This window comes from Meriones unguiculatus, chromosome 12 (assembly GCF_030254825.1).
Source record: "Meriones unguiculatus strain TT.TT164.6M chromosome 12, Bangor_MerUng_6.1, whole genome shotgun sequence".
NCBI lineage: Eukaryota > Metazoa > Chordata > Mammalia > Rodentia > Muridae > Meriones > Meriones unguiculatus.
This window is the reverse complement of record NC_083360.1, coordinates 73,859,788-74,003,966: the sequence shown is the minus strand read 5'-3', so window position 1 is coordinate 74,003,966 and position 144,179 is coordinate 73,859,788. Positions and strand designations below refer to the sequence as shown.

At 40.6% G+C, this 144,179-nt stretch overlaps 2 protein-coding genes across 3 annotated transcripts; both read left to right on the top strand.

Annotated features, from left to right (window-relative positions):
• The first annotated feature begins 53,454 nt into the window (after positions 1-53,454).
• On the top strand, positions 53,455-93,794 carry Mysm1 (Myb like, SWIRM and MPN domains 1). Of its 2 annotated transcripts, none has more exons than XM_021663161.2 (20): positions 53,455-53,563; positions 58,360-58,435; positions 59,928-59,998; positions 61,804-61,881; positions 63,498-63,576; positions 65,668-65,766; positions 67,747-68,498; positions 72,024-72,154; positions 73,459-73,571; positions 74,901-74,978; positions 76,711-76,802; positions 80,134-80,188; positions 80,491-80,541; positions 81,216-81,290; positions 81,807-81,995; positions 83,078-83,210; positions 86,307-86,412; positions 86,610-86,664; positions 87,645-87,812; positions 90,772-93,794. In XM_021663161.2, exons 1-19 carry the CDS (start codon positions 53,499-53,501, stop codon positions 87,801-87,803), a joined length of 2,457 nt encoding a protein of 818 aa, XP_021518836.1. In that variant the 5' UTR covers positions 53,455-53,498; the 3' UTR covers positions 87,804-87,812; positions 90,772-93,794. The 2 variants fall into 2 exon arrangements, with proteins under 2 accessions (XP_021518836.1, XP_021518835.1); XM_021663160.2 differs by having other exon boundaries at positions 86,607-86,664.
• Positions 93,795-114,229: 20,435 nt separating this feature from the next.
• Positions 114,230-124,846, top strand: Eqtn (equatorin). Its single transcript, XM_021663164.2, has 8 exons — positions 114,230-114,305; positions 114,523-114,702; positions 115,907-115,977; positions 118,178-118,190; positions 118,381-118,425; positions 120,109-120,168; positions 123,063-123,216; positions 124,141-124,846. The coding sequence occupies exons 1-8, from the start codon at positions 114,230-114,232 to the stop codon at positions 124,451-124,453; spliced, it is 912 nt and encodes a 303-aa protein (XP_021518839.1). The 3' UTR covers positions 124,454-124,846.
• The last annotated feature ends 19,333 nt before the right edge of the window (positions 124,847-144,179 follow it).

The following is a 144,179-nucleotide window of genomic DNA, read 5'->3' as shown; positions in this document are numbered from 1 at the left end:
CTGAGCAACTGCACATTCCTGAGCGACACGTGAGACATATGGACTTACAATGAATATCATGTCCTTTTCCTTAGCACAGATGGAGACTCGGAAAGCCCAGAAGTCACACTTTTTTTCTCTTCTATCTTTCTCCGGGCTTTGTGCCCTGCAGTTTGAAATGTCATTTTCAATGAAAACAACAACAATAAACCACTGCATGCTAAGCAGCTGAATTTCAAACAGATCGGATAGAAACCTAGATGAAATCAGGATTCTCTCTCTAATATATAAAACATTGGACTTAGCATCCCTCAGAGCTGCTTGGTTGCATTCTGTAAGGAGAAGACTGTATATACACACATATATGGATGTATACATATATCTTATATAACACACACACACATATATTATATATATAAAACAGCGTAGGGGAAGCTTGCTATTTCAACTTGTTCCAGGGTCTTAAGATGTGGAGTCAAGACCTGCTTTTGACTTGGCAATTCTGAGTGTCCAAAGATATTTCGAAGCAGCTCACTCCTCAAAACACCGGGACGAACTGGAAGCTCCCCTTTGAAGTCTGTCCCGAGTCTTAACAGAAATCTGATGCTCACTGTGAAGTCACAGTAACGGACTGAAAACTTAATATGTTTCTTTATACCACAAGTCAGCCAGACCCTGTGTTTGCTCAGGTGTGCTATGGTAAGCCCCATTCCCTGGTGTCTATATAAAAACAAAATACATGTTTTTAGATGAGAGAACTGAAAAAGGAAAGTCACAGTTGTTGGAATGGGGAAAGCAACACAGAGGAGACCCTTATACCTTTAGAGGGAGATAAATAGATTTACTATATGCTCTCTTTACCATTTGGCTAGTCCGTGGATTAGAAGTACAAATCAAATGAAGTAAGACTCATTATCCAATGTTAAGTAAACACATCTCAACTCTCCTCCACAGGATCCTTGGATTTGAATAAATGCCGGTAGATGGTGCCAGAGTGCACCCTTCATGCTCCCTGTCCCTCCTCCCCACTAAGCCCCAATTAAAGATTAGAAGGCCTCGCCAACAAATTCCACTGGGTCATAAGTATAGGCATTGTCAGCCTTAGAGGACCAAGTATAAATTCATTTAAAAAAAAAAAGGCTGGTGAAGAGTATGCATCAGAAATGCCCTTGTTCCACAGGCCAGAGGCTAGAAAGCCAGGACAGTTTTTAGGATAATTCCCAGTTCGGGAATTTTAGGATAGTTCCTAGTTCAGGAATGAAGACTCAGAACTTAATGTGTTTTGGGAATGAAGACTCAGCAGGTAGACAGGCCTTGAGGCATCTCATTCTTTCTATCATGTGACAATCTCTTCTCATCCTTTGACTTCCACTGTTGTTGTGGCAGAGAAGACAGGGCAGAAGAAAGCCACACTGGCCTCAACTCAAAAGTGTGATTTCTGTCTGGAGCCCATTGTTCAGGCCCAATCCACCTGCAAGGAAGACTAGGAGGTGTGAAAGTTCACACAGATATTCAGTGAACACCAATTGTCACTATGTGGGATATGAATTAAGTCAATTAGGATCGTGTTACTTTGCATAAAAATACGTCAGCCAAACATCAATGGCCTTAATGAGTTAGAGATTTGTTTCTTCTTTGTAGAAGGAGTCTGAATAAATAGAACACTGGCTAGGGGGCCAGGGTTTAACTGCCATTTGCATTTTAAGAAATGGAACCCCAAAGTAAAATTGGGGGGAAAATGAAATTATTTCTCAAGATTAGGGTTATTTGATGTGGTGAATTTGTGATATGTCTCATGAAGACCTTCCAAACTAAATTTTCTGTTGATCCCTTCAAGCTCTCAGGAACAGAAAAAAGAATGAGGAGACCCAGAAAGTAACATAAGTGGAAAATGGGGTCTGAACGCCAAGTACTTAGCAGTGTCTTCATAGGAATCTTTGCAAACTTACTTGATTTCCAGCTTACAGGAACAAGGGCAGAGAAGTTCAAAGATATTAATTACTTTCCCAAGATCTCTCATCGAATAAGGGCAGAAAAAGGTCCCAATCCAGGTAACCAGGTTTATTCTTGAACCTTTTGGGTATAATCTGCTGCCTATGAAAGTGCAGACAATTTCTTGTTAGAGAAAAGATCGTGGTGGCGAAGGGTCCAGGAACCCAAGCACCTAGTCTCAGGAAGGAGACCCAGAGACAAACATTCCATTGCCTTGAGCATTGGTGTTCTTAGCCAGGTATAAAAGTATAGATTTAAATTATTCTAAGGGCAGTTCTGCTCTCTGACAGTTTGGCTTTCCACATCTGCTTTTTTCAAAGGCATGCAACAAAAGAATCAAATAACAGGAAGGGTGAGCCACTTGGCAGGATCCTTCCTGGGGTCAGGCATCCAGGAAAAACCAGAGGCAGTACTACAGGATAAACAAGCTGAGGTTGGTGTTCATGGCATCCTTGCAGTTTTCTAGCACTTCCTGCAGACCCTGGCTTTGCCATCTAGGTACTCTGACCCTGGCCTTAACAGTGTTAGTCTTCTCCCAGCCCCAGCCTGTAAGGTACCTGATGCCTGCAATGCTGGTTGCTTGTCTAGCCTCACAGATAGTTCCATTTTTCACAGTAGTAGAAGATGTTCCTCCAACATGGATAAAAATGGACTCATACAGGGATACATGGCTTGGCAGGAAGAGCACGGACCAATTCTTCAGCTCTGCTTTTGCCTTTAGCCAAACGTTCCTAGGTAATTCACGACTCACACACGTCTTTGCATCCACTGGAACGAGGCTGACTGGTAATTCATTTTAATGAATGGTACACCATCAATCAGTCCATCCATCCATATATTCATCCATCCATTTATCTATCTATGAATTCATTCATCCATCCAATTAGCTGTACCCAAAGAGATCTATAAGATATAGCTGATCCTTTTCTTTCTACTTCAGGTTCAGCACCTCATACTATTGACTTAGCTCCTTTTCCTCTCCCAGATGACCCATCGCCTTACATCACCCCCCTCCCCAGGCCAAGGAATATCATCTTCCTCTGAACTACAACACCAGCTTTCTAAATGGCCTCCGCCATCTATTTCGTCCTGCAGTGTTCATTCCCTTTACCGTGTACAGAACTAAGCCACAGGAAGCTAGAAAATAGAGATTCTTTCCAGGGTATGTGATCAGAGCTCTTTCCGTCTTTAAGTCTTGGTGACTTCTCATGACTCCTAGAATAAAGGTGACATTCTTTGCCTGGGTTTTCTATCAGGTTGGTTGCTCCCCAAGCTTTGTCTTGTATCCCCTTTTTTTCCTGCTTGCCTTTCTCTGGTCCCTCTTAGGAGCACTATAGAGCACTCGTCCTCTGAAGACCTTTGTTCCAAATCAGACAACGTTAAGTACCAGACAATGTGATTCAGTAGGGCCCTCCCTGATTCCCCCCAGAAGTGGTCATTACCCTTATAGTCTTTAGTACTGTGAGAGTAACCATGGCAAGGTGTCCCTGTAAGATAATTGACAATGTTTTCTCTAAATTCAGACTGTAAGTTGCAAGACATGGTACCCGAGCTCATCCCTGTATTTCTGACTCCTGCCATAGTGTCTAGCACATCATCTATACTTGAGAAACTTGTACTGAATGAATGCAGGGCTGTCTGTCTTGAAAAAGTTAAGGTCTAGTTAAAGTTCCTACTTGAGAATCCCCTAAATGACCTGTGTGTCTTGTGGTACAAGGGGAAGGAAAAGAAGAGAAAAGGCACAGAAATTTTCCAGTTGATGAAACGCTCCCTCATAGGTAGTCAACTCATAATCCGTCTTCTACGAGGCAGAAAATATGGGGGAAAAGCCATGTGTTCCAGGTCCAGGTTTCTTTAAGAAGCCATTTGCCAGGGCTGGAGAGGATGGCTCAGAGTTTAAGAGCACTGGCCGCTCTTCCAGAGGTCATGAGTTCAATTCCCAGCAACCACATGGTGGCTCACAACCATCTAAAAATGAAATCTGGTGCCCTCTTCTGGTGTGCAGGTGTACATGCAAAGACACATTGTATAGAAAGAAAGAAAGAAAGAAAGAAAGAAAGAAAGAAAGAAAGAAAGAAAGAAAGAAAGAAAGAAAGAAATGCCATTTGCCAAGATGATCATTTTAACTATGTTAATCCTACGTATCCATAAGCATGGGAGATCTTTCTATCTTCTGATACCTTCTTCAATTTCTTTCTTCAGAGACTTGAAGTTTTTTTCAAACAGGTCATTCACTTGCTTGGTTAGAGTCACACCAAGGTACTTTATGTTATTTGTGGCTATTGTGAAGGGTGCTGTTTCCCTAATTTCTTTCTTAGCCCTTTGTCCTTCATATACAGGAGGGATACCGATTTTTTTTTGGGGGGGGAGGAGTGTTAATTTTGTATCCAGCCACTTTGCTGAAGGTGTTTATCAGCTGAAGGAGTTCTCTGGTTGAATTTTTGGGGTCACTCATGTATACTGCAAATAATGATACTTTGACTTCTTCCTTTCCAATTTGTATCCCCTTGATCTCCTTTAGTTGTCTTATTGCTCTAGCTAAGACTTCAAGTACTACATTGAAGAGATATGGAGAGAGTGAGCAGCCTCGCCTTGTCCCTGATTTCGGTGGGACTGATTTAAGTTTCTCTTCATTGAGTTTGATATTGGCTATAGGCTTGCTGCATATTGTCTTTACTAAGTAGCCCATGGCAGCTCAGTCTCCAAGTGGGTTCCCTAGTAATAGGAACAGGGACTGTCTCTGACATGAACTCAGGGGCTGGCTCTTTGATCACCTCCCTCTGAGGAGGAAGGAGCCTTACCAGGCCACAGAGAAAGACAATACAGCTAGTTCTGAAGAGACCTGACAGGCTAAGGTCAGAGGGAAGAGGAGGAGGACCTCCCCTATCAGTGGACTTGGGGAGCGAGATGGGAGGAGATGAGGGAGGAACGATGGGGAGGAGGATGGGGTGCTTCAGCTGAGATACAAAGTGAATAAACTGTAATTAATAAAAAAATAAATAAATTTTAAAAAAGAAGCCATTTGTATTGGGAGACAGAGACAAGTGGAACTCTATAAGTTCAAGCTCAGACTATTTAGTGAGTTCCAGGACAGCAGGGCTACATAAACAAACCCTGCCTCAAAATAACAATGGTAATGATGATGATAATAAGCCATATCTAATATACAGACGGCATAAATAATCACCCAGTCCCCTGAATGTGCAAGATATTTCATCCTTCCCTTCCAGACCCTTTGACCTGGTTTAAATGTGTTTAGGAATACGTCTCACCTTGGAAGAATAAAGAAGCAGTGGTGCTACAGCTGCGAGGAGGGGGCCATGTACCACTGCTGCCGGAACACGTCCTATCTCTCCATCAAGCGCCAGCAGGAGCACTGGCGCGCAGAGCACAAGCGTACCTGCCGAAGGAAGAGATGAGTCTGCCTGCCGCCCTCACACGCAGGAGTTTTTGTTTCCAAGAAGCCAAAATTGTTTAGAATTTGCTTCCCATTTTGCACCAGCCTTTAAACACTTTTCGTGGTGAAATTTCGCACAGTAGTTGAAATCTTTTGTTAATGATCCTCCGGCATTTTCCGGGAGCTGAAGTAACATCGGTGGAGGGTATTACTCTAAATAAATTCTAATTGAGGAAAAAAAGAAAGAATGTACTAGAATTGTCTGGTTTATCTTTATTCATGCTTTGACCCTCCATCCCCCTTTATTAGCATAGTGCATCTCATTGTAGGTACTCCGTTAAGAGTTGGTGAGTAGATAAATAAATGCACACGTGGATGAGAAATTGTATTTGTATTAATATCTTTTATCTTTTTGGATCCTGATTGTTAGTTTGAGTATATATCCTGTATCTAGGTTCTTTAAAAAAAAAAAGATTAGAGGGAGAAAATTTTGATATTTGCAATTATCTATCATTAATTGTGAGAAGCATGGCTTTTTTTTTCTCTTTGCCCAGTTGAGGTCCTTATGTTCTCTATGATTTTCTTGGTGCAAATCAGAAACCTTCTAACCTAAGAAGTGTACTCCAAATCCTCCAGAAGTTCGTGGTGAAGGACATGACTAGCACGCTCAAGACCCTGAGTTTGATCCTCAGCACTGTGTCAAAACAAGCAAGGTCCTGGCCTTAGAGATATAAGTAGGTACTTACCACATGCTAACTACCTACTTATACCACCTAATTCTATGTCCTTATGTGTAAACTTAATTTAATAACAAACAATATCTCTCTTGAATCACTTGTTTTTAGAAAGTTGAAAATATTTCTGGTACATAGAAAAATCCATCAGCTGCTGAATGAAGCCTCTCAGAAGACAGTTTTGTTAGGATCCTGTCTGCAAGCATAGCAGAGTAATGTTAATAGTGATATCATTAATAGTAGAAGGAAGGAACATGAGGGAGAGACTGGAAAGAGAAGAGGGAGGGAGCTGGGATCAGCCTGTAAAGTGAGGAAAGAAAGAAAGAAAGAAAGAAAGAAAGAAAGAAAGAAAGAAAGAAAGAAAGAAAGAAAGAAAGAAAGAAAAAATCCTAAAAGTAACAGGGAAATAAAAAACACTGCATCATGCCTTAATACAGACAATTTCATGTAGAACCTCTCCAACAATGGCACAATCTGATTTCCATTAGAAATATGTACCTGTATATATGCACATGTGTGAGCCCACACACAGGAAAAACACTGAAATAAGGTGCTCAAAATACAGTATCAATAATATTTCAATAGGATTACTATTGCTCATTTTCTTTAACTTTCGTTTATACTTACGTTATTCCTCTTTATTCTACATCAAGGAGCATCTTTCGCACAATGCTCTTTTTGTTTTTCTTTTTCTTTCTGTCTTTCATTTCTGAGATTATAATATAATTACACCGTTTCCCCCTCCCCTTGCCTCCCTCAAAACCCTCTGATAGTGCTGGAGAGGTGGCACAGTGGTTAAGAGCACTGTCTGTTCTTCCAAAGGACCTGGGTTCAATTCCCAGCACCCACATGGCAGCTCACAACTGAATGTAACTCCAGTTCCAAGGGATCTAACACCTTCACTCCAATCTACATTAAAAAAATTAAAAATAATAAAATTATTTTTTAAAAAACCCTCTGATAATACCTCTCCTTGCTCTCCTGGTCCAAGTATAGTGTGGGGATAGATCTGGGTGGGTGGAAATATTGGCTGTATCATGGGAAGAGCATGTGGATTGGGGGTTAGGAAGGGAGGGTCCTATAAAAACCTAGAGATTTGTTCTGTCACAGGCAAGGGTAGCCAGACTAGGCCAGCACTGGACTTGAGACCTGGGATAGATCTGGTGGCTTGAGAAAAATGAGTGGATGGAGAAGGCCAAGGAGACTCATCTGGCTAGACTTTGAAGAAGAACGTGTGAAATCTGAGTGGGTGGCGAGTTTGGACTTGCAATGCAGAAGGGACCTGTGGATGGTGGCAGGTAGGGTGGGTCCTGGCAGAACACTAGGTATTGGAAGAGGCCAGGGTAGCCAGACTAGGCAGGTACTGAAGGTAGGGCCAAGGTTAGACCCCGGAAAAGAACATGAGACAGCTGCCTGGGTGGAGAGGCTGGGTGTCGTGCAGAAGGGAACTGTATGTATAATGCTTTTTAAGAAATAAAAATTAAATATGCAAAAAAGACAGAAAAAAACCTGGTTAAACAACAGATGTTCAAATTATTATATAAAGCTATAAAGATTGCAAAAGTTTAGAACAGGAAAATATCAGCTGACAATTAAGCAGAAGAGAATAAATAGTAAATTAGAATATCCATAAAATTTGGACACATTGGGAGGATTGTGAACTGGTGCAGCTTCTATTGAATCAATGTGGAGAAATAAATATTTCTCAACGAGTCAGAAATAAATATGCCATATGACCAGTTGTACCACTCGTTGGTATAAGCCCCAAGAACTTGACACCCTGCTCCATGGATACTTGCTCGGCCATGTTCATTGATTCTCTATTCACAATAGCTAAGAAACTGAGACAACCTAAATGTCTTTAAACTAACAAATGGATAATGAAAATGAGATATAACTTTCAGTTATAGAGAAAAAACAAATCATAAAATTTCCAGGCGAATGGGTGGAAGTAGAAAAAATCATATTGATGAGATAACCCAGAGCCAGAAAGCCAAATGCCACACGTTCTCTCTCATTGGGGCTCTTCGTTCCAGGTCTTCAGATCTTCATGCATATCCTGAAATAGCTGTGGAAACCCATCGAGTGAAAAGGCCCTATTTTCAAGGTAGGGGTGGAGGAGTAATAGAGATGACAACAGCAGAGTACAAATATCAAGGGAAATGGACAAACAGGTGGGGGTTAAATAGGGAGAAGAGGATAAATAAAGAAGGAGGAGGAGAGAGGAGAAAGGAATAGTAAGGATGCTTGAACAAGTCATAAGGAATCACATTATTAACTCCCTTTAAAAAGCTACAGTCCATGTAATATGTGTAAATATACATATATAGGTTAACTAAAATCTTCTCATCCGGGCTGACAGTACTCCTTCCGAGAGCCAAAGGCCACGTGGGAGAATATCAACAGCAAGCATGAGAAGCCTTCTTGTGAACTCAACCTTGTTGGCCAAGGTTGTTCAATGGACTCCCAAAACATTACAGGCTATTGTTATTGCCCTTGGTTGTCCTCCAGGGGGTGGAGAATAAGTCCCTTTTGCTCAAAACACCATGTACTTCAGACACATGGCCTGGAAGAGGTCCTGAGCTGGAATTGACTTTATGTCTCCTCTCTGAGGACTAGCTCTCATGATAACATAAGGTACCATATAAGCTTGGTAAAGGTGCCTTCTGGTACCATGAAAAGCACTCAAAGGAGGGAAGCAATCAACAGTACTATCTAGATATGAAACCTATGAACCACAGCAATGGTCAGCAAGGAAGGATAGCCCTAAGGGTAGAGTAGTAACACACATGACCAACAGCTCTCTAGTTGGATTTAAGGCCTGCTCAACAAAATGGAAATCATGCCTGGTACTGTAAATCTAGCCAGCTGCACGGAACTAGTGAAGTCATGGAGCTTGGAGAAGTTGCAACCACCACATTACTAAGCCAGCATACTCTCTAACTACACTCTAAATATTTGTCCTTATACCCACAGGTAAGTGCTGTCCTCATCCCTCATCTAGGGCCTTTCACTTTGCAACTGACAGAGACCATTATTAAAAACCACAACCAATTAAAGTACAAAGTTGTGAAGCCCAGTCTCAAATGATGCATCTGAAAAAACAACTCCTGCATCTAAGGCTCAGGGAACATGTAGTAGAGGTGGTAGAAATGAGAAAAGAGGGCGTGTGAGTTTGAAAGAGAGCAAGAAGAGGTTTTTGAGGGAGGAAAGGGAAGTCCAATTTCTTATGGTTTTACTGCCAACAAACAAGGCTCACCAGCCTAAGTCATAAAACATGCAATGTTTCTTTTCTTTTTTTTTCTAGGACCAGTAACAATTAACATGCTGTGTTTTAGCTAAGCCCATCTACAAGATAGTCTCATCACAGTACATATGGAAATTCAGAAACTTAAGGTTCATAAATGCTTGATCAGGGTCTGCAATCCAGGATGGCATTAGTGATGATACTGGTCATGTGCCACCTTTCTAGGAATTGTTTTGCAGATGAGATCAAAGGAGTAAAGTTGTCTATCCAAGGTCACTCAGCTGGTCAGTACCGAAACTGGGATTGTAATATATATTTGATCAGGTTCTAAGCCATGGATTTCCCCTGATGGCATGGTGCCTTCCACCAATATATCATACTACTAGTTTTACCTAAGTATTCCTTTGCTGAGCCCAGGGTCTGATAGTCTCCCACACACTTTGGTTGGTGGTCTGGATCCACGTCTAACTCTTTTCATTTCTTTTCTTTGGAGCTGAGGACCCAAAGTCTGTCCTTGTTGGAGGAATACCTGCTGCAGTTGAATAGAGCCTCTCCAAAGGCAACTGACCCCTCCTCGATTCCAAAGACGGAAGACAGTTCTCTCTCTTTGTATTTTAGTATGAAGATCTGGCTAACCCATCCCTTGGGTTGCAATGTTGCTGCCCTGCCCTGCTCCTAGAGTGCTTTGCACGAGGCTAAGAGGTGGGTCACCTTTCTGTCTTCTCCCACTTTCACCCATCTGTTCACTCTGTTGTAATAGAGATGTACAATGCTTTGTCTCCATGCCTAATCCATGACAAATGCATGCCGTCACTTCTCATTATATTTGTGAATTGGAAAAGCAACATGCTCATTGTGTTTTCTCCACTGCTATGACAAGTCCATCTTTTCTGTGGCAGAAAAGGAAAGGGGGAGCATAAAGGGAGTTGAATGGTAGATGAAGTATTATACCTGGTATAAGCACAAATGAAAACCCACTGAGGTGCTCAGCAGATGTGACAACCAGGTTAGTTTTTGATAAAGGTCTCTATTCAAGCCAAGGGATTTGACAGAGGAGACTAAGAAACAGGATATTTGAACACTTCAAATTATTTCCGCAGAAGGGCTTTTTGCGTCTCATCAGAGGAGCGAGTCATCTTCCTGTGCGGAGTGTTCTGAACCTGGTGAGTAATGAGAGGGGTATTCGGGTCTGGCTGTGGCCACTGTGTACGTGGTGAGGTCTGTGGCACTGCAATTTCCCTTTCGGAAAGCAGAGGTGCTGCTACATGGGCTCGAGGCTGTGAAACAAGTGGAGTAGCTTATGGCTCTCTAGCTTTCTAGCCAGTGTATCTGTGGCTTATTTCTAAGCTTGTGCAGGAAAGCAGCAACTCCTCCTCCTCCTCCTCCTCCTCCTATTCCTCCTCCTCCTCCTCCTCCTCCTCCTCCTCCTCCTCCTCCTCCTCCTCCTCCTCCTCCTCCTCCTCCTCCAGGAATGCATCCATCTTTGTAGCATACTCTGTAGGCTGAAATTGTCGCTTGTGCTGAGAAAGGTCAGGGGTGGTGGCAAGTAGCAATTACATGTTTGAGACCTGCAAGGACTAGGCCTTAGCTTAAGCTGTAGCATTAGAGAGAGTGAAGATCATAAGCCAACATAAATCCATTTATGTCGGGAGCAGGACTGGGCCTGGGGAGTATATGCAGAAAGTATGAGGGGGAATGCACATTTGATCTGGAGAAGTCTATTAACTACCTAAACTGAGCAAGAGGCCACTTCAAAGAAGTTAACGAAAGACAGGGGCCACATAGCCTAGTCCTTCCAATGGTCCTTCCCTGTAGAAACAGCCTGGCATGGAGGTATACAGGTTAAATTTTCTTTCACTTTGCACATCAGAAGGTGAAAATGGTGTCTACAGATCACCTCGATGGTTAAAGACCCAAGGAGATTTTAACTCACATATTAGACTCTAAAGACCAAAGACTCCTTAGATTTTCATTTTGTTCAGATAAATTTTGTCAAAAGTAACCTGTGTTCAATACCTTTAGGGAACACTTAAATGAAAGAAATGGAAGGGGAGAAGGAAGTCGGCTTAGATTTGTTATTTTCTGGACACACAACCATTGGCAAGCTATACCCACTTCCCTACCTATAAATGCTCCGTTCTACCATCCTTGATGAGCTTGTTAATGGAGGCTCTTTGTACCCTTTCTGTTACTGTTTAAAAAATGCAGTATTCAGCCATCTTTCACTAATTCCATCACCCTGAAACATTGGTACTAACTGATGTTTCAATGTCAGGCATTGAGGCAGAGGGATAAATAGTTCACCCCTGCCACACACACTAAGAGTAGTTGTATTCTGATGGGGAAGAAAGAAAGTCTCCAAAAATGCCACAGAGAGATGGCACACAGTCCTTGCCGAGATACTTGCAGAGACAGAGATCCCGAATCAGCTCTTCATTAGGCACAACAGGACAGCACCTACTTAAGAACCTGGGAAGAACTGATGCAAGGGAGCTTCCACCTTTACGTTTTATTGGGAAGCCACAGGAACTTTCTGGAGTTATCCCTTATGGCCTTTGGGTAATTTATCACAGAACTGAGCTCTTCAGAACTCCAAAATCATCCTAATTCCAACCCTTCACTCTCTGAGGGGAAACTGAGGGCCTAGAGAGGTGAGGTGGGGCAGAATGTTTCTTGACCCAAAACACCTCTGTGTCTAGCTGGCTTCTAATAGTTATGTGTCACCCTATTCTTTCTTCTAGTTTTATTCCATCACATCCATTCGCACTCTAGAGTCTCATTCAAGTAGATATCCCAATGCAAGAACACTGGGACACTAAAAATGAAATAAATCTCATTGTTGGACTGGTATATAGAATTCCTCAGAGTGAGGACTGGATTTTTCTGGTTGGCATAAGGATATCTCAGCCATGCTTAAAATATGCTGTTCAGGTCTCCTTCATAAAACATACTTGCTATGATTTCCTTCAGAATTCCTATGTTAAGCATTTGGTTCCTAATGTGGCACAGTGAGGAGATGGTACCTAATTGGAAGGGCTTGGGCCATAGGATCATTGTCTTTAGATACAGAGTAATGCCATGATCTTGGGAGTGGGTTCATTATTTAGGGTAAATTCATTATATAATGAAAAGTTTGGCAGCATCTTCTTCTCTATTAACCCCTCTTTGGCTTTCCACCATGAGAGAATTCGAAAGAGGAGTCCATGCCAGACAGCACCTCTGCCATCTTAGACTTTCCAGCCTTTGGGTTGGTGAGCTAACAGATTTTTGCATGTTATAAACTGTCAGTGGTACCCTGTTATAACAGTGCATAAAGAGCCAAGACAGAAGTCTATGAAAAGCTCTCGATCTAGTGTTTAGAAGACTCAGGTTCTGATCAAGCTTTGCCAATAAGTCATTTTGAGCCACTTTGGTGAATAATTAACTTTTCTCTCATGTCCTCAGTGAGTTCCTTCAACTCCTAAATGAGACCGTTGAATACAATATAAGTCCCATGAAGGCAAAGGTTTGGTTCACTGCCATCTGCCAGGGCCTAGAACCAGGCACACACACAGGAAGAACTCAACATACGTGTTTCACACAAGAAATGGATTCAATGTGACTAACAGTAAACACAGGAGTTGATTAAATCTTTTCCAAAAAATCTCGAGTTTTCTCTCCACTTTCATTAGCAGGATGAGTAAATCCCCGGCTCATCTGGCTCTTAGCAACCGGTGCTGAAAAGCTGTTCTGGTTGGGTGACCTGCCAGCTGTGCGTTCTTCTGTGTACTCTAATATTATCATGTCACTATCACTCCCTCTCTGCTGTCACTCGTCAGGCCTCTTGCTCAGATCCACCCGCTCAGCTCTGCTCACTTGTTGATGCAAACACACTTCAATCACTCCTACGCTCACCCAGCTTGCTTATGCAAGAGAAATGGGAGACTGCACATCCTCCAGCAAAGTTGGGAACTTTAACATGAGCATAAGTCTGCAGTCAGCAGGGCTAGATAATAATCCCCACAAACGCCAAAGCTGAGACTTGTAACCATTTTCTAGCATCTTCTATGGGTTGTTTCATTGTGCAGTGGATAAGGAAAAACATTAAAAAAAAACAGAGACAATTGCTACCATTGATTAATCAGCTGCTGTCAAGAAGGTTTTCATTGTCCTCCCCTGTTTCACCTTCCCTACAGCCCTCTAGGCATCCACCCAATGAGAAAAGTGAGGCTCAGAGTGTTGGTCAACTTCCCAAGGTGACACGACTAGCAAGTGCTGCAAGCAAGACTGCATCTGAGCTTCCAATTTGGTTGCAACATTGCAATTTTCAAAACCTAAAAAGTCTCAAGGACCCACTAAGACCAACACAGCGAGTAGAAAACAGTATGGCAATTCCAATCCATCCTCTTCTTTCTCCACTCTATCGCTACTCCAAAAATTGAAGTGACCTCTTTTTATCTTCCTGCAATACAGAATGCTGTATTGGAGCAAGGGCTGGGTTATGACAAGATGTTTGACAATTACTAGGTGAGACAGAGGTCGATTGCAATGGACTTTTCAGCTTGTTCAGTCTAGCCATCATATTATAGATGGCAAGCTGAAGCCTTGATATCCTCAAAAGGTCACCCCGACGCTCATTAAGAGCAGGTTTCTGCCTTGTCTAGTATGAAATCCTGTGCTTTTGTAAAAGAGAGAGAGACAGAGACAGAGAGACAGAGACAGAGAAAAAGGGAGGCAATAACATTGCTTCTATGTCCGTGGCCATGAAGATTAAATAGTGTCTTTTTTTTTTGAGATAGTGTCTTTATGGTGCTCACTCTATCTAACATGTCAGATGCTGCTGATGCTGACCCTCAATTCTACCCCATGAACCCCAGTCTTTATCAGTAGACAGAGAAACAGCCCTGGCTTTATGTAAGTATTGAGAAAATCAAGTTCATTTGCCTGAAAATTTCTTTATTTCTTTGTTTTTAATAGTTCAGTAGGATTCCATTGTGTAAATATACCACAGCTTCTATATCTATTCACTGGTTGAGGAACATCTAGGTTGTTCCCAGTTTCTGGCTATTATAAATAAAACTGATATGAACATAGTTGAGCAAGTGTCCTTGTTGTATGGTGGAGCATCTTTTAGGTATATACTCAGGAGTTGTAAATCTAGGTCTTGAGGTGGAGCTATTCCCAAATTTCTGTGAAAGTCCAATATTGATTTCCAAAGTGGTTGTTTGCACTCCCACCAGCAATAGAGGAGGGTTCCCCTTTCTCCACAACCTCACCAGCATGTGTCACTTGAGTTTTTTATCTTATCCATTCTGATGGGTGTAAGATGGAATCTCAGAGTTGTTTTGATTTGCATTTCCCTGATGGCTAAGGAGATTGAGTATTTCTTTAAGTACTTCTCAGCCATTAGATTCCTCTGTTGGGAGTTCTCTGTTTAGCTCTGTGCTCCATTTTTAAGTTGGGCTATTTTGCTTGTTGGTGTTTAATTTCTTGAGTTCTTTATATATTTTGGATATTAGCCCTTTGTCAGATGTAGGTTTGGTGAAGAGCTTTTCCAAATCTGTAGACTGTTGTTTCATTCTATTGGCAGTGTGCTTGGCCTTCAGTTTCAAGTCCCATTTATTAATTTTTTATCTTAGAGCCTGAGCTGTTGGTGTTCTGTTCAGAAAGTTGTCTCCTGTGTCAATGAGTTCAAGGTTCTTCCCTATTTTGTCTTTTAACAGATTTAGCATATCTGGTGTTATGTTGAGGTCTTTGATCCACTTGGACTTTAGTTTTGTGCTGGGTGATGAGTATGGATCTATTTGCATTTTTCTACATGTGGACATCCAACTAAACCAGCACCATTTGTTGACGATCCTGTCTTTTTTTCTATTGTATGGTTTTGAGTGAGGTAACTCAGACCCAGAAAGACCCACAAGATATGTATTCACTTGTACAAGCTTGAGAACTGAATCACAGCAGGCTCCTAGGGAGATGGGAGAGGGACTCTAGCAAAGACTTCTAGTGACAGGGGCCATAGAGATGGAAGAAGACACCCTCTAACTAGACAAGTCTCCTAGTAAAAGGAGGGGAATACCAACCCAGCTACAAAAACTTCCACCCAATATTCACCCTGCCTACAAGATGTGCAGGGATAAATGTAGAACAAATATAATAGAGAAGGAGGGAAGGTCCAAGCAATGCCTGGCTCAATCCAAGACCCACCCTCTGTGAGAAAACCAGCCCCTGGCATTATTAAAGATACTCTTCTATGCTTGCAGACAGGAGCCAAGCAGACCTGTTCTCTGAGAGGCTCCACCCTGTAATGTACTGTAATGCCTAGAAACAGATGCTGAGACTCACAACCAAACATTGGGTGAGGTGCAGGGTGCCTTGTGGAAAAGTGGGGGAAAGGAGAAAAAGACACAGAGGTTGCAGGAGTGCACAAGAAGACCAACAGAGCCAGCTAGGCAGGGCCAAGAGGGGCCTGCTGAGACTGAAGCACCAGCCAAGGTCCTTGCATAGACTGGATCTAGGCCCCCTACAAAGATGTAGCTGATAGGCAGCTCAGATCTCATGTGGGTCCCTAATGTGAGAGTTCTTCCTGACCTGGACTCTCTTGCCAGCATTTCCTTTTCTTCCCTCTGGAGGAACTACCTTGCCAGGCCACAGGGGAAGAGGATATGCTCCGCTTTGATATGACTTGATGAACTGAGGTGAATGGAAAGGGGGACTCCCTTTTGCTGAGGAATAGGGGAGGGGAAGGAAGAGAAGGAGGGAGAGAGGGTAGGACTGAGAAGTGAGGAGGGATGGTACTAAGACCAGGATGTAAAGTGAATAAATAAATAAATTGATTAACAAAAAAAGAAAGGAAAAGAAAATCAAACAAGTTCTTGGATGTGGCAGGGCTTTGGGGTGTTCGGGTGAGGTGATTTTTCCAGGTGAGCGATGTCTGCCTGAGGTCGAGAGCTTCTTCTGCCCCTGACCTCTCATCATTGCAGAGATTCAGAACAGGATAAGCATAATGGGCAGAAAAGGCATAGGGGAAACTTCACATCCATGTTTTTTTTTAACCTTTTTAATCCATTTTATTCCAGGCACTTTAGGGACCTTGCTAAAGCCACAGACCCCTCTGTATTCTAAGGAAGGATATTGACTGAAAGCCACAGAGGGACTGGCCCTAGCTAGACTCGGCTCCATCAGAAGGCCGATGCTTGCAGGTAAAAGGTTCAATATTTGGGAGAGGACTGTGTGCCCCAGTGTCAGGAGCCTGAAGAACTGCTGAATTTACACAACATAGCATATACTCAGATCACATATTAAATTATATCCACTTAAAGGAACCAGGGAGGCTCCGTGTCTGAGTCATCAGAGTCTCACCAGTGGGAGGACCAAGACTTCCCAGCTACACACTTCCAGGATGGAAACCAACCTTGCCCTTTATGCAAGTTTCAACAGACTTTTAAAAGGTTTTACCATCACTTCAGGAGGATTGAGGGGGAGGTGAGAAAGAAGTAGAGGTTGCATAGACACATCTGTAGGAAGCTTGCTTGTGAAGAGAGGAGAGAGAGAAAGAGAGAGAAAAAAGAAAAGGAAAGCAAGAGAGAGAGAAAGAAAGGAAGGAAGGAAGAAGAAGAAGAAGAAGAAGAAGAAGGAAGGAAGGAAGGAAGGAAGGAAGGAAGGAAGGAAGGAAGGAAGGAAGGAAGGAAGGAGAGATGTAATTCAAGATTTTTCTCTTTCTTTTTAAGAAAGTGACATGACATGATGTTTGTTCCAAGGTAGAAGAGACCAGAGTCGATTTAAATGATTTTGGGGAGGTCTGTGGAGGGGAAAACATCAAAACAGTGAGAACTGAATCAATAGCCTCAAGTCAGGGAGAGACGGGTCCAAAGCTCACAGAAGTAAATGCCTCTCCAGAAGAGACCTCTATTCTGTCATGACAGGAGGAGATAGACTAAACAAGGAAAGGTGAGAGCCATCTGTCCAGAAATGTGCATATTCAGTGGGCCTTCACATGTGCTCTGAATATTTGTGACTGGCCCCAGTACCCTACTTCCTTGAGTTTCAATTCTCAGTCCCATTCTGCAATGTGAGCATTCTAGCCTCCATTTTATGGATGTGTCAACAAAATCCAAAGTTCATTTGAAACTGCTCTGGTCAAAACTACCCTCATTAATAAGACAGTGATGACACTCCTATGGTGCTCACTGGGAACCTGGCTGTATTCTAAGAACTTCTTAGCTCCCACGAGACAGGGACTAGCACTACCTGGGTTTTCCATTCAAGAAACAAAAATGTTGTAAGGCTGGATTATTTGTTCAAGATCCAACAGCTTCAAAACAGAACCAGCAATTGATCCCAGAAAGGAGACTCAAAAAAAGAAAGAAAAAAAAAAAAGATGAGCTACCTCTTATAGAAAACAAAACGACAAAGGTTAAATGCAAACTCTTATCATATCAAGGGATGAGTTTAGAAAAAGGTAAATCAGCCTTTTCAGTTGACTTCTCTGCACTAAAACCCAGGTAGGCTGTCTGAGGCAAGTAAAAGAAGCCCAGGTATGCTCTTAATAGACTTCATGTCTCACTAGCCCCAGTTGGATAACAAAACTCTCCCAACTAACACCCTACAGCTCAGATGCCTTCAAGAACTTGCAAGAAGAATTCCAGTTAAGAATGATTCAACTTAACTAATTGTTAATTATCCATTTGGGGCAATAGGTGTTTCACCTATGTTTCCATCCCATTAACTAAATCAGTTACTGATCGCCAATTCTGCCCGGCACTGGGCCAGCACAAGACATAAAGAAGTAAAAACCTGATGCTTGCATGGAAATACACATAATCAGACAAGTGTTATGACGTGAAACCACTCCACATGCGTGGGTGTCTTCAAAGAGTGATGGAAACAGAGAAGAGTGCCAGAAGCTGTCCAGCGGAGGGCAGAGGGACAGGCTCTACAGGGGACTCGTCATGTTTAAGGGAGGAAAAAAAAAGTTTTCCTGATGAACAAAGGAAGTAAAGGTGGCGTAAAATTCAGCAAGAGTAGCTAATATGTACAAAGCAAGGGAGCAAAGGAACAGATCCATCCTGGGAGCTGCTCATAGCTCAGTCTGCCATCAGAAGACTGAGGTGGAAGGGTGGAAGACAGCCCAAGAGTGCTTAGGTCGTGTCACAACAGGACATATGAACACATAGGGATCTACTCTTCAATCCTGCTGCCATCCTGAGAGGCTGTTCTGTTACAAGTTTCACCTTACACAGCGGGGGCTCACTGGGTACCCACCGCAGGATGAACAGCATAAAGACTAGGCAGTCGGCACACAGGGAAGCCTATTCAGCTTCAGAAAGTATGAACTCCTGCCATTTTCCACAACAGGGCTGAACCAGGGAGCAGGCCTCATATCAAATAGAACTAACCAGTCACAGAGAGACAAATGTGACTCAACACATGGAATCTGAAAAAAAAAGAAGAGAAGAGAATAAAACATTAGTTACCAGGGGTAGGGAGAACAAGCGTCAGGGACGGATAAGGGAAGGTAGCGGGGCATAGTGAGCTACAGTGAAATAGGAGGGATAGGAGAATAACCATAGTGAATTAAAATATGTGTTTAAAACACGGGCCTACATGGGTCTGCATCATCCTTTGCATATATATTGTGGCTTCCAGTTTAGTGCTTTCATGGGATTCCTGAGTTTGTAAACAAGAGGGTGTTTGTTTTCCATGTCTTCTCTTGGTCTCTTTTCTGTCAAATTCCAATGTGTTAGTTTTTGTCGTATCATATCGTATCATATCATATCATAATGTATTAGTTTTTCTCATATCATATCACATCGTATTGTACCGTATCATATCATAGCATAGCATATCATAGCATAGCATAGCATCATATCATATCATATCATCTCATTATCCCTTTGAAGCCTCTTTGGTTTCTAATGAGAGACAAAAAGGATGTAGGAGGGGAGGTGGACAGAAACTGTGAGGAGTAGAGGGAGGGAAAACTGTAATCAGGATAAATTATGTGAGAAAAAAAATCTATTTTCAATAAAATGAAAAAAATTACAAAACAACAACAATAAAACAAGTTAAAAAAAAAGGAGATTTCACATGTTCTCACACAAAGAACTAACAAATGCTTGGGATGATGGAAATTCTCATGACCTTGGTTTGATGATTACACAATGGGCATACTCATTTGAAATATCACATTGCACCCCATAAGTAGGTACAATTACTAGTTAAAAATAAAGCCAAGGTTTCCAGGCATGGAAATGTGTGCCTGTGGTTCCAGTTATTCAAGAGCCAAGGTGGGAGCATTTTCTGAACCTAGGCATTTGGAGTCAACCAGGGAAACTTTATGAGACCTCACTGTAAGTCAATCAACCAATCAATCAATAAACAAACAAATAATCAAAAGCTCAGAAGAAATAAAGTACTTCTCTCCATAGCAATTAGAAGCAGAGCTAGAATTTGAACCCAAGGTGGCCTGACCATAATGATTGCTTTGTTGGTACTGCTTCTAAAGCAATTGTGCATTTTTCTCCCCCTGTGGTGATAAGGGGAATGCCATTCCAGAAACTTTATTCCCTTCACAAATGAGGTTTGGATGCACTTCCCCCGGTTATTCTAAAGATTCACTTGCTACCTAAATAAATAATGAAGTTGTAGCAGTCTGCATTCAGCCATAGGAAGACACATAATTGTATTTCTTCCATGATGGAAGAACCAGCTGTGACACTAATAAAAATGACTGCTTTTCAATTATTTCAACAGAGTAAATAAACCTCCCTTGTGGTTAACAGAAAATTGGTTTCCTACAGAGTTGACAGATCTGAGGGACGTCAGGAGAAAGCAGGAGACACGGGGGATTGAGAGCTGAGCTCTCCTCTGGCAATGCCCCCCCCCCCCCGAGGATGTGGTCTGAAGGTGCTTTGGATATGAAAGATATTTTCAATTCTTTCCAGGAAATTACCAAGTCTGCATCAGCTTTTTTTCTTCTCCAGTTTTCACCCTTCTGGTGACAGCAAAGGCAACTTCATTGTTATCTACAGCAGTCTTTAAGACTTCAGAACATCAATGCTGCTTTCCCATTCATTTATTCATTTATCTTAAAAATATTTTAAAAGACTTACTAGTGATTCTTTTTTTCACAAACTAAACACTTACTGTATGTCAGCTGCACTCTAAACTCAAGGATGGGCTTTAGGGATAAATTTTAAATCATCATCTCTGGCCTCAAGGTGTGGATAGTTTAATGTGGACATAGACACATAACATTATTTTTTTAGGGACCTTTCAATAAGATTTAAGTTCTAGTGGAAAAAGCAGTTAGTAGAGTTTTTCAAACTCTCAGTAAATAGAATAATAATGGAAAAAAAAAGTTTTGCCTCCAGCCTTCAGCTAGAGTTACAATCCAAAGCCAGCAAAAGATTATTCAGAACTGAAGATGATGTAGCTTTCTAACGATAACAGTGAGAAATATGATTCTACTTACAGAATCTTAGTGGACACGAGCCCTAATAGGAAGCAGATGGTACACCTAAATTGAATAATTCAAAGACTCTTTCAATATAAAAATGTTGGAGGGCACTACAAGGATGTTGGTGGAAAGGACTCACCAGGAATATGGGAGAACCCAGGGATAACAGTATCAAGGGCTGTTACCACTTCTAGGTTCAAAAGAAAAAGGGAGTGGATTGGTTAAGAGACCTAGAGTTGGGGAGGAGGCAGTTGTATGACAAAACATTATCCCAGGAAGAGTAGTGATGCATCACAGCCTGACCAGGGTGACCATAGAAGGAAGGTATGAAGGCAGCAACTTGTCTTAGTCTGTGTTTCATTGCCATGCAGACACACCATGACCATGGAAAGCATTTAAGTGGAACTGGCTTACAGTTCAGAGGTTTAGTCCATTGCCATCAAGTCCTACACTTGGATCGGCAGGCAGCAGACAGAGAGACACTGGGCCTGGCTTAAGCATTTGAAACCTCAAAGTCCACCCCCAGTGACACACTTCCTCCAACAAAGCCAGGTCCACTCCAACAAGGTCACACCTTCTGATCCCTGTCAAGAAGCACCACTCCATAATGACCAAGGGTTCAAATCTATGAGCCTATAGGGGCATTCTTATTCAACCCTTCCTTCTTTCACTTGTCTACCAACATTTTTCTTCCCTTTATGTAGAAGTGGCTTCTGACCTGAATAGCAATCTGTTAGGAGATTAAGAGAATAAGAAAAAATTCAAGAAGAATAGAGAGAACAAATAAAATGTGAAGTAAAAACAGATCCTCAGATCCTAAAAGATTTATATATCATGAATAAAAGCTTGAGTATTGTAACCAAGCCCTTGGAGAGCCAGTGTATAATTCTATAATTCATGTGTGTATATACATGCACACACGTGTATATATGTGCATATATATATTTCAGCTCTAACACACATATATACATATACATAAGGGTATACTCGAGTACATATGTGTCCATATGCATGTGTATGTGTAGGTCAGAGTTTGAAGCTAGATGTCTTTCTCTATAGCTCACCACCACATTCTTTTATTAAAAAATTGCACTTATTTATTTATTCATTCGTGCATGTATGCATAATCTCTCTCTCCTCCCACTTTCTCCCTCTCTCTCTGTCTTTGTGTGTGTGTGTGTGTGTGTGTGTGTGTGTGTGTGTGTGTGTGTGTGTGCATTCACATAGCTGTCATAGGGTATGTGGAAGGCTGAGAACAACTTTTGAGAGTCAGTTCTCTCCTTCCACCATGTGGGTTCCAGAGATTGAAATGAGATCATCAGCTTGGTCTCAACTGCCTTTACCCACTGAGCCATCTCAGCAGTCCTCCATCTTATTTTTTTGAGACAGAATCTCTCACTGAACTTGGAGCTCACTGATTAGATGGCCAGCAATCCCCCAGGAATCCTGCCAGCTGGGGGATATTTTTTAAATCAAATTAAATCCAATTGTATGGGTATTTTACCTGCATGTATATCTGTGAGCCACATGTGTGTCTGGTAGCCTCAGTGGCCAGAAGAAAACATTCAGTTCATTGGAACTGGAATTAAAATGTCTTGAGCCACCACATGGGTACTAAGAATTGAACCCTAGTCCTCTGGAAGAGCAGGAAGTACTCTTTACTGATGAATAATCCCTGGTGCCTATTTTCTAATATGGGGTCTGGGGATTCCAGCTCAGGGCTCCCTCGCCCCCAGTGAATGACTTTAAGTCAAGTAAATAGCATAATCATATAAATAGAAGATCCCTTGGTCATAAAGTACGGATTGGAGGCCAATGAATGTAGAAGAGAAAGACTAAAGCAATAAATACTGGATTAAAGAGGAACCCAGGACACAGACCACAGTCATGGAGATGGGGTGAAAGGGTGGTGTAGGATTAATTGGTTCGTCAAATGGAAGAGATCTGAGAAATGGACAGCATTCAGGCTTGTTCTCGGAGTTCTGATAGGGATGACAGTGCATAGCCCTACTTGCCAGAACTAAAAGAGAGAAAATGAGAATAAGGTGAGGGGAGGAGACAAGACAGGGTGGCCTAAGGCACACTGAGCTCCGTTTTCCTGCAAAAGAGCCTTGTAGAGTTATCTTGATTTGAATCTCAAGTTCAGGAGTGAAAGACAGAGCTGAGCTATTGTAGAGTCAAAAGACATGGGAGAACAGTGGTGACCAGGCCAGGGTGGCTCACTAGAGGAGCAGGAAGAGGTGTGGAGAGGTGGAGAGAGGGCTTATGCTAGGCGTGACCCTCACACCTTCTCCCATGAGTTGAAGACAAATGTTCTTCATCCTTGGAGAAGTGTGGCAAAGTGCCTTGCGACTAGCAGATAGATACCAACAGATGCTTTCAGACATAGAGAAAAGGTACAAGCACTAAGAAAGTGGATTTCTTACTATTTTCAGGGTGGACAGCACCTGCTTTGGGATGAATGAGCACTACAGTGCCATCTCTGGATTTCCTCTCCTTATAGATCTGTCTCCTCTGGAGCTACAGACTGTCAGCAGAGAGGAGCAGATCCCACAGCGGAACATAGCTTACCCTCTCCCCAAGTCCTCAGCATGCAACAGACATCCACTAGCTGTAATAATGTGGTTCCCTGGAGGCTTCAAACTGGACGTACAGCCCAGTGCTTCTCTGCAACAGACAAACACTGTCCTGTCCAGTCTCACCAGAGAAAGGTGACTAATGTCCTTTTCCCGTTTGAGCAGTGGTTCAAGGACTGATGAAATCTATCCCTTGGAGACATTTGAGTAAGAGCTGGGCTGTATTGTTGCTTTGTTTTAATTAACTTGAAAATCATCAATACTGTTCAAATGGCAACTGACTCATCAAAAGTGGGTGTTTAGAAGTGATAAATGGAAAGTCGGGGGATTTTCTCATTAATTAATTTGGTTATGAAAGTAAGCACTGGCCCACATTCCCAGTGTAATAAAAACAGACCAAAGAGTAGGTAAGAGGTTGGGCCTGAGGTGGAATTGTTTAAATTCTACCCTGGACGTGGAATCTCACTTCTGACAGCCATGCAACAATAGAGTTCTAAGATTTCTATGCTCTTTTATGACAAGTTAATATTAAAATCATGTATCATATAAAATAAAGATACCATTTATTATAATTATTATAATAATAGATATTAAAGTAGATTCTATGTTTTCACTATCTATGTTAAAACTATTTCATTAATATTTCATAATGTTATTTATTCCTTTATCATATACCTAATAAGTCAGAAATCTTTAGATGCAAGCAACAGAAATTACAACTGGCTGGTATAGAACAGAATTCTCTCAGGAAACACAGGGAGTTCACAAATTTCAAAGAAGAGCAGGGAACAAGGCTAAAGTGAGAAGAAGCAGCCAGAAATTAGAGAGGTGGCTCAGTGGTTAAGAGGATAAGCTTCTCTTGCAGAAGACCTGGGTTCTGTCCCAGCAGCCACATTTGGAATTCTAATTCTAGGAGATCCAATGCCTAGGAGCAGGCCACAGGCACATACATGTCACACACACACATCTATGCAAGCAAATACTCATACACATAAAGTAAAATAAATGAATCTAAAGCATACACACTCTAGAATGCCATGGAAACTGTGGGTGCACTTCTTCAGGCACCCAGTGAGCACCACCTGCCTGTCACAGAAAGGTTTGGCCAGCCCAGTGAAAGCCAAGTTTCTGACCAGGGCAACTTATTGACTACCTGTCCAGGGTGTATTTAAAGGATCTCAGTCATTCACTGAAGCAGATGTTAACCTTAGTCCCAGAAGAAATGTAATGGAGGCCAAATATCATGGACAACAGTTGCTACCATGCCAGAGTATCTTAGTCATTTTTATATTGCTGTGACAAAATGCTGTGACTGAGGCAACTTATAGAAGAAGTGTTTATTAGGATTATGGTTTCAGAGGTTTAGAGTCCATAATGGCAGAACAGAGGCACAGCAGCAGGAAAAGCTGAGAGAGCGCACTGGGGATGACATGAGTCTATTGATACCTCAAAACCTGCCCCCAGCAACACCCTTCTTCCAACAGTACACACCTCCTAATCCTTCCCAAATAGTTCCATCAAATGGAGACCAAGTATTCAAACATGTAAGCCTTATGGAACCATTCTCTTTCAAACCACCACATTCTACTCCCTACTCCCTATCAGCTCATATACATAACACAATGAAAATGCATTTGGTTCAACTTTGAGTGTCCCCCATAGTCTTTCACATCTCAACATCATTTTTAAGTCCAAAGTCAAAGTCTCTTCTGAGTATCAAGGCAATCTCTTTACTGTAACCCTCCGTAGAATTATAAAGAAAATTACAAATTCCCAATATACAATGACATGAAATGTACATTGCCATTGTAAAATGGGGGAATAAATGAGGACCAAAGCAAAATCAAAACCCACAGGGCCAACTCTAAATCCTAACTTCATGTCTGATGTCAGAGGGCTTAATGGATTTTCCATTTCAGTTGACTGAAACACACTTCTCTTTATTGGGCTGGTACCATGCCCCGGGTGCAGCTCTGCTTGGCAAATGTCTCACGGCTCTGGCATGGCCCACAACTTAGGGTCTCCAACATAATCCAGACTTCACTTTCACAGTTTTACAAATGGCCTCTCAGGGACTCCATGCAGGGACTTCCCTGCCACATGCCTGGTCTCAGGAGCTCTCCTTAACTGTGGAGGGAGGTTCCACAACCCCTTTACTCTTGTAAACCTTTGTGATTCTAAAGCTAGTACCATATGAATAACACAGAAAATTTGACTACCCACTGAGGTGAACGCTGGCACTCTAGAATCACATCTGCAGCAGCCCTGATCTCTAGGAGATTTTTAGGACCAGAAAATATTTTAGGCCATTCCTTTCACGAGTTGGATGCTTTAGTTGGTTGGGGTCTTGCCTTGAAGCACCCCTCCATATATTCCATTTTAAATGAGACATCTCCTTAATTTCCTTATCTTTTTCAGCATAAGCCCTGGCTCCAGAATTAAGTTTTCTAGTGCTCTTCTTTGCTTTAAAATGTTTACTTTGAGAGGCCCTCTGTGGTAGGCTCCTGTCCTAGTCCCTGTTTATTCCCCCTTCCGATGTCCAACCTGGTTTGCCTTTCTGAATGAAGATCAATCATCTTACCCAGGGTCCTCCTTTTTGCTCAGCTTCTTTAGGCGTACAGATTTTAGTATGCTTATCCTAATATGGCTAATATCCACTAATGAGTGAGTATATACCATGCGTGTCTTTCTGCTTCTGGGATACCTCACACAGGATAATCTTTTCTAGTTCCTAACATTTGCCTGCAAACTTCATGATTTCCTTGTTTTTAATTGCTGAGTAGTATTCCATTGGGTAAATGTACCACAATTTCTGTATCCATTCCTCAGTTGAAGGACATCTGGGTTCTGGCTATTACGAATAAAGCTGCTAAGAACATGGTTGAGCAAATGTCCTTGTTGTATGCTTGAGCATATTTTAGATATGTGCCTAGGAGTGGTATAGCTGGATCTTGAGGAAGCGCTATTCCTAATTTTCTGAGAAAGTGCCAGGTTGACTTCCAAAGTGGTTGTACCAGTTTACATTCCCACCAGCAATGGAGGAGTGTTCCCATTTCTCCACATCCTCTCCAGCATGTGTAGTCACTTGAGTTTTTGATCTTAGCCATTCTGATGGGTGTAAGGTGAGATCTCAGGGTCCTTTTAATTTGTATTTCCCTAATGACTACCCAGAAGGGTATCAAAGCAGATGCTGAGATTCATAGCCAAACTCTGGGCAGAGTACAGGGAATCTTATGAAAGAAGGGGGAGAGGAAAGACCTGGAGGGGACAGGAGCTCCACAAGAAGAGCAACAGAACCAAAAAATCTGGACACAGGGATCTTTTCTGAGACTGATACTCCAACCAAGGACCATGCATGGAGATAACCTAGAACCCCTGCACAGATGTGTCCATGGCAGCTCAGTGTCCAAGTGGGTACCCTAGTAATGGGAACAAGGACTATCTCTGACATGAACTCAATGTCTGGCTCTTTGATCACCTCACCATGAGGGGGGAACAGCCTTACCAGACCACAGAGGAAGGCAGTGCAGCCAGTCCTGATGAGACCTGATAGGCCAGGGTCAGATGGAAGGGGAGGAAGACCGCCCCTAGCAGTGGACTTGGGGAAGGGCAAGGGAGAAGAAGCGGGGGAGGGGATGGGATTGAGGGGATTAGGAAGGGGCTACAGCTAGGATACTGAGTGAATAAATTGTAATTAATAAAAAAATAACAAAATATTAAAAAAATAAAATAAAATGTTCATTTTGTTTCCTTGTAAACCCACATAAGAGAAATTACAGATGACTACATGACAGAATCAATATTAAGATGCCTCCAAATCTCCAGCAAAGAAATCAGACTCTTACTTTTCAATTTAGCCTCAGGCAAATTCTCAAGACAAGGAAAGCCATATTCTTTGTCAAAAAAATGTCACAGGAATGGTCTCTAGGCCAGTTGTTAATAATGTTTCCCTCAGAAACCTCCACAATTTTACTGTCTTCCAAGACCCTAGTTGGATGCTCCATTAAGTTCTCCCTTACAGCATTCAGATGCTTTCCTAGCCCAAAGTTCCAAAGTCTTATACATTCTTGCAAAGAACTGCATGTGGGTTCCCTAGTAAGAGGAGAAGAGACAATCTCTGATAGGAACTAGGTTGCCTGCTTCTTGATCACTTCTCTCTGGTGGAGCGACTTAGACCTGATAGGCTAGGGTGAGACAGTAGGGGAGGAAAACTTCCTCTGTAAGTGGACTAGGGGAGGGGGATAGAGAAGGAAGAGGGAAAAAGGGTGGGACAGGGAGGAGATGAGGGAGGGGGCTACAACTGGGCTACAAAGTGAATAAATTATAAATAATAATAATAATAATGAAAAAAAGAGTGAATCTAAGATTAAAATCAAAAGAATCTAACTCCTCACGCTGATTGCTTCATAATGCCAGAGCACTTTTCACTTCCATAGACTAACATATACTCTACTGGACTTAGTATAAGCACTGCTACATGACAGGGGCTCAGTAGTTCCTAGCCCCCTTCTTCTCCTCAACCTTGCGGCTTTAACCTAAACATACCAGTGAGCCAATGCTCACCTTTTTGTGTTGGCCTCTGAGACACTGGCATCCTCAGCTGGTTACAGTGGAGTCACAACTGTTCTCATGATCGAATCAAGTTCTTAGGAACAAAACATTTTCCTCAAAGCCTCCTCTCACATCTTATTTAACAGAGTTGGGCCACAGTCTCATTCCTAAACTAGCCAATGGTAAAGGAGATCAAGCAACTGAATAAAGGAAGGAAAAGGGAGATAATGAACTGTGTAATGAACGCTCATAGGTAAAGAACTGTGTACCCTAAATCCATATTTTTCCAATAAACAAACCAAGGCTTGGAAGAATTTAATTAATATTCCATAGTCCAAGGATAGGTATGGACATCATAGTAAAAATAGTTCACCAGTAAGGAAGAGTCAGGCCAACCAGGTCAGAGCAGGGAGAGGGATGAAGACAGTGGTTTTCACATGTATGGCCTTTGAAGTTAGTTTCAACAGAATTGACTATGCTAACTCCCTAAAGTTCTAGTTTACAAGGACTAGGGAACCCTGAACATCGAGATTTTTTAAGTTCTCCAGGATAGTTTAATGTGCCACCAAGATCAGGATCACGGGTTTAAGAAGACAACTGTTGACCTGTGGAGAGTTGATGCAGAAAGCACAGCACTGGCCTGCCTCTTCTGTTCCCTCCCACGAACTGCTGCTTTTAGGGAGGGCGGCCATGTTCCAGTCGCACAGGGGACCCAGCACTTGACATCTGGTCAGGCAGTTAACAAAAGAATGAGTCACAGATGATATACTCACAGAACATTATTTTTACTCCTACGAAGTAATCATGCTCCCATTTTGCAGGCGAGCATATCAAGACCCTGACTCCATACCCTTCATGGCCTATCAGCCAAGGAAATTAGGGGGCTGAGAAGTCAACTAGAATTTAGAGAACAGTAACAAGCAAGAATAGGGAAGGTCATGTGGCAGCTTGCTTCTCCCCCACCCCCCAGCCGCTCTTTTTTTTTTTTCTCCATCCCCCTCTTTTCCTCTCTTTCTGCTCCCAAAGCCTCACCTTACATCTTACTCATTCTGTTTGGGACTTCTCCTGGGCTCTCTTCTCCTCCTTGGAATCTCAGCCTGCTGGGAAAGAGGAAGAGAGGACTGGAGATGCCAACTAAGGCATAGCTGGGTCTCAGGACCAGCTTCTGTGTCAAAGGAAGCGTGGCAGTGGGGAATGAACAAAGCTCTACATACCGGGAGGCCTGAGAGCTGGGCTGAGCTCAGCACCTCATTTCTGGTATGACACTGAGTAAATTCCTTATGTCTCAACTCCCCTGTCATCATGAAGGGTTCACACCACAACATTTGGGCCACAAACTCTAGTTCTGAGGTCTAGGTAGATGCAGGGGGCTAGAGAGGCACTGGTGAGCAGGACAGCACATGCCTTGTCGAAAACGATGTGAGTTAAATTAGTTCCAGAAGCTGTTGCTCTAGGGCTAGTGGACTTCGCATTGTGAGGACTTAGAGGTTGTTTTTAAAGGACTGCTATTAAATCAATATTTTTATGTGTAATATTGTGGTTAGTCTATTTGTCCAATGATAACAGTAGTAATAAATAATGTGTATGACAAAAAAAAATAACAACAAAAGAACATGAAACCAGATTACCTGAACTCATTTTTGTACTAAACAATCTAAAAGGCCCTTTTTCTAACTCAAGGGGTAAACAGACAGGACACAGAAGTCGGCATTGCTTCATTAACTGGAACTTTTCTTTAGAAAGTAAAATTGAAATGGCATCAGCTTTATCACTAACTCCGAGTACTTTGGTATGCATTTATTTCCGGGATCCCAGAAGAAACATCACCTCTCCAGGAAAAAAAAAAAAAAAAAATCTGTCTGGTTTTAAAAAGCTAGGCTGACCACTTCATGGAGAAACAGTGACCTCTGCTGGAAGAGGGGAAGAGCAATGCGAGGGTGCTGAGATAATTTAACACCCAGAAAAAGTGACTGTTTTTGCTTAAAATCCACTTAATGAAGAACAATAAATAAAACCTAGATGCATATGTACTGATGGTTTGATGTATGTTAGGCAAAAATTAGTCTTTCATGTGTCCATTTGGTAGTAATTATTCCTAATCTATAAAAAGAAGTTGAGGATTAGCAAAAGGACAAAAACATTTGTTAGATTGACTGACAACAATCTGGAATGGGCAGGCATGGGGGAAAAGCTGGGTCTCCAGGTGGCCAGTGTTCTGAAAATCAGAAGCTTAAGATGTAACTTACTGGGTGGTTGTTTCCACGGCATTCTTTTGGTAAGTCACCCCAAAATTCTACAAGGCAAGAACTATTAATTATTTCCATTTGACAAATAAGAAAAGTGAAGGCCAGAGACTCTGAATGACAAAGTCTTTGTCCATTAAAAGACTTCTGGCTCTCTGGGCTGTGTCTTTTTCACAGTGTTATGTAAGGTCTTCAACGGTCCAAAGAGAAATAGTGCCACTGGGATTGCTCGTATGTACTCCAAGCCACGTTATAGTTTATATGCTACTCTACATTATATATGCTACAGTTTATATGTACTCCACATTACAGTTTATACGCTTTTTGAACACTGGTGACTTTGGCAATGACTATTAAAATATCAAGTTACGTGATATTTTTATTTTTGAGAGAATAAGATAATTACATTTCTCCCTTACACACACACACACACACACACACACACACACACACACATACATTCTTAAATATAACTTGTTCACTCTATAAATTGTTACTTGTATGTATGTTTTCAGGGCTGACGGTCTGACATAGGACAACCAATTGGTGTACTATTCCCTGAGAAAGACACCTCTCCCCCTCAAATGGCTAGTTCTAGGGAAGCCGTGGCTCCCGTGGATTGAGTGAGGACTCTTGTGTAGTTTCCTGAGCTCAGCATTTTAAAATGAGGTGTGGGGTGAGCAATGAAAATTCAGAAATTGCTTTAGGAAGGAATTACTATTGCAGACCCGGGATCCATGACCAAGAGGTTAAAAAAAAAACAACAAAACAAAACAACAACAACAAAAAACCTCAAGGAACATACATTCATTCAGTCCTTGCCTTGTCTGTTAGTTTTGTTTACAGTTGTTTTACTTGTGTGTGGCCCTATATCACATGTGGAAGAGACAGTGAAGCAGACATTACATGTGGTCTCATTAAGTCTAATAGAGAAAGGGCCAGAGAATAGTAGAAGTGTCTCATAGAGAATTAACCCTGTTCTGAGAAGACTTGTGCAGCAGGACAGAACTCAACTTGGTTGGAAGGAACTCAAGTTGGTTGGCTGATGTGTGTATGTGTGTATGACACTTATTACTAGGACCATCCATCTCGAGACTAAAAAGGTCACTGGAAAGCTTTCAAGGAGACTGAAGGTGGTGTTGATTATAGTGGGATTTGATCCTTTTTCTACCCTTGGAGCCTAAACATAGTGGGTGGGTCAGCTTGCCTCAAGTTCACTAAGAAGGCCAACAAGTTATGCCACCTGTCATTGTTAAGTGAGGAAGAACGAAATTAAAGACATGGGTCTTTGGTTTCCTTTCTTGATCCTTTATTTGTGTATCAATGATACTGTGGTCTTTTCTCTTCTGGTCATACAAGGTTCCTATAAGCATTGTTCTTTAACCACATATTGGAAAAGGCTGACATCAAAAATCTTTGACAGGACATGGGCATTTTCTTCTCCTATCATTTGTGGTTCTAGGGATTGAACCGGAGGCCTCATATGTGGTGGGCAAGTGTTCTACACTGACACACATCCCCACCAATATTGTTGTTATTTACTTTAAAACAAATTTTTTTGAGATACGGTCTTGCCAAACTCTCCAGATTTACTTAAACTCACTCTGCAAACCAGGCAGATGAAGCAATAGTAAAACCCAGATAGGCCTTGAACTTCAGATAGCTCAGTGGCTGGAACTAGTTCTTTACCACAATGCCTTGCTGGATTTCTCAAAAGTCCATTATGAAAGCCTTTCATCTTCATTGTAGATGACAGACAAGCACAAAATGAGCACCACTGAAGAAGGGCATCACCCAAAGATAACCATTATTAACACTATTTCTTTCTTCTATTTTCTCCCACTTCTAATAGATCTGGAGCAAAAACTGTACGTTAGGCACAAAGTTGAACTCTGGAAGTATAAAACCAAATAAATAAATAAGTGGACAAACAGACAAATAAAAGAGTGTGAAAGAGATTTGTGTGCAGAAGGCAAGCACACTAACAGAAAAGTGATGACAACCTGTATATGTGTGACTATTCAGGGTACTGGTTTGGGGAATAAGGAACAAAACAAAACAAATCGTGCATGTTGTGGAGACAGAAGAGACTGAGTGGAACAGGAGAGGCAGATCAAGTATATGGAGGAATATTTGAAGGTAACAGTCCCTGGATGGACCAGAGAGGAAAGTACCAACCAGATGGCACACTAAAGGACTTCCCTCAGGCATCAGAGCCAGATCCTGGTGCCAGTGGGTGATACAGAAGTTAAAGTAACCAATCAACATGTAAAAGAGTTTGGGGTCCTGACAAACTCACCTGTTCCGCCAACAGCAACTGTGCTAGAGCATCACGTGGCAACCCCCGGAACCATTTGTGTTTGTCTAAGTCTCCCTGTGGCATGGGGGGTTTTATTTTAGCTTTACAATGCAACTCAGATTCTTATGACCAGACCTTATAAAAAAATTATTTTGGGAGCTAGGCTCATGCTTGTAATCTTAGCGCTCAGAACGCTGAGGCAAAAGATTACTATGAGTTTAAGGTCAACCTGGTCTTCATAGTAAGTTCTAAGCCAGCCAGAGTGACAGAGAAAGAACCCCTTTCTCCTCCAAATCCACAAATGATGAACCTGGGAGGAACTGGAAGAGAGGGGAAATATGACCAAAATATATGGTAAAATTCTCAAAGAACTAGTAAAGAATTGTAACGACAATGATACCTTTGAAACACTAGATTTCAGTCTTTAGATAAGTTTCCTAAAGTCCTTTCAAGTTTCCTCAGTGTGACCCACTGTAAGACCCCCACAGAGTGTACTGGCATATAACAAGATTAAAATAAACCTAGGATACAGTAAATGATTAGTAAACAGTAGCTGTCATTCTGCCTTGAAAGAAAACCACCTACTTTTCAGAGTATGTCCTTCCTCAATACCATGCACAGAATGCCTTTACTTATTCAGCTTGTGAAATAAAACTAAATTCGGGAAAGTGTTAGGGTGAAATTGCATAAGACATAATGGTATCTGGCATTTTAAAAGAGTTCTAGATTTTTTTAGCAATCTTATTTGTGCCATCCTAAAGCCTAAGCTATTTACATAAGAGTTGGAATTCTTATTGGATTTGTGTTCGTTCTGTGTCCATTGCTTATGTGTGGTTTGGGAAAGGCAGGTGAAGAGTATGTGTTGGGTATCTACCATGGATGAGGCAAGATGAGTTTCATGCTTTATTTCTCTGGACCCTTTTCAAATCTGAGAGGATGTATCGGATATGCACCAGAAGAGGGTGGAAGATCAAGAACTGGGGCGTGGTGATTTCTCACCTTTTGCATCACATTCTGTGCACATATCATAGAACTGGGGCAAAAGCACATGTTTGGTAAACAGACAAGAATTTTCTCATGGAAGAACGAGGCAGCTACCTGGCCACCAGATGTTCATTGAGTCTTGGAGCCTGAAGGCAAGTATGCTGGAGCCAGTTCTCTGCTTACTGGCCCCCTGACTTTGACAAATTCTTAAGCAAGATGCATCTAAATTAAGTAATTATGCAGTGGAAATCAGGATAGTGTATATCTCTAGCATATTTGGCGACGTTGGACCATAGCCCAAAAATACTAAGTGGAAAAGTCTACAGATACAGAAGTTTTAAGAGTAGTTACAGTATTCTTATAATTGTTCTATTTCAATAGTGGAATGGCTAATATTTCTCTGTGCCTAATTTATAGTTACATATATTATACAGAGGAACATATGCTTAGAATGAAACATAGCATACACAGAGTACATTACTGCCTGTAGTAATGAGCATCCAGAAGGCTTCTGGGAACACGTATCATGCTTGGTTTGAGAATGTGATCAAATAGCATGTGTGAATTATTTTGTATATGATAGGTGAGTTAGAGATGCCAGTCCTGGATCCAGGCCCCGGAGAGCACTGTTGAGGAAACCCAGGGAGCTGCCCCTGCAGCAGAGGCTGACCTGAGCCTCGGATTCCCTACAACCCGGAATCTGTCACTGGTGAGCAGTGAGGCCCTCTTCCAGCTTTAACAGCCTCGTAGGTGATGGAGGGATCGCTTCCTTCCAAAGTTGGTTTGTTTTCTTTCCAAGACTTCAGAGCAACTGCTGGCTCAATAGGAAGCTCTCCAAAGCTGAGTCAACCCTCGCTCATCCTCGGAGGTGACTCACACGCCAGTGTGTGGTCCACAAATGGTATGGGGGTGGTACCTCTCCAGAGACTACTGATGGCCCTGAGTGAGTTGTTTGTGATCACAAACTTCTCAGCAGCAGACAGGAGAACAGATGCACTAATTAAGTTCTCGTATCATCATGTCCCATCTGCACTCCTACAGAAGCGAGGAGGCATCCGCAGGCTTTTTGGAAAGATGAACTTGAGGGTGAGGGGTATCATTTCTCCCGTTCTCCGACCTGTTTTGTTTGGTTGGTTTTTGTTTTTGTTTTTGTTTTCCCCGACCTTCTTTTACAGTCTGGTCAAGAGTCAGAATAGGATGTGCAAGACTTGAAACCTTGTGTTTCAAGGTTTCAAACCATGTGGTAACAAAGAGAGAAAATTTATGACCAGATGACAGGAAATTTTGGAACCTAGGGGCAATTTTCAGTGTGGTGATCTCATATTTTCTCAAGTTTTACTTAAGTAAGTTTTACTTTACATATTTTATAAAGATTTAAAAAATATTAACCTATTATTTTTCTGGGTTTTTTTTCCCAATACATTGAATACTTTATGGGTACTAGATCTTATTCCTCACCTTTACCAGGTTTGACTGTGAAGCCTGGCACAGGCCCTGTGCTAAAATACTTGATTCTGGATCTGAGCCTTGATTTTTTTTCTCAGAAAACAACAGGGATGCTCTAACACTGGTAATGCAATTGTGCTACTCAAATCAGGGTCTGAGGCCAGAGCTGGTCTGTAAGTGTCAGCACCCTTTTATTAGTTACCTGCAGAAAGGGATTGTGACCTTTTGGGAACTTTCATAACAGCTGCTCTTTGCCAGAACACTTTTCCTGTATTTTTATGAACGTATTAGTTAGTAGTAGAATTTTTAAGATTTAATTGAAGTGTCATAACAGTTTGAGAACTGTTAATGCTGCCATCCCATAGATGTGTTCTAGCATATACTTATTAAGCACATGCTATTTTCTTTTAAATGCCTTCCTCTGATTTCTGTTTTATGATCATATTTCAGCCTCGTTGGGTCACATGATCTCCATTTCAGGATTCTTTTAAAAAAGGTGTGAAACTTTTTTTTTTTAAATGCACCTAGAACCTCCACTCAGATGTAGCCTGTGGTAGCTCAGTAACCAATTGGTTTCCCAAAGTGAGGGGAACAAGGACTATTTCTAACAGGAACTCAATGACTGGCTCTTTGACCTCCCCACCCAAGGGAGGAGCAGTCCTGTTAGGCCACAGAGGAGGACTTTGCAGCCAGTCCTGAAGATACCTGATAAAACAGGATCAGATGAATGGGGAGGAGGTCCCCCCATCAATGGACTTGGAAAGGGGCACGGTGGAGATGAGGGAGGGAGGGAGGGAGGGAGGGTGGGATTGGGAGGGAATGAGGGAGCGGGATACAGCTGGGATACAAAGTTAATAAAATGTAACTGATAAGAAAAAAATAAAATTAAAAAAATGGGTGCTATAGAGTTGAGGCATACAAATATATAGTGTTTTTGTTCATTTACATTTTATTTGTTGTTCTTACTCATTTTTCAGTGCCGGGGACAGGACCTTAGAGCCTTGTGCATGCTAGGCCTGCAACTCTACAAACTGCTGTGAACAGAAAAACTCTGAATTCAGCTCTAGGATTTAGTGGACATGCCTCGAGGTTTAAGTGAGAACACAGTGTCGTCAAATCCCATCCTCTGGCTGTGTGGCATATACCTGATCTACAGTAGTGAAAGCCCCTTTGATGGGCCTTTGGTTGAAAGCAGCGTCTCCCATCTAGTGGGGTGTTATGGTTTGAATGTGGTTTGAGTGCCCCCAACACAGCTGGTAGCACTGTTGGAGAAGATCACAAGACCTTTGAGAGGTAGGGACTCTGGGAAGAGGGAGTCGCTGGGGGCAGCCCTTGAGGCTTTACAACACGCCTCTACTTTCTGTTCGCTCTTTGCTTCGTGTCTGCAATGTGATCATCAGCCTCCTATTTCTGCCACTGTGTCTGTCCTGTCTCCTGCTGTGTCCTCTCTACCATCATGGACTATAAAATGGAAGCCAAAGGAAGCCCCTTTTCTGTTAAGTTGTTTTAGTTGGGGCATTTCAGATCAATAAGGAAGGGAACAGGACAAAGGGCATTCCAGGCAGATTGCTAAATATTGGTTAGGAACATATATTGGATCAGTGAAGCTGTTGTAAATACTATTTTCAAAGTTTACTAGCCCATAGGCATTTAAAGATCCTAATTTTATATTTTGTCAGTGAAAATTTCATAGTAGTGAGTAGTTGCGTAGTTCACTGAAAGAACACAAAACTTTAGAATCAGAAACAAATGGGTTTGATTTTTATTGACTAGCCCGTCAAGATTTGGGGGGCTCAAATTCTTCACCTAAGATGGAAATAGTAATACTTCTCTTGAGTCCATGAGAACCGTATGATATTCAATATGTGCATTTAACATCATACTTCAAAAAAAAAAACTAGTTTCTCTTCTCTGATTTTATATTTCCCTGATGAAACTTCTGTAAAGGAAATTAAAAATGTTGCTTTTTCCACTTCCTCTCATAGAGAGATGGAGTCTAGTTCTCCTCCCTAATTCTAAACTAATTAGCGACTCTCTTGACCAACCAAATGGAACAGATGTTGTGTTTTGGGAGTGGCAGAGGTAAGTCCTAAGAAAGACTGTGGCTTTCCTCTGTAGGGAAAGCCAGCTGCTAGGTAATAGACTTAGTACTCTCAGGACTGCATGTGTGAAAGTAGAGAAACCCGTGGGAAACCGGATGACATCAGTGCAGAGCAGTCATCTCAAACCCCACCACCCTGGCTGCTGAGCATGAGCGAGACATCTTCCGAAGATGCCAGAGCCAAACGCCACCTCCACAACTACCACGTGAAAGGCCCCGAGAGGCACCCAGCTGAACAGCACTCTGAGAGAAAGGCTATATATTTAAACTAAATATTTTATATTTGGATGAGCCAAAGTTTTAAGTTCACATCGAATTTTGTTATTTTGTTCATTTAAAAATTTTGAAATTAAAACACACAATTTGTACTATTTGTATTATTTTGGTTCTTGTACTGCCTCTAATCATTTTTGCTGCTTTGGCCCTAGAAGGATGATAGAAATTCTGTTACTTGAATAATATGGCATTTTCTTCCCATTATGACGATTTTAATTAATTCAAATTACCCAAAACATGGTGGCTAAAATATGTAACATGTCAAAAGGCACATACATACATATATATTTATAATATACACACGTAAATATAATTCATTATATATTTTATACATACATATGTGTTTGTTTGGTTTGGTTAACAGTAGAATGTAACCAGAACACTCTATAATAGTAAAAATGTTAGCCCCTTAACAATTTTTTTTTTTCCTAGAGGCAAGGGTTGCTGCAGTACCTCTGAGAATCCTGAACTGGCCAGGGCAAGGACCACCATTACCACACAGCTACCTGAGAATATTTGCCTAATTCTCCTTTGGGAGACAAGTGGTTATCCTCAGGAGGGGCAGCTTGCCACAACGATCAAGCCTGTGAATAGATTCTTATGCCTAAGGAAGCCAAGTTTGCCTTTTGTCAAGGGTACATTCTCAATTTAGAGCTGATATTTTCTTTTTAATTTTTTCCTTTTTATTTATTTTATAGATCTGATATTTCCATCTCTTCTTTGGTTCATTCGTTTCAGAACAAACCAACTGTTCGGCCCCTGGCACAGATACCACAGGGAGCCCCTGGGCTCTCCTTGACTGCTCACATACAGCAGCAGAGTCAATCACAGGTTCTAACTTTCCTTATGTTCTTGCTTGTATGCAATCCTTGCCTATACTGAAAATAACATGTTTAAAAATCCTCAAAGTTACACACAAGTCATTCATTCATTGAGTCTCTGTTGGGAGCTCTTTGGTAAGTCATGGCCTGTGATAGGCTCCTGGCCTGTTGTTTATACATAAAATACTTTTAGGCCCTTCCACCTTAAGAACTGAAGCAGACGATGAGCAGGCAATTTCCAGAATGTTGATGGTTTGATAAATCACCATGTCAGGGTCTGGGAGTTAAGTTGTTCTCACAGCAGCCCTATGAGAGCAACTGTAAAGTCCTGCATTTTTACACTTGGGAAAAGTGAGATCCTGGAGAGCTGTGGTAACCTGTTAGTGATCACATCGCTGGAACAAGGCAGAGCCAACACTGAAATTTTACTATTGTAAACCAAGAATAGCAGCACAAACCACTCAGATACCATTCTTGGTTAGATATAGATGGTTTATTGAATGCAACACCCCAAGACTGACCATGGTCAGGGACACAGTGGACTCGGGAGTCAAACTGTGACATCAACCTGTCCTTCAGACAGTCTCTTTATAGGAAAACCAAGTGCAGAAAAGTGAGGGGGAGGGCACTAATACATGTAATACGTTTTGGCCAACTAGGTAAAGTATTATCAGCTGAACTCTAAGATGATTGGTCCCAAGTGAGGTAAGTGAGATCATGGTTAGGGTCTTCTAGAGTACCAGAGTGTATACAGCCAAGTGCAGAAAAAACATAGAGTGCAACCAGAGTGTCGCCAAGTGTGGAGATAACAGAGCATGAATTATGACACCATTGAGTCATAGTAAAATATAAGTTTAACTTGATCCTCTGGCAGGGTCTGTTAGTGTAGGTTAACTTGACCCTCTGGCAGGGTTTGTTAGGGTCAGCTATGAATAACTACTTCTGGGAAGCAGAGTTAAAAAAAATGAACTTAATTTCACCTTACAAACAAAGATGGATACAAAAATGGCTTCAGCTATGTTACAAAGAGTAGGCTTCAATATTTAGCAATCTAATTCTACAACCCAGTTTTCAAGAGCCCAAGACAGTAACCTTTAGATCCTTTTTTGCCTTTCCCCAAACTTAGGCCCTCAAAATAGTATGCCACTTCAAAGAGCTTAGCCTCCATTTGGGCATTCATGTTTTGATATTAGTGGGGAGATAATAAGCTTATTGAGGTGACTCTAAAGTCCAGGCTGCCTTGGGAAAGGGAATTATCATGTTAAACATAGGAATGGATTCAAAGAGGCCACTTCCGGACTTATTTCATTCAAGGACCCTCCTCCATCTGTTCTAGCTTCTGCACTCTTTCGATAGCACCAAGCTGCTAGCTGAACTGTTAAATCACAGAGGGCCGAGCTTGCAAGGACTGTGTAGTCTGAAATGGCTTTTTGTCAACTTGACACAAGCCAGGGCCATTTGGGAAGAACGAACTTCAACTGAGAAAATGCTGCCATCAGTTTGGCCTGTAGGCAAGCCTGTGGGGACTTATTCTTGATTAATGATTGATAGAGGAAAGCCCAGTCCATTGTAGGTGGTGCCACCTCTGGAAACACATTCCTGGGTGGTATAAGAAAGCAGTCCAAGGGAGCTGGAGAAATGGCTCAGAGGTTAAGTGTGTTGGCTGCTCTTCTAGAGGTCATGAGTTCAATTCCCAGCAACCACAGGGTGGCTCACAACCATTGAAAAAAAATGAAATCTTGTGCCCCCTTCTGGTCTGCAGGTGTATGTGCAAACACACATTTTATATATAATAAATAAATTAATCTTTGAAAAAAAAAAAAAAAAAGAAAGCAGGTTGAGCAAACCAGGAGGAAACAATGTCCCTCTATGGCCTCTGCTTCAGTTCCTACACCCAGGCTCCTGCCTTGAGATTCTGTCTTGGCTTCCCTCCATGGGCTATGACCTTGGATATGTAAGCCAAATAAAGACTGTCCTCCCTAAGTTGCTTTTGGTTTTACTGCTTTATTTACAGCAATAAAAACGAAACTAAGTTGTGGTTCAAGTCTTCCTGTGATAGCACCTTCTAGAAGCTCTCCAACAGATGACTCCTTGAATACTCTTTTAGAATTAGGCATGCTCTCTCCACCATGAGAGCATGGTGTAAGGCACGGCTCTGAGGTTGACTGAGAATTACAACCAAATTATCTGCAAGGAAAAATACAGTGAACAAGGTAGTAATGTCCATACTGTTCCCTCTTGGGAAGGGGATTTTAGTGCACTGCAATAATCTGCCTTCCAACATGGGATAGGTGTCCGTATGTCTGTGGTGGGGAAATGTCTCCAATGCTCAGCCAAAATCCCACAGCTCCGGGATAGGCTGCTCTAACCATGGGCTCCTTCAGTCTGCTCCTGCTCTGCTCTTCCATATCCTAGCAAACAGCACCCACCTCCCCCATGCTACCTGAGCCAAAATCTAGGGTTTACTTAGTTGCCTTCCTCTTCCTCACCCCCCATAGCCAATCAGTCACCAAATCTTGTTGATTATACGTCCAAGATACCTCTCTATTTCATGTGTTTTGCTCCATTACAGCTACTCATCCGAACACTGTAGCTTCCTGTCTTGACCCGGCTCTTTTTCACAAGAGTTACTGGCAGGCACCTGTGCATGCACGAGAGCACTGCACACACCAAACACACCGCTCCACTAAACATACGATACCCACAGTGGTCTTCTAGAAAAAGCCATACTACTTTTTAGTTCACCTTTAGGATCTGCCACTGCTGGCAGGAACCCTTTAGAAATTCCAGCTGCCACTGTACTCAGGCCTTGATCTAGCTCTTGGCTTCCAATCACACCCATCTTCCATTTCAGCTTTAGTGGCCACCTTTTAATTCCAGCCTGCCTTGGGGCTCCGAGCTTTCATCCTGCAGTGGCCCCTGTCTTGCCTCTCTTCAGCACTAAGTTGCCTCTGCACTGCCTCTCCCCATCTTCCCTTGTCCAAGTTAAATTCTTCCTGGAAGAGCCAGCTTTAGCATCACTTGCCCGAGAGGTCCTTGGTGTCTTCCTGATGGTATTAGTTCTCTGTGGAAGCTAGGGCTCCTTTGTTTCAGATATTAAAAACTTATGGAATTTGAAAGTATAAAATTAATCTTGCCTAGAGCATAATGGCTCCAACACTCAGATGTCATCAGAGATGGGTTTGGATTCATCTCTTCACTTAGTTTTCTTTTATTTTGTTTAGTTTGTTTGCTTGTTTTGTTGTTGATGATGCTGTTCTTTGAGACAGAATTTTGCCATGTAGATGAGCCTGACCTCAAATTTTCAATAATCCTGCCTTTGCCTCCCAAGTAATGGGATTACAAGCACAAAAGAGCACAGCTAGCTCAAACTGTAAGTCAACAAATACTTGACTTACTACTATGGTTCTTACTATGAAGCAAACACTATCTTAGCTGCTGGGCAATGTTTCAGTGAAGAAAAAGATGAACGTCTTGCCTTTGGGAACTGTCATTCTACCAAGAGGAAACACATGCTTGCACAGACACAAGAGCAAATAATAAGTACAGTAAATACTTGTACTCTCCATACCTGTGGGCTCTACACCAAAAGTCAATCAACTGCAAATTAATTTTTACAAAAGGCTGTATCTAAGCTGAGTACCTACAGAATTTTTTGGCTGTATCTAAGCTGAGTACCTACAGAATTTTTTTTCCTGATCACTGTTTTCTAACATTTATTGTTATAACAATTACTGTATAACAAGTTGTCTCTGATCTCCAAACACGCCCTATCTATCTATCTATCTATCTATCTCCACACCCACATACCTCTTTTTCTCCCACATGTACACAATTAGTTAACAATTCAAAACTTTTAAAGGTTCAAAGAGTTAAGTGACTTGATCAAGTCCACACACACGCACACACACACACACACACACACACACACACACACGCCATAGACAAGAAGCTCAGTCTCCCAAGTTGACACTTTCCTTGAGATTTTACCAAGAGTGAGGAAAGGTGGGGAAAGATGGAGAGTGCTAAAGGGTAAATAGAGAAGAAAAACAGTAGGAAGCAGTGGTCCTGCCACTCTTCCAGGATTCTCTTTGTTCCCTTTCCATTCATATAACCTTCATTTTCTTCCATAGCAGTTCATCCTTCCAAAAGCCCCCTGACATTCTGGGTGGTGACACTAAGGCCAAGTAAGCACAAAACCACTACTCCCCTTTTTTTTATGGTTTCAGTCGCCAGCAGCCACGTGAATTTCTGATACACAAAATTCAAAAACAGACAACTCATAAGTTTTAAGTGGCGTGTGGCTGAGTATGACACAGTCCCGTACCATCTTATTTCATTATGCCCCAAAGGTGGATCACCCCTTCATCTAGCATTACCTGTCCATGGGCCACTCAGTAACCCAGCCTTCTAACTGCGTATATACTACCTGCCCCGGGTCATCACACGTCAACTGTGGAAACACAATTAATTTTCCTTAATAATCCCAAAGTGCAAATGTAGCAATCAGGCAGTTCAGATATGTCAAACAAAAGCCATAAAGAAAAGTTTGCTTGGAAGGAAAGGGGAAACTTTATTTTATATGCACACACATACATATATAATATTCCATGGTTTTAGATATCTACTTGGAGACTTGGAACATACCCATCCCTACAAGAGGAACACTATTATGATTCCCAACACATCCTAACACTAAATTCAAAGCCAGAATTCCAGAAACTCACTTCCACTCTTCCACTTCACTCTAGCAAACACCACTTTTCCCATACCGAGAATCTACACTCTGAGGTTTGAACAAGTCAGGAACTGAAAAATCAAAAGATAAAGTGAATCTGGGCCAGTGAAGTGCTTTATAATCCCAGCTGGCAGGAAACTGAGACAGAGGATTGTGAGTTCAAAGTCTACTCTAGCTACAAAGAGGGACCACTCTCCCTCCCAGGGGGGGAAAAAATCCCTGCTGAAAAGTAAGGGTGGGAGTTGTCCACTTCATCCCCTGGGAGGCATTTTAGAAGGCTCTGTCCCACCTTCCCAGGATCCTGGCAGTCTTGGCCCCAGGCCCAGATGGGAAGATGAAGAGGCCAAAGGGAGGAGGGGGCATGGAGGATTGCCCTGGACTAATAAGGTATAAATGCTGCACCACAGGCATCAGAGCCTTCCAAGTCTCTGGTGTCTTTTATGCTGGGTCCAGACTAAGGCTGAAAATTGTAGTAGTCGTGGTATATTTTCAGGAGCTTAGTGGGATCAGTAGGAAGAATGCCATGGAATCTTCCTAATGCAGCTTTTGAGCCATGGAGCTTAGGAGCCAAAAGTCTTATCAAATGTCATCTGGTCTACTTAACAAAGGAAAATCACAAGTTCAAGGTGTCAGTAACTGAGATGGAAACAAGCTTCAGTGAGCATGAAATTAAATCAAACAAAGGCATGGAAAACTTTGAAAAATGCTTTCTCATACTGAATGGAAACCACGGAGATATATGTGGACAATTCCTTGATGTCTAACTTTTTCCCCCTTTTAAATTCCTTCAAAGAGCGGGAAAAGTTAGAGACAGCATCTTTTTAAACACAGCTTCACAAACAATTAACACAATATCTGTGCTTATAAAATTATTTTTACAATTACATTTACCTAAATAGTGACTTACAAAGAGATCTCTCATAGTTTTTTTTATAAATATGATAGAAACCAAACCATGACATGGAGGCACACACATACAAATATATTGGAGAAAACTCTCTACATTCTAGAATCTCAAGATCGTGATGACGTGAGGTTTTTATTGGTGCCAAATATTATTGGTACATTTCACTACCCTGAGGGATTCTGAGCTAGATGATGAAATTTATCATCCTGTAAAGCGTCTTGTATCTGAGGTAGGTTAAAAAGCTGCGTCAAAATGTATCAGATAAATGGAGACATGTTCAATTTAATTCAACAGATATTGTAATATTTCTCTCTCAGGTACTGTTCTATTGTTGCAAAGAGGCACCGTGACCAAGGCAGCTAATAAAAGAAAGGCATTTAGTCATGGGCTAGTTTACAGTTTCAGAGGGCTAGTCTGTTATCATCAGGGCAGGGAGCATGGTGGCACACTGACAGGCATGGTGTTGGGAAAGTAGCTGAGTGCTTCACATCCTGACCCCCAGGCAGCAGACAGAAAAGAGACGCTGGGCCTTGCACAGGCTTTTGAAACCTCACAGCCCCAGTGGCACACTTCCTCAACAAGGCCACACCTCCTAATCCTTCCCAGATAGTTCATCAACTGAAGCCTAAGCATGCAAATATATGAGCATACGGGGGCCAGTCTCATTCAAACCACTCTATCATATGACCTGTTGCGTATTAAAAAAATTGTACAAAGTATTAGAAAGAGTCACAGTTGTAGAAAGTAGACCCCTGCCCTCAATAGACTAAGCAGGTGAAAGAATGAAATTAAAGGCATCAAGGTAAGCTACTTTGTTTTTCAGATCTCTGAAATTCTGCCCATCTTACAATTGACACTGTGCCAAAATGTAGTGGCAGAGCTTATTCTGTTCCGTTTTAGTGGCATGCAAAGTGAGAGTGACTTACTGTTACAATAAAGTTTATATCTGATGAAATACAGTAGTTGTTAATAAGATGTAATTGTGCTAATATAAGCAGGCTTGAAACAGCCTTTTAAAACCAAAAGTAAGAGGCATAGCAGGACATAAGAGGGAGGGTGGGATTGGGAGGGAGGAAGGAGGAGGCTACAGTTGAGATACAAAGTGAATAAACTGTAATTAATATAAAAAATAAAAATTTAATAAAAACAAAACAAAACAAAAAAAACCCCAAGAGTACTGCCCAGCCTTCCCTGAAGAACACTTCTGAATTTAAGTCTTAATTGGTAAATAAGACAGTGAAGAATGGTTACATAAGGAACTTACACACTTTTTGTTCATGATAATAAAAAGGTACCTGCTACTTTGTTTATCGCAAATAATAGATGCTATTTGACTCATTCTCTTTACTTAAAAAATTCAGGCAAAATGATAGATGCAAGTTCATTTCACTCACACGAAGATGACATGCACATTGTGAATGATTTCATTTTCTAAAATTTGATTTTTTTGGCCTAATTATTCAATTTTGACCTGGCTACACAACTCAAATTTCTTGTACTATTCTTGAACCATTAGTTCCCAAAGATGAAGAATAAATGCACAACAGACAAAACTTTGGATGATTATTTTCCAATATTCTCAATCCAGTTTCTCTGCTAGGTAGCTCTCAGTCGAGAAACCCTCTGACAATTTTCTCATGAGCCCTCTCTATCCTGCAAATTCCCGCTGATTACTGCCAGTCCCTAAACACATCTTATACTCGTCATACCTCATTCTTGCTCATTTTTTTGCTCTTTGCCTAGAATGCCATGCCACTATCTCCTTGGAAATTCCATGTGCACCCCAAAACCCAGGTCTAACCATAGTGTTAGCTTGGGCTTCTGCAGGAAAATAGAGCCAAAGCAGAACTTAAAGACGGCCATATATTTAAAAAATGATCTCAAACATTAGGACGGCAGGCTAAAAAAGAATGAAATAATGGGAAAAGTGAATAGTAGAGCAAGTTATTGCATCATTTCCTACTGTGGGCACCTGGGGCTCTATCCTCCAGACACCATCTGGGCTTCAGAATGTTATCTGTTGGGTGACAATTAATCCTTTTTCTTCTGTCTCCTCATTGGTCCCTGGTTGCTTCTTGGGATATTAATGTCCTTTCTTTCTGACTGCACATACATTAGAGAAAATCTGATGAAGAAAGTGAAAGATGCTCAGAGCTGCCAGGTTATGCTGGTATAAACTGATTGAAGTGGCAATAGAGTTAAAGGTTGATACACAGGCGAAAGGGAACAGAGACAAAAAGAGATTTCCTAGCATGCCCAGAGTTAACTTGTCTCATCAACCCTCCATTGGACCATGCACAGGTTTTTGCTCCAGAGCACCTGTCCTGTTACCTTGAATTCAGTTGTTTATTGTTATAATTGAGTATGGCCTTAGCAGTACCAACAATTTTTTGTTCACCTTAGTAGGTACTGTACCCAGGACACTCACCATCACCAGAATGTTGTCTTACGACCTCTCAATGGAGTAAAAATGTACATTTTTAAATTACTGGGTCACACCATGGAAGGCACTCTGTCATTAGCAGTTGACTGTTGAAAGAAGCTTTTACAATGAAAAGAAAAGCAGGGCAAAGGGGGTGGGGACTGAAAACAAAGTTGCCGTAGATAAACATCCACAGGAAAAGGAATTATTTTAACAATATTATTGACTACATGTGGTAGGACTGTTTCCTCCAACTGACAAAGAAGAAATATTATGGCAGGCACTCTTAAGAAGCTGATTGTTCAAGGAAGCTTTCTGATAAAATGAGAAACAACCAAAAGGTGGGAACTGAAAAGAAAGTTGATGTAGACAAAAATCCACACTTATAAGGAAAAGGAATAATTTTGACAATACTATTAGATACATATGACTTTTTTTCAAAAAAACTTGAAAAAGAAGTCAAATACTAGTAATATTACGAGCTACTCAGTATGAAATCAGCAGTAACCAAGAGTGAACTCATGTAGCTATAGTCTATCCTTCTTCTCATTAGATCACTAGCATAAATTGATTTACCCAGAATAAAAGTTAGTGTCTGCACACTGGCATCAAGCTCTATGAGCCATGGCCTCAGACCTACCCCGCTCCCCCTCCTGCTGCCACCCCCTTGCTCATGTCCATACATCTTGCTGGCTTTCCCCAGGCATGTGGCAGCCTGAAGCTTTTGCAGTAACTAGTCCTTCCACCTGGAATTCACTTTTTGACCAGTTAGGACTATCTAGAACTCTTGTTTAGACCCTATAGTTTCTAATTCCTCTAAACTCCTGGTCCCCTTCTCCTACACAATATTCTCCCTATCAATACATAATTAACTTAGTATGTCTATTCTTTATTTCTCATCCACTTCTAGGAAGTGAGTTTTACCAGTATAGTAGATGTTGTCTTTCTTAATGACATATCCCAAACATTCTGGATGGTTTTGCTACATACTGGCTAATCGATAAAATGGAGTTGATTATCTGAAGGCCTGACATTAACAATGCATTTCATAATATAGAGACGGTATGCACTGTTTTCTCACATACTGATGGCCACTTACTGAGGACCAGGGATAGAGAATCCAAATAACACATTTGTCCTGAAACAGCTCCCAGGCTCATGAGCATAGGTGATCACAAGGTTTTAGTGGAAAGTACCGTGTCACAGGCATGTGCAGTGTATAGGGTTATAATAGAGCCGGGAAAGGAGGGAACCAAAGGGACATTAGCTGTTTTTTTCATCAAGCACCAAAAAAGGGAAGGTCTTAAACTAGGATTTGTGCTATAATCTATCAATACAGAAACAGGAGCCAGCACAAGCTTACATTGATACTAAAAGAATCCTTTAACATAATACGGAATGAGTTCTTTAACTAAACCTAGTTGTTTTGCTTTTTGACTCCCTTTATTTTTTTTCTCTTTTATTGAAAATAAATTTCTTTCCTCATGTGATATATCCTGATTATGGTTTCCCCTCTCTCTAATCCTACAAGCTTCTCCCTGCCTCCCCTCATACCCAGATCCACCTCCTTTCTGTCTCTCATTAGAAAATAAACAGGCTTCTAATAAATAACATAAGATATAATAAAACAAAAACTAACACATTGGAATTGGACAAAACAGAAGAAAAAGAGTTCATGCAAAAGGACAAGAAACGTAGGCTGACTAGTTCACTCAGAAATTCCATAAAAGCATTAAAACGGAAGCCATAATATATAGGCAAAGGACCTGTCAGGTAAAATGAGAGAAGAAAAAAAAAATGAGAGCTAGATAGAAAGAAAGATATAAAAAAATTACATAACATGTTTTGTTTTCATGTTTGTATGTTTAAAAAGAGCCCTGACAGGACATTATGAGAGACAAGGACCCTCCAAGGATGCTGTTGAGCTTGTATTCTGTTGGCCATCTACTACAGCAGCCTACCCTTAAGAGTGGTTTGTTTCCCTGCGAGACTCTCTTGGAGGAAACGGAATTTTCACTTGCAAATGGTTACCAATCGGAAATAGCTTCTGGGGTTAGGGTTGGAGGAGCGTGTCCACTTCTCTTTTTGGCTCTGGAATGCCATTTTCATTTTCACTGTTTAAACTTCTGTCAAACTTTACATAACAAAGTTTATTGTCTAAACTTGGTATAAGCACGTGCTGAGGGCATTCAGTACATTCCTGACATGCAGCCATTACAGTCATCCATCTAAAAATTATTTTCATCTTATAAAACTGAAGGTTTGTATCCACAAAACAGCAGCTCCACATTTCTGTCCCCACAGCATCTCAAAATCGCTATGCTACTTTCTTTCTCTAGGATTCTGAGAGTACTAGAAACCCACACAGGTATCGCAGGAACTGGCTTATCTCACTTTGGATAATGAGCTTATCCCGCTTAACATAATGAGATAAGCCAGTTATAGAGTGAGGATATTATGAGATTCTTTCCCTTTAACACTGAGTAATATCCTATTGTATCTGTACCTTACAGTTTTCTTTTCTAGTTACTCATTAATAGACATTTGGATTGGTTTTACCTCTTGAATTTTATGAGTAATACTGCTTTGAAAATTGGTATAAAATATCTGAAATTTCTGCTTTCAAGTTCTTGAATGCATACACTCAGAAATGAAATTGCTGAATCGTATAGACATTTTGCTGCTAACTTTCTCGAAGGTTAGCCATACTATTTTCCATAAGGGTGCCACCACTTCACAGTCCCAGCAGCAATCCACAAGTGTTCCATTGTCTCCACGTCATGTCTAACATGTGTGACTGTCTGTTTTTTCTAGTAATCATACTAGTTGACATCCTAAGGAGTCAATTCCTTATTTTTTGCTGTTTATAAATACATTTTCAGGGGGCCGGAGAGATGGCTTAGTGGGTGAAGGTGATTGCTTCCCAAACTGGTAAGCATAAGTTAATCCATAGGACCCACCTGGTGTCCTCTGGCCACCACACACAAGCATGTGCATGTCACACACGCACACACGCACAAATAACTTAATAAAAACTAATAAATTTTTAGTTTTAATGTTTAAAAATCCTGGCCTTATTATTCCCTGTTTGATTAATCCAACAAAACCTACGGAGGGCCCACTATATACCAGACAATGGGCTAGGTGGTGCACATTCAAAGGAGAGAGGTTGATCCTCAGCTTACAATAATGGGACAGACAGGTATGTCACCCAGTCAAACAGTGACAACTTACACACAGCGTAAGAAGAGACAGACCAACACTGTACATGAGTGTTTATTTGATTCAATCATTTATAAAATTTTGATTTTGGTTTTCACAAATTAATTTTGACTTCTGATTTCCTTTTAAAGAAAAACAAATGAAAACATAATAGCAACTCTGAGCCAGAAATTGTAGAATGGCTGCAGTAGTTCAGAGCTGAATCGTAGCTTGCTGCCCTTTTAAAGGTAGGAAGGAAACCTAAACCCCCAGAGACTATTCACAAACTGAGAATGTGAGGCTGGGAAGAGAGTCCAGGCAGAAGCACAGTCTGATTGTGGTCCCTGCACAACTAACAAGCAATTACACACAAACCTACACAAACCCCAACAGTCCTTGCTAGTTCACTGATAACATTGTTCATTAAGTATCTTGGACATGACACTTTTTTGTGTTATCAAATAATGTTACCTCTGGGAGACACTATCTTTTTTTTTTTTAACCATTTAATCATTTTTATTTTAGAAATGAAGAAACAAACATACAGAGGTTGAGCAGCTTTCCTGATGTGATCCAAACAAGGGTCTCTCGTTTTGACAGAGAAACAGAGAATTACAGTTCACAACAGTACAGTGGGTGTTTCCCAGCATCCTTTCCCCTCATCTCTAAAAAATATAGGTTCATTTTGCCTGGAGAGTCACCATTTCTCCTGATTGCTTGTGATCCCAATGGTTTCAAGACTGGCATGTGGCCCAAGCCTGTCTATGCCTATTCACCAGAGCTATTCCTGCCACTGGAGGTTGTTGGGAAGAAAAAATTTAAGTCAGAATGATGTTTTTGATACTCAGAACTCCATGATGTAATGAAAACTAGTTACCTTTCTTTGGATAAATTGCTCAACTGTTCTGAGCCTCAGTTGAGGCTGCAAAAAGAAACAACTCCTACCTCAGAGAACTGTTGTCTGGCTATAAAGAAATAATGTATGTAAAATGCCTGGCACACAGTAGGTGTTGGAGCCCAAGAAGTGCCACACAAACCACTCTGACGCCGGTCTCTGCTAGACATTGATGGTTTATTTGAATGCCCTTCCCAAGCTGATCGAGCAGGGCCACAGTAAGGACTTGGATGCCTAGCTGTGACATCTACCTGCTCTTAGGGCAGTCTTTTTATTGACCAAGCTAAAGAAAAGGCATGGGAAGGGCAGTAACACATTTTGGCTAGCTATACAAAGCAATACCATGTTTTTGACTAGCCACATACACTTTAAGCTGATTGGTTTTAGGTGAGGTGAGTGAGGGTCTTCCAAAGTGAAAACAAGTGCAACCAGGTGTACAGAAAACAAGAGTGAGTGCAACTAGAGTGTAGCCAAGTGTGTAGACAACAAAGTGTGAGTTATGACACTATTGAGTCATAGTAAAATATAAGGTCAGATCGACCCTCTGGCAGGGTCTATTGGTATAGGTTAACTTGGCTCTTTGGCAGGGTTTGCTGTTGTCAGCTATGAATAACTGCTTCTAGGAAGCAAGGTTAGAAGTTTAAAATTTTTGAACTTAATTTCACCTTATAAACAAAATGGAAGCTGAATCTGCTGAATACAAAAACGGCTGCAGCTATGTCTCAAAGTAGGCTTCAACAGTAGGAGCTCATTAATGCTGGCTCCTTTTATTCTCCTCCATCTAATGTCAGTGGATGCATCACTGCTATAACTAAAATGTAAAAAGGACATTGGCAAACATTCCTCACAACATATTGAAAACAGCATTTTTAGTGGCTACCTTATGTAAATTCAGGGAATTGGAAGGGGAAAAAAAATAAAATGCAGTTTCATTTCCTGGAAAAACTCAACCCGTATCTAATGCTTGCCAAGTATAGTCCATAAGTCTATATCTGCATTCATCCATCTTGTCATATCTGTATAGATAAAGTGAGCTTCCTCTCTGCTCATGAGCTATTATGTTTTTAAGATGGAAATTCTCTTAAATCCCTGGCAATCATTTAACTGACAGTTCCACTCATAAGGAAATAATAATATTAGAGCAGTCGTATGGCACTTTCTGCTTTTTAAGCACTTTAGAATCCTAACTAATTAGCATAAACACTGACATGCCAGAATTTATGGGTTAAAATTGCAATTATACTTTGTTTTTCAACACAAACACAGTGATCTTTTTTCATTCACTGGGAGTAGAGAGAAACAATACATGAATAAGCCGTCTGCTTAATGGTGTCCAAAGTACTGTGGATGAAAAAATGAGATGGGGACTTTACTAGCTAGACACTCCTCTAGCATCCACAAAGGCTGGCGCCTCTGATAATGTTATTTTGAATCAACAAAGGATTCAGGGCATTGGTGCTTACACACAAAGGTGTGCAAACTCATGCCAAGATTCCATTCCTCGAAATATACTTTATTCCTTTGTAGATTTAAATGTCTCAATTTAGAAAATCATTCATTTGTTATTTAATTTTAAACTGAATGAGAAAACATCAATTTACATAGTGCTGCAAAATTCTCCTCTTTCCACTGTAATATGAACATATAACACAGCAAGCGGATTTGGGAAGGCTTTGGCCGGAACTTGTTGGCCTCAGAACAGTATTTTCAGAATATTTCTTTCCCCATCCCCAAATGGAGGCAGAGTGTTAGTCAGGTTTCTCTAAATGAATAAAGCTGATAAAATGACTTTGTGTGTGTGTGTGTGTGTTAGAGTACCTTCAGGCTGTGGTCTGGGTAGTCCAACCATGGCTGTCTCCTGATGGAAAGCCCCCAAATCTGGCAATTTCTCATCCCATGAGACTGGATGTCTCAGCAGTCCCAACCTGGTGGGGGATTTCTAGGGAGCTGTTGGTTTTCAGTCTATGCTAGAATCCTGAAGAACTAGGTCTTAGTACGAGTGAAAGAATGCCTTGGCATTAGCATAGATGAACTTGCCAGTGAGAGTGAGGCCGACAAGCGAAAGCTTTCTTCCTCCATGTCCTTTTACCTGGGTTGCCACCAGCAGATGTGGCCAGATTTACAGAAGGTCTTCCCACCTCAGGTGTTCTAGTCAAGAAAATCCCTCACAGGCATGACCAACTGCTGAGGTTTTAGTTGACCCCAGATGTGGTCAAGTTGATAACTTTCTTCTTAGACTTTATACATTGTTGTGCTTTATGAATCTTATGCTTCATTAGTTGTCAACATCATACCACAACCACCGAAATTACCACCACCACCATCACCATCATCATCATCACCATCACTATTTCTTCTATTATTAGCTCAGGATGGCCTTGATACTCCTGCCTTCACATCTAAAACATGGATTTGACAGGCATGTACCACCACCCTGGCCTAGTTTTTTTAATAGTCAATATCCTTACGTTTAAACACTAAGAAAAAGTTTTGCGTATGGGAATAGAAAGTACACCGTGCTGAATGCTGGCAACGACTACTAGACAGGCTTTGACTTCAGGAAGTGATAGTCCAATAGGGGAGAACACAGTGAGCCGAGGATTCTACAGATTCTATGAGCTACAGATTCTAAGGCAGAAATGCATAGAGGCTGTAACTAATTTCTTGGAAAACCATAACATTCTTAGCTCCACAGATTTCCAGCAATGATTTATATACGGTGACCAGGTTAAAAGACCGGTCTCTCATTATGCTTTATGCTTGAACAATTCACAACAACTTTCTCAGCTTTTTTTTTTTTTTTTTTTTTAATCCATGGCATAAAATCCATGCAACCTGCACCTATTCCACTGGGTCATTCTAAGAATTCACTTAGAATTAACTGGTGTCTGTGTGTGTGCGGGGGTGTGGGGTGGGGTGGGGGGGGAGGTGGAGAGGTTGTACGAGGGGTGAGTAGATTGTTTCTATGTGTAGGTGAAACGGACAAAACCGTAGACAATGGCTGCCACATGCACAGTTCACAAAGCAGGGTCTCCCGTCCGAGTGGAAAGATACCTGCTGTGAGTAAACCTCTGTAACAAGCGGGAGAATCGGGAGAATCCAGATGCACCACCCTGTCCTGGGGGAAGAAGCTTTCACTACAACGACCCTGGGACTCCAGCACCCTTCCCGGAAGCTCCGCCTTCGGGCCCGCCGCCGCCCCGCCCCGTCTCGCGGGATCTCGCGAGGAAGGGTGGGTCAAGAGCAGTCATGGAGGCGGAGGAGGCGGATGTGGATGTGGAAGGAGATGCGGTGGCGGCGGCGGCACAGTCCGGGTGAGGAGCGGAGCCGGGTCCTGCGGGCCGGGCGGTGCTGGGCGAGGGCCGTGGGATGTGGTCGGCCGAGGGTCCGCGTGGACGGCGTCGAGACCCGGCTGCACCTGGCCGGAAGTCGGCCGGGTCCGCGGTCGGGACGCGGACGGAGTGCCCGGGGTAGGACTGTCTGTCTCCGCTTCCCGGGATGCAGGGGACGTGTTCCAACGCGGATTCCTTCCTGCATTCTGTCTCAGGATCCTCACAGAAACTTGCACACTGGCGGCTAGTCCACAGGACCTCACTCCCTAGTCGCTTGGTCCTGCGCGTGCCAGCGACCTTGGTCGAGTTGTTGGGAGTCCCTCTACGCGGGGCAAGTTGTAAAAACTTGCGCGAAGCCGGCTTAACTTAACGGGGCCAGATTTTAGAACTGGGCAGTTCAGGTTTTCCTTCTGCATTTGCTCTTCCTGTTTACTGTCATTGTGTCCGTGGTCATTTGAACCTCTGTTGGCTTGTTTGGAAACCAAGAATCACGTGTCGACCTTACTCTTCTGAGCATCGAATGAAATAATTATAAAAGATGCTTTAGTATATGTAAAATAAAATGCTCGGCACGTGTGTTTTTTACTGTGTTAGGGATAACATAGTGAAGACTCATTAAGGGTTGTGGTTAAACAGTAATCCCTGCAAGACAGGCCATGTGGTTTTAAACGGAACCTGCTTTGACAGCTTGCCTAAAGAGGAAGAAATCGCTTTCTGTTTTTTAAGTAATGGAGCCCAGTATGGGACTTCAGGTAAAAGCCAGAAGACCTGCTTTGAAAATTCAGTTACATTACTTGTAACTTGTCAGCAACTTCGTTAGAACACTGTTGAACTATATGCCGTTACTAATATTGGACCATTTATGGCCTGTTTTTGTCATATAATTCATTTGACAGGAGAGCTGCTCGATTGTAGAGTACCATTCCTTCTCAAGGAGGCACCAGAATAAGGAGCATTTTCAGATGTCCAATAAACTCTTCGTATATGATAAAAGTGTGAGGAGTAGTTTATATACTCCTTTTCTCTAAAGTTCTTAGGCAGAGAAGTTCAAAAGCTGTGCGGATAGCCTGACATAACAATAATTCTTTGCATTGGTGTAATTTTTCAGTCTTCAACAAGTGCTTGTGAGTTTGTGATTTAACTTTGCAAGTCAGTGAGCTAAGTGGGTAAGGGCAGTTTGGAGTCCATAAAGGAATGAATTCACCTTGAGTTCAGCCAGCATTACCTGAACGCACCGGCTCTATGCCCCTTTCATAGGTTTCATAGGTTTATCTTGACTGTTCTGGTTGGATTTAGTGTACTCCCCCTCCCCCCTTTGTGTGTGTGCGTGCCATTTTCTTGACACTTGGGCCTGCTGGTGGCATTTGTAATGTTAACCTCATGTGTTATGTCCCAAAGCAGGCACAAATGACTAACGGAGATGCCATTAATAATCAAAGCTGACCTGGCCTCCAGGTTCTCACAGCATCCCTCAGCCCCTACTAGTTCCAGGGTATGACTGACATATCCTGTATGTATCCTCCCTGAAACTTCTCCAAGGCTGGGCTGTCCAGCCATTTTGGTTACCTGGCCCTTTTGGTCTACCCTTTACTCTCTTGGGCAGTCTCTTGACCCAGACTGCCCATCTTGGTCCGCAGCTTCTCTTCCCTTTCCTCTTCCCACTCTTCTCACGGCCCAGCTCAGGATCGTGTTCACTCTGGACTCTCCCAGATGTTCCTGCCTCTGGCTGTGCGCTCCCTCTTATCTACAGTAAACCTCCTCCTGCACCATTCCTAGGAGCAGTCAGGTCCTTTTATTTCTTTTTGTTGTTGTTGTTGTTTTTCATGCATCACGCAGGCAGGATTATGAAGGTTCCACTGCTTAAGGAGCATCGTTGACATTACCTGTGGAATAGTGCCCTGGAGTTCTGGAGTCAGAGTCAACTTGAATTTAGTGTGGTTGGTACCCTTTGAGGTATGGTGACAGAGGACAATAGCATTTAAGGAGCTCTTGGTGATTAATTTGGAACATACCTAGCTTTCTGAAAGCTAGGTAGCAAAACAAAACACTGTTTTGGTTTTCCTTCAACTATAATTTCTTCTCATCTTTCTTTTCTGAATGCTTTAAACCCCTTTAATGTTGATATTTTGCCATAAGACTGTGCTCACTGGCCATCATTAGTGATAGCGCCAAGCCTGGCATCTCTCATGACTTAATTTTTGCTAAGTTGCTGTTTTGCTGTCCTGCCATTCTGATGTATAAAGGTTTCTCAAATTCAACCTAATACTTGTTCTTATTTCCCTAATCTTTCACTGACCCATGTCTCTCTGAGCTTCAGATCAAGACTCTAAAGACCTGTCTCTCAGCTGTCCCTAGTTCCGTACATGGCAGCAGCATCCATCTAGTCTCAAGGAATAGACCTGAACTCCCTCCCTTTTCCTTTTCCATCTTTCTACTCCCCCAAATGCTAAGTTATTGAAGGTAAGAGCCTATAAGTACCCTCTCATGGGACACTCTTGCTCATACTGCTTTTTCTGTAGATACAGGTTATTGCTATGTTTCTCAGGTATTTTTGTAAGTATTTCCTATACTATTCTTCTCCTTGGTTTCCTTTCCCCACTAAAGTTAAGTCTTGGTTACATCCAAATCTGATTATGTTATTACCTTAAGTTTTCAATTGGTTTTGAGGTAAAATGTTTGTTTTTTTATTGTTTATTTTTGTTTTTGTTGATTGATTTGGTTTGTGGTTTGATTTTTTGAGATAGGGTTTCTCTGTATAACAGAGCCCTAGCTATTCTGGACTTTGTAGATGAGGCTGTCCTCTAACTCAAAGAGGTCCACCTGCCTTTGCCTCCCGAGTGCTAGAATTAAATGTTATGCACCACCTCTCCTGGCACTGTTTTGTTTTGTTTTGAAACAGGATCTCGTAGCTCAGGCTGGCCTGGAAGTTTTTATGATTTCAACTCCTGGTCCTCCTGTCTCTGCCTCCTAAGTTCTGTCATTGCAATTAAGTACCACCATACCTGGGTAGTTTTGTGATAAAGTCTTCATTCCTTAACTACTACAGATCTCTGGTCCATTAGCCACCTGCCTTGTTTACTCATTCATTCTGCTGTTTATTACATTCTTCATGTCATCCCCACCATGTACATAGCGCTTGTGAAAATAAAGTCCTTGCTGTCGTAAAACTCTTCTTTTGGGTGGAACAGACAGTAAACCTTATGTATGTGTTCGACAGAGGGAAATAGACTAGGGTGAAGAAAGATGATCAGCTGGTTGGCCAGCTTTTTCTCCTGCACTGTGAAAGCTCTTACGGTGTGAAACTATGGGCTCTTAGAGCAGAGAGTAGAAACAGTGAAAGAAAGGGGCCAGACTGAATTGGTTTGTGAAGAAAAAGGGGCAAACTCAGATTTGTGGCTTGGACTACTGGGGAGATTGAGGTTACAGGGATAAGAGCGGAAACAGTGGAAGCATGGCAGGTTTGAGAGGAAAGGTTATTTTCAGCTTAACCATATAACTTATGATACTTACAAAGATTCAGGTATGTGTTCCAATGAATATGTCAGAGAGTGAAGGTTGCTAATCCTCACTGTGGTGTACTACATGAAAATATTTCTGCAGTGAACTTGAAATGATAGCACTCCCACCTCTTGCACTCTAGGCCGGTCTAGCTGTTTGCACAAAGGTTTGCTTCTGCTGATACAGGTTTTAGAAATCTTTATTTAACCTCTTCAGAATCATAGTTGGCATGGTTAGTTTAAGGCTTATTTGTGTCAGCAATTGAGAGAATTTGCTTTCATTTCCTGCAGATTAAGTTTATCACTAAGTATGGTCAGAAAAAAGGTCAGTAATTTCACTAGGAAACATTTTAACTTGAAACATACAGAAGACAAATATTAAATCCGATTATATCATCGCTTGAGACCCCTTGAAACCTCATTGTTCAGTCTTCCTGCAAGTGAGACAAATGTTGCACTTATTTCAATGAAAGAAATGACAGAATTAATAAACTGATCTCATAGATACAAAAATTCCCCAAATCACCCTAATAACGGGAACAGGGACTGTTTCTGACATGAACTCAATGGCGGGCTCTTTGACCTCCTCCCCTGCCCCCCCAGGGAGGAGCAGTCCTGCTAGGTCACAGAGGAGGACTTTGCAGCCAGTCCTGAAGATACCTGAAAAACCAGTATCAGATGAAAGGGGAGGAGGTCCTCCCCAATCAGTGGACTTGGAAAGGGGCAGGGAGGAGATGAGGGTGGGAGAGTGGGATTGGGAGGGAAAGAGGGAGCGGGATACAGCAGGGATACAAAGTTAACAAACTGTAAGTAATATTAAAAAAATAAAGATAAAAAAGTTAATAAAATTTAATAAATAATAAATATTTAAAAAAACAAAAAAATTTCCCCAAATCAAATTATTTTAAAATTAAGTTGTTACTAAATCCCTTTAGTACTTCTTATTTTAGTTCTTACCTCTACTTTTGTTTGTTTTGTCTTCATTTTGGGGGTGGTAGGTTTGTGGCTTTGAAATTTTTAAGAGATTTAAAGTGTTTGTGTGTGTGTGTGTATACTCACTCGCCAGAAATTCAGGTGGTAGCTCTTGGTCTCAGCATGTTGTGGCTGTTGTGTTACATCATAGTTTTCCTCACAGGCTACCAAGGCGGAGCAGGCACTGTTGTAGTATTCAGTTGTTAAGGAGAGGAGGTGCCTAGCATCACCAGCCAGCCCCTGTCCTGTGCAAGTTATAGCCAAAAATGAATGTAATATCACTCTTCTTAATTTTTGTATTTATTACAGAAATGATGAAAATACAACATTAGTTTTTCAAGATCACTATCTTGATTCAACGTGGAGAAGAGAGAATGGCTGTCTTGTAAGTATGCTAAATCAGGTGACTTTACACTGCTGCTGTTGCCCAGAGAGCCTCTTTTCCTTTTGTTAAGACTGAGGCCTAATTCTCCAAAACCACAGAGGTCTATATGGAAACACTTCCTTTAAAAATAGAGGCACTGTTTTTTCGTCTATGAAAAAAATGATCTCTTGTGGAACAAATTTAGATCCAGCTTGATTTAGGTAAGATCTTTACCACTTCTCACATTTGTCAACTTTGATTTCTTCAAATGAAAGATGGGCATAAATCACAGAGTTTGCATGTTCACTTAGCAGTAACTGCATATTCACCATGCCAGACAGTAGGATAGGTTAAAGTACTACAAGTGTCATCAAGACAGTTGTGACTCTGCTCTCATAGAATTGACAGACAAAACAGGAGTCAGGCAATAAACAAACACACAAACCAATTGTAGCTTGTGAAAGAAATAAGCAGTGTTGACTGAGGTTACTAAGTCGGGGGAATATTTGAGGAAAAGTTGATAACACTGAGGAGGTGACATTTAAGTTGAAATGTAGCAGGGAAAGTGAATCGATGAATGAATTACGAAAGCTAACATGCTAGGCAGAAGGAAGAGTGGGTGCAGAAGCCCTGGCTTATGTTGGTAGTTTTAATTTTGTAAGTGAACCAAGACATTGAAACATTTCTGTAGCCTTCGGTACAGACTAGGAGGTTCATTTTTGTCAAATATGCTTTGGATGCTGTGGTAAAGAAAGGACTGGAGGGAAGCCGGAGTAGAAACAGAGGGACTAGTTAGGAACCATTTGCAATTAATCCTTGCTTGGTTTTAGAGAATGGCTTTGTTCCGGAAGAGGTATAAGTGGACAAATTTGAATTATAATTTTGAAGGTAGACCAGTTTTTGCATATGGGGAGGAAAAAGGAAAGCATCCACATTATTCCTGGCTGTACAGTACCCTTTGTAAAGTTGAAAAGGCTGGTGGAGCCAGGTGATACTGCATTCTGTTTTGCATATGTTCTATTTGAGAAGCCAATTAGATATTCAAAGGGAGGCCTTTTGTGGCTAGTGGCTGTAGCAGTGTGGAGCTTAAAGAAGAGGTAGGAGTTGAAATATTTGTGACTTTGAGAATTGAAATGAATATGATTATTTACTCAGAGTGTGGCTTAAGAAAAACTGAACTGAGTTTTGGAAACTGGTTTCAACCTAGGAATTTTTTTGTGCATGGTAGCCATTAGTACTGCTTACAAGTAAGGGGCATGATCATAGGACTCCAGCAGGCTTTGGAGTGAGGTTTCTTCTCTTCCACTTAAAATGCTACTAGTGCTACCAATACCTCTGTGAACTCTTTATGCCTGTCTCAGTGTGACTATGAAAATCAAATGTGGCTGTATGCTCATGTAGTGAGTTGTAGCTGTCATTGCTTATATCATACTTTGCACTCAACTAATAAGATAGCTTTTTGAGTAATGAAATATATAGAGTTATATGCCATCCTTGTTTTGTTTTTAAACAGCCTTGGACTCTGGATAGTACCATCAGTGACGAGAACAGAGCTGTCATTGAGAAAATGCTGTTGGAAGAAGAGTATCCTTCACTGATTATGAGGACAGTAAAAGTTTCATGGCTAACAAATGGATCTGTGCAGACATTACAGAAGAGGCCACTGTAATTGTTAGATGACTATAGTTTGACCATGTTCTGCCCAGTTCATGAACCCCAAAAGACCAGGAACAAATAGATTCTGCTGTAAATATATGAGGTTCTTTTTATTGTAAATTACAAGCTGCAGTTTGGGCCCCCCTCCCCCCCACCATGCTCAGGTTAGTTGGGTGATTTAAAGATTCTGGTCCCTCCCAACATGCCCAAGGCTGGAGCTATTCCTGCCTGGCAAGCATCTATTGGTCAAAATGCTATATTTTGAATTGACTGGCTATAGGAAGGTCCCCAGACCATTAATCATCTGGTGTCCCTCCCTAGGGGGATGGGCCAGTTTCCTAGCAACTGTATCTCTAGTGGGTGGGGAAAGAATGCAGTAAGGCAGTTCTTCCCCTCAGGGCATTCCTGGACTTCTCCACCCAGCTAGTTCAGGCCTTAAATAGTAATAATAGCTGATTTTTAATCTTTTGGTCTTTCAACCACAGATTTGGATTGTGTAATTTCATGTCACTTTCTATGCAGAAAGTAGCATGTTTTACTGCTAAATCTGAGACTGATGCTATGTTTTTGAGTTTTTGTTGTCAGCCAAGACAATGCATGCTGAGTGTACATATTGCATAGAAATGGTAGAATATTTAGGTTAGAACCTTAATTCCAAACTACTTATATGTATAAAGCTGAAACATGGAAAATTTCATATACTGTACTGACAGATGTTATATGAGAGGAGTGTTAAATGAAAAACAAGACTGATGACCTTTCCTCTAGTTATAGATCATTTTCATGGCCCATCAGCTGACTCAAGCTGATCCTGCTTATGCGTATCCTGCTCTGCTTCAGTTCAACTACGTTGAGACTCAGACTTTTTATATGTCAAATGAGAGGATTAAACTGAAATTTCTGATTTTTCTGGCCTTTAAAGATTACTAATGAATAGTGGCTTATTTTTAACTCTTCCATATTCATTTTATGGATGTCTGCCACTATTATTGCTGCTGTTGTTGTTGTAGTTATTCATACTAAGTCTCTGGAATCCATGGTGCATTTTGTTTCAGTTAATTCTAGTTGTGTGACTAGTGGCCACCATATTGAACAGTGCAGTTCGAGGTTATTGACCGCTCAAGTAGTCTCTGTTCACTTCCAGATGGAGAAACAAGTAGAGGAAGAGTTACCCATAAGCGTTTAGAGGATGGGAGACCCTTTATATATATATATAGCCTAATGTGCGACATGTAGTTGGTATTTGTTAAATGAAGAATGGTTCAGACTTAAGGAACAGTTTTGTAGCAGGCTAGTTCCAGTGACACCCAAGGGGGAGGGTTTTTTTTTGGCAAATTTGATGTTATTTCTAAGTGTGTAAAAGAATCATGATTTCTGTGATCTTTAAAAATACAGAAACAGTGGTTCCCAAATTACCCTACACAACAAATTCATCTATTTTACTGTTCATATTTTAGGAAAGAAAGACATTGCGGCTACAGTTTCTTAGCCTCTTACAGGGAAGAGATGGGCAACCAGCTTTGCTGTGGTGCACACTGTGCAGCCATTGTGTTGTATGTTTTGATCAACCCTGCAGGTACCACGTAAGGAATGGACTTACTGTCCTGGGCAAGCTTTGAATGGATTAGGTTTTGATTACGTTTGAATGTCTTTCGCCAGTCTCCCAACTTGATGTCATATAGGAATCATATGAACACTCTAATTTTGTTTAAGGTTCCTTAATAATTACATAGGTATTATTTGTCTAATAAATCACTTCCTGGAAAATTCTGGGTTAATCAAAAGGAAGATGATAAAAAATACACCAACAGGTAAAATCAATTTATAGTATTCAACTATTAAAAGTTGAATTGCAATTTTAGAAACTTCTTGAAAAGCATCTTTGTTTTTTCATGTGCAGCCTACAGAAAACAGCAAAAATCATCTATGTACATACTTGATATTTTAAAACCTTTTTAAAAAGTAAAAATTATTTTTTATTTTAGCTATGTGTGTTTACTGTGTGTCTGTGTGGTGTGGGCATGTGGAGGTGCCTATGGAGACCAGAGGTGTCGAATCCACTGGAGTTACAGGCAGTTGTTGCAGCCTGATATGAATGCTGGAAACTTTGAATACTCTTAACTACTGAGCCCTCTCTCCAGCCCCTTTAAAACTTTTCTTAGATCAATTGAAAATTGCAGGAAACTTCCTAAAAATTAGGTATGGTCAGTTAAAAAGTCCTCTTGATTCAAAAGACAGGCTATTTTCTAAAGATGGTTTTGGCACAGATGTTCAAGTACATAATCTCATGCATCATTTATTTGCCAGATTTTTTAAAAATATCTTTTCTATTGGCAGTTCATCATATTGTAAAGAAAGGTAGTTTGCTAAAGATTTATGGAGAAATCTTTAGAAGCTATTGTGTAATATATTATGAATTGATTTGATTTGTATTCTGTCTGATAATTTTTAATTTATTATGTACAGTTTTATTTGGATATGTGACTTCTAGATATTACCTAGGCCAGGGATGCCTGTAATCCCAGTAGACGGAAAACAGAATCAGGATGTCCACAAGTTTCATGGCTCTACATAGTGAATTCCAGGCCAACTTGAGCTACATAGCCAACATCCTGTCTTTAAAAATTCTAGAAAAATTAAAGGTTTTACGAAAAGCCTTTCTTTTAGTTGGGGAAAAATGACCAGCATTTATAAATGCAGCCTTGAGTGCTGAGCATATACTCTGGCTTTTGTGTTTTGTAAATAAACAACAGTGAAGGTGGAAGATGGGATGGCTTGATGAAGTTGGAGAACTTCCTTAGTATGCTTTAATTTCTTGTGATACATATTCTAAAAGCAGTAAATGAGATGCTATAGTTTTGTGATTTAAATTCTTAGGTTTTGGGAATTTGTTAATGCCTGTTGTTTTCAGCCTGAGGAGACCTGCTTGTTATCAGACTGACTTTTTTTGATGTCCTTGAGTGTTGTCTTCACTCCAACCCCAGGATTATATTGTTTGGGCTCCTCTCATTCTGGTAGAGATAAGGAACTAGGTAAACCGTGCTGCCTAGGGACTACCTGCAGCCTCTGCCTCCTTTCTCTCCTTCTTGTAACAGTCTACAAGTTTTGGTTTTAGCCCATGACTGGCTATAACAGCCATTCTCAACCCATTGGTTGTGACCCCTTTGGAGAGTCAAACAACCTTTCGCAGGGGTAGCCAAAGACCATCAGGAAAACATAGATATTTACATTATGATTCATAATAGTAGCAAAATTACAGAATGAAGCAGCAATGAAATAATTTTATGGTTGAGGCTCAACTGCAACGTGAGGAAGGGTCACAGCATTAGGAAGGTTAAGAACTAATGGTCTATAACATTTAGCTGCATAAATGTAGAATGTTCCATTTCAGATTTTTTTTTTTTTTTTAATTCCTCTTTTCCTTCAGGGTACATTCTCCTACAAAACCATCCAGTTATTCAGTAAAGTGGACAATAGAAGAGAAGGAACTGTTTGAGCAAGGACTGGTAAATAGAGAAATTTTTAACTTACGGTAAAATTATTCTAGAAGCAAGTAAGAAAAACTTTGTATATTTGCAATAGGAGATCAGCTGAATTCTTTTATCATTCAGTTATTTGATATTGTGTATAAATCCACGTTTTTCAGCACATATCTTTGAAGACCAGAAACATTTTTTGTATGAGTGTTTTACTGAAATCTCTTTGAAAGTACAGAAGTTATAAAGTATAAAAAAGTATGTGTGTGCTTCAAGTCCTGAAAATACTTCATAACATGGAGAAATGTTTAATAAAATAACTATTAACTTTTAAACTATTAAGAATAGGTTGTATATTTTCTTTTAGGGTGCATGTAACTCAGAATTATACTAAATAGGTTTTTGAGGTTGTATATTTTATAAGAAGTGTAGATTTTTATGTAAGTTTTTTAATAAAATTCAATTATATATAAATTATGAGAAGTAAAATGTTTGTATTGTTTTAGTCTGTAGTATGACAGCTATGTATTCTGGTGTAACCTCTGTGGAGGTTTTTTTTAAAAACTTCCGAGTTTCTTTTTCTATGCTGATGATAGTTACGCTGTTTTTTATTCTGTTGTATGACAGTCTAATCAACAGTAATTTATTTAGTTTGGATAGCTTTGAGGTTTGCCCTTGTCAGAAACTAAGCATGTGTTCATATTTTCAAGTGGTTTCTGAACATTGGCGTTGGTTATGGGGACCACATTTGTATGTTAGAACTCACACTTATTGGGTAATAAGTCTCACTCATTTCTGAGGTAATCAGCTATCTCTTCTTTGTATATGCTACTAAGGATCTTTTGTCCAAGAAGAAAATGAGAATTTATTTATATAGATACATAAAAATCTGTGTGCAGTAAGCTTTTTTAAACAGAATGTTTCCTACAGAAGAAAACGCTTTGATTTACAGGGCAATTGGTGGTTGTGTTGCCCACTTCCACCCGCTGATATAGTTTCTTACGGCCATATGGGATTCTTTCGGGCTTGGAAGGAGGTTGAGGAGGACTAACAGTGAAGGAATATTTCTTTCCTTCTGTTCCTTTAGCAGGAGGCTAGATCTTTACTGCACTGTGAAACTAGTGGATATTTTCTGCATTCCTCTTGTTAGTGTCACTTTTCATAATCTTAGTTTTCAAGTCCCTGTAATCTCAAAGGATCTCATTTTAGCCAGGCCCCTGCTGTCTCTAAATGTGTTTCATGGTACCAAGTCATTGGCCTGTACTCCACAGTAGTTTATTAACACCAGCTAAGTGTTACTCCTTAATAATTTATAATAGTTTTTTCAGAAGTACTTTCAGTTTTAACAAAGCACTCATGAGAATAACAGAAATAAGTATATAAATGAAGTCTTGTCATTTGGATCAGATCTTTAAAGATATTTCACAGCCACAAGCATGGCTACTTGGTCTGTAGATCTGAGACTGGGGAAATTTTTTCAACCGTATTTGGTTGTTTTTGTTTTGCCTTTTTCTTGATTTTAAGAATTGTAAAATGAGGAGGGTGTTGTTGTCTGCTATGGGAAATGCCTTGTGTTGGTGAAGGTTTATGTACTAAATAAGGTTAGAGTTGGTGTCTAAATGTCCATTGTATATCTAGAGCTGTGTCTTTCTTTTTTCTACTTGAAATCTTCATGGGACTGCCTAGGGTATGGCACGCCGTCGGCCCCAGAAGGGAGGCATTGGTTCTGAGTCTATGTCACCTTTGATTGAATCTAAAAGTTATTGCACTATATACCTGGTGTAGAATGTTTTCTATAGGACACCTAAGAGTTATTGTGGAATATAAACTCTGAATTTAAAAGTTGCAATTAGTGCGGAATAAAAAGTTGAGAATGTAACCTACTTCTGCTTGGGGCTGTTATAAGTCATTTTGTTTAGGTTTCAGAACTGTAGAGTCAAATGTGGACTTCGATTTTTTTTTTTTTTTTTTTTTTTAGGAGCATAGTCTAATCAGGCTTCATTTTTGTGCTTTAGAAAGTAAAGATAAATTTTCTTTTAGTTTTTTCCTTTAATGTGTTAGCTGCTTGAACTATTACTAAATAAGATATGCAAAGCAGATTTGTTTCCTTTTTGATAACAGGCTAAATTTGGCAGAAGGTGGACCAAAATCGCAACACTAGTTCAAAGTCGCACAGTTTTACAAGTGAAGAGTTATGCCAGACAGTACTTTAAAAATAAGGTAAGCAGAGTACAAATACCCTAAATAATAATGAAATTTAGGGTAAAGTCAGTAAGCACAAATACTCAATGCAGACTAAGTATAGTCTGGATTATTTTATTTTCTCTGTTGTTGCTGCTGCTGCTGCTGCTGAGATGAGACAGGATCTTACTCTATAACCCTGTTTCCACTAGAGCAATATGACAATCCTGAATGCTGAGACTATGGGCATACACCATCACCTCCAGCTAAGTAATCATATTGCTAAGAGTTTCTATAGCTAAAGTAGTTTATACCCATAACATGCAAGTGTTTTGAATCCTTAAAAAATGAACTGTGTTTGTTTTATGTGTGTGTGACCATGCATTTGTGCCGAGGCAGGAGTGTGGAGGTCAGCGACAACTGTGGGAGCAAGTTCACTTCTTTTACCATGTGTGGACTAGAGATTGAACTCGTTGTCAGGCTTGCCTCATCCACTGAACCTTCTGTTTGGCCCACTGTTTTGGTTTTCTTTTATTTGTTTGTTTGTTTTTTAATTTTTAAATACACTTGGCGCAGCCATGTCCAATCTGCAGCGCATAGGTGGCTAAGAGGAAGCTCAGAGCACTCCTAGCTGATGGTACGGGTTGCAGTGCTCCAGCACATCCTCACCGTTGTGAGTGTTGCTGATACACAGATGTGGAGGGTGAACATGGCAGTAGTTGTTCGTTACAGTCTAGAAAGCAAGTGGTACCCCTGAAAGGAAGTGTTATGCAGCTTTAACATTTCCTCTGGAAAATGCCCATTCTTTTATAAGTGTTTGCACTGTAGAAACTTGTGGAAATTTTAGAGTTTAGGGGATATAAATGCTAGCTAACATTGTTATGAAATCTGCTTAAGAACAAGAGAGTTTTTATTGTTACAAAGAACTCTGAAAATTTTAATAACCTTTAATTTTTAAAATAATTTGTTCTGTATTAGCTGTGTACATTTTAAAACTTAGGATATTTTATTTTTAATTTATATGTATGGTGTTTTGCCTACATATGTGTGTGTCCACCATAGTGTATGCAGTGTCCTCAGAGGCCAGAAGAAGGAGGGCATTGGATATTCTAGGTGGAGTTATAGGAGTCTGTCAGCTTCCATGTGGGTTCAGGAAACTGATCCTGTGTCCTCTGGAAAAGCATCCAGCACTTTAGTTGCTGAGCCAGTTCTCCAGACCAACACTTAGAATTTTTAACTGTTCATTTAAACTCTAGAAGCATAATTATATGAAATTCAGAAGTGTCTTAAATGAGATATTTTTCTAATGTAAATAATGTGTTATAGTAGGTATACTTTATTCAGTATAGCAAAAAAATTGGGAAAGCTAGTTGTCTCTCACCAGATGACTGGATAATGAAATAAGTAAGTGTGTTTGTGTGTATTAGGATATATAGAATATTAAGCAAGACCACATTATCTCAGAAAGATAAAAACTGTGTTCTCCCTCTTATGTGGGATCTAGTCAATTATGTATGTTTATAAGTATGTGTAGGTACAATATAACATGTAGAAAAGAACACAAGAAAAGCTAAATATTGAAAGATGAAGACAAGACTAAGTACAGGTGATGGACATGAAGGATGAAAGAGGATGCAAAGCTAATTGCTTTTAATCGAGCAAAACTGAAGCACCAGAGCTCTGTCAAGGAGTTTTCATTTTTGGTGGTAGATAAGTGCATAAAAATACATTGAATAGTGAAAGTGTGAAATCCAGTGTGAAGCCCCCACAGCTTCAGAATGGCTGTTCTAAGTTTACTGAGATGTATGGACTTTGGGTCTGGTTAATATTGGTGTGTACTGTTTATTTTACTTGGAAGGTTTTTTAAAAATAATTTTATAAGATTTTTAAAAAGCAAGTGAAGGTGTGATTGCTGGTTAACATGTACTTAGTTTAAAAATATTTTATCTAATTTTTTATGTAAGACATTTAAACTTCAAATCTTAGTATTATATGTATACTATTTTGATTTTTAATAAGGTTAAGTGGGGTGTGAAGAAAGAAACCCCAACTCAGAAGAGCGGCAGTGGTCTTCAAGTGAAAAATAAAGATGAAAGGACAAAGGAATGGTCAGCATCATGTTTAAGGGGGCGTGCTGATCCTAACTGGAATGCTGTAAAAATTGAAAAGTTATCTGATGATGAAGATGTAGACATCACAGATGAACAAGATGAGTTGACTTCTCAAACACCACAAAAGAATTCTGGCAGCCATCTTACTTACGACATTCCTAATAGTAAAAGGTATAAAACCAACCAAGGAGAATTCATATGCCTAGAAGGTTCACTAGATAAATCTTCAGGGGAATATCTTCAGAGTGAGAAGCAAAGGGAAGCAGAAGCATGTTCAAGCTCAGAAATTATATCATGTGCTGAAAAACAAAACAATAATGACAAAAACTCAATTGAATTAAATGAGAAATGCAATAAACTGGTTGAAGCATCTGATACTCAAGGTGGAAAAGGAATAACAGATGAGGCCAAGCACACACCTTCTCCAGAGTCCTGGGAGAGTCAGAAGGATTCAAGTGGAAATGAAATGCTTTTTTCTCCTTGCCCAATGGAGGAAAACCATGAGGGAGAAGAGCTTAAGCCACCAGAACAAGAAGTGGAAATAGATAGAAATGTCATTCAAGAAGAAGAAAAGCAAGCAATTCCTGAGTTTTTTGAGGGGCGTCAAACTAAAACTCCAGAACGCTATTTGAAAATTAGGAACTACATTTTGGATCAGTGGTAAGAATTACATTGTACGTGTTCTAAAAACTTGATACTCTGAAGTATGTTGATTAGACCTATGCAGAATTGAGGACTTACTAGAGGTCTAAAGAGCTTTCACATGTCCTCCAGTAGTCAAGATTTAAAGTTTCTCAGAGTGAACCTTTTAAAAACTTTGGTAAGCATGGCTATTCATTGCTATCATAATGTCTATTTCTCTGTGGTACGTGAGCCTGGGAAGAAGGGAGTGATCTTTTGGAGGGTGGGGAACAGTTTCTTGGGGTAGTATCAGGAAGCTATAACTATAGAACACTATTGTTCTGGAAAGGGGAGAATTTCCAATTTTCACATGTATTTGAGTATAAATAAGGACAATCTTACAGACAGGAGTATCACTAAACATGGCTATATATTGCTGAAACTGTTCTCTGAAATAGCTCCTCAATGTTTGCAACTTTGAATGTAGAGTGAGCACAATTATTAAACCATAGGCCACTCTCCTTATTAACCAAAATACATTGAAAGTAACTAGACTTGTTTATGGTAGCTAATTAAGCCTCCATTAAACATCTATAGTTTCTATTAATGTTTTAGAGAGCTTTCCAGTTCTTTGGGTGTGGGGATTCTGTATTATCCTGTTTTCTCTTCTGTCAAAGGTTTTCCTGTCCTGTTTCAGTCGCTTTCTGCTAGAACCTGGAAATGCTACCAAAGATTAACATGTACCTTATTAAATAATTCTCATTTCACTCAGAAAACATTAATTTACTTGGCTTTTAAAGGCAGCCATATTCTAAAAACAAAGATTGTGTGCTCTTGTTTTGCTTCCTGGTGATCTTTCACTGATGAAAGTACTAAAAAAAAAAATCTTCTACTAAGGATATCATTAGAGTAAGGAACACTTAAAGAGAAAGAACTCACATTTATGTAGTGCTTTGTGGCTTACAGAAAGCTGTCCTGTGTCATCACATCTGAGTCTTCACAACAGTCCTGTGAAATAGGCAAATGGGACCTTTGCTGTTTGAAACAGAATAGCTCAATTCTCAGAGGTTTGGGGTACCTGCCTTTGATCTTTCAGCCAGCCACTGACCCATGCAAGGTCCAGTTCACTCATTCTGTTACTCCACATTACCTAGTTGACAATTTTTAAATGCTGATTAAATTGGATCTCAGTTCACACCTGGGTTTGTTTTGGAAATAAAAGGATGGATAGCCAAAATTGAAGGCCTTCAAAACAATTTCTACCTCTGAAATGTCACAGCTTGTGCATACTTAATATTATTTTAAACAAATTTTATCTGTTATATTGAACTTTGGATTTTAAAATAGGATAAATTGCATGGGTAGTGTAAATTTTTAAAATTGCAGGATAAATTACATGGGTAGTATAAATTATATGGCACTAGTTTCCTAGAGCCTTTACTTTAGTATACAAAGCCTGTTTGGTATTCTATTTAAAAAGGAAGATTTAATAGAAAAGTGTGAAAGCAAAAGAAATATTTTTAAAGGGAAAAGTATAAAGTATAAAAACAACACAAGTGATACTTTAAAAAGGGAAGCTAACATTTTAAAAATAAAGAGCCCTACCAGACCTTTCTTTCCCATGAGAGCAGTTACAATTGTTTTTGTTTAGGGGTATGTTTTTATTAAGGTGTTAACCAGCTATTAATACCATATTCTGCCACATGTCGTACATTATATTTAAACCATCTTCAATTCTTTTTGACAGTCTTTACAAATGAAAAAATGAGGCTCACACAGGATGAGGACCTGGTTACAGGTCACACTAGGTGTGAAGGTGGCTTCGCCTCTGTTGATTCAGTGTTTAAAAAGCTGCAACTCAAGCCTTAGCTTCTTTTCCTTCAGAGCTATGATGCTGCCTCTTTGACTTCTTAGGCAGGAAAGGTGAGGTTTGTGGCCATGCGTGTTTCCTAGCTTAGTCCCTTCAGAATGCGGGCAATGTGAAGACAGTTCTGTCTGTTTTGTTCATAAAGTGCCCACTGCTTAAGACAGTGCTTAAAAAGCAGAAGGCATTTTAGTTGTTGGAGGAATATTTGAGTGTCTTTGGTGAACAGAAATATTTACTATGCCATTAGCAAGGCTGTTGAGTTTCTGGCAAAGCCTGTTGATTGGAGAAGACAGCTGTAGACTAAGCCAGTTTTCAGGCTCCTGTCATTTTTTAGTAGCTGTGCGCTTTCCTATGTTCTTGTTGTATTTGTATAGTTTGCGTTTCTTTCATGAAATCTCAGCTTTTCTGTGGAAGTTACAGTATTCTTCTCTGTAACGATTATTTTCACCTTCTACGGACCTCATAGGTTAATAGATTTAATTTTGTCTGTTTCAGGCAGCCCTCCCTAAGCACCCTATCTAAAATAGTCTGTGCCTGTTTGTTGTCCTATATCCACTTAGGCTTCTTGTTCCTTTTAGAGCTGCTATCTGATAATGTAGTACATATTATTCCTTTATGTATTGATAGTCTCCATTGGAATTTAAGGTCTTTCAATGTATGAAGTTTGTGGTGTCTACCACTCAGACCATTGTTCTTATAACAGGGTCTGGGACATGGGACACAGATAGAATAGATATACTTATAGGATAAATATAGATATACTTATAGACTAGATATACTTATAGAATAAAATGTGATTAAGTAGCATCTGTTATGTCACTTAATGCCTGGGTCAGTGTCAGCATCTTGAACTTACCACTTCATTGTGTTAAGTAGGTGCTGTAATGATTCAAGCCAGCTTATTTGCTGCCTTCCAAGTAGGATTGGTAAAACCTTTCTCCTAGACTTAATGAAGGTTGAGCATGTGTACCCAACTGCAGCATTTGGCATAATCAGTAATTGATTTCTACTATTATAAATTTCTCTATTCCGGTTAGATTTTATACTGTGCCTTCTAGCTTTAGACTTTATGCAAATATGATTATTATGTGACTCTTTAATTTCATTGGGAGTTTCTTGATTGTTTTGGAATCCCCTAGAATTCTTATATTTGTTTTTCTTTGAGAGTAAGTGCTTACAGTTAAAAATGAATATACGATATTTCAATATTTTTTGAGAAAGCTAATAGTTAACAGCATTGGGAAAGCCTTGAGGCTGAGGGTATAACTCAGTAATAGAACAGCTGCCTGGCAGCATGAAGCCAGTAGTATAAAAAAGGGGAAAGTAGGGAAATGTCTCAATACTGTCTTCTTAGTTCCCAAAGTGCTCTTTTTATTCACAGAGTAGATATGAATTTGATCCTCTACAAAATAAGCTACTAATCTCAAGGTTTGGGGATACCTGGGATCTGGGGGGTTTAGTATTGGGGAAAGAATACTTGTAACACAATCACACTTACAGATACTTGTAAGTTGTTGAATCCTTTAAAGATACTGTACTTGTGAAAAAAAGGACACTTGGGTATTTATTTGTTACACAATTAGGCACTGAGTGAGGGTAAAATTTAAGATATTTCATATATTAAAAGTTTTCCCCAGAAATCCTTTTTAAAATGTTTCTATTCATCCAAAATAATTGTACTTCCATCTCTTAATTAGGGAAATATGCAAACCGAAATACTTAAATAAGACCTCAGTACGTCCTGGCCTGAAGAACTGTGGGGATGTTAATTGTATTGGACGGATTCATACATACCTCGAGTTGATAGGAGCAATCAATTTTGGATGTGGTAAAAATAAAAACCCAACAACATCTTTTACTTGGCATTTTTTTATCCTTATAGTACCCATTAATTTTTATGATGGTTCAAATTCAAGTGGATTTAAGTATATGGAATTCAGAAAGTATAACATTATAAAATAAATGTATCATTAAGATTTTGATGTTAAACAGTTATCTGCTAATAAACTGTTTCCCTTTGAAGATATAATTTTAAAGGAAAGTATTTTATCTACATAATAGAAATAATTTAACTGAAGAATTCTTTGTCAAGTAAAAGTATATAATTTCATGAGAAATCTAAGAAGAGCCTATTTACGTTACAAATAGATTGAGACCAGCATGGCTATTAAAAAAGTTTAGATGTTGGGGGCATTTTCTGGTTTGTTTGTTTTTTTTTTTCCATGTATTCCAAGATCAAAAAAAATCTGAAATTTGAAATGTATCTGTTCCCGCACATTTTGTAAAAGTGTTACTCACCCTGTGCTGTATTCTTGCTAGAGAGTTTCTAGCAGGGGTTAAATAAAGGAAATAATGTATGAGCCTGTATATATAATTATAATAAAAACACAACATTTTTCTAATGAGGCTGGTCATTTGCCCCTAAGCCTTAAACTTGAGTTTGATCATTGGGATCTACCTGATACGAGGGAACCAACTCCCAAAAGTTGTCCTGTGACTTCATGCACACACTTGCACATGTGTATACACACACAGACACACAATATTTTTAATAGTGAAAGTCTTTCATTATTAATTTTTTTATGTCAGAGTGAGTTCTACCCTATCATTGAATTCACTTGACAAAGCTGCTGATGGGTAGTAATAAGGAATCAGAACCTTACCATCCCTGGTTTTTGGAGGTGAGCTAGACAGCTAACCAGAAAACCTCTGACAGATGATTTCATTTTTGTGTGTTAAGAATGTACAGTCTCCCTTAGGGTTACTCTTCTACGAAAGTGGTTTTTGTGTCCCAAGCTCTGTATAAAGACTAGCTTTTTAGGAAACTAAGATATTTTAACTGCAGCCACAAAGAGATGACATAGTGTTTTCTATATTAACCTGCCAAAGTCAGCCAAATGGGCTCAGCGCTTATTTAACCAGAAGTTATACACATTACTTATTTCTTTGATAGTTGCTTTTATTGAGCTGCCATTTAATAACAGCACAGTTTATTTGAGAACTAAATGGCACATCAAATGTATGATTGTGGGATAAGAATCATGGGAGCTCAGCTGTAGACAGTATAGTATCTTCCTAAATAACAGACTTCACAGAATAATAGCTTGTTTTATCTCTCCTGAATTCCAACAGAGCAGGCAGTATATAACAGGCCACAACCAGTGGATAAAGTACGAGTGAGTGACAGAAAAGATGCAGAAGCAGCAGAAGCAGCATATCAGCTTGCCCGGCGCCTGCAGTCTATGGTAAGCAGTTGCTTTCCTAAGCAGATTGTCACTGAGTAGAAGAACGTGTTTTCTCTTGTTTTTCATCTTAGCCATTTAAGTGCATATGAGACAAAACCCAAACAAACTAGAAAGCCCTTCAAATCCACTAACAAAGTATACAGAAACATAAACAGAAAAATAAAGTGCTCATAAGCTACTTGGTTTTGATTTATATACCTAATATGTTAAGTGCCAGAGAGATGGCATAGCAGTTAAAAGTACTTGTTGCTCTTGCAGAGGACCCATGTTTGTTTCCCAGCAACCATATCATACAGACTGCAAGCATTTGTAACTCCAGTTTCAGAGGATCTGGCACTCTCTTCTGGCCTCTGGGCATCAGGCATGCATGTAGTGCACAGACATACATGCAGGCAAAACACCCGTACACATTGAGAAAACAAATAAAGCAACACACAGCAGCCGCGTGTGGTGGCACATGCATGTAACCTCGGCATTCACAAAGTAGAGGCAGGCAGACCTCTGAGTTAAAGCCTACCCTGGCCTCCGCAGTGAGACCCTGACTCAAAAGTAAAAGTTACCCAGCAAGTTTCCTGTAAGCCAGAGTCACAGTAAGATCCCTCTAGTTTCACATTGAATTGGTAACAGAGAAAATAAATCTCAGACTATTTTGCTTTTGAACAGTTTCTACTTGAATTTGCTGTCTAAAGAAAGGCTGTTTTCAAATGACTCTTTGGAGATCATACAAGTTAGTTACACAACTATCTTTGGCAGCTGGTCTATTTTAAACACCAGGTATAATGTTTGCAAAGCTAGATGAGTCATAAAATCTACACATTTCGTAATTTTTCACTGCTTATTTTAACTTGGCTCTGGCCGTTCTAAAGCTGGGATAATTGTTTGTTTCTGTTTTCATTATACCTTTTGCTATGTGTTCTTCTCTACAAGAGATAATTGGAAGCAAGTCCATTTTCTTTGTGCTTCTTTGTGGTCTAACAGTACTTTTATTATGATATGTTAGCTTCTAAGTGGTAATAGAAAGGAGAATAAAGAAGAAATCAAGGAAAATATAGAAAGTCTCGGTGCTGTGTTTTTTAAAGTGATACACTGATGCCACCACCCAGGTCCTACCTTGCAGGTGCTGCTAGTGCCCTCGAGAAGTGGGCTGACTAAACAAACTGATTATTACACCTTGGCAACAGAATACAGTTTATTGAGTTGATGATCAAATATTACAATAGTTAAATAGTAAAGATTTAGAAAGCTACTGTTTAGTTTTTATGTTTTCATGTGGTTAGGATTTTGCCAGGTTCATGTTACATTTTGCCTGTATTTTTTTTCTTAATGTAGCGTACAAGGAGACGGAGGGTCAGAGACCCATGGGGAAACTGGTGTGATGCAAAAGACTTAGAAGGGCAAACATTTGAGGTAATTTTGACCTTATTTGTGGCTTATCCATGAAACCTTTTTTCATTATTTTAATTCCTATATATTGCACTGATTCCATTGTTAATGTGTATGTGCTCATCTCCATGTTAATTAGTTTATTGAAAAGTTACCATTAACCAAGCCAGAGGTATCAGTGGTACAGTTAAACTAGAAGTTTGACTTGTGCTCAGAATTTTGATTCTCTTATCTCATCATCATTGTCTCTAAATCAAGAATAAGTACCAGACTTAGTTGGCGTGCTCTGTTTATGTCATTAAATGATGTTATGATGTTTGATAAACCAATTAAAATACTGTTCTAAGGGTGGGGTTGGGAGGGAATGAGGGAGGGGGCTACAGCTGGGATACAAAGTGAATAAACTAATTAATATAAAAAATAAAAATGTAATAAAAAATACTGTCCTAAACATTAAGAATATTGAATCATAAATATGGAAGTAGTATTTCTACTAATAGAAATTGGGACCCTGAAAGAAACATAGACAACAGACATTGTACATATGTACACACGTACCCACATGTTCATATATAGAATTTATTGTAGACAACTAGTGCAGTAGAGTGGAAGTAAGGTATGAGTATGTATTTATTAGCTTTGTTTCTCAGGAAGCTACTCAACTGTACCAAATTTCAAATTTTAATTTGTGAAGTATGGATGATGCCTCTCTGAAAGGATTTTAAGAGAACTGAGATGAAGTATATTAAGGTCCTAGTATTAGTCATTCAGTGTGCTCGCTTGGACAAGGTACTCAATAAATGTCACCTTTCTCGTGCCCTTCCTCTTCCTGTCCCTAACTTTATGTTAGTACTCTTGTTGACGTCTTAATAAGTAATACATGGTTCCTTCCCATAAGGTTGGTCTAAGGATATGAGGTACTCCCAAAGAGTGTGATGAGGAAAGAGTTCACAAAAGATGAGATGTTTGAACCAAAGGATCAGGAGAAGAATCATCTCAAAATGTAGATGGAAGCATTCTAGGCTGAGGGAGTTGCACAAGCAAAGGTACAGATACAGGAAAATACTAATATTCTGGGAAAGGTGCATAGTGTCTTTAATTAGAGTAGAGGGGCGGTAGTAGAAATTACTAGATTGTGGACATTGATGTTTAACTTCACGGTACACCGTGACATTTTATTACTGCTGTTATTATTTATTTGATGAAGATGTGGATACTGAAGCATGAAAGCTTCAGAGCTTAGTGGTGTTCTCTCAGCTGCTATGGAGTAGAACCAGCCCTGCATTTCTGCTCCAGAATTTTAGAATGTTGTGGACCCCCACTCCCATGGATCAAAACAGGACCTCATCCATGCTAGGCAATGTACTACTTTATCGCCGATTTATCCCCTCAGCCCTAGGAATCTGCATTCTTAGTTGTCACACTGTGATATCTGAGTGGTAAAAGAAAATTTAGCCACCTTAGCCCTGGAAGCTAGAAATGAGAAATGAAAGACTTGAAGGTTTTTGAAACGTAATGACTACTATCATTGATTGAAATGGGCAAATCAGAAGAAGCAAACTTTGATTTTGATAGGGCTATATATATATATATATAATTTGACAAAATTTTAGAAGTTATTGCCTAAAATTTACTGGTAGCAAGGAAACAATGTATACCAACTTGGTTGATCTTGTCCTCACATGTCCTTAAGCTGCTTAGATATTTATTCTGCCTGAGTAGCTGGTGAACCCTCTGATTGACTGTTTTGTTCTAGCATCTGTCTGCGGAGGAGTTGGCAAAAAGAAGAGAAGAGGAGGAAAAGTCCAAACCAGTTAAATCTTCAAAAGCTTCAAAACTACCCAAAAGGTACAGTGTTATGTTATATAATGTATTTTCTTAACACACATGGTTAGAAAGTACATGAAGAAATACCCAGTAGCTGCATTAGATACTTCATATAAGATATATCAGATAGTTTTTTTTCTTTTTTTTTTCTTCCTCATGTGTGAGTGTGTGTGTCCATGTCCCCGTGTGCATATGTGAGCCTGAGGTTGATGTCAAGAACATCCTTTATCATTCCCATACCTTATTTATTGAAGCATGCTTTCTTCACCGGGGCTTGCTGATGTGCTCAGTTTTGCTAGTCACCCTGCTCTGGAGACCGGAGTGACAGCTGAGCTGCCGTACTCACCCGGCATTTGCAAGGGTTTCTGGAATTCCAAACTCGGGGCTGTCACTCACAGACAAGCACTTAACCACTGAGCCATCTCCGTTGCCCCTTCAACTGTTTTAATTGAAAAATTACTGACTACATTTTGGAATTTATTTTTTTATTATTATTATTTTATGTCACTGGTTATCAATTTACAAAAGTTTGAGCCAGAGTTTCAATGTTCTGGCTCATTGAGTGTTGAGGATTGCCTAGGAGACCTCTGTATATGGGAGTCATTCAACTCTAGGTATGACTGGACAAATCTTTCTGGCTGAACTTTCACAAGTTGTTGTGGAATTTGTTGCTTTTAATGTGATACAATGAACTGAAATTTTTTAATTTGCGAAATTGTCGGAGTAAGTTGAATTCATTGATTTTTCTAGGCATCCTACCTCCTGCAGATGCCCCATTAAGTGGACTTTATTTTTGGCCTTTTTGCACAACAAGATATTAAATGCAGTTGTGGTTGTATTTCCTGGGCAGGGCTTTGAAATTGTAAATTAACTAAAGCGGCTAGCGTGGTTTGCTGTGTTTTAAGTACTTTATTTATGTGCGCACACATAATTCTTTGACCACCCTTTGCAGTGTTAGCATCCTGCCCATTTTACCCATAAGAAAATGGGGTGGCAAAGATATATTTGGTTGTGCCACTTAGTGTGGAAACTGTTTAAGCCTAGGTAGAATGGCCAAATAATCTTAGACCTGATACCTTAACTCAGCACATTGTTTGTTACCTCTCCAAAATGGAAATTTAATCTTACCCTGTGGGCAAAATGGACTAAGTATTAAAAAATACATATTAATATACATATGTATATGTATATTGATCCCAGACTCCTTCCAGTACCCAGACATTTAATTTTCTGGCTCTGTATGTGAGTCTTAGGTTTATTGTGATTTTTAAGTTATTCTTTCTTGCCAGGAACCTTTTAAATCCATGCATGCTTTTCTCTCTTTGTGCTTTTAGCATTGATTGATTAATTGACTTAGCAATTTAGCATTGCAATAGTTATTTTTTCTACTATTGATCACCAAATAAAAAAGCCTACTGGAATAAGTCTCAGAAATTCTTGTTCAGTTATCTAATATACTTTAACACAGGAATTTATCTTATTCGCACACAAATCATAGATACCTTGCTTCAAAACTTAGATTTATAAATTGTAATGTCTAGTTTGCAACAGATCATTCCTCCCAAAAATGTCTGTACACTTTATTATTGGGATATTCATTTTTCATGAGCTCATTAATATTAATATGAGCTCCTCTTTGTTTTTCTAGATATTCACCAGTATTCAGTATTCAATAGTGCCTCTGTTTCCAATAACTATTTTTTGTGTTTTGTCCATTAAGTGTTGCTGTAACTCTCTGATCTTTCATCTTCAGCACCCCTTTAAGAAGCATCAACCTGGTAATGGAAAGGTGACTCAGTGGTTGAGAGCACTGGCTGCTTTTCCAAAGGACCAAGGTTCAATTCCAGCACCCACATGGCAGGTCAGAACTGTCTGTAACTCCAGTTCCCATGGATCTGACATCTACATACCAGTACACATGAAATAAAACTAAAACTTATTTAAGAAAGAAAGGGAAACATCAACCTGCTCTTGTCTGTGCAAGTTAAATTCAGAGGCATTCTTGGGTCTGTTCTCTTTTCAACATTCCCACATTTCCGTCTGTCTCCGTCTGTCTCCGTCTGTCTCAGTCTGTCTCAGTCTGCCTCAGTCTGCCTCAGTCTGCATTATTGTTTTTTTCCTTTTTTATTATGTGCGTGACTGCTTTATGTACATATTTGTAAGTGTAAGCCTGATAGCTTCGGAGGCTAAAAGAGGGTGTTGGATTCCCTGGAACTAGAATTGTGGATAGTAGTGAGCCACCATGTGGGCAGTGGGAATCCAGTCTTGGTCTTCTGGAGGAGCAGTCAGTGTTCTTAACCTCCAAGCCATTTCTCCAGCCCCTAACCCTTTAGGTACCCTCACAGACTCTTGTCAGATGGGAATTCAACTTGCTACTCTTTCCAAGTTGTCTTACTAGAAATATTTCTGATTGAGTTTCTTTCTATAAACATTATTCTAATACCTGGAGATAGAGCTCAGTGATTAGGAGCACTTCCTGCTCTTGCAAAGGACCTAGGTTCAGTTCACAGTACCCACATAGAGGCTTACAACCATCCATAACTCCAGCTGCAAGGGAGCTGATAGACTCTTTGGAGTATTGTGGGCATCACACACACATCGTATACATATCTACATTCAGGCAAGCATTGATACACATAAAGTAAAATTTTATAAATCTAAAAATAATACATTTTGAACTGTCATTTTCTTTCAAAAATCAATTTTAGTGGTCAAAGCCTTTCTTAGAAGGACTTTTTGGTTTTTGTTTGTTTGTTTTTGTTTTCACATGCTTTTGTATCCAGCATTGCTTAGCTTCCCTTCTTCATCTCTTTACATTCTGAAATATTATCATAGGGCTTTCTGTTTGCATTAATTTGTTTAATAAACTTGTTAGTTACTCCTTAGTTTAAAAGGCATTTATTGTCTTCCCCCTGTAATGAATCTGTTAAGATACTAACAAGTAGTGGTGTACATGTCTCCTTTGAGACAGAGTCTCAATCTGTATCCCTGGTTGTCCTAGAGTTCACTAGGTAGACCAGGCTGGCCTCTGCCTCCTGAGTAGTGGGAATAAAGGTCTTACGTCAGAGTACTCAACTTGACAAGCTTTTATGAGAAACATCTTACTTGAACTTTTCTGTCAGGACTCTTCATTTGCTAAAAGAAAATAAAACACAGCTATTTTGTTCCAGAGTTCCTGCTTTTAGTCAGATATGAAAGAATATGTAACTCCCTGTAAGAGATTCTCCTGGCTTAATATTTTTTTCATACAGGCAAAAGTTTGGACTTATATTTTTGCTAATTTTTCAAATTCGTGATTAATACTTTATCTCAGTCTCCTTGACACTATATTAATTCTTTTTTCTTTTTTCAGCTCACTTGATCCCTTCCAGCTGATACCTTGTAATTTTTTCAGTGAAGAAAAACAGGTACTTGTTATCAATGAGCAGTCATTAATAATGCTCCCATCCAACAGGAAATGTCTACTCTTTATCTGTGTATGTAAGGCATGTATATAAATGAGTTGGACATTTAGGGTGTAGTAAAGATCAGGTGAATGGGTCAGGCAGAAAATGAGAGAAAAGAGTGGTGTTTTAAAGTCTTGTTTGTACTGAACTTTGATGAATGGTGAGAACTTGGTAGGTGGGTACGGAGAAAGAATGTATATGTCTATGGGGAAGAACAAAAATCTTTTCTTAATGTTCCCTTCTTTTTTTTTTTTTAATTTCAGGAGCCATTTCAGGTGAAAGTAGCCTCAGAAGTACTTTTAATAATGGATTTGGTAAGGATAACTTAACATGCTTTACTTAGTAGTCATTATGATTTCTGTTCTTGTATTCTATTTCTTCTTTTTCTTCCTCTTCCTCTTTTCCTTCTCCTCCTTCTTCTTTGCATGCCTAAGAGAAAGTAGAAGATACATATTTCAGATTTCAACTATTCTCTTTACAAGGAATCAAATTTCTTTTCTTTTGAGGAAAAGCCAGACAATGGTATGTTTCCATATTTTAGAAAAAATAAATTCATATGAGTTTTGCAGATTGTCTACCATCATTAACCTTTTACCATTTTCTGCTGACCCATGTCTCCTGGCCGGTAGATGACTGAAACTCCACTACGTCTACAATGCAGAGGCTCCTTGTTTGTACTGTCTACAGACACCTATCAGTTGTCTTATGTCTGTGTTGGTTTTCTACAGAAGGTTCTAGGATTACTTACTTTGTGTCCCTTGGATGCAAATGCTATCTTCCTTCTTAAGTGAACAAGTCCCATCTTCTGGTGTGTGGTTCAAAGCTTCTTGGCATCAGGAACGAGACTGAAGTTCCAACCCCGCCACCAGCTCCCTGCCACGCCTGTCTATTCAGAGCAGCGCGACAGCATTGTTACATACTAGTGAGGCGGGTTGTGTTGGCTGTGTGTGTGGATTAGGCCTTAAGTCTGTCCTCATGTTTCTTTTAGCATGCTCACGTGTCAATGGCAGAAGTGATTGGGCTGTTAGGAGGAAGATACTCAGAGGCTGATAAGATCCTTGAAGTAAGTCTTTTTAAAATGTTTCAGTTACCAAGTCTTGCTGCTGTACCAAATACTTGATAGAATTTAGAAAATAAAATTAAAATATTGATGTATGGCTCTGTGTGAGAGTATGCAAGTGTAGAAGGTTATGCATCAGAAGGTACTTAGCATTCCACATACTCAGCATCTGTTTTCTATCAAGAGGGAGAGCATTCTGCCAGCCTTGGCTACACACTACACTCAGCGGAGAAAAGTGTACCCACCTACAACTAAGGGTGGGAATGTATTCTAGTGCTTATGGGTAAAAATTGTTACATAGCATTCTGCTGAAACTATTTGCATATGTAATAGGAATTGTTGAAAATGCCGTTGGGTAGGCATTATGGTGCAGCCTGGAAAACTAACCATTGTCATGCCTTTTAGATTAGAAAAGTGTTTGCCAAGTGTCTAGCCTACAGTCACACTTTTGGAGTTTAATTTATCTGGCAGGTAATAAAATTGATTTCACTGTAATCGTGTAAAAAAAATCCTTTACAGGTCTGTGCAGCGGAACCATGTAACAGTCTCAGCACAGGACTACAGTGTGAGATGGATCCTGTGTCACAAACACAGGCCTCAGAAACCTTGGCTCTTAGAGGCTACAGTGTTATTGGCTGGTACCATTCTCACCCCGCGTTTGATCCTAATCCATCTTTACGAGATATTGACACACAAGCCAAATACCAGGTGTGTTTGTAGTGTTGCGTACCTACATTTTGTAAATTATTTATTACACATTCTTTTGCTGATTTCTATGAAATAAAAACATCTTATTTTTAGCTTTACACTTTGAACATTCTTTACATCTGTAGTTTGAAATAACTTACCTTTTTATTGATACATTAATACGCATTTGGAAGGTCAGTAATTGAGTAGAGACAGGGTTTTTTTTTAATGTTTTGTTTTGCTTGTTTGTTTTTAAACAAACCTTTAGAGCCTTCACAAACTGACAGGAAGAAGTAGGACAGGACTCATTACAACTATAGTAGTTGGAAGCATTGATGCATCTCTTAGGGAAAAAAGTTTTGTTTTTATTCAATTTTATGTTTAATGTACATTTTCTATGTAAGTAGCTATTTATAGTTATTACCATGTTAGTAAGAATTATAGTCAGATGATTTGGTATTATAGCATGTAAACACATTTGTTATGTTTTGTTTGACAAAGACTGTTACTCTTGTGGGTCCAGGCTAGAACTTGTAATGCACCATTCCCCTGTTTCAGCCTCTTAAGTACTAAGGTAGACACGTACCACCACCCCTAACTAATGTATGTGAACTTTTGCTGTCTTTTTGTTTTTAATTTTGTATGTATGTGTGTGTGATGGGGTACATACTCCTATATGCTTGCACATGAGCCAGAAGAGAACATTCCAAGTCCTATCACTTTTTTCCCCCTTGATATGAGATTTCTCACTGAGCCTGTAGATAGGCTGGTACCCAGGAGTCCCCCTGTCTCCCCATCTCCTGCGTAGCACTAACGCTACAAGTTACAGGTGCATATAATTGTTTACACCAGGCTTATTACGGGGATTCTGAATAGGAGAACCTTCGTCCTCCTGCTTACATACTAAGCCATTCTCCAAGTCATGTTGCATGTATTTTTAAGAAGCATTTCTGATGAAAAAGTGAACAGTTTGTATCTGAAATGAATACTTAAGACATTTCACTCAGTTGCTACTATTTGAATAGAGCCCGTTTTTGTTTTCTCCAGTTAGCTATGTAGAGCATTGATAATTGAAATTAATTATACTTTTCTTATCATTGCAGAGTTACTTCTCCAGAGGAGGAGCAAAGTTCATTGGAATGATTGTTAGTCCATATAATCGAAGTAATCCTTTACCATATTCCCAGATTACCTGCTTGGTTATAAGTGAAGAAGTTAGTCCTGATGGTACCTATCGTAAGTTGTCAGCAATAATAAGTTCTTACTATCCCTATCCTCAAATCAAAGAATATTTGATGAGAGCATTTGTATATCACGCAAGGACTCGATGGATGCTACCTAGTTAAATCAACCTCGTTTCTTTGATTCTAGTTTACCATGGCCCTACTTAAAAGGATGAAACAGTGGAGAATGTTAGAGGAGGCGGTACATGTGCTGAGCACTGGAGTAGCTGTGTTGCGCGGGGTGTGCATGCTGGCACTGTACACACTGCCTGCATAGGCAGGGTATATAGACTGGGCATGGAGACACTGCAGTGCCCAAAACACAGTTCTCCTCTCGTGAAAATCTTTTCATACGCACAGTCATGCTTTCTCTGCGGGGGCATATAAAAAAAAAACAAAACCATAACCCTAGATTTCCATTGCCTCCCGAGGCGTTAGGCTTCCCAAAGACAGACTGACTTCAGATCTCCTAAGTCCCATCTGTCTCAAGAAAGAACTAGTTTGACACAGCCAGTTACCTAAGTTGGTTTCCCTGGGATGTGTATCTCCTCTGGTTGTTCTAGTCAGTTTTGTCTTCACAGGAATTAATATAGCAGACTAAGAAAGGCAGGAAGGGAACTTTGATGGAAAGGAAGTAGTTGGAGGCTCAGATTTTCTCAATGTAATTCATTGTGAAATGCATGTGCAGTGTTCCTTTCCCTATTGAATAATGACATCTTTACCACTACATGCTGTAACGCACTCATGTTTCTATCCAGCTTCCAGCCTGGAGCCTGGTACAAAGTGGGTTCTAAATGAATGTTTGCTTAAAATTAGTTTCACTTTATTCCTAATATTCTTTGGTGCTCTGTACTTCATAAAATACTTTCAGCACTGTTGACTGTTAATTTATCTTTTTTTTTTTAAATCTGCAGTACTTTTCTGCCTTAATGACCACTTTTTCTTTTTTTTTTTTTTTACTTTTTTATTTATTACAATTTATTCACTTTATATCCCAGCTGTAGCCCCCTTCCCCATCCTCCCTCCCTTTTCTCCCATGTCCCTCCCCTAACCACTTTGTCTCTTAATGCAATTTATTTATTGTTTTTTATTCCTCATACCAACTAATCAGTACTGAACTTTTATTAAATGAATAATATCAGGAGTGGTTTCAAATGTCCTGCTGAGTACAGCGCATAATTCTTCAACTTGACTATAATATATAAACATTATGAAAGAAAGCATCACAGTAAACTTGTCTTTTCTAAGTCATAGCTCAGTCTTCTGGGTTTTGGTCATAAGCCTCTATTCTAATCATTTCTAATACAGTAGTGGATACTGGATACATGTAACTATTCACATTTAAATTCATTAGAATTTGATGATTTAAAGTTTATGTAATCCTGCTTTGTGTCAGAATGAAGTAATGAAGACTTTTTTGAAGCAATCAAAGTAATAGGCAAAATATATAAAATAGTAGAATTTTATTTAGGATATAACTCAGGCTGTGAAGGAAGATAGTTGCTGAAAATGGAAAATAAATCCGTTAAGCTCAAATTGCCATACCCTTAGTGATCAGGAGGAGAGAAACTCAGCCAGGTTCTGGCAAATGAGTGAAGGTGATGGAGGTGAGGCAGCTCTGTTACCAGAGAACAGTGTGCTGCATTATTTCACAGTGAATTCCAGAGTCCAGAGGGTTGTAGATAGTACCCTCTCCTGTAGTTAGCAAAGTATAGATAGCATGTGCTCGTGAAGAAAGGAGCAGAGGCAGGGGACTGGCACTCCGAAGAATAAGCTCCATTGACCAGCACACAGATCCTCAGTCTGTTGACCTTGCAGAGTCTGTTGGTCAGAGTGGCCTTGGGAATGTGCCTGTTGGTAACAGTGTGTATTAGAACATGGTCATGTGAGCTTTGAGTCATTTGCTTTGACTTTTTGGAAACCATGTAGCACAGGAGTTGAGGTTGTCTACAAGTTTTTAAGATGATGGTACTTCTTACTTGTAAACCCGGTTATGTCTTTAGAATGTCTCTAATAATAAGCATTTTCTATACTTAGTGATTGGTTTTTTTTAATATCATATTAGATATGAATATTCTGAATGAAAGGCAGTTTTTACTTAGGTGCTTTTTTAAAATAGAATTGTTCTTAATCACACCAAGTAGATATGTATAGTTTATGCATGCATATGTATTTTTTCTAGCATGTCAACCTGTAGTATTTACTTTATTCCCACTTTTAACTTTAATTAAGAATAGAAATTACTTAACTATATTAAGATCCTGGCTCTGACATGCACTCTTTATTTTACCTTGGGCTTATACTCCGATTGGCCTCTGCTGCTTCTGTTAACGAGGAGTACAATTACCCTGTTTACAGAGCCAGTACTTGTAAGGATTGTAAGCATGCACCAGGTTGTCAGTAGGTGGTTACTGTAGCTGGCAGCTGTGCTTTGTAGGTAGTCCAGGTGTTGTCTTCACCAAAACAAACCTGCTCAGTGGCCCCTGTAGGATGTGTCACTGTTCTTAAGTTGCTAGAAGGCAAGGGAGGAGAACTGAGAAATGAAAAGAACCGTAGTCGTCATCAGGCTTGCTATCTCTTTCCTCCTACAAACTCGTGAAGAAAGAATTTGCTTTATGCATTTTGACAGTTAGGCTGACTTTTGTTTCGTTGTTAAAGTGCCATTCTCCTAGTCTGAATGCCTGATAGTTTCCTCAGCTTTAAAGTAGGAATGCTGCCTGCCGATGCAGCATTGATGACTTGTTCTAAGAAGGTACTGTGTCTTGCTTTGCTGAGAACAGTCCCAGTTTATTACTAACAGTGCCCTCTTCTGTTCAAAAGCTCTCTTGGCTTGGATGATAAATGAGAAGACATTCTGCCTTTTACACAGCTTTTCACAGAACTGTCAGGAAAGGGACACTTACTTTTCTTCAGTACTAGTACTAGCTTAGTATTAACATGCTGGGAGGGGCAAATATAGTCAGGCAGTAAATATTTGATGAATGCCCAGTGTTTAAAGAGCTGTTCAGTTGGTCTGCCAAGCTGTTAATTAAAAACACTGAAGAGAATTTTAACTAAAAGGAGATTGGAGAAATAGTTGATGAAAATGTGCATCTTTACACTTCTCTAGGTTTACCTTACAAATTTGAAGTACAACAGATGTTAGAAGAACCTCAATGGGAATTAGTGTTTGAAAAGACAAGATGGATAATTGAAAAATACAGGCTTTCTCATAGGTATGTGCTATCCTATAGGGGTTTGTGATATCCCCACACATTTGTAGGCTTTCTTGTTAAAGCCTTTTATGGAATCAGAGAAAGCAAAGCCTAGATTAAATATAAAATCCTGATGCCCGGCATCAGTGACAGTTTTATTACACAACCAATTGTATATTTGTCTCAACAGTTTCTTTTCAAATTTCTTCCTACAGCAGTGTCCCCATGGATAGAATCTTTCACCGGGATTCTGACCTAACCTGTTTGCAAAAAGTAAGCTGCCTTCATTTTTAATGGTTTCATTATTCAGATTCCAAAGCTCTAGTCATCTTGGTGTGTTTGGATACATTTTCAATGTTTCCTTTATTGATTTACTTTGTAAAAACAGTGTGTTTTATTGGCTAAGCGTGTACATAGAAATAATACTCTTTTATAATACATTTGTCCGTGTTGACTTAAGTATTTCTTACCAGTTTATTATTGTATATAGTGAAAAAAACCTTTTATCTTTAAAATTCACAAGTACCATGTTCTCTTTTAACTGTAATGTTTGGCCATTTTTTAAGAAATACAGTATAAGTCTAATTTAAATGCTCATTTTGCTCTAACTTTGCATTTAGAAAATAAAGGTTTAGATTTTGTTTTTCCATTTCTGGTTAAGATGAATAATAGACTGTCAACATTTTTTATTTTATTTTAGTCGTTTTGGGAATATTACTAAAAAGTAAGCATAGTAAGTTCATTTTGCTACATTTTTCTATATACTATTGAAAGACCAATGTGTTCATCTCCCAGGAAACTGGCCAAGAACTATATACATAGTTCTCTTTTTGTTCTTTCTCTCCGTCTCTCTGTTTTGTTTGTTTGGGTTTGGGGCTGGGCGCTCAAATTTGAGCCTTGTACATGGTTACCAGGCACTGTGCTGTACCCCTAGACCCACGGTTCTATGTGCTTTGTTGTTTGTTTGTTTTTAAAACTGTACACATGGTTTGTCTCTGTAAATCTAATTGTAAAATCACAGATTTGTCTACAGTAGAAAGCATTCCTTGCATATGGTTCTTTTCCTGTGGAGTTGTAAGGGAGCTCATTTACCTTTAACAGTGATTTCTGTGTTCCAGGCAGAGATTGGTGAGGACAGTATTTCTCATTTGAGTATTAAGAAATCTGAGGTTTGAAAAGAAATAGTGGCAGTTACGCCAGCCCTCTTAATACTTAAGTATTTAAATATAATATAATGTTTTTTCTTTTACTAGCTTTTGGAGTGTCTAAGGAAAACACTAAGCAAAGTAGCCAATTGCTTCATCGCTGAGGAATTCTTGACTCAGATAGAAAATCTGTTCCTTTCCAATTACAAAAGCAAGGAAGAAAATGGACTGGCTGAAGAGAGCAGCACAAAGGAGCTGTTCATGTGATTATTTAAAGTAAGACATCTGACCTTGACATGCTGCAGTTATATGCATGACCTTGACATGTTATAGCAGTATAAATTAAGTGGGTTTTTCTTTTAATCCATAAAATTCTAAACTTTCCCACATAAATAAGAGAATTGGGCTTGTTTCTCTTAGTGACACTCGAGTGTTGGGTTCCTGTCTCTAATAAGCAGTGCAGTAGACTAATGAAAGCTGGAGTGCTGGTCTGCTTTGCTCTACACAGCTTGATACGTAGACTATGTCTAAGCTTTACTTCTCTGAAGTAGCCTTTGTTTCTCATTCCGGCACCTTATCTCATTAGACATACCTTCTTTCCCATATGTTCTGGTGGTAAGGTGTGTGTGTGTGTGTGTTCTTTGGATGTTGCAGCCTAGGTGTGGAAAGAGTTAATGTGGTTGAGGACTACTGACTAGTAAATCTAAGAACATGGTGTAGAATGCCAAACAAGGCAGAAGGAAAAAACATTCCTTAGAAACATTCAGCAAGAGACCAAAAGGGGGAAAAACCAGTTTTCAGACCTCTATATTTGCTTTACTTTTATTGTGTAGCACTGTACCAGAAGATTGTCAGCTTTCTCAGCAATTTAAACATTTTTAGATGAATTTCACAAGGGAAATAATTAGTTCCAACTTTGTCTGGTTGCTATAGTGTGTGATAAAATGTTATTTAACAGGACTTGCTAATGTAACCCTCTACCTAGCTTTTTTCCTACTGTCAGGAGAAAGAGACAAATGACAATCAAGTTTAAATCAGATGTTGCAATTTTTAGAAACGAAAAGATACAATCTAGTACTTCACATATTTAACCCAGTTTCCTATACTTTGTAAACATAAAATGGAGGTTAGTAAACTTTTTTCATATAAAGGACCAGTAAGTCAATATTTCTGCTAGTTGAAGAACTAGTGTCTGCTCATTGTCCAGGCCTTCTTTTTGGTAACAGTTTTGTTATATTGAAACTGAATGCGAGTTTAGAATTTTTCTTTTTTTGTTGTTGCAGTTGTAGCCAAAGAAGAAGGCAGCACGGGTGGAGTGGCTGTACAGTCAGTCTTAGGTGACCTGAGGCTGACTTGGACTATGTGATTTGAAGAAACAGAGTTTGCTTTCTCCTGGCTAACTTCACTTTATATATCTGAGGCTCCTTTAGCCCCCAGAGTTACTCCAGCTCTGATTCATGTGCTGATTTGTTAGGCTCACCTTTTATCTTCATTTTAAGATTGTGCAGTTCCCAAATTAATGTGTAGTTTTTAAAGAAAACTAGCAGTTTTTCTCTTTCTCTGTGTACATTTATTATGAACAATGAAACAGACTTTGTAAAATCCCCTCGAAGTCTGGAAGTATAAGAGCTCCAGAGCAAAAATTCAGGAATCCTGATCTCTCAACCTAATCTCTGACAGCTTTGGTACATGACCTTGTTCTGGGTACATTTCTCTAAACTCCAAGTTCCTCAATTGAAATTTAAAGAGCTAGGTGTGTGTGTGTGTGTGTGTGTGTGTGTGTGTGTTCACTTTTATTTTCATGAACTATATATGAAAAAAGATTGTAAAGTATCATCTCCCCCAAAGGGATGGCTTTGTCCATCTTGTTCTGACTTAGTGGTTTAATAACTAAATTTGTTTATAATCATGGTTAAACAGTATCAGTAGTGACCTAAACAGTTTAATATCATCATCATCATTGTTTACACTTTATTTAATTTGTATCCCGGTTGTAGTCCCCTCCATCCCTCTTCCTCCCCTATCCCTCTTCCATGGTCCACTGATAGGGGAAGTCCTCCTCCTCTACTGTCTGACCCTAGCCTATCAGGTCCCATCAGGACTGCCTCGATCCTCTTTCTCTTTGGACTGGCTAGGTTGCCCCACCAGGGAGAAGTGATCAAGCGGCAGGCAACTGAGTTGATGTCAGAGCCTGTCTCTTCTCCCCTTACTAAGGAATCCCTATGGAGACTGAGCTGTCTATGGGCTACATCTGAGCAGGGGTTCTAGTCCTTTCTATGGATGGTCTTTGGAGCCCAACTGTTTGAGACTTTGTTGGTCTCCTTGTGGACCTCCTGTTCCCCTCTGTGTCTTTATCCCCATTCTTCCATAAGACTCCCTGCACTGTGTTCAAAGTTTGGCTACGAGTCTCTGCATCTGCTTCGATCCCCTGCTTGGTGGAATCTTTTACAGGACATCTGTGGTAGGCTCCTACCTTGTTCCTTCTCTCCTACTTCAGTAGAGTCCTTGTTATTTAGCTTTTTTAGGTCTGTAGATTTTAGTATGTTTATCCTATTATATGGCTAATATCCACTTATAAGTGAGCATATATACCATGCTTCTGGGTTACTGCACTCAGGATGATCTTTTGCAGGCAAAGAATGGAACTAGTAAAGAGCTAGAATTGTATAACTTGGTGTCTCTTCAAGCACAGAAGGCTACAAAAGTCAATAGCAATTCATTCCTTTGTGCTTTTCTTCCTTTTCACCTGTCTACTTCATAGGCTGTGGAACAGACCTGGAAATGGATGTTGATTAACTTTCTTCTTGTTTCCCTAGAATATTGTTCAATTACTAAAAGTTGTTTCTCAAATCTGTATTTCTCACATGCCAGGGTATTCACTACCCTGAACTACATTGTAAGGCATGGCAGTAGTCAGAGTGTAAGGCCGTGAGAAGACAAATTTTTAAGCAACTATTGAGGGTCTGTTTTTCTGACTATAGACTATATTTGTAATTTACCTTATGAAATATTTTAAAATACAGAGATGTAAAGGGAACTTTTATTCTCTTGGAGGCTTATAGCTGTTTGCTAAACAAAGAGCAGATATCTCAAACCTATTATTCAGAAGATATTTCACACAGGAATTAAATTCTTAACCAGTTTTTAACAGCACAGATTTAGAACATTCAGATTCATCATTTGTCTCTTTCTTTCCTATTCTTTCTCAATGCTGTTTTCTTTTCTCTTGCCATAGGGTCTACTTGCTTTGGCAGCTGCAGATGGCTTTTCTGCTGACCTTGCTTGGCCTCCTGCGGATATTTAGAGCCAAGGCCTTAAAGAAGCACAGATGAGTCTGGAACCCAAGGGGCATGTAACACAGAAGTTCATGAAAAACTAAAGAAAAGCCCATCCTAACAGTGTTTGCAGAAGTGGAGGACCGGAGACACCTGAGTCTCTTCAGCCTACGTTCTGTTTTTATTGGTGCACACAACTGTAAAATAATGAGTTTAAATTTGTTCTTAATCTGACTTTGCTAAGGAAAATTAATGATCATTCTTCTCCTATATTAGACTTAGTGTTCTTCAGAAATAATTCTCAAGAAACAAAATCAGTGAAACAAGACCCTGGCCCTCATTTAGCCTTGAACCATTCTTTTCCAGTCCTTTTAATTGGCCTGGAGCTCTCATTCCTGTAATTGGTTTGACCATGTACTCAAAGCTCATGAGGTTTTTAGGCCCTAAGCACTTTTGCCCATGCAGACCCCTTCCATACAGAATTCAGAATTACATTTTATAATTGTGTTTGTATGAAATAACAGTATTCGTATTTTGGAGAAGTAAAATATTCCTTTAATTTAAAACTCAGGTTGTTTTTCCTAATAAAATTAAGTAAAACATTTGTTACATGCGCTTCAGAATACTGAGAGTCTGATACCTTGTGCCTAATGGGTGGTTTGCCCTGCCTGTGTTCTAAGGGTGTTGTCAGAAAATGCAGTCAGTATTCTCTATCCCCTTGCTCCTTGGTTATTTATTGCCACTCCACCGAGAGCACTGCAGTTGGCAGCGTCAGTAGGCCTGTACATTTGAATTTCATTCTTTCCCACCCTAGCCAGAACTTGGTACTGCTTAACCCCCATTATCCGAGGGGTGTTGGGGTTGGAGACAGTAGTTAGAAGTCAGTTGGTAAGCATTTTTGTTCTGCTTCCTACTTTTACATCTTGTGCTATGCCTCACACGGTGAAGGAGCTTTCTTCCTTTTTCCCTCGAACCCCATTATTCGTCACAAGCTCACAAGATTTAAGATCTTAATACCGTCCACTGAAAGTGTTTGAGAGAGCCATTCTGATTTCCCTGCAATTGTTTAGTACTGGCCCAGGCTTCTCCACAGAATGTTCCTTTTCTCTGGTTTGGCTAAGTGAGGTCTGTGACATGCAGACTATAAGCACGTTTAGCCTCTTCAGTTCTCAGTTCAAGAACATGGCATCCAGGGCAGGCTCTTTGACCTCCCCACCCCACCCCCCAGGGGAGGAGCAGTCCTGTTAGGCCACAGAGGAGGACTTTGCAGCCAGCCCTGAAGATACCTGGTAAAACAGGGTCAAATGAAAGGGGAGGAGGTCCTTCCCTATCAGTGGACGTGGAAAGGGGCAGGGAAGAGACCAGGGAGGGAGTGTGGGGTTGGGGAGGGAATGAGGGGGCGGGATACAGCTGGGACACAGAGTTAACAAATGTAACTAAAAAGAAAAATTAAATTAAAAATAAATAAATATTCAATTATGATCAAACTGCAAAAAAAAAGAAAAAGAAAAGAACATGGCATCCTTAGCCTTCCAGCCCAAGCTGTCCTACTGCTCTTTAGTTTACCTTTTCCCCATGTATATTTCTGGGTCCTGACAGAATGAGCTGGAGAAGCTGATAGAATCAGTATGCCCAAGAGTGATGCTCTGCTCCATGCCAGACAAAGATACCTTTGACACCTCCTTGTACACACACTTGTACATCATCAGTGGATATCCCGTGTGGGTGTCTCATCAATAACAGAGTTGCCATCCAAATTTTCCTTTTTCTACTTTCACCTCTACCACCAAGATGCTTAATCTGTTATCAAATAGAATAGCATGAAGGAAAGTACCATCATAGAAGCACAAAGAAAAGCACACACATGTTGATGAACATGTACTCTGTCAGCATTAACAAATTTGATCTGGATCTCTAGTTTCCATTTCCTAATAGTACTTTTATGACTATATTTTGTGATATGCCCAGAAAAATCAGTTAGGAGAATAATGTAATATATGTAATCATTTTCTGACCTTTTCTGAAAAGGTTTTATGTGTGCTTTTGTTGCCTGTAATTTTGCTTTCTGGTATCTCCTCCGCCTTACTCATCATTGCCTTATTGCCCCCACTAAATCAGGAGAAAATAAAAGCATCCAAGAGGAACTGAAAGGGTTCTAAATGAAACTAAGTGTTAAAGCTGAAACTAGTTCACAGCACCTGGGTAGCTTTTATTTTCATCTTTTGGTGTCTCTGTCACACACGTGTGTGAATTCCAGGGAAAATGCTTGGTTTGTTGTCTCTGATGTTTCTTAGTAGCTTTTCAGAAATTTGTTAGATATGTTATCACAGTTCATATTCCGTTTTCATATCATAACATGGCGACTTGTGTGATGGTGCATACCTTTAATCCCAGAATTCAGAAGCAAAGATAGATGGATTTCTAGAGTTCAAGGCCAGCCTGGTCTACATATTCCTAGGAATAGGAAGACCCTATCTTTAAAACAAAACAAAACAGTTTTCTGCTTTAGCATATGAGTTCTAATTAAGTTGTATGAGTTGTAATTAAGTATTGGTATGATTTATGTAGATGAGTAATTTACATTGCCTTTAAATGAGTAGATTGGAGTTGACTTGCACAGTTATGTTTTATATAAGATACTGCATGACAGTTTATGAACTTGTTTTACAATATTAGCAGTTTTGTGAATTTTTTCACTACTTTGCATTTTACACTGTTCTTTAACAATATAATGATTTAAAACTATTTTGTACATTTAAATGTTAAATGATATGTTGTATATATTTACATTAAAGAATATTGTAAATATCAGTGTTTGTAAGATTATAAAAGATTTCCCCCAAAATATAAACTCACCTTTCCATACTTACTTGTGACATACCTGATTTAAGCTTTGACTTATTATCTTACAATGAAAGCAAAGGAAAAACATGCTGCCAAGTCAATGTAAACAAAAATTTGGCAATAAAACGGGTGGTTTTGATGTTGTTGTAAATTATTAGTAATATATGTGTTGAATTACAAAGAGAAGGCACTATCTTAGTTACCTTTCTTGTGCTATGACAAAACACTTGACCAAGGCAACTTAAAAAGAGCATTTAATTTGGGGTTCACACTTGGATCCAGAGGGTCTGTGACCATCATGTCAAGGAGTATGGCAGAAGGCAGTTAGGCATGGCATTGGAGCGTTAGCTGAGAGCTTGTACCTTATCCCCAAGCACATGGCAGAGAAAATGCAAACTGGAAATGGTATGGGCTTTGGAAACCTCAAAGCCAGCTCCTCAGTGTCACTTCCTCCATCAAGGTCACACCTTCTAATCATTCACATACAGTTCTACCAGTGGAGACCAGGTATCCAAATATATGAGCCTGTGGGGCCGTTCAAGAACATCCAAACACTACAGCCACATTCATTCACACCAGGCCTTGGTGAGCAAATCTTACACAGCTTCCAGTCAGGGACACAAAGATCAGTAAATCTTGACTCCCTACAAGAACCTGATTAGTGGGAAAATGCAAAACAAGCTGCAGTTGGTTATAAAATGCCTATAGAAAGGTAACAGAGAGTGGTGGTGAGAATTCTCTGGACCGGGAGTGTGCCTTTAAAAGAAGTACCTGGCAGGTTTGATTATGGGATGTTTCGGAAAAGATGCTGAAAATGCTTCCAGCATAACTGGAGGTTAGAAAAACAAAATATTTTGATCAGAGAGTAGAATATATAAGATGGTAATTATGAGAGCAACATTCAGCCAGTACATTAAATTTTAAGTCACAGAAGGTATAAAGTAGAGGCCAGTGAGGTAGTGGGTAAAGAGATCTAATGGCCCAGGTTCTGTTCCCAAGATCCACATAGTGGAAAGAGCCAACTCCTGCAGTAGTCCTCTGATGTCCACACATGCACGTGTCAAATGCTGATGCACACATCTCAGGAAACATTTTGTTAAAAATTTTAGTAAGTAGAAAGTGAATCTCATCTTAAAAATCAGTGCAAATACTGGTTTAACTAATTTTCAACTTTCCATTTTTATTCCTAGCATGAAAGAAATTACAGATTTTGTATAAAACAAGGCATCTTTATATTCTCATTAAGAATACCTGTTTAGGGATGTGGCTCAGTGCTAACTTGCCAAGAGTGTATGAGATCTTGTACTACCTGACCCTTTATTCCCTTCTTTATGTATCTGTGTGGCATTCCATGCTCTAGTCTGTCCTAGTGGATCTGGTAGTATGCGGTGGATAATCGGATTGTACCTATGTTCTTATTTCACGTGGTTTGGGTTGTTTGGTTTTGGTTTTCAATGTATAATCAGTACTTGCAGGAGAGTTGCTAAGCCAACAACGGTTTTACTTCTTTTAAATTTTTTAGTATCTTGGAGAAATTTTTATTTTTTATAGTAATTTAAAGTCAAGTATCCTAGTAAAAATAATGATTTATTTGTCAGATATGATGAAATCCTGAGAATTATTCCACAAAGCTTTTATTTCATTGGAAGTTCATTCCTCTGTATAATTGTTAGGGATTCTTAATAATTAAGCTTTTTTTTTTTTTAACTTTCTGATTGCAGCCATGGCTCAAGAATTGTCTCACGGTTCTATTTGTGCTTGAATGGTTTCTGCATCACTGAACCTCAAGTTTTTCTTCTGACAGAATGCTTGTTTGAAACAGGATACACCACATACTTACACATTCCTTCAGAATCTTGCATTTTCAGAAAGATACACTAAAATGGAATGCTTGTTTTTGTTTTCCATATTTTTCCTATTATCCTATGAGGCATATTAGGACATGAAGGATTTAGTGAGTGGGGAGGGGGGGGAGAGACAAGGGAGGGCAGTGTGCGGTAACCAAAGTTAAGATGGATGTTGAAAACCTTACGGAAACCCACTCATTAGTAAGCCAGTTTCAAAATACAAGTTCCGAAAAAGAAAGTTGAACAGGATTACCTTGCATTGTGACAGTGCCACTCCCAGAACACATGGGTTATTGAACTAAAATTGTAGGACAAGGCATGGGATGGCTCCCTATGAGTTAATTGATCAGGGAGGCCCCAGAAGTCTCCAGAACAGCCAGACCCTTGCCATTGCCCTTGGCTGTTTATTCATCACATCGGCATGGTAAGACCCTGTTGCTGAATACACACTTAGGACTTCAAAAAAACCCATTTCAAAGGAGTGGAAAGCTTTAACCCTGCTGACCAGTTTTCATGGTGCAGAAAGGTGCTGTGTAGCCCTGGGGGTCGAGAAAAGACATCAGTATCCTCATCCAGGGCCCAACCCTGCAGAGTCAGTATTGGCTTGTCAGCTGTGGTGGCCTGCGTGAGAATGACCCCCTTGAGCTTATGTATTTGAATACTTGTTCCCAGTTGGTGAAACTCTTTGGGAAGGATTAGGTGGCTTGGCCTTGCCTTGGAGGGAGCTGTGTCATAGGGAGTTGGGCAGGACGATTGACTTGACTGATAATGCCAGCGGGCTGCCGGGATATGGGAAGCTTCTGATAGGATCAGTATACCAAACTTGGAGAATACAGGGAACTGACCTGCAGACAGAACCTTCCATCCCCAAAGTCCTCCTTTCCCCCATGAGACCCCCAAGTCCCCTGCCCCACACCTTTCAGTCTCCACTCCCACAGGAAACTGGTGTCCTATAGTTATTCTGATTTACAGAAGAAAAAAAAAAAAAAACAGTCCTACTTTGGGAGAAGCCAGTCTTATTTCCATGTTGCCCCTATCATTACCAATCTAACATCTTCCCTCGTTCCCAACATGTGCCTACTTAAACACCCCATAAGGTATACCTGATGTCCTCTGCTCCTGGACCTTTCACCAGGGTCTAAAGTCCAAGTGACGGCCCAGAACTTGACTCTTGCTGCTCCAAATCTCTGCTTTATTCATCAGGCGTTTCTACACTGGCCCACCCAGAGCTAGAGCCTTGCTTTAGCCAGGCACATTTCTGGCCACAAAGGAGGTTACGGTAGCCAAGTTGTCCTCACCTGACAAATGTGATCGTTTGCTAGTCAGAGAAGGAACACATTCCATGTGAGACCAATTGCTTCAAACCTATCCAAGCTTCTGCTCAGATTTTGCCTTTCTGGAAGTTTCTTGGAGTCCTTAAAAGCCAGATGATGATTTTTTTCTTAATGTCAATAAACAAATTTCCCTGCTGCCCAATTTCAGTGTGTTTAGGGAAGTCCCTGTCTAGATTAGCTGAGCCAGCTGAAGGTATTATTACTACTACTAGGGAGTAGTAGTAGCTGTTAATATTTCATTTAAGTATATCAGTAAGGTTTCAGTGTGGGAAGCAAACACTACAGATAATCCATGCAAGAGGTGGTGACTCACATAATTCTTTCTAACCTTAACTGGCAAAAGTAGAACCCTGCGGCCACCAATGGGGGCTGTTGGAATTAAAGCTCTACCACTGCAGTGATCATAGCTCCTGCTGCCTCTGACAGGAAGCTGTTTCCATGACCATTCACAAGCCAATCAAATGTCTTTCTTGCCTGAGAGCGAATGGACTTTTGAAGGCGTTTACACAGAGCACACTGCAGCAGGGCGTCCTCAGAGAGGCGGGAGGATGCCTCTCTGCCATGCAGATATCCCTAAGCAGTGGTTCTCAGCTTGCGCGTCACAAACCCTTTAGGCATCAAATGACCTTTTCGCAGGGGTTGCCGAAGACTCCCGGAAAACACAGATATTTACATTACGTTTCCTAACAAAATTACAGTTATGAAGTAGCAATCAAATAATTTCATGGTTGGGGTTCACCACAACATGAGGAACCATATAAAAGGGTGTCAGCATTAGGAAGTTTGAGAGCCACTTTCCTAAAGAACAATAAACGACAGTGTTCTAAAGGACAGCAAGCATTGGAACCTCATGACCAAGCAGAACTCTGATAGTCTGTGTCTTAGTTAGGGTTTTATGGCTGTGAAGAGACAAAATAACCACAACAACTCTTATAAGAAAAACACACAATTGGACTTGGCTTATAGTTCGGCGCTTCAGTGCATTATCGTGGGTGGAGGCTTGGTGGCACACAGGCAGACATGGTGCTGGAGATGTAGCTAAGAGTTCTACATCTGGATCCACAAGCAGCAGGAAATGACAGTGACACACGGGCCAGGCTTGAGCTTCTGAAATCTAGTGACACATCTACTCCAAGGTCACACCTCCTAATAGTGCCACTTCCTGTGGGCCTGTGGGGTCCATTTTATCCAAACTACCGCATTCCAGGAACCAAAGTTAGTTTCCTAGTTATTGTGGCCATAGTCAGTCACACGGCTCATCGTCATAGGTGAAGTCCTATGTGAAGTCCTGCCGAGCAGGAGGCATCCACTCTGTAGAGAATAGGCCACTTAGAGGAGAAGTCAAGCTGACTGCACTACTGGGCAGGAAGGCACCAGTCCCTTAGATCAGTGGAGAATGGAAGGTGTGGACAAAGCTGGTCGAGACCAGCTCTAACAATGTTCAGAATCCAAGGAGAGGATGTGGGGTTGATGACGAATAAATCAAATGCGTGTGTGCACACGCACACACACACACCACACACACTTAATGGATGACGAAAGCTCCAACAGTTTCATATATACACATACATATATACATACACACTTTCTTGGTGGATGGAGCTTCAGCTCCAACTTTATTTTTCCTTCTGCAGCTTATATGTCCCAGCAAAATCTTTCAAGCAGTACAAAACCACAATGTAGTTACATTCTATTTCTTTACGTGGATGATATTAATGAGTATATGTAGAAAAACATGTTCCCCAATACCCTCACATGTTCAAATGTTTCACATTTTATGGGTAAGAAACAAATTGTTTCTAAGGACCCACATCCATTTGTAACTAAGCAACTTCTTACAGATTAACTGTGTAAGCAAGGTAATTTTCTCAACCAGTTTCTCTTACTGGGAAGCTTCAATTTCCCATTACAAAGAAAAGATCAATTATTTTATTATTTATCTTAAAAAGCAATTTTATAAAAATCTTAAAAGAATAACAAATAGATATAACTTTTATATAAAAACAGGGTGTTTAAATGTTCAGGGTGCATATATACTCATTAACAGTTTTTATTATTGTTATTATTAAATCAGGAAGCTGAGGGCAAAAGGAGTACAAGAAATGGATCATCACCGTGATCACCAGACCAGCTTTAGCAAAAAAGTTATGTCAGCCAGTATCAGTTGGGCTGCTGCTGTTCTTGTTCCCTGACCTCAAAAAGCCCTAGCTCAACTTTTAGGAGTATGCCTCTCTGAACTTCAAACTATTTCCTAAAATGTTCTGCATTGGAGCCACTAACAAAAACCTCTTAATCTAACTTTGCTAGCAAGCTACTTCTCCAAATTTTCTCCAAGGGTGGTTGTTATTGCTAACAGTCCACCTCTCTGAGTTCTTTCTGAGGGTGGTGGATGAATCATTAATCTGCTCCAGCAGCAATGCTTGAAAAAGATCAAGCACTGTTATTGTAAGAGCCAACGATACTGCTCAGCGAGGGGCTGGAAGCCCCGTATAGTTTTCACAGAACTTGTATATTAGGAGTTATGTGGTGACCGTGAAGGCCATGAGCAGAGCAAAGCTCTGGAACAGCATGAAGTCCTCAGGACACATAGTCCTCTCGAGGCACCCCGTCATGGTTGTGCTAACCTGTGGGCCACATTCCCTGAGTTCTAAATCTGTTGAGCTGTTCCTCCTGCACAGACCCCAAGAGTTTGGGTCTGATGTAAATGGTCACCAAAAATAATAAATAAGAATCTATTCTTATAAAGTTTCTTTTTAGGCAAAGCATAAAACTATGAATTCACAAGAAAAATTGATGCATTTAACAATATAAAATTAAAATTTTATGTGGCAAGATAAAAATTCAAGCAGTAAAAGCAGCAAAATACTTGAAATTCAGTTAAAAGCTACAATATATGAAAAGCTCATTTAACAAGTAAGATGGAAAGGTTCAACCATTGCAGCTCACCTAAGTGGTTTTTCATAGACTGGTGTGTTACAGGGGCTGTGTCTATCAAAAGGGCCTTTTCCCCCTTGGCCGCTTCCAGGCTTCATTACCATGCTTCTCCCACTCTGGTGGATACAATGGTGCTTAGCCAAATTGCCCTTCAGAACGGAGCATCAGTCTCTCTAGTTGCTGCAGGACTGCTGCATCGTACACAGGAATTCAACATCATCAGAAAGAAGCCTTGTTGCCCCAGACTATGACTCTCCCAGTGGACAAGCCATCCAGGGACTGCGGAACATGAAGGTACAAATGCTTAGAGCCCTTGCTGAAGGACATCTTAGTAAAGGCAGCTCCAGAGCACATGCTCGGCTTTTTCTGTGTCCATCACGTGCTGCCTCCCAGCCCCTCACAAACGTCCGCAAGAGGACTTCCCAGTGAACTTGTCACATAGGAGTCTTTGAGTTTCAGAGTTTGCTTTTCTGAGCTGCAATGCTCCCCTGTCAATGACATAAATTTTTGATTTATCCATCCTAAAGTCACTTTGTATACAAACATACCACAATTTAATTATCGGTTCCTTTTAAACAGGGGTGGAAGTCATTTCTGTTACTTCCGGTGTCGCAAGGATTGCTTCTGATAGCATCCATTTCATCTTTTTTTGATCCGGGAGTGTCTCAAAAATGAGACGCCTATAGACACCCCCCCCCCCAGTCTTAGAGTTTACAGAAATACTCTTTGAAACTGTATTGTCTACCTGTCCTCCACAAAACATTACATCAGAGGGCCTCTTGGCATCATTGGGCTTCTAAGTGCTGGCAGGCTGTGGAGAAGCAAGTGGGATTCTTCAGTTTTCATTGAAACCTCTTTGGTGACCAGCACTGTTTTAGTTTTGTGGAAGGTGGAAGTGGGGCTTTCCCTTGGAATTACTTGAAGTAGAAATTTCTGGTTTCCTTGAGGACTCAGTGATGTTCTAGAAGCTAGGCACATGATGTTTTGCTGAAGGATAGCTGGTGAAAGGGCACATGATGTTTTGTTGTGAGCTCTCACATGTGGGAGGTGTGACTTTGGCCAGCTGAGAACATCTGTGTGTGGACTCTGAGGAGAGGAGATATATAGAGGTCCACACACAGTGAGACATCACTTTTTAAATCGACATCGCTGTGCAGATCTTCATGCTTTGACACTTGACTTCAAAGAAAGAGATGTTCCAGAGGGCTTCTTGGGCCAATCCAACTGAGTCTTGCCGCTTTCGCTGACTTGTCCTGATCTTCTGAATCTTGTTGCTGCGTTTGGACTGGACTGCTAGTATCCTGATGACTGTGTTCAATAATCCCCTAAAGATCCATCAACCCTAACTAGCAGGAAGTATATTAAAAAAAAAAAAAAAAAAAAGGTCTACAAAAGCCCTTTTCCCTACTAATCTCATACCTAAGGTGGGGTGGGGGGCTCCCTGTTGGAAGGGAGTTAGAGGTGTTTAAGAACCCTAAATAAAGTAGGTTTGGTAAAAAAAAAAAAAAAAAAAAAAATCTAAGCCTACAATTACTTGCCTATTTTTAACTTAGGTTGTTTGGCTTTTCCTACTGATATGTGGAGTTGAGTGTATTGTATCATTCTCACCCTTTCTGTAGGGAGGGCAGACAGGAGAGGGTATAGAGAAGGGGAAAATGAGTAAGGAGAGGGTATGGATAAGAGATAGGTAAAAAGGGGAGAGTGAAATGTATAGAGAAGAATGGGGAGTGAGAGAAGGGGATAAGGGTAAGGGCAAAGAGAGGAGATTGAGATGGGAGAGAGTAATAAGGGAATAAAAGAGAGCAGAAAGAGGTGGGAGAGAGGATTGGTAAAGGTGAGTGATAGAGAGGAGAGAGATGGAAGAGAAGAGGAAAAGGTAGAGGAGAAAGAACATAGAGAGAAGGGTGAAGAAGTACAGAGGGACAAAGTAGACAGGAAAGGAGGAGATCGAGGGCCGAGAGTGAAAGAGTGAGTAGAAAAAGGGAGAGTGAGAAGATAGAGGAAGAAAGACAGAGAAAAAGAGATAAAAGAGAGGAGAGGAAGAGGAGAGACAGGAAAAGGGCAAAGATTGAGAAGGGGTGGAAAGGAGAAAGAGGAGATAAAGATGGAAAAGAGGGACATGGAAGATAATAGAGAGGGGATAGAGGAGAAAGAGGAGATAATGAGAGGTTGAGGAGTGAGGGAGTAAGATAGCAGAGAGAGGGAAGAGAGATAGCAGAGAGAAAGGATATAGTGCTTCTGAGAATGACATCTGGGCGCCTCCACATGCACACACACACACACGTGCACATACATGTTTTTAAAAACTCACTGGAAAGTCAATCTGTTATGGTATATATTTTCATCCTAATTCTTGCTGAGAAGTCTTAGCTCTTAGTCAACATGGTAGGTCTACATGCAGATGCTATTATTGCACTAGCGTATTGTCAAAAAAAAAAAAAAGCTGCTTAACATTTGAAATGGAACCCCCTGGCAAAAAGTAAAGATAGACATTGTTGGTGGTGCTGTTCTTATATCAGTCAGGGGCAGAGCAGATGGCACTCCTTTGTTCATCCTAGCTTGATGCCTGCCTTGGCGGCCAAAGATGTTTATGCCTAGGACTCATAAAAACCAAGCCAAATCAGGTCCAGGCGGTGCAGCTCAGCACAAGGAAGACAGACAGAGACCTGTGTTCTGCCGCACCACACAGTACAAGCAGAAAATGGAGCTCACAAACCTGCCCTCCAGCTCACGGTGCTGCTGTACCATAGAGCCACAGAGCCCTGCCCATCAGCAGGCAGCACAGCATAAGAAGGGGAAGACAGGCAGGACCTGCAGACCACCATGCCACCCACGGACCTGCCCTCCAGCTGTGTGTGGCACAGATGGGCTGTAGGCACCAGCTTGCTGCCACGCCATGCAGTGTAGAAGGAGAATGTTACCCAGGGGCCCACCAGCCACCTGGCCAGCCTGCAGCTGGAGCCAGCGCAGTGTGCTAGTATGTGGTAGTGCTCAGAAGGGAGAGAAAGACATTGAGCAGCTTGAGCATCATGGAGAGAAATAGAACTGGAGACTCGAGGGTGGAGAGGAGTAGCCTGTTGCGAGTGGCCAGCTCCTCCACCTGGGGCCATGATGAGGACCCAGCCTGGGCTGCCACTGAGGGCCATGTCTGGGTCCATGGCTACACAGTAGCAGCAGGGGTCGGTAAAACTGTACAGACTTTCTATGCTCTCCCCATCTCTGACAAACAGATGTATTTATTTATAATAGCTTTAGGTCTTAGTTTACTGTTGTTCCCAACTAGCTCTTATAACTTATGTTAATCTATATTGATCTATGTTTTGTCACATGGTTCTGTACCTCTCCTCGGTTTTATATGTCCAACTTCCTCCTTGTCTCCTAAGCGAATCTTTTCACACTTGTTTCTTTCCCAGAGTTTTTATTTCTCCAAAGTCTTGCCTATTCTCTCCTGCCTTTGCTATAGGTCATCCAGCTCTTTATTCAACCAATAAGAAGGTGAGGTGACGGAGAACAATGTTTACAAAACATTGAGATAAGTGAACCTTAACAATACCAAAGTCCAGTCTGCACTTAGCACTCTGCTGGCACAGAAATCAGCATTTGAGTATACAAAGACAACTTTGACACAGTACACAAAAACATCACTCCAACATCTTCACATTTTAGTCCAATAAATAGCTATTTCTCTTACAAGTAAGAGAAAACTATATGTAATAATAACAATTAGGAAAACTGTCAGGTAAGAATTACATTCACAATGTCCAGTCCATTGGTATTTGGCAACCTTGGAGAAAGTATTCCATTTTTTATCCTATCTTGATGCAGCATGCATGGTGCTTGTGTCTGGGTAGTGGAAGGTTAAGCTCAGTTACTGCAGATTGATCCTGAGGCCCTGCTTTGGAACACCTGTGTTCATGTTTTCCCACTGGAGGGATCCCGGGGCCAAGGCATACATAGTTTCAGCCTCCAGTCTGCTGCTCTACCTTCCAGAGGAAATTTGCCAGACCTCAGCATCATCCAGATTAGAACCCACCCCAACCCAATCTCCTGCCTATGGGTTCAACTGGGACACAGCTAGAAGAGGAGAGCTGCAGGCTATTTTCTGGGATCCCAGCACACAGCCCTACCCACCATCCTTAGGAGGGCTGACAGATCCCAGGAACATCCAGCCTCTGGCCCAGGGCTCCTTGCCCTCCTAAGAAGTCCAGCGGGTACCTTGAAAAACCAGCCAACACCAGGAACAACCAAATGGCTAAAGGCCAGAGTAAGAACAAAACCAGGTTGGTAAATATGACACCACCAGAACCAGCTATCCTACTACAACAAACTCTGGATATCCTAACAGCTAAAACACAAGAAAATTACCTTAAATCTATTCTTCTGAAGATGATAGAGGCCTTTAAAAGAGGAAACAAATAAATCCCTTAAAGAAATGGAGAAAAATACAACCAAACAGGTGAAGGAAATGAATAAAACAGTCCAAGACCTGAAAAATGGAAATAGAAACAATAAAGAAAGCACAAACTGAAGGAAAACTTAGGGAAAAGAACAGGAACTATATAGGCAAGCTATATAAAGGCATCACCAACAGAATACAAGATGGAGGAGAGAATCCCAGGTGCAGAAGATACAATTAAAGAAATCGATATAGGTGTCAAAGAAAATGTTAAATCTAATTAGAAATGAAAAGGGGGGCATAACAATAGACACTGAAGAAATCCATAGCATCATTAGGTCTTTCTTCAAAAGCCTGTATTCCACAAAATTGGAAAATCTAAAGGAAACGGATGATTTTCTTAATAGATTTTGCCTACCAAAGTTAAATCAAGGGCAAGTAAACAGTTTAAACAGCCCTATAACCCCTAAGGAAATAAAAACAGCCATCAAAAGTCTTTCAACAAACAAACAAAAAACACAGGGTCAGATGGTTCTAGTGCAGAATTCTACCAGATTTCCAAAGAAGAGCTAACACCAATACTCCTCAAACTATTCTACAAGATAGAAACAGACACTTGCTCAACTATGTTCATAGCAGCTTTACGTTTAATATCCAGAAACTAGAAACAACTCAGATGTCCCTCAGCCAAAGAATGCATAAAGAAACTGTGGTACATTTACACAATGGAATACTACTCAGCTATTTAAAAACAAGGAAATCATGCAATTTGGAAGCAAATGGTTGGAAGTAGAAAAAAACATCCCGAGTGAAGTAACACAGACCCAGAAAGACACACATAGAATGTACTCACTTGTAAGTGGATATTAGCCATATGGTACAAGATAATCAGACTATAATCCACAGACCCAAAGAAGCTAAGTAACAAGGGCCATGGGGAGGATGCTTCCCACTCAGAAGGGGAAATAGAATAGACATCAGAAGTGGATGAAGAGAGGAAAGAGTGGGTAGGAGAGGATGTGGGAAGGGGAATGAGGTGGGCATTAGATGTGGGGAGAGTGGGGTTGGGAGGTAAGAGGGCTGGTAGAAAGAAGGGAAACCAATGGGTGGTTTGAGCATCTCTGAGACAAGCTAGAGACCTGTGACAGGGTAAGTTCCTGGGAAGCTATGGGATGACTCTAGCTGAGCCTCTAAGCTGTCGGGAACATGGAGACTGAAATAGCCACTTCCTAGCCAGTTAGGACTTCCAGTGGAGAGAGGGGGACACCGGCCCACACACAAAACCTTCAACCCAAATTTTACCTTTCCTACAAGATGCGCAGGGATAAAGATGGAGCAGAGATTGAAGGAATAGCCAACTGATGACTAGCCCAACCTGAGACCCATCCTATAGAAGAGAGCCAGCCCAAGACACTATTAATGGTATTCATCTATGCTTTCCAACAGGAGCCTAGCATAACTCTCCTCTGAGAGGTTTCATCCAGGAGCAGATTCAAAACAGATGCTGAGACAGACCCACAGCCAAACATTACATGGAGCTCCCAGAGTCTTGTGGAAGAGTTGGGGGAAGGATAGTAGATCCTGTAGGGGACAAGAACCCCTCAAGAAGACCAATGGAGTCAACTAACCTAGACTCATAAGAGCTTACAGATGGGAGCTGACTGAAGCACCCATCAAAGAGCATTCATGAACTGGACCGAGGCCCATGACACATATGTCACTGATGGGCAGTTTGGTCTTCATGTGGGTTCCCTAGCAAGTAGAGCAGGGGTTGGATCTGACATGGACTCTGTTATCTTCTTTTGGATCACTTTCCCCTAATTGGGCTGCCTTATCTCGCCTGTGGAAGAGGATGCACTTAGTCCTGATGTGATTTGATGTGCTGGGATGGGTTTGGGTGGGGGTGGGGCTCCCCTTTTCTGAAGATAAGCTATAGAAGTTTGCCAAACTATTTGTTTTCTAGTCTCTCCCATTTTTTTCATTGTGTAAGTTTTTAACTAATTAATTATTATTAATTACAGTTTATTCACTTTGTATCCCACACCCCCTCCTAATACCACCCTCCCTCTTCTTCTCCTATGCCCCTCCCCCAGTCCAATGATAGGGGGGTCTTCCTCCCCTTCCATCTGACCATTGTCTATCAGGTCTCATCAGGACTGGCTTCTTTGTTTTCCTGGCAGGGCTGCTCCCCTCTCAGGTGGAGGTGCTCCAAGAGCCAGGCCGTGAGTTCATGTCAGATATGGTCCCTGGTCCTATTATTGGGGAACCCTCTTGGATACTGAGCTGCCCAGGGCTACTTCTGTGCAAGGCTTCTAAGTTATCTCCATGCATGGTCCTTGTTTGGAGTATCTGTCTCAGAAAAGACCCCTGTGCCCAGATTTTTTGGTTCTGCCTCTCCCTTTGTGGAGCTCCTGTTCCCTCCAGGTCTTTCTATCTCCCCCTTCTTTCATAAGATTCCCTGCACTCAGCCCAAAGTTTGGCTGTGCATCTCAGCATATGTTTTGACACCCTGCTGGGTGAAGTCTTTCAAAGGCCGTCTGTGATAGGCTCATGTCTTGTTCCTTATTTTTTCCCTCTTCTGATGTCCGGCTCATTTGCCTTTCTGAATGAAGATTGAGCATCTTACCTAGGGTCCTCCTTCCTGCTTAGCTTCCTTAGGTGTACAGATTTTAGCATGATTACCCTACATTATAAGTCTAATATCCACTTATAAGTGAGTATATGCCATATGTGTCTTTCTGCTTCTGCGATACCTCTCTCAGGATGATCTTTTCTAGTTCCCACCATTTGCCTGCAAATTTCATGATTTCTTGCTTTTAATTGCTGAGTAGTATTCCATTGTGTAAATGTACCACAATTTTTTTTTTATCTATTCCTCTATTTAGGGGCATCTGGGTTGTTTTCAGGTTCTGGCTATTACAAATAAAGCTGCTACAAACATGGTTGAGCAAATGTCCTTGTTATATACTTGAGCATCTTTTGGATATATGCCTAAGAGTGGTACAGCTGGGTCTTGAGGTAGTACTATTCCTATTTGTCTGAGAAAGTGCCAGATTGATTACCAAAGTGGTTGTACAAGTTTACATTCCCACCAGCAATGGAGTAGGGTTCCTTTTTCTCCACATCCTCTCCAGCATGTGTTGTCACTTAAGTTTTTTATCTTAGTCATTCTGATGGTTGTAAGATGAAATTGCAGGATCATTTTTGATTTGCATTTCCCTGATGACTAAGGATGTTGAGCATTTCTTTAAGTGTTTCTCTGCCATTCGATGTTCCTCTATTGAGAATTCTCTGTTTAGCTCTGTACACCATTTTTTTAATTGGGTTACTTGATTTGTTGCTTTTTAACTTCCTGAGGAGTAGATGGCTGGAAATAATCAAACTCAGGGCTGAAATTAATATATTAGAAACAAATAAAACAATTCAAAGAATCAATGAAACCAAGAGCTGTTTCTTTGAGATAGACAAGATAGACAAACCCTTAGCCAAACTAACTAAAAGTCAGAGAGACATCATCCAAATCAACAAAATCAGAAATGAAAAGGAGGACTGAGGAAATCCAAACAATTATTAGATCTTACTTCAAAAGCCTATATGTCACAAAATTTGAAAATCTAAATAAAATGGACAATTTTATTGATCGATTCCACTTGCCAAAATTAAATCAAGAACAGGTAAATCAATGAAATAGTCCTATATCCCCTAAAGAAATAAAAGCTGTCATCAAAAGTCTCCCATCCAAAAAAGCCCAGGGCCAGATGGTTTCAGCACAGAATTCTACCAGACCTTCAAAGAAGAGCTAACACCAATACCCTTCAAACTATTCCACAAAATAGAAACAGAAGGAACATTACCAAACTCATTCTATGAAGCCACAGTCACCTTGGTACCTAAACCTCACAAAGACCCAACAAAGAAAGAGAATTTCAGGCCAATCTCTCTTATGAACATTGATGCAAAAATACTCAACAAAATACTCGCAAACTGAATCCAGGAACACATCAAAGATATCATACACTATGACCAAGTAGGCTTCATCCCAGACATGCAAGGGTGGTTCAATATATGGAAATCCATCAATGTATTCTACCATATAAACAAACTAAAAGAAAAAGACCACATAATAATCTCCTTAGATGCTGAAAAAGCATTTGATAAAATCCAAGATTCATTTATGTTTAAAGTCCTGGAGAGATCAGGGATACAAGGCACTTACCTAAACATAGTAAAGGCAATATACAGCAAGCCTATAGCCAACATCAAACTAAACGGAGAGAAACTTAAAGCAATCCCACTAAAATCAGGGACAAGGCAAGGCTGCCCACTCTCTTCGTATCTCTTCAACATGGTACTTGAAGTCCTTGCTAAAGCAATAAGACAATTAAAGGGGATCAAGGGGATTCAGTTTGGAAAGGAAGAACTTAAAAGTATCACTATTTGCAGATGATATGATAGTATATATGAGTGACCCCAAAAATTCTACCAGGGAACTCCTACAGATGATGAACACCTTCAGCAAAGTGGCTGGATACAAAATCAACTCAAAAAAATCAGTAGCCCTCCTGTATACAAAAATTAGGGAAACAACAACAGCCACAAAGGACATAAAGTACCTTGGTGTAACTCTAATCAAACAAGTCAAAAACTTATATGAAAAAAACTTTCAGTCTCTGAAGAAAGAAATAGAAGAAGATATCAGAAGATGAAAAGATCTCCCATGCTCATGCTTGTCAGGATTAACATAGTAAAAATGGCCATCCTACCAAATGCAATCTACAGATTCAATGCAATTCCCATCAAATTTCCAACACAATTCTTTATAGACCTTGAAAGAAAAATTCTCAACTTCATATGGAATAACAAGAAACCCAGAATTGCTATAACAATCCTCTACAGCAAAAGATCTTCTGAGGTATCTCTATCCCTGATCTCAAGCTGTACTATAGAGCAACAGTCATTAAAACTGCATAGTACTGGCATAGAAACTGACTGGTGGATCAATGGAATCAAAGAGAAGACCCAGAAATAAACCCACACACTTATGGACACCTGATCTTTGACAAAGATGCCAAAAACATACAATGGAAAAAAGATAGCATCTTCAACAAATGGTGCTGGTCTAACTGGATATCTACATGTAGAAAAATGCAAATAGATCCATACTTATCACCCTGCACAAAACTAAAATCCAAGTGGATCAAGGACCTCAGTATAAAAACGGACTCACTAAACCTGTTAGAAGAAAAAGTGGGCAAGAGCCTTGAACTCGTTGGCACAGGAGACAACTTCCTGAACAGAACACCAATAGCACAGGTTCTAAGATCAACCATCAATAAATGAGACCTCATGAAACTGAAAAGCTTCTGTAAAGCAAAGGACACTGTCATCAGAACAAAACAACAGCCTACAGATTGAAAAAGGATCTTCACCAAGCCTATATCTGACAGAGGGCTAATATCCAGAATATATAAAGAACTAAAGAAGTTAAACAGCAACAAATCAAGTAACCCAATTTGTATCTATTGGAGCTGCTCTGACCTTGATATCTGGGTTATTAATGTCTATATCCAGAGCAGTGCTATTTAATTGCTCTGCTCATAGGTTTCTCCATTGTTGACCTGAAATGACAAATTTTAAGTTGATATTGGCGCTTGCAAGCTGTCCCTTGGTTTCCTGATAAGCGGTTACCCTATTTGTCCCTTGTTGGTCTGCATTCATTAGTCCAATGCCAGCCTTTGCCATACCTTCTGCATATTCCAGAAGGTTCAGGCCTTCTTCCGGAATTAGCTTGGTTCCGCCTACAGTTCCCTTTGAAATGACTTGCTTGCCACAGTTAAGACATTTGACAGTTTGGCTTTTCTCAAAATCTTTAGAGATTATCTCTCCTATTAAAGTTGAGCTATATGAATGATGGTTGAATAAAACGTGGTTGATGACTTAAACAGTGGTTCCCAACTTTTCTCCCGTTCAGCAGGTTCTTCTTGTCAGGTCCCAGCATATAGTACCATTATACTGCACTCGGGATTCCCAGAGTGCAGGGTTCAGGGTAGTTGGGTGTTGAATCAGCCTAAGTGCACACCTTTGAATCCAGCACTCCTGGAGGCAGGCAGATCTCTGTGGAATTGAGGCCAGCCTAGTCTACATAGCAAGTTACAGCCCAGCCAGGACTACATCATGAAGGTCTTTCTAAAAATAAATAAATAAATAAAATCATAGAATGCTAGAAAATAGATGATAGATAGATAGATAGATAGATAGATAGATAGATAGATAGATAGATAGATAGATAGATGGTAGAGATATATAGATAGCCCTGGGCTTGAGGTCAGGGGCAGGGTGTTCCTCCCCCCTTTGACCTTTTTACCCTGTAGCTACATCATCAAAAGTTGTTTTATGGTTTGCAGAAACATGAGGCATGTTTGTTTCCTGACTCCATGATTCCCTGTGTTGAACCACATTAGAGGGGCACTTGAGGTCAGGGCTCTAGAGACTTGTCATCTCAGCCTTTTCTACCTTCCGGTCCTTACTTGAAATGAGTGGAAAAAAAAAATCTAAAAGAAAAGCGATGTCAAATATTGGATCGTTTCCTTTAGGTTGACTAAGATTCTGGTTAAGAACTTAGCTGGCTTATCCATCTTTCCTTTGGACAATCACTGCCTCCTTTCTCCTTATAGGCAATTAGACTCTGCTGAGTCTGTGCTCCATCCCACAAGGCACCATCAATGAAGAACCACTTGTAGTTCACTTATGACATCCCCCCTCAATGGCGGAAACATAAAGTGCTGAGATATTATGCTGTTTTTTCCTGATGCTTATGCATTGAATATGAGTATCACCCAACATAAAGGGGTTAACAGCAACAGTAGCTAAAGCCAGCACACTTCAAACTTTGGTGATCCTGTGATGTCCAATAGCTCTCTGTCCTTATTGCTCATCAATTACTATTATATAAGTAATTCATGTGCGACACTATTCATACTGGTCTCCTTTTAACTAGCTAAGTCTCAGATCATTTTCTCAATTGAAATGTGAAGTGGAAGTTTGCCTTATTGAAAAAAAAAATAAACAATAACAACATGGTATATCTCATACTGAATATATATGTTGAGATAAATAAAAGATCTTTCATAAAACTTTTCCTAAAGAACTATAGTCAAACTGGAACACCACCTGAGTTAGCAGAACACATATCTTCATGAGCCTTGACCTTGGGACAAGGTATGGTTTCACTGTGTTATGACTTAAATGACTGAACTAACCCCATCATTTTTTTATAAACCTCTAAAGATATCTGAAAGAGAATATGATTATAAAAATGTGTTTTCTTAGCGAAGAACCAGTTTTTAGCTTTAACAAATCTATTTTTTATCAGCAAAATGTTTCTTAAAATATTTCAATTAAAACACCTTAACCATCTCCATTTGTTAGCAAAAACAACTGTTAGATAGACAATTTTTCAGAGTAGTTAGTAATTTATCTTTTAAATAAAAATTTTTTAAATGTTTTATTTCGTTTTATTTTTTATTTTTTTTTATCAGTTACATTTTATTAACTCTGTATCCCAGCCGTGTCCCGATCCCTCATTCCCTCCCAGTCCCTCCCTCCCTCCCTCATCTCCACCGTGCCCCTTTCCAAGTCCACTGATAGGGGGGACCTCCTCCCCATTCATCTGATCCTGTTTTATCAGGTATCTTCAGGACTGGCTGCAAAGCCCTCCTCTGTGGCCTAAAGGACTGCTCCTCCCTTCGGGGGTGGGGAGACCAAAGAGCCAGTCATTGAGTTCCTGTTAGAAATAGTCCTTGTTCCCCTCACTTTGGGAAAACAATTGGTTACTGAGCTACCACAGGCTACATCTGAGTGGAGGTTCTAGGTTATATCCATACATGGTCCTTGGTTGAATGTCAGTCTCAGAAAAGACCCTGTGCCCAGATATATTTGGTCCTTGTGGAGCTCCTATCCTTTCCCCATCAGACTAACTCCCCTTCTTTCTTATGATTCCCTGTACTCTGCCAAAGGTTTGGTCATGAGTCTTTGCTTACTGCTCAGTAGACTCCTGTCATACGTTCAATGCACATCCCATCTGTCTTTCTAAATGAGGATTGATCATCTTACCCCATGTCCGCTCAATTGATTATCTTTTTTAGGTGTATAGATTTCATTATGTTTATCATATCTTATAGGTCTATATAAGTGAGTATATCCCATGTTTGTCTTTCTCCTTCTGGGATATTTCACGCAGAATGATCTTTTCTAGATCCCACCATTTGCCTGCAAATTTCATGATTTCCTCCTTTTTGATTGCTGAGTAGTATTCCATTGTATAAAAATACCACAATTTCTGTACCCATTCCACTGTTGATGGACATCTGGGTTGTTTCCAGGTTCTGGCTATTACAAATAGAGCTGCTATAAACATGGTTGAGCAAGTGTCCTTTTTGTGTACTTGAACAAACTTTGGGTATATACCTAGCAGTGGTATAGCTGGGTCTGGAGGAAGCACTATTCCTATTTGTCTTAGAAAGCGCCAGATAGCTTTCCAGAGTGGTTGTACCAGTTTACATTCCCACCAGCAGTGGAGGAGGGTTCCCCTTTCTCCACAACCTCTCCAGCATGTGTTATCGCTTGAGTTTTTCTCAAGCATACTTTTTTAAAACATATTTTCTGTAATGAAATTTAAAAATACAATGTCTAATAAACTTTAAGTTATGTCCTAAAATTTTCATAAAATTTAGTTTTTGCTGGACTTTATCTTAAACTATTAGTAAGATTATATATCACACCAGCTGCTAATGGGTGCTAGGCCAAGCCTTGCGGCTAGGTTGGTAAAAAGCCTTGGCAGTGGGTCAGGGTCAGGATCCATGAATGTGTACATGATTGTTTCCAGTTTTTTTTCCTTTTACTTCTACATGATCTGAAGCTTTGCTTTAACCAATTATGATTTAGAGTAAGTACTTAGCATGATTCATCCCTATTCAATATTTCGATATTATTGTGTAAGAAGTTATTGTTATTATTTAAAAACAAATAGAACCCTAGCCTTAAATTGCCCATTAAAGCCATGAACATTATAAGACATTTCAACTTTATAAGGCATTTCACTTAAAGTGCTTTCATTGGTGTATGAAGCTTGAAGCTTTTTTCCTTTACATGACTGATTTAGGGTTTTGTTTTTTTTTCTTTTACAATTAGCAAGAGACAGCCACTGCACTTGTCTCTGCAGTTTCACAAGTCTACTATTGGACTGTATTCTTGGCTCAGTGCTTCAGTTTGTGTCAGTAATAGGCAAGCTCATCATGTTGTGAGATGAAGTTGTTTATGAAATATCACTTGCATGTCTCTTTGACATTAAAATTTAAGTTATATAACTATTAAATAATAAGTGCATGCCCTGTTTATCCAGCAATATCAGATGAGCAGCCATAGAGTAAGAGAGGAGAAACTGTATCAGGGCATGCTGGTGGAAAGGTATAGCCCTAGTGTTCCAGAAGAAAGCAAGTTCCAGGCCACCCTGCAATTCTTTTTTTTCCCCTTTTTTCTTTTTATTAATTAAAGTTTAAAAAAAAAAAAAAGAACTATAGTCAAATAGTTTATGAACCAGAACTTGTCGGGTATTTGAATTGAGTTTTGAGTTTTTCTTTCTCTGACTAGATTTTTATTTTGTTTTGTTTTGTTTATTGTGTTTTGTTGTTATTGTTGTTTTGTTTTTAACAGATTGCTGCTATCTAAAACATACACCATTAAAAATAAACCCAAATTCTCAGTTTAAATGTCATTATCAACATGATTGATTATTTATAATTTGTCAACCAATAACTATCATTATTTTGTGAAAACACGTATTATCTTTTACAGAAAAATTTTAAGGTTTATTTTTTAAAAATAAAACCATTATAAATGAACTGGTCGTGATATGGAGTCACAAAGCTCTGGGCATTTCCCTGGCATTCTGTTTCCCATGACCAGTGATGTCACAATGTCCTACTGAGTCTTAGGGCCTGCTAGGCCACAAGAAGGAAGCTCTGAGGAGACAGCAGATTGCTGCATAAATCACACCAATTTTCTGATGGATTTTGTGTTGTTGATATTTTTATCTGGGGTTTTCCTTTCAGACATTAGCAATCTGCAGTCTACTGCAGAACGTAAGTAAACGTTTGAAATTAGTCTATCAGAAGGATGACCCTCATTGACAGAAAGTCATATATATGGCAAGTCTCTGCAGGGTGACTGAAAGTTGGAGATATAATATAATTTAACTGTTAAACCTCAGTTTCTAACTGTGAAAAAATTTCAGTGAGAGAAAGCAATAAAGAAAATTAACATATTCTGTCCCATGGCGTGTCGTGTTTCCATTTTCAGAGGACAGTGATGAGGTAATACCTTCGTATGAAGAACAGTATTACTCAGACGAAACTACCACAGCTAATAATGTCCCTGTTCGTGAAGAAGACAAACCTGTTGTGCAAAAACCAGAAGTGAATGAAGTTGAAGCTCCTGCCAATGAGAAAACTGGCAATTACTATAAAGATATAAAACAATGTAAGTTTTTAAAGTTAATAGCATATGTGAGAAGTTGATGCAAAAATCTGATTGCAGCCAGGTGCAGTAACACACGCCTATAATCCCAGCACTCTGGGAGGCAGAGGTAGGTGAATCTCTGTGAATTCAAGGCCAGCCTGGTCTATGAAGTGAGTCCAGGACCAGCCAAGGCTCCACAGAGAAACCCTGTCTCGAAAAAACAAAAATAAAAATAAATCTGATTGCTCCAGCTTGATTTGTCTTAATCCTGCCTTGTAATCGCCCATCATCGTTTTATTTTCCATGACTTGAGATTCTAATTTACTTTGTAGACATTTCAGCGTGTAAAATTAAAGCTTTTTTCATGAGGTGTTATAAAATTTAATAAGGTTGTCTTTGCTCTATTTCTGTTAACTGGTTCATTGTGACATTTTGATTCTTAATCACTTTAATGAAAACTGATTTAATTTGAGAGTAAATTAGCCAAAACTTATTTTGAGGTGTGAATCAGTTTTTGAATGCTGCTGAAACAAAACACCACAAATTAAAAGGAACAAGACAATAGAAAAGTATTTTTCAGTATTTCTAGAGGCTTATAAGTCCAAAATCAAGGCAGAACCAATCAAGTAAGGCTCCATCCAAAGCCAAAGGTTGAGAACACTCCTTTTCTTCCTTTAGCCTTTGGTGGCAAAGGTGCTCCTAGGCTTCTGGCAGAATCAGCTTAGTTTGTTCCTTACCCTCTTCAGGTAATATTCTCCGTTTCTGTCTGCAGATTTCCCTCTTGTGTAATGGCATTAGAAAAACCTAATTAATAGCGCATCCTACTCTAATCTGGCTTTATTCTAATTATATTTTCAACAACCCTTTCTCTATTCCGGTCTCTTTTTATTTTTATTTTTATTATTCTGAGGTTCTGAGGTTAGATTTAGTGACAATTATTGCCCTTGATTTTGGCATCGTATACACATATACACAGTTTCCATGAATTTCCTCAATATTTGTTTCTCATAGTTATTTATAATAAGGGAATTAGTTTGACTTTTTTTCCTTATGAATTTTTAGCTTACCCATTGCTCCACTTCAAAGAAGAAAAATCTTATAATTTTTGCTTATAATTACTTTTTATTAGTCAGTGGATACTTTTAAAGTTAAACAATACTAGGAAGAAGAAGAATGGATGAGAGGTAATTTACTGGTTGCTAAAGACTTGTGATTTTGTTTGTAGATGTGTTTACCACCCACAGTACATTTGGCTCGGAATCGGAACTGTCTGTGACTGCCACAACTGAAGTTTCTGTAAAGGCCTGTAAGTTCTGAACGCACCTTCGCTGCTGCACACGCAAAGACCTTAGGCAGGGCTCCAGAACAGCACAGGGCAAATAGGGGAGGCCCAAGGTTTCAGCTCTACAATCTATCTTCTATCTCATACTTCTGGGAGCCAGCAGAATTCTGTAATCTTCTCCCCTCCCCCCTTATTTTCTTCTACAACATTCTGAAGCCCCATGCCTATTACAGTGACCATTCCAGAAGGCAGGCAAAGCCTGTCATTTCTAAACTTCCTGTTTCTTTGTTTGCATGAAAAGAAACTAGCTAAATTTAGGATTCCAGGCTATTACTCTTCTTAATTAAACCCATAGTTGTTGTGGTGGTGGTGGTGGTGGGGCTCTTTTATATTTTGGATGATGTGAAATAGCAAAAAGTGACTCTTTCTGGGTATAGCTATTTCAGTATCAACGCAGACTTATTAATGCCTAGTTATTAATAAATTTACTTGACAATAATGGGTCATTTGAGAAACTCTAAGCCTTGTAACAGTTACACTTTAGGATAAACTTAGTTAATTCACCAGGGGCATCTTGCTTATGTAGAACAAATATACTGAGTTATGGGATAAGATACAGTTAACTGACTTTGTGTTTTGTTTTGTTTTGTTTTGTTTTGTTTTGTTTTGTTTTGTTTTGTTTTGAGAGAGGATTTCTCTGGGTGTCCTTGGCTATCCTGGACTCACTTTGTAGACCAGGCTGGCCTTGAACTCAGAGTGATCAACCTACCTCCATCTCCCAGAGTGCTGGGATTACAGGCGTGTGACCGGCTCAGTTAACTGACTCCTAAGCATCTAGATATTTCAAACTCTCAACAATATAAGTTACTGATGCCTAATGCCTAAGGAAGAGATTCCAAATCCCAAGATTCCATTCCCCACAACTTGAGGACTGTCAACAAAAGTTGGAGTGGAATAAGACTCTGTGCCTTCTACATGTAGAACACTGCAGAAGAGCAAGCCCATCAAACAAACAGAGAGCTCCAGGACAGCTTTCACTAATGACAAATCGCTTGAGCATTTATCGTTAAATTGCTTGAGTCTCTGAAGTTCTGTGGACAATGGGGTAAATTGAGACATCTGAATGTTATTATCCTTAGTAAGAATTCATGGTTGCATTCTAGCTGGGATTAGTCACCTTTTTTGAGTCAATAGTTCAGGTTTTCTTTTCCACTGTTTCTCATTAGCAGGATACCTATGATGGATTTGCAGGCTCTGTGAATTCTTCTCCCTTCATGGAAATCCTCCTGTAGTGGAATGGTACCCCATATTGAAGTCAGCTTAGCCCGTACAGCCCAAATATTCTTAGTGATGCAGCTTCGAACGGACACATCATAGCTAAGATCTGTACTAAGGCCTGCACAGGGAGCCTGCCAGAGACAACTGTCTTAAGTCAATAGTTCTCCATTACCTCTAAAGGCCTGGGTTCCATGCTTTTTCTCTCTTTCATGGAGTACAGACATATTAATCCTACTTCAGGCATCCTACAGTCATAAAACCATTAGTCTCCGATGCCTTTCTTTCTATTCTTTGTTTCTGATAAATATGTTTCCTTTGTTCTCTCCTCATTTTGACATTTGGCCAATTCTTTTTTTAATATTAGTTGCAGTTTATTAACTTTGTATCCCAGCTGTATCCCACTCCCTCATTCCCTCCCAATCCCACCTTCCCTTGGTCAATGTTTTAATATGCTGAAAATACTTTATCCCTTTCCTTAGATAAACTCACCAGTACCACTGCAGCTGAAGGAAAATATATCAAACGCACTAGTAAGGATATGCAAAGTATTAAAACTTCTACACTGTATTATGTATCTGGAACATATTATTATATGGCTTATGCAATTAGCTTTCAACTGCTTTGAACATGACATAAGTGAATGGCATGCCTAAACAATCTATACTGCTATCACTTAGAGTAACTGCAAAGTCTTTTAAGTGGCAAATGTGTAAGAGTCCAAGGCACCTCACAAGCCATAGGAACTGAGATTTTCAGAAGTTTTAAAATATTTATAAATATTCATGTAAATTTATAAAATACATTTATAAATGTTTAGATTTAGCGAGTATGAGCATATGGGGGTATATTATAATATTTTTGATGACAATGTAAAATATTCTACTTGATTAAGGAATAAATCTATCTCTGGTAAAAATGATTAATGTTTCCTAAGAGTTTTTGAGGGAGGGTCTCAGAAGTAGGAGATTACAAACTCAAAATCACCATTTTATTTTCTTGCCAACATCATTGTTCCTTATAAAGTGTTTGTGAAGCCACATAGCCCAGGATGACTCTCCTAAGGGTTTTGAGTGAGTGAATGTGAGTGTAATTGCAGACAATAGATTCTCACCCATTACCCCTGTTGTCTTTTTCAACAGGATCAACTCCCAATGTGCCTGCATTTTGGACAATGTTAGCTAAAGGTAAATTCATATAGTTAGGTAACTGGGGAAATATTTTGATTTTCTAACATTTTATATAAGAAAGACAAAGACTGACTTAAGTATTTCTGACAATAATCAATAAGCTCATGTTTACTGCTCCTTGTAATATCAAATATAATATTCAAAGAAATAATAAAGATGCAATTTTTGGTTCTCCTACATCCAGAAGTATGTCCTCTTACAAATGTTAGTCTAGAGTGTATCTTAAAATGAGAGAAGACATCCTCTCCAGCGTGCATGATCCCTTGAGTTTTTGATCTTAGCCATTCTGATGGGTGTGAGGTGAAATCTCAGGGTCATTTTGATTTGCATTTCCTGAATGACTAAGGATGTTGAGCATTTCTTTAAATGTTTCTCTGCCATTCGATATTCCTCTGTTGAGAATTTTCTGTTTAGCTATATACCCATTTTTTTATTGGATTGCTTGGTTTGTTGGTGTTTAACTTCTTCAGTTGTTTATATATTCTGGATATTAGTCTCTGTCAGATGTAGGGTTGGTGAAGACTTTTTCCCAGTCTGTAGGCTGTTGTTTTGTTCTGGTGACAGTGTCCTTTGCTTAGAGGACCTCTGAAAGACTGTACCCACCAGGGTATCAAAGGAGATGCTGAGACTCATAGCCAAACTTTGGGCAGAGGGCCGGAATCCTTATTGAAGAAGAGGGAGGTAGGAAGACCTGGAGGGGATAGGAACTCCACAAGAAGAACAACAGAGCCAAAATACCTGGGCCCGGGGAGGCCTGCAGAGACCAATATTCCAACTAAGGACCATGCATGGAGAGGACCTAGATCCCCCATTGACTGTTCAGTCTCTAAGTGGCTTCCCTAGCAAGGGGTACAAGGGCTGTCTCTGACATGAATTCAGTGGCAGGCTCTTTGATCACCTCCCCCTGGGGGGTGCAGCCTTGCCAGGCCAGAGAGGAAAATGGTGCAGCCATCCTTGATGAGACCTGATAAGCTAGGGTCAGATAGAAGGAGAGGAGGTCCTCCCCTATCAGTGGACTAGGGAAAGGGCATAAGGTAAGAAGAGGGAGGGGTAGGACTGGGAGGAGAGAAGGGAGGGGGTTGCAGCAGAAATACAAAGTGAATAAATTATAATAAATAAATAAATATATGAATAAAATTAAATATTAAAAAATACCAGCACTTGCTGGTATAGGGGAGTTGTTGTTGTTCTTATCATGGTGCTGCAAGTAACTATCACGATCTTACTATTTTATAGCTTTTACTCCAGAAACATATGAGCCTAGATTTAAAAAAAAAAAAAAAAAAAAATCATTCAACTAAGTGCATGATCAGCATTTTAAACAAGGTTTTGCCCAGTATGGTTCCTCAGTGTTTGCAGCAGCAGGCACGAGAACATAGAGATGCACAAGTAAGAAGTGCAAAGTATCAGTGTACATTTGTGCATGAAAGCAATGTGAACAGCATAAACACATGCCCAGTAAAATGCACAGACCCATCTATGCGTGCGTGTGCTCGGTGTAGATACATGTGTGTATGTAATGTATGCGTCACATATCTGTGCATTATAAAATGAAACGTATTCCATAGTCACTTGACCATCATTGTTTGTATGTGTTGAATTTACATTCAGAATTTCCTACTCACTTTTTGGTTTTGACAAGTGAATGTTATTTATGACACCAACATATTGTTTTAACAGCTATAACTGGAAACGCACAGCCCTTCGATGAGAAAGACCAATTGTTTAGAGCAGTTCCAAGTAAGCGCAAAGTACTTTAATTAATAAATACATAAATATCATCTGAATTTTAGTAATTGCATTGTGAAACAACTTCTCTAGGAGAGGGTAGTGTATGTAGAAGAGTATAAGGACAGCTAATGCCACATCAGAAAGGACGGTGACTGCCTTAGACAAAGTATATCCCTCAAGTACTCTTGTTGCCCTTTTACCGTCTTCCAGTCTTCTGACTTACAGTGTTGAAACAGACTGATAGGTGAGTGAGGAATACACATGTGTGTATATGTTACATATATACACATATGTCTATATTACATGTATATGTTACACACATATATAGTCTCTTCAAAACAGGTTTTACTTTAAGGAAGTAAATTTAAGGAAGACAATAGCAAAACTCCAGCATTCCCCTATCCCACCCTTCTTTTGGTATCTACTTTTTTTGATGTTAAGACTTATTGTATGTGTAGGTGTGTAGGTGTCTTCAGAGGCCAGAAGACAGTGTCTGATCCCTTGGAGGTAGAATTACAGGTGTCTGTGAGCCTCCTGACTTGAGTCCCAGGAACCAAATTCCTAATTTGAATTGAATGAAAAATTGTATTAAAAGGCAATGTTTTAATTTTCTTCAAGCCCTCTGTCCTACAAGTAAATAATTGAAAAATACACACATTTGGTGGCATATCTGAGATCTGCCTGCTCAGTTCTGTAAGGAATTATTTGGCAAATGCAGCCTTTCTCTTGAGATGTTTTAGGAGTGTGTATTGAGTCTTTTTCACGTACAGGATGACAAATGGTGGGTGACCTTAGAAATATGTCATCTCTCTACTTAGCAGTTAAGTGACTGAACGTGGAGGTTTCTGGCTTTCTACCATTTATTGGGGACACATTATATATCAGGTATTTTGGTATTTTAGCAACATTAAGTCAGTTCTCCCACTGAGTCTAGTTTTTGAAGTAATTGAAGCATAAAGCAAAGGAAGGCCAGCTTAAATTCTGAAGCTGTCCCTGGTTTTGGCCTTGACTTTGATAATATACTATGATAGGAGGAGTAAAACATTTGTAGGAAAGGGAGACTGGGCAAATTACCTTTCATATGTGCTTTCTTAAGAGAGTCCTAGGCAGCCACAATGAAATCCTGAAGTGAACACAGGAGAGATAACATCATGGCCTACAGGGTCATGAAAGTACTTGGATCCCTCTTTTCTGGAATATCAAGAGAGGTACAGCATCATGGCCATGGGCAGCTGAGAGGAGCTCTGAAGGGCTAAACCCTTCAATCCTGTCTACTTCCTTCAGATAAGGAAACAAAGGCAGCTTCTGACTCTGACAGATTTAGGGTGTGGGAGGAGATAAATTTTATACCACCAACCTAGTCTGGTTTAGCCTATGTGGCCCCTGACCTAGAAAAAACTTTAGACAAGAGAGTAAATTTACATACAGTTCAAGGCTGTCTTGGGCCTACGTGTCAGGTGACAGGGAGAACTTAGTGAGAGCTACAAGGTCACAGCTGTTATCCTCTCTCTCTCTCTCTCTCTCTCTCTCTCTCTCTCTTTCTCTCTTTCTCTCTTTCTCTGTCTCTCTGTCTCTCTCTCAACAGGGGATGTGGCTTGATTTCTGGGAGACAAAACAGCAGGACGAGAGGATCTATGAGCTAACGTTGTGAACACACCAATTAAAAAGGCTTTGGGGAGCTGAGTGTAGTAGCACCTTAATCCTAGCATTAGGAAGCAGAGGCAAGCAGATTTCTATGAGTTCAAGGCCAGCAGCCTGTTCTTCTTAGGGAGTTCCAGGACAATTGATCCTGTCTCAAAAAAAAGAGGCTTTAGAAACTATAGCTACATTTAAGGGGGACAGTTTATTTTAATACAATCTGCTTGATTATTCCCAAATGAGTCATAAAGTCAGATAAAAATTATTGGCAACTGTACATATTTCATTCCACTTGGAATATATATATATATATATTTCTGTTTGTTGGTACTGGGTACCGAACCTAGGCCTCTGAACATGCTAGCAAGAGCTCTACCACTGGGTTACATCCCAGATACAATAATTAAGATGTTCAAAAGTCAGAGAACATTGACATGTGAATCTATACCGTCACTGCTTATTATCAAAATACTACCCAGAAAGTAGCTAAATATCTTGGAACACTGTTGAGTGGGCATGGAAGAACTGTGAAAAGGGAAATTTCAACATTACATATATTTTAAGGCAGACATATTCTTATGAAGGTCCAAAATCTGACAGTCAGAGGGAAGTGGTCAAAGAGCCAGCCACTGAGTTCACGTCAGAGACAGTCCCTGTTCCCATTTCTAGGGAACTCACTTGGATACTGGGCTACCATGGGCTATATCTAAGTAGGGGTTCTAGGTTATCTCCATGCACGGTCCTCGGTTGGAGTATCAGTCTCAGAAAAGACCCCTGGGCCCAGATATTTTGGTTCTGTTGCTTTCCTGTGAAGCTCCTGTCCTTTACAGCACAGGCTCTAAGATCAACAATCAATAAATGGCACCTTTCCTAAGAACCAGTGCCTTGTAAATTGACCTAATAATCTCCTCAAAGATGATAAGTTACCTAACGTGGTTTTTTAGTAAAGCCAAGAAGAAAGGCTTGCTTGCATAAAAATTTTCTTATGGGTAGTTTGAGCTTAAAATGACATTTTGATTAGTAAAAGCTTTGCAAGCTTCCATGAGTATATAAAATGGAGGTAAGCACGGCTAATCCAAGACTGTTACAAAACTAGACAGGAAGTTGTGTACGTGGGCAAAGAAGCAGCCTTCTTTCAGCCAAGGTCTGGTGCAGGAAGAGTGAGCTGTGACTACTGCAGACACATTCTGTGTTTGTTAATCCTTGAAGAAAATACCACAACACTCCATTTTCCATTGTATCATATTGTTTTTCTTTCTTCCCAGGCTCTGATTTCAACACTACCAACGGAGACAAACTGTCAGAGCTAGAGGAAATCAAGCTCAAATTAATGCTGGGGATCTCATTGCTGACCCTTATCCTCTTAATTCCCCTCTTGATATTTTGTTGTGCCACACTCTGCAAACTAAGACAACTAAGGTAAACCCACTGGCCTTTGTAGTCTTCCAAACTAGTTAGTGCTCTCTCCTTCTGTTTTTAGTGGATGGAAAGGAGTGTGAGTTCCTCTTCATAATGTATACAATATTACACTTGAGTCTACTTCCTCTATGCATTAGAAATGGGGCGCTGTCTCGGGGAATAGCTCACTGTATTTGCCCCGCTGTTTTAAGTGGTCATAAAATCACACCTGCAGTTAATTAGGAAAGATATAAGAGCTAGACCACACTTCCACCCTCCATCTCCCTGCAAAGTAGCCCTGGAGCACAGACTGTTTATTCTCTTCTAGTTAACTATTTGCTTGGGATTTAACATTCATAATTTTGGGTTGCCCTGCTTAAGACCTTGAAACAAACTGGAAATCTGTCACTTCTATGCCCCGATGCCTAGACATCTGTTTTAAATAATCATTTGTCTTTTCTTATAAAAATATTAAATTTCATCTGAACCTTGGGTCATGGTTGGAGTCTTTACAACTTCTTTTGTACAGTCTCACAGATTTTTTTAAACAACTCCACAGGATTCCTTTTTAAAGTTCGCAATTACCATTAATTTTATTCTTTTGACTGTGGTGCCTTGTAACATATTTATCTTGTCCATTAAGTCTGTAAAGTTAGATATGTATTCTCCCTAATTCGGCTCCTCTTTATGTTTCTTGTTAAGCCTTTATTAATTAAGGCAACCTGTATTAATGGTTTTTAAATTCTAATATTGCAGTTTGATATAGGCTGCATGCACCAGGCATTGGTGGTTCATTTGGCCCTAATGAAAGAAAAGTTATACAATTTGCATTTATTAACTAATACTTTAAACAGAATTTCCATTTGTATTTTACCTCTTCTGGTTTGAGTTACAAGTAGATGCAACTAAAGACAACTCCTGATTCTGTGTTCTCTTCTTTTTCAGTGAAAAAAATTATGATAATCAATACTCCATCAACCCAGAGCTGGCAAATCTGTCTTACTTCCATCCATCAGAAGGTGTATCAGACACATCTTTTTCAAAAAGTGCAGAGAGCAGCTTATATTGGGGCAATGCTCCTTCAGACATGAGACGCCCAAGTACCAGAAGGTCAAGATCTAAATCTATGGATTTTTCTTCAAGCTACAATCAAGGAACCTTAAATGAGGAGGAGATGAGTGAGCAAACTTTCAACGAGAATGATGAATATACTGAGTCAGGCATGGTTGAGGAGGAAGCACAATCGCTGAGTAAATAACTTTAATTCTTTAGTTTTAAAAAGAAATCTTGTGTCTCACACAAATGTCCTAATTTTCAAACTGCAAATTTCAGAGACATCTAAGTTTTCTGATGCCCTAAGGACATATTCAATAAAAACTATCACAGTTATTATTTGTTACAAGAATTATTTAAAAGAAAATGTACAAGGAGATAATTTATGGGAACTCATCAAATAAAACCAATTCTCGAGACCAGGTTATGAAAGGTATCCATGACTGGAGGTAGCTCAGGATAGACCACTTGTGTAGCGTGCCCAAGAACTCCTTGGAGCCATCAGTCCATCCATCAGTCCATCCATCCTTTGATCAATAAAAAGTCATACTAAGATAGTTTATCTTTAAATGAGGGCCTTTATCTGTGCCTGGCTACTGCTATCTACACCAAAGCAAAAGGCATCTGGCTTATGTTTCATTAGCTAAACAGAGGTACCAACAAGAGTTAAACCTAAGTGAGTGTGAAAACTGCTAGCATTCTTGAGTTGCTTTGAAGTTATGTAGCTGCTCTCACCCATCAGTAAGGAAAACATTGCCAGCAAGATAGCTCGGCTGGAAAAGTGCTTGCCAGACACAAGCCTGACAAACTGAGTTGGATCCCTGAAGCCCACAGTGAAAGGAGCCAACCATGACTCAACTCCTGCTTGACCTCTGACCTCTCCAGACATACTGTGATATTGGTGCCTGTGCAAGCACAAACATGATAATGATAATAATAATAATAATAAATAATAATAATAAAAACATTTCCTCCATTTCTAAAGTATTTGTAATCTTTTGGGATAACGAGTCGTGCCAGGAAATCACAGGAGAAGTCATTTCAGCAGGTAATTTGCTAGACAGGGAATCATTACCTAAGCTGTTTACAGCTCTCTCTCTCTCTCTCACACATCAGTTCCAGGCACACAGGATCACTGTGCTTTAACTGGGAAAAAAAAAATCTCAAAGCCTAACTCAAGTTTATTAATAACTATAGAAGCTGTCTATACCAAGAATATTTTAATTCATCTAAACAGATGAAATGGAGATACTATGCTCTTAAGTGGGACAATTTCAGGGCATGAGTCAGGTCCTCTGTAAACATGTGGATGTGGAAAAGACCCAAGGCAGATGTCATTGCCTTCATCATTACTCTTCATGCCAGCTAACTTCCACTTACTGGTTGGCAGACACTTTGTGTTTCACTGGGTTATACTATACTATGAAAGTATATATACTTTTCTTTTACAAATCAAGTTATGGGACCTCATGGGAAGTGGATGTAGCTTAGTAGGATGCTTCTGTAGCATGGAGAAGGCCCTGCTTGCCATCATCTGTACCAAATAAATCTGGGCATTAGTGGCACACTCCAAAATGCCAGCACTGGGGAGGAAGAGGCAAGAGGACCAGAAGTTTAAGGTTATATTTAACTATCTAGGGAGTTTGAGACCAGCCTGTGATACATGAGACCCTGTCTTAAACAAAAACATACAATGTCAGGGAATCCAGATTTCTGCCTTGCCCGAGTTCATTTCCTTGAGAGTGGCAAAAATAGAATATATGTCTAAACAGAGTTTCTGGCCTTGATCTACAAAATGCCAAAGGGCCTTAAGAGCAAGATAAGTCCAAAAGATATCAGGTTTCTAGGTGTTATTTCAGCTCCTGAGAAGTTATTTCCACTATCTTTGGCTTGAGAAGATGCTTCTTCTTCCCTACAGAAAAACAGATAACATCTCTCTTACCTGCCCCTTTGAGAGCCCTTGACTTGCCCTTTTCCCTTCAGACTCCAACCTGTTTCACTCACCATTGCTTGAGAGGGCAGTGAACTTTGACCTTGAGTAGCTGTGAATTAGCTAAGGTTCTACCCAGGAGGGAAAATCCATCCCAGGGATGATGCTCACTTTGCCCTCGTCTTTCACAGTAGTGGAGAGTGTGGGTGAGTGTCAGTTCTCAGTAGCTTTGGCCGTTTCTCATGTGTTCTGACAATTCTGGGGCTGGATTCAAGCCTCTGTACTGGCAGTTCAGGCACCTGAAGCAGCAAAGGTGGGGGAGGGCTCTGTGAGGTAGACCACAGCAAGTGTTTGGATATAGCAAGGTTTTAAGGGGTCACACTGAGTCCCTGGGTATGGGAAGATGTCAGGGGGTGATGCTAATGCTGCTAATAGCCCTCCCTTTTCCTCCTCTGGCCCTCCACCCATCCCTTAGAGGTGTGAAGAATTTTCTTTTGGAAGCAGGTGCAAATGTCTTTCTTTTTTTTAATTTTTATTTATTTTAATATTAGTTACAATTTGTTAACTTTGTATCCCTGCTGTATCCCACTCCCTCTTTCCCTCCCAATCCCACCCTCATCTCCTCCCTGCCACTTTCTAAGTCCACTGATAAGGGAGAACCTCCTCCCCTTACATCTGATACTGGTTTATCAGGTATCTTCAGAACTGGCTGCAAAGTCCTCCTCTGTGGCCTAGCAAGGCTGCTCCTCCCTGGGGGAGGGGGAAGGTCAAAGAGTCTGCCATTGAGTTCATGTCAGAAACAGTCCCTGTTCCCCTTATTAGGGTAACTTTGAGACTGAGCTACCAAGGGCTACATCTGAGCAGGGGCTCTAGGTTGCATCCATACATGGTCCTTGTTTGGAGAAACAGTCTCATAAAAGACCCACTTAGAAAGACAAATGGGATGGACATTGGACGTAGGAGCAAACAAGTAACAGGACAGGAGCCTACCGCAGAGGGCCTCTGAAAGACTCTACCTAGCAGTGTATCAAAGCAGATAGTAAGACTCATAACCAAACCTCCGGCAGAATGCAGGGAATCAAAAAAAAGGTGGAGGGGGGAGTTAATACGACCTGGAGAGGACAGGAGTTCCACAAGAACCAAATATATCTGGGCAAATGTCAGTTTCTAATCAAAGGGTTTCTAGGTGTGAAGGAAAGCACTATAAAGAAAGTTAACGAGTATAGCATTACTCTTACTAAAATGGGCAAAAGCAACACGCTAACTGTGTTTTGAAAGTCATCTGAGTATGTAGCCCAGTTACAGAACCCTGGCCTGGCATACACAGGGCCCTGGGTTCAATCCCCGGCATCACCCCGAAAACAAAAGCAATGGTTAAAACTAAAAACACACACAAACGAACACTTGGCTTCCCAGACTCCTGAGACAGCTTGTAGATATTTAGAAAGGACACTCAAGATTGAGGAAGCTGGGTAGAGGGACGTGAAGGACGTTGGGCAGTTTCCCCGCTGTGCTCCAGAAGTGAGGCGGCGGCCCACAGACCCTGCACGCCTGTCCACTGCTGATCCTCTACTCCGTTATGGAACCTGTTTCCTGAGCAGCTATGGAACTGGAAACTGGTTTTAGAACTGTGTTTCCTGGGCTTCCTAGACCCCTTGGCTCGCTTTCTCCAGCAGCTGATGGGTATCCCCTCATTCTAAAGCACCCAGGCCTCCTCAGTGACTGCTAGTCTGTGATTCCCCAGCCTTCAAGACTTGCTCTAAGTCCTGCCTCGCAATAGCATGACTCGTATCCTGTCACTCCCGCTCAGCGTCTCCCTCTGCTTGTACTGTAGACCAGTTCTTAGAGACTGGCTGGAGTAGGTGAAAGAACTTGCCTGAGACCTCAGAGCCAAACTGAGAGTGCCCCGCCCTCGAGGTCTGCCCATCATTACCCTAAGAGCCAGCCTTGTTCTCTGTTCCTCCTGCATCGAGTCCTGAAGTACGCCTAACAGTGAGATGCTGGCGACCTTTCAGGGAAGCGGGGGGGGGGGGGGGGGGGGTGGGTTGTGTGCTTTTGGGGTTGTCTCGCAGCTCCCAAAACTCGTGGCATAGCAGGGCTGACCCGGGAAGGTTTAGGAAACTGGCTCATGTATATGGGATGCTCCCCTTATACATGAACAAGAAAAAGCCCAGTCTCTGCCTTGTGGTCACTAAGGTTCCATCAAGGTGGGGTTCAATTACTGTGGGGAAAGGGCGCAGTGGGAAGTGGTGGGGCTGGAGAAGGGTTCTCTGAAGGCTTGGAGCAGCACAGGAAAGGTGTGAAGGTGAGGCCCTCCATCAGGTCACATGGGAAATCATCAGAGAGGATTTTCTAGGCTCTGGGGAAGGTGGGGTGGTGTGCCCTGTTGACAGTTGGACCTGGAAGCTGAGACTTGCAAGTGCTCTATGGTGCCTCATAGAGTAATTGCCAAGCAAAAGTTGCTGTTTCCTAGCCAGGAAAAATGAAGTTGCTTCTGATGCAGGAGCTGGCCTTCTGTAGATGGCAAGGGGAAAGCACCCAGGGTGAAAACTGTTAAATTTTCCCATGTTACAGCAAGAATAGAGGGTTACAAGGAATATTTGGAATTTGGAATACCGAGGTAGATGAGTACCCCCCACGCTACACACATGCACGCCAAGTCCCCAAAGCCTGTGATGGACATGACATACGTAGGTTCTGTTATCCTTTCTTATTTTCTTGCTTCTAATGAAGCTGATGGCAACAGATTAAGTTGCCAGTAAGGAAGGCTTCTAACAAGAGGCTTCAGAGCACCCCACAAACAAAGAGCTAAATATGGGGTAACCAAGAAAACCTGCTGCTACATCTTGTTGACCGTGATCAAGTTAGCTCTTCCCCACAGCAAAGCTTGATGCTTATCCTGTAAATTCGGGAACAAAGAGAACTTAGGATAATTGCCAACACCTGAGACACGAGCAGAGGTCAGAGGGTAGTCATGCCAACCAAGTGACAGTGTCAAGCTAAAATCCCAGCAAAGATGGAGTCAGGAGTGGGCAGGGTGAGGCGTTCACCATCCGTAGCATGGTCATCACCCCATGAACAAAGACTATTAGTATCTCCTTGGCTGGTTCAGAAAGACATGCCCTGTGGCTCTGGCCGACCACAGTCTAGAGAATTAACTAATCTTGGTCAAATTTCTGTCATGGACCTATAACAACTTGTGAGAAAGGAATTCCATAGCTCCTCCCCTTTCCTGGAAGTCCTTCCCTCTCTCTGAAATTTGGTTTTTCTTTAATTTTCTCACTTTTCCTCAATTTCTCACTTTTGTGAAATTCTTCTTAATAAAGCTTGCTTTTGTCTTACAAATCCCCATGAGATTCTGTGTCTGATTTTCATTGGCATGAGGTAACAAACCCAGAGCCACTGTCTCTGTTTGACCTTTAGTGACCTTTGAGTTGTCTAGCAAAACTGGGATGAGAAAAGAAAGTTCCATCTTACTCAAAAATCCCACAACAGCTTCAGAACTTTGTAAATACAGCTTCTGGGGAGGTGGTAAAGGTTAAGCTGTAGAATGAGCAGACTTTTGCTGTTTCTTGTTCAACAACACTTTCCAAATCATAGCAGCCAGTAAACCCAACTTCTGCCAATGTGCATTTCTGGCTGAAGAGCCAAACTTATTTAAAGAGAAAGCTAAATCCAGATGTTAAGTTCAGATGCTGGGGTTGGTAGCATTGTCTGTTCTCCTCCTTTATTTTCTAATCAGTTACCTTTCCGGTGTATTGTTTTGGATGTCAGTAGATTTCTAATAGAAAATGATCAGCGAATTGAAGGCTGTCGATTCAGGGAAAACTTGAGTGGAAAGGATGCACGTGTGTCCCAAAGACTGCACAAATTGGACCACATCTCAGACCTGAACTATGTTTTGGAGAAGCGTTACATAACTAATAAAGGAAAGGTAAGCAAGTAACGGAGGAAAATGGATCTTTGAAAGGGGGCGGAGGGCAGGGCTATTTCAGTAAGAACACAGGAGGTGCTGCCAGGGGCGGTGTGGCCCTACTGCTACTGCAGTCTTTTAAGCTGCGGCACTAACCAGTTTTTCTCAGAACAATGGAGCCATATGTTTAGGAATTTGTTGGCTAATTCAGAGATTTTTGTGGTGAGTAGAAATGGTATTCATTCTCTGGGATAGTCTGTAGGGTCAGAATCTCAAGAGAGATGTATCAAATAAAGTTTTGTTGTAGACACAGGAGCTGCCTTGCTGTATGAGGCTGTGTGCAGTTCATCTATTTGAAGTGTCCCAGTGGCAATTGGCTGGTGATAAAACAAATGGCTTATGTCCAATCATGTTACGTTTAACACAATTTAGTAGTTTGTAAATGAGGCTAGTAGTCTAACATATACCCGCTGTAGTATCAAGGTAAGTGTGTAGGCTAAAGTGGCATAATTTTCATTTTTTTGCCACTTGGCTACAGGTTAACAAGATTTGTCATATTGCAAAAGCGTGTCTTGACCAAAAAAGAACTTCACAGACTTCCAAAACTGGCGTACCTTGTGTGGTTGCTTATCTTCGTGTGACACAAAACTTAGTGTCCAATTCCAGCTTTCCCCAGTGCTTAGGACCTTACTGGCCACCAGGGGGCAGGAATGGGAAGTAAATAAGTGCATTTCTACCGGGTCCATTTTCTGCTTTTTACCATTTTCCTTAAAAACGGTGTTTATTGACACTGTTGAACTTTTCATCACAAATTGATAATGTCTATCTTCATTATTTTTGAAGACTCAGAATTTTAAATTCACCTACTCAGTCAAAGTCAAAGTCATTTATTTTCCCCAAGCTATTCACGGATATGGAAAAGAACGGCAAAGGTTTTGAATTTCCTAATATTTGCACTTTTAGTTAAGATTAGAGAAAGGGACATGGTCACCTCTCCATTGTCATCTTGTGAATGCCCTGTCTGTGTCATAGATATTGCATTTTTGTGTTGTTGGCTTTATTTGGAAATGGCCCTCAGGCATACTGTCTAGTGCCACTCTGAGAAAATACTTGCTAGGTAAGATTTGTTCGGTTTTTTCCTACTCCCGGTGTCTCTCCTGTTTGCCCTTCTGAGTGAGGTTTCAGCCTCTTCTGTAGTGCCCTGCTTGTTGTAGACTCTACCCATCAAGGGTATTGAAGGAGATACTGAGACTCATAGCCAAACTTTGGGCAGAGTGCAGGAAACCTTATGGAAGAAAAGGTAGGTAGAAAGACCTGGAATAGACAGGAACTCCACAAAGAGAACAACAGAGCCAAAAAAAACCTGGACCCAGAAGGATCTGCAGAGACTGATACTCCAACCAAGGATCTTGCATGGAGATAACCTAGACCCTGGCTCAGTGGAAGCCTATGGGCTACTCAATTTCCAAGTGGGTTTTCTAGAAAGGGGAGCAGGAGCTGTCTCTGACATGAACTCAGTGGCCTGCTCTTTGATCACCTCCTGGGAGGTTGCAGCTCTGCCAGACCACAGAGGAAGACAGTGCAGCCAGAAGCTAGGGTCAGATGGAAAGGGAGGAGGTCTTCCCCTAACAGTGAATTAAGGAAGGCGTCCAGAGGGAAAAGAAGGAGGTTGGGTGGGACTGGGAGGAGACGTGGGCAGGGGGGCGAAGGTGGCTACAGCCGAGATACAAAGTGAATAAACAAACAAAAGAATGAATTTTAAAAAGGATTTATGCAGTTGAGGGAGGAGAAAGTGGGGAATAATCTTGCACTCATTGACATAGAGAAAGACTTTCTGAACAGGGCAGGGTTAGCGCAGGCACTCAGATCAACAATAAGTGGGACCTCATGAAAGTAAAAAGCTTCTGCATGGCAAAGGGCACTGTCATTTGGACAAAGCAGCCAGCTACAGAATGAAAACAAACAAACAAACAAACAAACACTTTTACTAATTACACATTCAATAGAGGGCTAATATAAAAAAATATGTATAAAACCCCAAAAGCTTAACATCAAGAAAACAACCCAACTAAAAATGAGGTAGAGATCTAAACAGAGTTCTCAAAAGAGGACACTCGGATGGCTGAGAAGCATCAAAGAAATATTCACCATCCTTAGTCCTTAAGGGGGATGCAAATAAAAAAAAAACTGCTTTGTAATTTCAAGTTATACCAGTCAGAATGGCCAGAGCCAATGACACAAACAATAGCTGGTGAGGATGTGAAGTGTGGGGAATACCCATCCATTGCTGGTGGAACTCTAAATTTACTCAGCCACTATGGAAGTTGGTAGCGGTTCCCCACAAAGCTGGGAACAGATCTACCTCAAGATCCAGCTGTATCACTCATTAATTGATCAATCAATTAATTGTTGATTGATTGATTAACTAAAATATCGTTTTCTCTCATACAATACATCCCAACCACACTTTCCCCTCCTTTCACTTCTCTCAGTTCTCCCACCTCCCCTCTTCTCCAGAATTCACTCCCCTTCTGTCTCCCTTTGGAAAAGAGTTGGCCTGCAAGAGACAACAATCACACATGATAAAATAAAATATAATAAGGTGAGACAGGAGCCCTCGTGCCTAGGGCAGGGCAGCCCAACAGGAGGGAAAGAGTCCCAAGAGCAGGCAAGGGAGTCAGAGACAAACAGACGCCCATAGTTAAGAGTTCTACAAAACCACCAAGCTATCAGCCTCAACATATATGCAGAGGACCTGATACAGACCCCTGCAGGCTCCATGCTTGCCACTTTGGTCTCTATGAGCCCAAACTCACCCTGCTTGATTGATTTGGTGGACCATGTTCTCCTGGTGTCCTCCCTCCCCTCTGACTCCTACAGTCTTTTTAGCCTCTCTTCAGTGGAATTCCCTGAGCTCTGAAGAGGAGGGACCTGATGGAGACTTTCAACTTAACTCTCTCTGCTTTATGCCTAGCTCTGGGTCTCTGCATCTGCTCCCATCTACTGACAAGGTAAGCCTCTCTGAGGACAATTGTTCTGCTGTGCTCATCTATCTAGGCGTAAACCAGAATATTTTTAGGAATCATATCATTTATTATTATCATTATCATTTTGTAGTCCAGTCATGTTTGGGTCTGCCCTAGGTCTCCGGGCTATCTAGTCTCTGATTCCAGGCCATCCAAGCAGTATCAGGCATGGGTTTCCTGTCCCGGCATCAGCCTCAGGTTAAACCACACATTGGTTGACCACGCCCACAAGTTTTGCGCCCACTGCAGGCATGCAGGCACTAGCTCAATCTCTGCATTTCTTTTTCTCTCTACATACTTGACATCCTCATTTTCTCGATGCTAAAAAACTTTACCAGCCAGATAAGGTGGTGTATTCTTGTCATCCTAGCACCCTGAACCAAGCACCCCGAAGCAGACTTGAGAAATTCACTGTGAATGTAAATTCAGCCCAGTCTACAAGGCACTTCCCAGGCCAGCCATGTTTACACAGTGAGACCCTGTCTGAACAAAGAGAACCACAGATTATGCCCCTAACAAATTATTCTTTAGCTCTCCTGTAAGTAGAGGGTTTTTTGTTTTTGTTTTTTGCCATAAGTGCATAGAAGTAAAGGTAAGCTTTCTACCACATGCTGTTGGTCTGAATATGGTAATTTGGCTATCGGACAATGTGTTTCCATCAAACAGTGTGCCATCACCTGATTTTCATTGCTGTCAGCAGAGCCGGCTTTCTTGTTTTAGAGACAGGTGTCATACAGATCATGGAGCACACTCAAGTCTGGTCTATATTCCCTATACCAAAACTGCCTTATCCTCCTTCAGGTACGAGGTTTTTGTTTTTTTCTTTTTCTTTTTTAGACTTGTGTGTATTTTGAAAACAGGCTGTCTCTATTGCTGTGAAAAGACACTAGGACCACGGTAACACATATAAAGCCAAGAATTTAACTGGGGCTGGTTCGTAGTTCAGAGGTTGAGTTCATTGTCATCATGGAAAGAAGCACTGGCCGGAGGACACAGTCAGATATGGTGCTTGAGAGGTAGCTGAGAGTTCTTGATACAGTCATGCAAGCAGCAGGTAGAGAGAGTGAACCACAAAGTCTGGCTTGCGGTTCTGAAACCTTCATAGCCTGGCCCAGTAACACACTTCCGCCAGCAAGGACACACCTCCAGTGATGCCCCTCCTTTTGAGCCTACGGGGCATTTTCATTCAAACTACCACACAGGCCTATAGAAACAGACTGTATTTATTTTGACTGTAGCTCTAAACAAAAGCCCACGGAATCATCAGTGTGGAAGCTGCCAACAGGCTACAAAACTAACAGGGCTTCGTCATCAGTGGTGGAGACGAGTCACAGGTAATCAAGGGTATGGCCACTGCGGTGGAAGTCAAAGTCTTTGCTCCTGATGTCATGTGTGCCCCTAGCATGTGCTGCTATGGGATTATAAACTACAGATTCATTCTTGCCATTGAATACCTTTTATTTTTTAATTTGATTATTTCCACAATTTTATATATGAGTACTGTATTTACATTCTTTCTATTCCCAATCTCCTTTAAATCTTCTCATGCAACCCCGATAATTCATGACCTGTTCTTCTTTAATTAAATTTTAATCTTTTTGTATTAATCACAGTTTATTTACTCTGTATCCCAGCTGTAGCCCCCTCCTTCATTCCCTCCCAGTGCCGTCCTCCCTCCCTCATCTCCTCCCTGCCTCTCTCTAAGTCCACTGATAGGGGAGGACCTCCTCCCCTTCCATCTGACCCTAGCTTACCAGGTCTCATCAGGACTGGCTGCAATGTCAGTCAGGGACCACCTGAGGGAACTCGCCAACTTCAGAGACCACCTGTAGGAGCTCACCAACTTGCCTCAACTTGCCCATTCCCTTTACCTGCAGTAAACATACTGCTTGGAGATGTCAGAGACCACCTGTGGAAACTCATCAACCTGCCTCAACTTGCCTGTTCCCTTACCTGCGGTAAACATACTGCTTGGTAACAGCAGAGATGTGCTCACAGAACCATAGCTCATCACAAGATGTTTCAGGCCCCTGGCCAAGAAGAATTTGTAATTTTTCACCCACCCTACTTCCTTATCCTGAACCCTTTATAAAAGCTGATTCTGCTCAGTAAAGTTAGGCCTTGACAAGCACCTGTTTGCTTGGACTCCTTCTTTTCTCTCGCCCATCTTTTCACAGGTTCGGATTCTCTTCTATCCCCGCTAATAACAAGCTCCGCTGGCCAGAGCAAATGTCCTCCTCTGTGGACTGGCAAGGCTGCTCCTCCCTTGAAGGGCGGGGGGGGGGAGGTCAAAGAGCCAGCCACTGTCAGAGACAGTCTCTGTTAACCTTACAAGGGCACACATTTGGATAATGAGCTGCCATAGGCTACGTCTGAGCAGGGGTTCTAGGTTATATCCATGCATGGTCCTTGGTTGGAGAATCAGTCTCAGAAAAGACCCCTGGGCCCAGATATATTTGGTCCTTGTGGAGCTCCTGTCCTCTCCAGGCCTTACTAACTCCCCTTTCTTTCATATGATTCCCTGCACTCTGCCCAAGTTTGGTTAGGAGTCTCAGCATCTGCTTTGATACACTGCTAGGTAGAGTCTTTCAGAGGCTTCTGCGGTAGGCTTCTGTCCTGTTACTTGTTTTCTTCTACTTCCAATATCCTTCCCATTTGTCTTTCTAAGTGAGGATTGATCATCTTACCCCAGGTCCTCCTTCTTGTTTAGCTTCTTTAGGTGTACAGATTTTAGTATGTTTATCCTATATTATAGGTCTAATACCCACTTATAAGTGAGTATATACCATGTGTGTCTTTCTGCTTCTGGGATACCTCACTCAGGATGATCTTTTCTAGATTCCACCATTTGCCTGCAAATTTCATGATTTCCTTGTTTTTAATTGCTAAGTAGTATTCCACTGTGTAAATGTACCACAGTTTCTGTACCCATTCCTACATTGATGGACATCTGGGTTATTTCCAGTTTCTGGCTATTACGAATAAAGCTGCTATGAACATGGTTGAACAAATGTCCTTATTGTGTACTTGAGCATCTTTTAGATATATGCCTAGGAGTGATATAGCTGGATCTTGAGGAAGCGCTATTCCTAATTGTCTGAGAAAGCGCCAGATTGATTTCCAGAGTGATTGACTTATTCTTAATTATGTTGCATATATATACACATACAGCACACACCAACCCACATACACATACCCACACAAATACACACAGACACTCAAGACCTGCTGAGTCTATTTACTGCTATTCATATGTTTATTTGTTTAGGGCTGGCCACTGGATACTAGACAACCCATCAGGGATCTTGTCCCAAGGGAAGCGTGATTCTTCCTCTTTCAGGTAGGATGTTGAATACTTTTAAGATTTTGTTGTTGTTGTTGTTGTTGTTTTTGTTTTTGTTTGTTTTGTGTTGGTTTGGTTTGGTTTTGGTTTTTCGAGACAGGGTTTCTCTGTGTGGCCCTGGCTCTCCTAGACTTACTTTGTAGATCAGGCTGGCCTCGAACTCACAGAGATCCACCTGCCTCTGCCTCTGCCTCTGCCTCTGCCTCTGCCTCTGCCTCTGCCTCTGCCTCTGCCTCTGCCTCTGCCTCTGCCTCTGCCTCTGCCTCTGCCTCTGCCTCTGCCTCTGCCTCTGCCTCTGCCTCTGCCTCTGCCTCTGCCTCTGCCTCTGCCTCTGCCTCTGCCTCTGCCTCTGCCTCTGCCTCTGCCTCTGCCTCTGCCTCTGCCTCTGCCTCTGCCTCTGCCTCTGCCTCTGCCTCTGCCTCTGCCTCTGCCTCTGCCTCTGCCTCTGCCTCTGCCTCTGCCTCTGCCTCTGCCTCTGCCTCTGCCTCTGCCTCTGCCTCTGCCTCTGCCTCTGCCTCTGCCTCTGCCTCTGCCTCTGCCTCTGCCTCTGCCTCTGCCTCTGCCTCTGCCTCTGCCTCTGCCTCTGCCTCTGCCTCTGCCTCTGCCTCTGCCTCTGCCTCTGCCTCTGCCTCTGCCTCTGCCTCTGCCTCTGCCTCTGCCTCTGCCTCTGCCTCTGCCTCTGCCTCTGCCTCTGCCTCTGCCTCTGCCTCTGCCTCTGCCTCTGCCTCTGCCTCTGCCTCTGCCTCTGCCTCTGCCTCTGCCTCTGCCTCTGCCTCTGCCTCTGCCTCTGCCTCTGCCTCTGCCTCTGCCTCTGCCTCTGCCTCTGCCTCTGCCTCTGCCTCTGCCTCTGCCTCTGCCTCTGCCTCTGCCTCTGCCTCTGCCTCTGCCTCTGCCTCTGCCTCTGCCTCTGCCTCTGCCTCTGCCTCTGCCTCTGCCTCTGCCTCTGCCTCTGCCTCTGCCTCTGCCTCTGCCTCTGCCTCTGCCTCTGCCTCTGCCTCTGCCTCTGCCTCTGCCTCTGCCTCTGCCTCTGCCTCTGCCTCTGCCTCTGCCTCTGCCTCTGCCTCTGCCTCTGCCTCTGCCTCTGCCTCTGCCTCTGCCTCTGCCTCTGCCTCTGCCTCTGCCTCTGCCTCTGCCTCTGCCTCTGCCTCTGCCTCTGCCTCTGCCTCTGCCTCTGCCTCTGCCTCTGCCTCTGCCTCTGCCTCTGCCTCTGCCTCTGCCTCTGCCGAGTGCTGGGATTATAGGCGTGCCAACGCTCCTGGCTTTTAAGGTTATTTTTAAAACCTGTTTTTATTTCTTATTTTGAAAATGTTCTGCTTAGATCTCTGACCCATTTTTTTCTAAAACTAGGTTGTTTATTTTCTTGATTTTTTTCTGTTGTTGTTTTTGTTTTTGTTTTATTTTTTTAGTTCTGATGTATATTGTGGATATTACTCTTCTATCATGTATAACTGGCAATCTCACACCAAGAGCTTCTTCACTTGGTTGTTTACTGTACAGAAGCTGTGTAATTTTGAGTTCCCATTTGTCGGTTGTTAGCATTAATTCCTGAGCGAATAGAGTCCTTTTTAGAAAGGCCTTCCTTCTACCTATAGCTTATAGGGTACTACCTATAGTAGGTAGGTAGTTTTTGTTTTTGTTTTGTTTTTGTTTTTGTTTTTTCTAGTAGATTACAGGTTTGGGATTTCACCTTAAGGTCTTTGATGCACTTAGAATTGATTTTTTTACAGGGTGTCTAACTTAATTCCTCTATATGTGGATCCCCAGGTTTCCTGACACCATTTGTTGAAGACTCTGTCTTTTCTCCAGTGTGTATTTCTGGCAGCTCTGTCAAATAGCTGAGTGCCTTTTAAATACCGCTGCAGAACTTCTTACCCGCTCTCTCGTCATAGCCTTACTGGGAAAGACTGTAAGAGGATATGTTTTATTATTTTAAGTAATACATAATCAGGAAGGTCCAACTGCATGGGACAAAAGAAAACAAGATCCTGTAATCATACATTCCAAAACCCACACACGAAGTTTGAAGGCCGCATTTGCAGTTTTCAGTCATCCTTGCTCTTGTTCAACTCCCATAGACCAGCAATCAAAGAGTCAGCAAGACTGTCTGCATAGTGCTTAGGTCAAAAGCAGAAGGAATCACATAGATTTAGACCCATTTAAAAAATTTAAACTGAAAAGTGTAAGTTCTACATATTTAAGTTTATACCATGAGGTTTTTGACACACACGCATGCGCGCGCACATACATACATACATATATATATATATATATATATATATATGTACTGGAATGGCCAGGCAAAGATTATTTAATATTTAAATTAGTTTTTACATTTATCATTTTTATCGTAATAATACTTGAATTAAATACTCTGCCTTAGTAAGCATGTTATATGTCTTTCTCTGTAATCATAATGGCGTCAAGTAGATTCTCTGCAGGAGATCCTCCGGTCTACCTGAAATTTTGTAATTATGCTTTCACCAGCCTCCCCAGCCTCCCCCGCCCTTTAGTACTCTCTGTGTTGTTGAGTTTGACTTTTAAATTACATCATGTGATTGTGTACCTGTTGTATTTAACATATCATAATTTTTGTCTTCCAGGTTTATTCAGATTTTCATAAATGATAGGATTTCCTTCTTGTAACAATATGACTAGTATCTCAATAATTTTATGTATTCATTGACAGGTACGTTGATACCATATCATGGCCATTGTGAGCAATGCTGCAGCGGACAGGAGATTTCAGTTGTCTCTTCAATATGCTGACTTCATTTCCTGTGAATATTGTACCACGCCAAACTAGTTACGTGTCTGTTTAAATGGCTTATCTGGTCTTAACTTTGGCAGGCGGTATATATCAAGAAAATTTTTCACTTATTTTAGGTGTTACCCTTGGAGTAGAGATTTTTAAAGTGTGTCCTAATGATTCTCTGGATTTCCTCAGTGTCTGTTACTCCGTCCCCCTTTTCTTCTCTAGTTTTGTCATTTCGGATCTTCTCTCTCCACCTTTTAGTTTATTAAGCCAATGTTTTGTCAAAATTACCGATTTTGTCAAGGAGCGAACTCTGTTCATTAATTCTTTGTATTGTTTTGTTGTTGCTGTTTCTGTTTTAGTGATGTAAACCCTGAGTTTGATTGTTTCTTATTGTCTGTTTTGGAGTGTTATTTCTTCTTTTTGTTCTAGAGTTTTCAGGTATGCTGTTATATTAATAATATGAAATCTCTCAAATTTTTTAAGGTAGGTATTTGGTGCTATGAAATTGTGTCCTCCAGTATGTTGAGCTTTCATTTTCATATGAGTCTACAAATATTTATTTCTTAATTTCTGTATTGACCTATTTTTTTTTATTCAGTAATGAGTTCTTCAGTTTCCAAGAGTTTGTAAACCTCTTGTTGTTGCTGATATCTAGCTTTAATCGACGGCGGTCAGATAGGGTGCATGGTGTTATTTCAATTTTCTTCTATGTGCTGAGAGTTGCTTTGTGTAGTAAATTGTGGAGAAAACTCTTCAAGCTGCTGAGAAGAAAGTATATCATTTTGTATTTGGATAGATTGTTCCGTAACTATCTGCTAGGTCCATTTGGTGTGTTATATTATTTAGAGCCATCATTTCTGTTTAGTTTTGTCTGGATGGCCTGCCTTTTGGCAAGAAATGGGTGTTGAAGTCACTATCACTGCGTGAGAGTCAACATGTTATTTCAGCTGTAGTTGTGTTTCTTATACAAATTTAGTTACCTTTGTGTTTGTTTCATAAATATTTAGACTATGCTGTGTTCTTTTGTGGATTTTTCCTTTGAGTATGTAGTATCTTCTTCTATCTTCTGATGAGTTTGGGTTTGAAGTCTTTTTTTTTTTTTTTTTTGTCAGATATTTACAATGTCTTCAGTGGTTTGCTTCATCAGTCCATTTGCTTGACATATCTTTTTCAATCTTTTTACCCTGAGATGATATCTATCCTTGATATTAAGGTTTGTTTCTTGGATGCAGCAGAAGAATGGATACTGCTCTTAAATTCAATCTGTTAGTCTATCTTCTTGTTTGCAAATTGAGACCCTTGGTGCTGAGAATTATCAATGAGCAATGTTTGTTGGTTCCTGTTATTTTGCTATGACGTGGGTCCTTTTTCACTCTGTTTTGACTTGCTGGTCTGGATTACTCATTCCTTGCATTTTTGTGGGTGCAGTTAAATTAACCTCTTCAGGTTGACGTCTTCCTTCTAGTGCTTCCTATAGAGTTGAACTATTAAATAGATGCGGCTTAAATTTGGTTCCATTGTGAAATGTTTTTTTCTTTCTCAGTCTGTTTTGATTTAAAGTATAGCTAATATAGTAATATGGGCTGGTACCTCTGCTGTGTTAGAGCTTCTAGAACATATTTTCCGGGCCGTCTGGATTTTAGAGTCTCCATTGAGAGGTCAGGTGTTATTTTAGGTCTGCCATTATGTTACTTGGTCTTTTTCACTTGTAACTTTTAAGGTTCTTTCTTTGTTCTGTACATTTAATATTTTGATTAGTCTATGCCATGGGGAATTTCTTTTCTGGTTCAGCCAATTTGGTGTCCTATGTGCTTCTTATACCTTAATAGGCACATTCTTCTGTAAGTTAGAATGGTTTTATTCTATGATTTTGTTGAAAATATTTTCTGGGCCTTTGACTTAGGTTTTTTTTTTTTCCTGTAGATTTTTGTCTTTTCATAATGTCCCAGATTTCCTGGATGTTTAGGGCCTCAGTTTTTTAGGTTTAACATTTTCTCTGACTAAGGCATCTATTTATTCTTATCTTGTCTTCAATTCCTGAGACTATTATATCTCTTGTGTTGGTAAAGCTTTCTTCTGAGGTTTTTCTTGTCTTAGAATTGTCATTTCTAGTTTTACCTCAGTTTGGGTTTTTAAAAGTGATCGTATTTCTACATCCAGGTCTTGAATTTCATTCCACTGTGTGCTTTCACAGACTTCATTAAAAGATTTATTCATATCCTCTTTGAGGTCCTTGAACACATTCATAATTGCTATTTTGAAGTCCTCAGGCCCTACTGTAGTAGGGTTGCTGGGTTCTGGTGGAGAGATATTTTCCTGGCTATTTTTACTTGCGTTTTTATGCAAGCTTCCTGTTTGGGGTAATTGTAATTCTAAGTGTTGATATTTTGTCTTTGTTCCATTCCTTAGTTTCTGTTGACATCTCTTGATCTTAGAAATGTTTGGTGGCTGGGGGTTGCCTGGAAGGGAGTGATTCTGAGTCCCTGCCAGGTGTGGCCACTGGGAGTTTTGGGTACAATGTGCTTCTAGTTATTGGGGGATGACATGAAGGGAAGAGGATGGAGTGACAGAGGAAGGAAATGAGAGAGTCCACAGGAAGGTGGTAGCTAAGTCTGCCAGGGAGTACAGGCAGAGGAGGAATACAAGCCCCTGCAGATGGTCTGCTACAGTGCTAGGGATGAGACCAGGAACTGGAATTGGAGGACAGGAAGGAGAAGAAAGGAAAGGGAAGATTACCTACTGATTCCCAGACTGGAGAGTCCAGACAGTCCCCAGGTTTAGTGCTTCGTGGTCGGGGCAGCTGCTACAAATGGATGGGGTGAGGGAGGAAGGCTGGGCCCCAGGAGGGCCCATGGCATCCCCAGGGAATGGAGCCAGAGAGGGAGGACCCTGAAGCACTCTTAGTTTCCTTTCATTCTTTTTACTTCTGGTTGTATTGGTATTTTCAAATAATGCGTTTTCAGCTTGACTTCCTTCTGCTGAAGCTACTCTGCTGTTGACGCTCTCTCTCAGAATTTTCAGTTCATTCATTGCACATTTCAATTCCAGAACTATATACACACATGTGCATGTCTGTGTGCTAGATTTGTTTTCCAGTTTCACTGCATTATTTTCTCATGTTTTCTTGAAATTTGAAGACATTCCTTAAAATACCATTTCAAATTCTTTGCTAGGGAGTACAACTATTTCTTTAGAATCAACCACAAGGAAATTGTGTTCTTTTGTTAATGTTTTGTTTCTTTGGTTTTTCATGCTTCTTGATGACAGCCTTTAGTGGAAGAGGCGCCTCTTGCAGACTTTATGTACCTGGTTTGCTGTGGAAGGACATTCCCTGCAGAGGCTGCAGAAGTGCTTGGCGAATGGGACCAACATTAGTAAAGTTGCAACTAGATACTGTTGCCATTGTTTTGTCAGCTGAGGTTGGTAAGGAGGAAAATCACCCCCATTCTCAACAGCTAACATGAATCATCTACAATGCTGGAGAAGACTGCTGGGGTCTTCCCTGGTAATGCCCGCTGATGTTTGACCTCTTTCTCCCCCATGAAGCTGTAACTGAGTGGATCCCTTTGGGCGACAGGTCTGCCCTGTGTGCTGTTTTGCAGTTGCTTTATATGGGATGAGCAGTGCCTATAAAACATTCATATAACTGAGGCCCGAAACGCAGGTATATTTGTATGGACCATCCCTCCGGGGCACAGGCACTCATGCTGCCACATTATGTGTTTGAGTGTGTTGGTGTGTGGCCAGGGAGCAGGAATGAGACACGGGCATGTGCTCTAACAGCAGCTCCGGGGTCTGAATGGAGCTGAGTACTCCATGGTGGCTGAGCTGCGTGAGGGGAGGCATGCTTGAGGGCTTCAGTTCAGAGCCTGGAGTCTGAACTTCCTTGCTGTGGTGACTGAGATTTGCATAGCCATGGAGCCCACAGCCACGTGGCGCCCTGGAGACCAGCTATGGGCCTAGGGTGGAATGAGTTAGGAGCGACTTCCTCCATGGTGCTAAACAAACAAACAAACAAACAAAACCAGTTCTTTCTTGATATGAAAGAAAAATCAATCTCCTACCCACTCTTCTCCTCTCTTTTACTTCCTTTCTCTTGGTGGCCAGACATGCCAGTATTTTCTGCAGAATTGGTGCTGAGGTCCAAAGTGGTCCCAGCATATGGCAGCATCTCCTGTCCACAGCGGTCATCTGAAATGCTCTTGTGGATATCCTGGGCTTTTCTCCATTATGCTCTTGCAGATTCTTTAAGATGCCCTGGATTCTTCTCTGGCCTCCTTTTGGTTCATCAACAGCTGCCTGGATTGGTGTTTCTATGGAGGGATGGAGGCTGAGCGATTGCCTACTTCACCATCTTGGCGCTCTCACACATTTCCAAATAGTTAAGTAAGCCATCTGCTGGTGGCAGCACTGTTCCTGTGCTTGGTATACTCGAATGTGCTGTTCTGAAAGCAACATATCTGAGGCATGTTGAGTTACCCATTCATTTCTAAATATATATCAAAGTGTAAAACAATTACAAGATTCTAGTTCTAGTTCCTAGTCAGAGAATCACAGCAGACTGAATTTGGGGATCCACTTCTCCAAGGCAGAGACAAGATAATGAATTAGGAGGTAGAGATGTAGAGCTTACCAGCCTTGTGTGCTTTGCATTTCTGCCTTGGGAAATATACTACATGCACCTTAAGGTATCTTTTTTTTTAGATTATTATTATTATTATTATTATTATTATTACAATTTATTCACTTTGTATCCCTGCTGTAGCCCTCTTCCTTATCTCCTCCTGGTCCCACCCTCCCTCCCTCTTCCCCCCATCCCTCTTCCATAGTGCACTGATAGGAGAGGTCTTCCTACTCTACTATCTGACCCTAGCTTATCAAGTCTCATCAGGACTGCCTGGATCCTCTTCCTCTGTGGCCTGGTAAGGCTTCCCCCTGCCCCCATTTCCTCAGGGAGAGGTGAT

What these genes read in the sequence shown, in the direction of transcription:
- Mysm1 (XM_021663160.2), top strand. Translation starts at nt 53,499, where the DNA reads ATGGAGGCGGAGGAGGCGGATGTGGATGTGGAAGGAGATGCGGTGGCG. An exon ending in AAAATGCTGTTGGAAGAAGA is followed by an intron (nt 59,999 to 61,803) that starts GTATCCTTCACT and finishes ATAATTACATAG; the next exon opens with GTATTATTTGTCTAATAAAT. An exon ending in TAGTCCTGATGGTACCTATC is followed by an intron (nt 83,211 to 86,306) that starts GTAAGTTGTCAG and finishes ACACTTCTCTAG; the next exon opens with GTTTACCTTACAAATTTGAA.
- Eqtn (XM_021663164.2), top strand. Translation starts at nt 114,230, where the DNA reads ATGGATTTTGTGTTGTTGATATTTTTATCTGGGGTTTTCCTTTCAGAC. An exon ending in TCTGCAGTCTACTGCAGAAC is followed by an intron (nt 114,306 to 114,522) that starts GTAAGTAAACGT and finishes TTCCATTTTCAG; the next exon opens with AGGACAGTGATGAGGTAATA. An exon ending in CTATAAAGATATAAAACAAT is followed by an intron (nt 114,703 to 115,906) that starts GTAAGTTTTTAA and finishes TTTTGTTTGTAG; the next exon opens with ATGTGTTTACCACCCACAGT.